At 40.4% G+C, this 144179-nt stretch overlaps 1 protein-coding gene across 3 annotated transcripts; it reads right to left on the reverse strand.

The window, feature by feature from the left end:
• Window positions 1-3134: 3134 nt before the first annotated feature.
• HTR1E (5-hydroxytryptamine receptor 1E) lies at window positions 3135-100626 on the reverse strand. 3 transcript variants are annotated; one of them, XM_072141999.1, is made up of 3 exons: window positions 100469-100626; window positions 100282-100389; window positions 3135-4591 (listed from the first exon to the last, which is right to left on the reverse strand). In XM_072141999.1, exon 3 carries the CDS (start codon window positions 4431-4433, stop codon window positions 3336-3338), a length of 1098 nt encoding a protein of 365 aa, XP_071998100.1. In that variant the 5' UTR covers window positions 4434-4591; window positions 100282-100389; window positions 100469-100626; the 3' UTR covers window positions 3135-3335. The 3 variants fall into 3 exon arrangements, with proteins under 3 accessions (XP_071998100.1, XP_071998102.1, XP_071998101.1); XM_072142001.1 differs by lacking the exon at window positions 100282-100389; XM_072142000.1 differs by lacking the exons at window positions 100282-100389; window positions 100469-100626 and adding an exon at window positions 17908-18388.
• Between the last annotated feature and the right edge of the window lie 43553 nt (window positions 100627-144179).

Below are 144179 nucleotides of genomic sequence, written 5' to 3' on the forward strand. Positions count from 1 at the left end.
TAGAACGAACAGGAAGGAAAAGATAAAGGACCTCCTATGTGTCTAGTCTAGATACTAGTGAATGTTCAGACTCTAAATGAAAGTGTATATAAACCTGTGCCCTGATAATCTAAGCACATTGTTAGCAAACAGCATCTCATAGCTCTAGAGGGATCATAAAGTGTCTGCTTACAGAGTTCCCGCCCACACTCTGGAATTTTATACTGAGCAGCCTAGGGAGTGATAGGAGCTAAAACATCAATAAAACTGAGTAAAATTGTAAAGTAAGGTGTTAGAAATTATCTTAATTGTGTAAACATCAATAGGGGATTCAAATTGAGAATTTTCTTTCATGGGCGAACCCCTTTAAAGCGTTTCAATCTCACCCATCTATTTTTGTAACTCTGAGTCATTGAACCTGTGCAAAGAAGGAGCTATGCTGAGCTGCAGAAGCAATGTAGCTCATTGAGCTATGCTGTTTCTGTAGCACCTATTAACTTTTATGGATTTAATAGTGTATAAAAGTCATATTTAGTGTGATGAAGACAATTCTTATCTTAGCTGTTCAGAGAATCAGAAGAATCATGCAGAACATTGAACTGCTCAATCCTGTGGTTTGATTTATAAAATAAGATTAGATTCATTAACATGAATCTAAGATTTAGATGATGTAAACTGTAAACTAAAAGGGTGAAAGTTAGCATTAGGCCGACTCCTTAACGACAGTTCTAAATCAGATTTATTTAAGTGGCTTTTGTACCTTTATAAATCTGCTGGCAGTGTTCTTATGCTTTGTGGGATGTTTGTAACAGTCGCATAAAAAGTCACAAAAACACATAAAAATTGCAGGACACAGACCAGGGAGGGACAGTTTCTTTAGCAAGGCAGTGATCATCTTGGAATTTTGTTTGATTGTTATCATACTGGAATACTGCCCTGCAGTCAAGTTTCTGAAGGTAAGGGATCTACTTTAGTATGTCAGTACATGTTGGCCTCCATGGTTCCCTCAATGAACTGCAGCTCCCCACAGCTTGCAGCACTAATGCAGCCTAATACCATGACACTTGTACCACCATGCTTGACTGTAGGCAAGGCAAATCACTTTTGTACTCCTCGCCTGGTTGCTGCCACATACACTTGACCATCAGAACCAAATAGTATTAACTTGGTCTCATCAGACTGCATCAAGTGGATCCAGTAATCCATCTCTACTTCCCTTCAGGGAACTCTTTGCTGTTTTCTTGTGTATTATCTTTAGTAGAGGCTTCCTTCTGGGACGATAGCCATATAGACCAATTTTATGCAGTGTGCAGCTTATTCTGCAACAATTCTGGTAGCATTTATAAGTCTTTTTCGAAAAGATAACCTCTGGATATGATGCTGGGTATGTGCAATCATCTTATTTGGTTGACCATGGCAAGTCCTGTCTGAGTGGCATGCTTAACTACTTTATGGTCTTGGCACTAATCTGCAGATCCGTTTCAGGGTTTTGGCAATCTTCTTATGACCTAGGCCATCTTAATGTAGTGCAACAATTTCTTCTGTCATATCCTCAGAATGTTTTTTGGCCATAAGGAGCCAAAGCCTCCAAAACAAACTAAATGAGTGTGAGGATGATAACACCAAATGTGACACACCTGCTCCCTATTCACAGCAGAGCTTTTGTAACACTAATGAGTCGCATGGTGCAATATGTCCATTTTCACTTAGCAATGTACTCACTTTTGTTACCAGCAGCTTAGACCAGTGGTGGCGAACCTATGGCACGGGTGCCAGAGGTGGCACTCAGAGCCCTCTCTATGGGCACTCATGCAATCACCCCAGCGCAGAGTTCGCCAGACAGGACTCAAGGCCTCTTGCAGTCCCAGGGAGCCCAAGACACTGGAAGGAAGCTACAATGATAATCCAAACTTCTTCTCCTTCTTTCTACTGTATTGGTGTCCTCAGGTGCCTATACAATTTAAACATGTGACAGAGTAGGGAGTAATAAGTTACTGTTTAAATTGTTGCATCGGCACATTGCGAAAAATATATGGGTTTTGGATGTAGTTTGGGCACTCGGTGTCTAAAAGGTTTGCCATCACTGGCTTAGACAATAATGGCCATGTGTTGAGCCATGTTAGGGCATGCCAAATGTACTGACTGCTTTACATTGTAACATAGTGTCCGTATTGTCGCATGAATATATATGTGAAGGGCATACTCACTTTTGTGAGATATTGTAAAACTCAAAAAATAAATCTATACAAAATATAAATCTGTGAGTCGGTTTAGATTACTACTTGACATTTGATAGTTGGGTAGTTTGATATAACGTTAAATTTCCTGTACCTTATCATAATTGGTTCTTATGTCATAGAGCCATATCATTTTACATATTGGGGGTCATTTACTAAGGGCCCGATTCGCGTTTTCCCGACGTGTTTCCCGGATATTTCTGTTTTGCGCCGATTTTTCCTGAATTGTCCCGGGTTTTTGGCGCACGCGATCGGATTGTGGTGCGCCGGTGTGCACGCGACAGAAATGGGGGGGCGTGGCCAAATGAAAACCCGACGGATTCGGAGGAACCGCCGCATTTTAAAAAAAAAGTTTCCCTTCACCAGGAATAGGATCGTGAACTCCGGCGGACCTCGGTGGACTTCAGCGCAGCAGCGAAACCTGGTGGACGTTGGAGGAACTGCCTTAGTGAATCGCCGGAAGACCCGAATCCACCGCAGAGAGCTGGATCGCGAATGGACCGGGTAAGTAAATCTGCCCCACTATCTTTTCTGATAGAATACATAGAAATATGAACATGTTAACCAAACACCTCAAAAGAGTGTAATCACATGTTTATACATAAATAAAAAGATCAACATACAAAAATCAATATTGTTCGCTTAAATCAATGTTCTAATTCATCTGTGTACATTCAAAATAAGAATTTTCCCAAAATGGGCCCTGGTTTATTGGCTCTTTCCTTGACCATATACCAATTGCTCACCCATTAACCAATTAAAATAAAATTTTTCTGGAGAATGGAATCATGTACAGATTCTTGTCATCCAGTATCAAAACTAGAAATGAACCAGGGCCCTTACAGCACCATAGTAGACATATGATCTGCCTCTATGGTCAAAAGCCCTTGAGTACAAACCATTTCTGCACATAAATACTATGTGTTATAAAATTTATTTGATTTTGTTAGTTAAAAACAGAGGTAGAATACTGCAATACATGACTGGACATAAAGAAAACACCAAGCCAAAAAAAAAAAATACATAATTTGATGATCCTGTAGTCCATATAATGATCTAGTTTCATGTGGTATGTTCTCATCATTAAGGCTTGGTAGACAGTCACGCTTGGGGAATTTTTCATATGTGCTCTTTGCACCTGATAAGTCTTTTAAAGGCTATCTTGAAATCATCATTGAAGCTAGTGTAGAGAAGAGGATTAATTAAGGAATTAACATATCCCAACCATGTTAGAAAGTCAGCAACTTCTGGAGACACAGTGCAAAGATGTAGTCCAACAACAAGTTCCTTGATAAAAAATGGCAACCAACTAATCATAAAAGCCCCCAAAATAAGTCCTAATATGCGAGCCGCCTTTCTCTCTCTTGAACTAGAGATCTGTTGCTGACGATCTCCAGCCATGTCAATGTCATTGTCATATGGAGGTGGGGTTCTGACACATGCATTGATCTTTTCAAATTCCATGGTAGGGTCAGAGGTGGAGAATTCTGATACACAGAATGTCTGAGTAAGCTTGCAATGGGCAAAAGAGTTTTGGCTGTCATTGCTTCTGTTGCTTAAATGTCGGCTTGATCCTCGTTTTTGGTAAAGGCTCTTTGCAGCATAGTAAATTCTATAGTACAAAATAAGAATTAAAGTCAAAGGGATATAAAATGCTCCAAATGTTGAGTAAATTGTATAGACAACATGATCATGTTGAATTATACAACTGTTTTGAATACTTATGTTGTTATGATTTCTCCAAAATAGAGGTGGAAGGGAAATGAAGATAGAAATTGCCCATACCGTTAGGATCATCATTCCAGCCCGTTTCACTGTTCGTTTTCTGGCATATTCAATAGCATCCGTGATAGCCCAATATCGGTCAAGTGCAATGACACAGAGGTGGAGAATGGAACAAGTACAGCATGTCATATCAACGCTAAGCCATATTTCACATATTACGTAACCAAATGACCAAGAATCCATAACTATATAGGCAATGCTTAAAGGCATAACTAAAATGGCGACTAGAAAATCTGTAACTGCCAAGGAACATATTAAATAATTTGCAGGTTGGTGCAATTTCTTGGTTGTGCAAATAGCAATGATGACAGCAGAGTTTAACAGTGTAGTCAGGGTTGTAATTACAGCCAACGTTATGGAAATCAGCATTTTTTCAGTTACCGTCTTTGATTTGTTTGATATGGTTTCTGCTGTGCAGTTTGTAAAATTCATCTTTCTCAATGAGAAGGTAAAAGAATTTTTAGCAGCCTTCAGATGATGCTCATCCTGACCCTTTTCAGCTCTTTTCCCATGGAAACATTCATTATGTGCAGAAACCTTGACGCCACAGACATTTTAATACATCTTTCCTCTTCTTCCACATGTCTAGCCTGAAAGATAAAATAAGATAAAACATCATTTATTTTCATTATAATTATTTTATTGCTTAATGAATCTATGTAGACAAACAAAACATTGACTTTGTCATTAGTGTCATGTGACCTGGAGACATGAACTGGAAACAAGATGAGTAACAGTACATATTTTTCCATTTTAATGTGTAATGGTATTGTGCAGCTTATGTTTAGTGTGAAATTTTCTATTACTCCTGCTGTGGAGAAGAGGACAGATGCAGGCATATTAAGAAAAAGATAAGAGTTAACAGTAGCTGCACAAGTAATAACAAAATGGTGATGAAAGCAAGATACAACAGCACAAAAAAACATAAATACCATATGGAAATCACATAGTCGTCTATGCTTAGCAAATATTGTGCTTTCCGGAGTATAATATAAAGCAAATAGATCAGGTGGTGATAGCAACATATGAGTCTCTGCAACTATTAGAGGACAGAAATGAAATGTTGTCAATGAGGCAGGGGATAAAATGCAATGTCTGTACATGTACCCTGCTATGCATTGTATTATATGTGTATATTATATGTGTAAGTCTACATGCATGGTGTCAGCAGAGTGCAGTTTAAAACATACTATTTATTAATATCCATAAAAAATCTGCCAACACACACATAAATTGTGATCTGTGTCTGATTAATAGACATACACATATAATACAAATACATGAAAACTCCACAAGGATAACCACACCTGTGGGGAGATAAAAATTATTGAAATAATCCACTCTCTGGTTTATATCACCTTAACCCTTACAGGACTGCGTTTCTGTTTTTTACTTTCCTCATTCCAAAAGCGATAACTTTTTTATTTTTCCATTAACAGAGATGTACATGGGCTTGTAATCTTCGGGCCGAATTGTACTTTTTAGTGGCTCCATTTAATATTCATGTAATGTACTAGAAAGCGAGAAGAAAAATTCCAAGTGCAGTGAAATTGACAAAAAAACCCATCCCCATATTTTTTTGAGGGTTCTAATTTTATGGTTTTCATTCTGTGCTCCAAATGACATTCCCCTTTATTCTTTGGGTTGGTACAATCACAAGGATACCATACTTATATCTGTTTTATTAGGTTTTAGTTGATTTAAAAAATTGTTTAATCTTTTGTAGAAAATATATATGCATTTTTGGATAATTATAAGGCCAATAACTTTATCACACTTTGACCTGTGAAAGGTGTCAGTTTTTGCAAGATACACTGCTGTTTTAATTTATTATCAATTTATTTTATTCAAACATTCACAGATGGAAAAATGCTGTAAAACTGGCAATTCGGACATTTGGATGCTATATTCCTTTACAGTGTTCACAGCCGGGAATAATCTTTTTTATATTTTGATTACGGGCATTTTGGGATTTATGGATTTTACTGTTTATTTTTAGATGTGTTTTAGGAAAAGGGGGAGGGTGTTTTAGGAAAAGGGGTGGGGGTTTAGGGGGGTGATTTAAATTTTTCCTTTTTAATTTTTTTTTCATATTTATTATTTTTTTTACTATTATTTCAGACCCTCTAGGTTACTTTAACCCTGCAGGGTCTAATTCCTTGTACTATATTCTGCAATACTACTCTATTGCAATATATAGTAATTTTATTGCTAATTTCTGATAGCCTGTCATCAGCAGGCTATTAGAGATCACTATACATGACAGACCTACAAGTCTCTATGGGTGGCAGCTAGGGAGCAGGCGTCCCTCCCCTGGCTCCTAGCTGCCACCTATCCAAGACGTCAGAGGGAGGAAGTGGTGCATGTGGGCTGGGAAAATATCCAGGAGTCAGTATGCCCTCAGGACTCAGTGTAGGAGCTTGGCAGGGAGCCAGGTAAAATACACTTTATGATTTTAGTGAACCTAAACTTCTCACAAACATGACAAAAACAGCTAATGCAATTAACATTTTATGGGCTTTTGGAACATGTGTATGGTGAAAACTGGGTTTTGTGGTGGCAGGTTCCCTTTAAACTATTGGTAATACCATACATCCCCATTGACTTGCAAGCGTTTAAGTTTCCATTCATTAAGCACCCATTATTTTTAATGACAAGATAGTGGTGGGCAACAATAATGTCGTATGAACGTATGATAAGGTTAGTTTATTCTAGTTTCTGTTCAGCAAGTTCTATTATATTTTTGTTTTTATACATTAAACATCAAATCATTATTAAAGCATGTTTAATCATCAATTAATATGGTTTGCAGACATGTCAAAATAGGTTATTTATTTCTAGCTCGTTTGTTATTTAGAAGGATGAAAGCTGTTTTAAGAAAAGAGAAGATTCTCATACCATTAAAGGAACTCTAAACCTGTAGGTTAACAGTTTTTTGATCCTCTGCAAACAGAAGAGAGTAGGGGAGGTCCTGCCGCAGCAAAAGTTCAATTTATATTGTAAAATTAGATTCAAAATGATATTTGCTACCTGAATTGTTTCATTTACAAATAATTCAGGCAGTTGATTTAGGGAGGACAGATTGTATTTTCCTTTTTCTACTTTTTACTGCCAGAAGCATTTAGTTGCCCTACCACTTTTTTAAATGGTTTCATATTTATCAAAATATTCCAAATTTATGGCAGCACTATACCTCATGCGACACTAAATTCTGCACTGAGAGGGGCGTTCCGATGCACAGTCGAACCATGCGCCACATTTATCATGCAGTGTCCGACAGAAGTGTGTTGCACGCCCTACATTAAAGGTGCAAAAAAGTCGGTGCAGGGGGCAGTGCAATCTTTTGGACCCCAAACAGACATTTACACAGTTTAGCAAACAATACATTTTTCCGTAATCAAATGAGAACACTCCTGACATGTTCGATATGAGTTTGTAGAAAAGATAAGAATAGACTACGACATATTGACCCCCGGATAGCAAGAAAAATGTTGTCAACAAATTATTGGAAGACTGCAGGTGCGTTACACATCCTGAATGACATCCCAAGACACTCAAAGTGCCCTTTTGGAGTATTAAATGCAGTCTTCCTGTCGTCCCCTTCTCTAATGCAAATCAGGTTATAGGCACCTGTGGAGGTCAAAAATCAGCGGGTACCCACTACATGATTAAATCAGGGATTAAAGGTAGTGGGTATTGATTTTTGACTGTGATGTTATTTTACAATCATTAATACAAGGTCTTAGTCCACCATTACTATTGCCAACAAATAAAAAACCTGCACCAATAGGAGAACAGATGGGACCCTCCTGCAGACTGTCCTGGAGATATTCTCACATAGCCTCATGTTCTTGTGGAAACACATTGAACATCCTTCCCTTGGGTAATTTAGACCCCCAGAAGGAAATTGATCCCCAGTTGTAAAGTCTATACAGTGTTTTCTTATTAAACACATGAGAAAAATCAGAAATCAAATCAAGCAATAATAGTAAAAAGAAATGCCATTGCTTCTAGTTGGAAAAGTGCAAACTCTTCCTACCATTGTTAAAATTATAAGATTCAATTATCAGATGGAGCAGATGAAAGCTTGCAACTGAGGGTATAGTAAAACATTTAATTCAAATTGGTCCAAATGGGAAAATATGACTCTCCTATCTTTTCTATCTCAAATATCCATCCTAGAGTATAGAACCACTGAACAGCAAAATATGGCAATATCATAGCATGTACAAACCTGCAACCTAGTGTAGGCAATGTTAGATTTAATTTTGTTAAAGGAAACCTACCATGAGGAATCTGCCATCAGAAGTAGATCTAATGGTAGATTCCTTCTGCCTGCCTCTGCCCAAATCTGTAATTTAATAATCCTGGAACCTACCTTAACTTGCTAAAAACTTTATTTTAGTAAATATGTAAACTGCAGAAGCTACTGGGGTGTGGAGTAGTCTTAGCTCCCAGTACCTGAACAGGCTAGTACATGCTGCAGTAGCTCTCCAGTTAGTTTACATATCACCAAAATAATGTTTTAAATTAATAAATTCAAATAAATAATGATAAAGTTAGGGTAGGTTCCAGGATTATTAAATTACAGATTAGGACAGAGGCAGGCAGCAGGAATCTACCATCAGATCTACTTCAGATGGTAGATTCCTCATAGTAGGTTTCCTTTAAGGTAAGATTTTTTCTGACTTTTCTGTTTAATGCTGACTCCATTTTTATTAAGAACTATAAAAACATGTACTTCATATGGTACATCACTTATGCACCAGTTATAATAAGAGCATGAATAGTATATACTCAACACAACAATCTATATGCCCTGCAAGGCAATCAAACTTTCTTGCACTTATTTATGTCACTTCAAATAATGAATGTATTATTGTAAAAAATAATAAAAATGTAAGTTACAAAGAGAAATCTGGCAATAATTCATGTTCCAACTGACATTCAGAAATGAATAAAGTAATACAATGGGTAGAACATGTTGGACCCCATTTAAAAAATTCCCCAGTACTCCAGTCAAAAATATGTACAGTTAACCAAGGAAAACCCCACAAAGTTTAGTATGCATAGAACCAACTGCATGGATATTTGTAGAGTCTTGAAACAAACCCTTTTCCCCCAATAAAGAGGTAAAATCGGTCCCAACAACCAGGACACAAGGATCTTACTTGACCAAATACAGCCCAAGAGCAGAAACAAAAACAAAATCAATGACATTTGCAATAGAGCCAGCTAAAATAGAATCTTCTTTTGTTACAAATCAACACTAATTACAGTTTACAATTTACAGTTTAGATGCTTGTAGGTAAGCAAGACAGAGAAGATCCACAGTGTGGCGCAACTTCACTTTGGTAAGAATCTTTATTGCAAATGAACTACGCGTTTCGGCGCTTGGACCAGCGCCTTCGTCAGGTTTGCCGAACCTGACGAAGGCGCTGGTCCAAGCGCCGAAACGCGTAGTTCATTTGCAATAAAGATTCTTACCAAAGTGAAGTTGCGCCACACTGTGGATCTTCTCTGTCTTGCTTACCTACAAGCATCTCCACACCGCGGGATTCTACCTCTGGACGTTCAATCCTCGTGGCTCCACCGGCAGCACTCCACATACTTGACTACATGCTAGGCTAAAAGATAGCCGCAAGGTGAGCAGCTTTTATTAGCATTTTTTAAATACCTTTTTTAATCAAACCTACACCTGAGTCGATGCGCCCTGGTCTTTTCCCTTCTACTCCTGATTCATAGAATCGGTCCAGACCCTCTCCTCAATTTACAGTTTAGGAAATAAAATTTGCTGACAAAAAATCTAAAGATTCTAAGTTGCCAACTGTAATATAAAGAGACCAGGAGTATAGATAGCAACTTTCAGGTTTATGAGTGGGATACTTTGTAGAAAATCATTAACAAAGCATTGTAGAAACTGTCTAAGGTTGTATCTATATATATACACCCATGATTTGTTACCACAACTGAAGCTCATTATTATTTTTCCTTCTGCCTCTGATTTGTGCACCGTTCAATCAGAGACTTGTTTGGAATGATTTATTGGCTCAGTGTGGGTCCACATTAAACTCTTATGATGACTCATTTGTAACATTACAACCTCTTCTTGTAATGGAATAACATTTATGTCCTGTATTATTTTCCAATTCCATTAACTTATTAACTGAAGAGCAAGACTATTTATACAAAATGAAAAAATATTAGAAATATGCTTAAAGGAGGAAATAAGCGAGGTACCTAATTTTAACACAAAAAACTGGGAAAACGTATTGACTCGAGTATAAGCCGAGAGTGGGAAATGCATTGGTCACAGCCTAGTATATGGCAAGCCTGCCCCAATATATAGCAAGCCATTGCATGCCCCCCAGTATATAGCCTGCCAACCCCTTTTCCCAGTATATAGCCTGCAGCCCCTGCTCCCCTGAATATATAATCTGCAGCCCCTGCCCCCCCCCCCAGTATATAGCCTGCAGCCCCTGCCCCCCCCAGTATATAGCCTGCAGCCCCTGCCCCCAGAATACAGCCTGCAGTCCCTGCACCCCAGTATACAGCCTGCTGCCCCTGAATGGTGCTCCTTCCCTTCAATGCCATGGCATTCAGCAATTTACCACCACATATAAGGTATTGGCATACACCTGGATATATTGAGGCATTCCAAAGATATAACCACTTAGTGACACAAATGGATCATGTCAGAAAGGTGAAAATGGCATTCACATCACATTTATTGAAACCCTTCCAAATAATGATGGTAAAATAAGGTATGCTTTCTTTCTTAATCACATTGGTTTTACTGAGCCTTATGTGTAATCTATACAAATGAGTGCTATATATTACCAATATGCATTAAAACTATTCATAAGCAGGGAAATTTAAAGTCATAACAGCCTTTTCATGTCACACTAGGTTAGTTCATTTACATTTGGCCCAACCTATCCTAATTACTATAATCGGCACTTCTCCTCTCTTAACAAGATGTTTTGGATTTTTTCATCTGCATAAAATATAAACTATGTATATGTTTCAAAATCTTGTCTATATTAACAGCCCAAACATAACTGACTGATCAAATGCGAAAAAATATAATGCTATTTATTATGCCTAACATATATTTATTAAATGTAATAAAATTTACAAGCTACAAGTTGGGTTTTACATTATCAGGAAACAATTGAACCAGAAAGAGCCCTTCTAAGAAACTATACACTGTAATGTCTGTGTAACGATCTTCCTCTGTCTGTGGATGGCAGATTAGGTGGCGTTAGTTTTTGTTTGTGTTTGCTGTGTGTGAACTGTGGCTTAAGTTTCTGAAGTGTTTGGATTCTTTGAGCTGCACCCTGTTCCCTGCATCTCAGCTCCAGCAAAGGGTTACTAGTGTGTTGGACAGCTTATCCAGTCTGCTGCTGGAGGTGTGTCCTGGAACTGCATTATATACCTGACTGGTTCTGTAATACCAAGCTGGTTATAGCTCTATATCTCAGCTATGTATCTTGCCCGTGCCTGCTATTGCTATTCTAGTGTTTATTTTGGTTTATTAATCTCGGCTATTGTACATTCGACTATTCCTCTTGCACTCTGATTGTTTCTGCTATCTCTGTTGTGACCCGTACCCCTGGCCTCGCTTTCTTTGTTGCTAGTTTGTCAGTCTGGTTTTGTGTCTGCACCGGGACTAATTACTGGCCACGTTTTAGGGTGGCGCTCAGTAAGTAGTTAGGTGACAGTTTTGGAGGCTCACTTTAGGGCTCACTGCCCTGTCTGTCCTTCCCTTTGCCCTGAGCCACCCCACCATCCCCAGTACAACATGAGAAATGATGCCAGTAGATAAATTTAAAAATAAAATATTTAAATTAGTAACCGTAAGGCTCAGTTAACACCTGGGGGGATCCATTAAACTCTCCATTTTAGGAGAGTAACAGAAACAAAGAATGGAATGTGAGCAGAAAGTCTACTTCCACCTTACATTCACCATTGACCTCTATGCTTTACAATTGAGCTATAATAGCAGATAAAAGATGCTGGCTGATTTGCCATTTTTTCTGCTATTTGAAGACAGCATGCTTAAATAACAGCATGCAATGTCAATCAGCTGCCTCTAAAGCCAGTAGGATCCTGTCATGTATCAAAAGTGGTAAGGACTCTCGTGATAGGGATGTAATATTACCACTGTACAAGGCATTTGTTCGGCCTCACTAGAAACATGCTGTCCACTTCTGGGTACCAGTCCATAAAAAGGATGCCCTGGAGCTGCAGAGGGTACAACACAGAGCCACAAAAAGTGTAAGGGGGAAGGTCTCAGTTATGAGGAAAGATTAAAACAACTAGATTTATTTAATCTGGAAAAAAGACAATTAAGAGAGAACATCAATAATTCATATAAATATATGAATGGTCCATACAAAAAATATGGTGGAAAGTTGTTCCAGTTTAAATCAAATCAAAAGACAAGAGTCACTGTCTTCCTCTGGAGAAAACTCGGTTAAATCATCAGCGGCAACTGGGCTTTTTTACTATGAGAACTGTCAATCTGTGGAATAGCCTACTTCAGGTGTTGGTCACAGTAGGGACAGCAGAGCGCTTCAAGAAGTGTTTACATGCATTTTTACATCTAAATAACATTGACGGTTATGTTATATAGCAGTGGTGGCGAACCTATGGCACGGGTGCCAGAAGTGGCACTCGGGGCTCTTTCTGTGGGCACTCAGGCCTTCACCCCACACAGGGTTTGCCAGACTCAAGGCTTCCTCCTGCGGTCCAATATAGCCCAGGACTTGCCATGCTCAGCACCATTTTAAAGTGACATCCTTGGCTGCCAGGGCTACAGGAGGAGCAGGAAGGGCTGGATAGAGATAGATTATTGTTGGATCTCCTGCTCTGGGAACCCCAATTCTTCCTCTTCAGGTGACCATGGAGGGAAGCTACAATCCAAATTTCTCTATGATCTTTCTATTGAATTAGTGAACTCATGATGCTAATACGATTGAAACCTGTGATACAGCAGGGATCAATAAGTTACTGCTTAAATTGTCATGTTGGCATTTTGCAATATGTAAGTGGGTTTTGGTTGTGCTTTGGGCACTCTATCTTCAAAAGGTTTGCCATCACTGTTATATAGAATTGTTTCCCCTAAATCCCTTCCTCATCCAATCCTTTCCCTTCCTTTGATGTACTTGATGGACATCTTTTTTCAACTGTTTAAACTATGTAACTTTATGTACTTATGCAAATAAATAAATAGACATAAAAACAGATATAAACTTACTGTATATACTCGTGTATAAGCCAAGTTTTTCAGCACAAAAAATGTGATTTTTAAGCGGTCAGATATGTGCATGGGGTACAATAATGTTAAGAGGCTAAAGGACATGTGATGATGTCACCCTGGTCACATGACATTAGGCCATGTCCATCGACTCGCTCTAAAGATCCATAGATACCAGGCAAGTTTATAACTCTGATTTTATGGGGGTCTGAAGGAAACAATTTACAGCTAAAAGAAGGGTGTCAAATAGTTTTTTATGGCTCTATAGGAACTTGCCACTATCTGTATTGGTGAAAATGTGGCAAAAGGTTCCCCTTAAAAATCACAAAATAGTGGAGCAAATCAAAGCAACACTAAATAATCCCCTTCTGATAACAGTGGCTCAGTTTTGGGCATTCGGCAGGTTTAGTTTCCTCTTCCATTATGAAACAGCAGACAGCATATTTTTTTAGCTTAACAGATTTTAATGGAAGGTCGTTCTGCTGTCCTTAGTTTCTGTTACACTCTCTTAAAAATGGAGATTGTAACGGAAGTGTGAAGTGAGTGTGAACTGAGCCATACAGTACATTCGTTTAGAGATTATTGCTGAAAGTTAGGACCACTGTTATTGATAACATAAATACAGATGCAGGGATATAATGAGTATGCAAATAAGAAAATATGTCTTGATGCATATGTAATTTGAACAATTAAAATTGCATATTCTCTATAACATACACATGTAGATTCAAAAGATGGCAACTTGATAGGGAAACCTGTTAGGCTGCAAGCTTACGCAAATTGAAGAAATCAGTTTGACAGTAGAAGCTTTAAGTCTTTAACTTGCCATCTGTCAGTATCTTTTCTATGCTATAATTATCAAGTCATTCGGAAACATTAACATTTATGCAGCATATAAAATAGAAAGCAACATCTAAGTTCCCCTAGTATCTGTTTGAGTTGCCTCAATGAAACCTGATCTACAAATCACTCTTTGCTACATATAGCAATAGGGGCCAATCTACTCTAACTGTCCCTCATTAATTCACTGGCCAGTGAAAATGCAATAACATGAAGGACAAAAAAATCATAACCATATTTAGTATAAATTTAACAAAAAGCAGAAGGGTGAAACTAATGAAATTACACCTCCATTGCACTTGTGGAACACAAAGACATTTGGCGTAGCAAACAGGAACAGTTGCTATCAGACACCCCACCAGTAATTAGACATTTAACAGCTATCCCATGAATTGGGGTTGGATGACAGTTATAGGAAAACCTGTTTAAGAACAGCAAGGTTATAAAAAAAAAACAGCAACTAAAATATTTATGCTAGCAAACCAAATACAAAATAGGGTTATGAAAAACTTTAAAGTTTCTGTTCATTAAAGGGGATAACCACTTTACCACATTTTTTGTAATGTGTGTGTGGGGGTGGGCATAAAATAATGTAATTTACCAATATGCCCCCACATGCATGCTGACTCCGCCCCGTGCAAGGCATGTCGGGACTTTAACTCTCTCTGTGTCCGGAGATGGAACAGATAGAGTTGAGTAACAGATGAATAGGGTGCTGCTGGCACTGCTGGCAGAGAAGAGGTGCTTGGGAATGGGACAGGTTAGTATGTGGTGGTTATCTTTTTCTTAATTCATTTGAAACAAGGAAAAGAGGAAGGATAGGTACCCACAATATAGGAGGGTATGAGAGGGAGTTCCCAATGTGGGAGGTTATGAGAAAGAGTCCACAATATGGTGGTATATGAGAGGGGGTCCACAATATGGGAGAGTATGAGAAAGGATCCACAATATGGGAGGGTATGAGAGGGGGCCTGTAATATGGTGAGATATGAAAGGGGGCTCACATTATGGGGGATATTATAGGGGGCCAAAATATGGGGCATATGAGAAGGCACCCACAATTTGGAGGGTATGAGAAGGGGCTACTATATAAGGTGGAGGTGAAAGGTCACAATATGAGGGGGAGATGAGGGGCCACAATATGAGGGGGAGATGAAAGGTCGCAATATAGGAGGAAATGTGGGATACAATATATGGGGAAGGTGAGACATCACAATATGAGGAGGAAATGAGAGGGCCCACAATATGAGTGGGACATGAGAGGCCACAATATGAGGGGGCAATGAGAGGAGGCTACAATATGAGAGGGAGATAAGGGTCCACAGTATGAGGAAGAAATTAGAGGTCACAATAAGAGGAGAGGGAGTTAGAGAAGCCACAATATGAGGGGTAGACAAAGGGCCCAAATATGAGCAGGAGGTGAGAGGTCACAATTTGAGGGAAGATGAGAGGGTCCACAATATGAGGGGGAGGTGAGAGATTACAATATGAGAGGGCTATGAGAGGAGGCCACAATATGAGGAGGAGATGAGGGACCACACTATGAGGAGGAAATGAGAGGAAACAATATGAAAGGGGGATGAGAGATGCCACAATAAAAGGAGCAGATAAGAGGTCATAATATCAGGGGGAGATAAGGGGCGATGAGGCGCCACCATATAAGGTGGCCACAATATGATGGGGAGTTGAGAGGTCACAATATGACTAGGAGATGAGAGGTCAAAATATGAGGGGGAGATGAGAAGAGGCCAGAATATGAGGGGATGAGAGGCTACATAACATGATGGACTACAAAATGAGGGGGTGGTGATAGGTAACAATATGAGACAGAGAGATGAGAGGCCACAATATGGGAGAGAGATGTGAGGAGGCCAAAATATGAGGGGAAGACGAGGAACCACAATATGAGGAGGAGGTTAGGGGCCACAATGGGAGCTGGCTAAGGGACTGATTACTTCAATAGATCCTACCTACTGCTGGACCCTATATCCATTTTCATAAGATTGAATTACATTTTAGGCACGTATGGGGAATCCCCTCACTGACAACTAACTACAGACATTCCAGGAGGAGATTCTCCAGATGTGTCCAAAAAAATGCATTCATACGGATCTTGTGCACATGGTCTTAAGCTGCATTTACATTATGTGTTTGCATTGCGCTTTAAAATACATTGCAAAACATATCTCAAAATACATCTATGTTTTTATTATCATCAATACTAATGTGTTTTGGGATGCATGTTTGTGCCTTTCAAAATGCTATGAAAATGCATTCTATAAATGTGGCCTTAGAATATACATGTAATATGTTGCAGTAGAATCAATTTTACGAGTGGGCAATAGGGCCCACAATCCGACCCTGTTCCTGTCTATAAAATGGCCTCAAATGGAGGGTCATGTGATCTCTACCTGTTCAAGTGCAAAGGACCTAATGATAGAATTCATGAATCTAAGATTAAGATCCTGACAGGGCGATTGCTTATGAACAGTTAGAGATCACATGACCATGCATCTGCGGTTATTTTATGGTCAGGAATATCTGGCTGATGAGGTAAAAGAAAGGTGGCTTCATTTTACATATCAAGAAAGATTGCACAGTCCTCAAAATGGTAGTATTAGTATAAAAAAAAACTAGTCAGAAGATGGTAAAATATTTTTTTTTTGTACACATTGTTTTCATTTTTTAAAACACAATATTATAATATTAATATGTATTAAACACAATAAAACCTATATAAGATTTGTATCACCAAGATCATTCCAGACCAAAGAATGAAGTAGACGTATAATTTGGATTTTTTTTCCACCTTCCCAGTACACGGCATAAAATAATAAATAATGTAAATTTACATTTTACAATCTTACATGGAAAATAAGCCCTCATACAGCTCTGTACATGGAAAATTGAAAAAAAAAGACTTTTGAAGGTGGGGAGCCAAAAAAGGCTGAAAAAAGGCTGCAACGCGCAGGGGTAAATAGATGTATATTGTCAAATTAGAAAAAAGTTTTTTGTGTATGTGGGCACGCTCAAAAACGGTCTCGGAAGTGAATCACAATATTTCAATATTTAATACCACATTCAAAGTATAGATAAAAAGTATGGATAAAAACATTCACAATGGTCTTGATATAATAACAGATGGTTGAATTACTACATGTACTGGAATTTAATTATTACTCGATAGCTCTGACAAATTTGAAGTGTGTATACACTTATGTGTTTACTGTAAACTTATGTGTTTACTGTGGACTGGTGTGTTCACTGTGAGCTGTAAACTTTTGTGTCCACTGTAAACTTATGTGTTTTACTGTAAACTTATATGTTCGCTGTAAACTTGTGTGTCCACCGTAAACCTATGTGTCTACTGTAAACTTATGTGTTTACTGCAAACTTATGTGCCCACTGTAAACTTATTTGTTTACTGTAAACTTTTGTGTCTACTGTAAACTTTTGTGTTTACTGTAAACTTATATGTTTACTGTGGATATCAGATAAAACAACGTTACACAAAAATCAATTGAACTTGCATATATGAAGAAATATTAAAATGTCCAAAAAGTAAAAGACAAAAAACAATAATCAATAATGAATGTCCAAAGTTGTGAGTCCTAAAAAATAAAAATAAAAAATAAAAAGTAAAAAGTAAAAGTCCAAAATCAAAAAGCGAAATTCAGCTTTGTATAGTAAATTGATATCCAGGAGGTTTTGCTATTTAAACAGGATGCAGGGCCCTACACCTGTAAAGACTCATATATATTTTCGCCTTTTTACGAGATTTAAAATAGAGGTATAGACACTCACGGTTGGTTGGCAACAATGGTTCTGATTGTCCTTAAAATTATGTTGCTGCTCTCGATGTGCCGGGGTGGAGAAAAAAAACAATCCAGATATCCACATATATTGTGGTTAGCGGCCTTCCACATGTAATGGAGTCTGTGGACGCCGTTTGAAAGCGTGATCTCAAGGCGTTGCGGGATGTTAGTCCACACGCATCCGCTAGACTGAATGGATCCTCCTCCTCCTAATCCAGATCGAGCGACTGAACTGTGTCGCAAATAGTGTGACTGTACTGTGTCACAGATGGTGCCGTGCTACTCACTGGGTGCGGTCGTGCTCGTCAATGGATGTAGTCTTTCAAGTTGAGGCTCCAAGTGGTGCACTTTAGTTTGTAAACTTTCTCAAGTGAGTGTCTTTTCTTTTCTTTTATAGGTGATATTGTTATTGCAAATGAGTCATAAAATCAGTAGCTAGACGCGTTTCGAAGCGTGATGCTTCTTCCTCAGTAGCTCTATATTTAAAACCTCCATGTTAGAACACTTCCTTAAATACCCCTTCCGGGCTCAAGAATTATCCGGTTTGGATTTTTCGGATTGGGTTAAGTTACAAAGACCTGACCTGGATCAATCTACTTTGATGTGTTTCAATTCTTTTTCGGATAATGCTGCATTGTTTCAATACATTAATTGAAAAGACCATAAGTCATAGACTAAAATTGTAAATATTCATGTTGGACAGACATATTAAATAAAAATGTCACCAAAAATATACACAGAATAATATACAGACACTAATGTAATAGTGTAAAATGGGAGTTTTTTTGGGGAAGAGGATTTTGTAACAATATTGCCCAAATTTCTATTTTGTCGACTAATCGATATAATCTTGTGTCCATAGTTTCAAAATATATGGAAGACACCATTCTCTGTAGGGTATTTTTATATATATATGTTTTTTGTGCACATAGTTCAGTGCAAAAGATACTTATAGATAATGAATAATATATGTATATATATGAAAAACGGTTGGGGGATTTTCATGAGTTTCATAATGGGTGGGGGAAGCTGGAAGGGGCCACATGTGCTGGTATACAGCCCGACTAATGTTGCCTGCGTTACGGCTGCCTCCATCCAATTTATAAAAAACCAAATATTTCAAGTTCTGCATTGAGACCCTTTGGTGCCATCGTGTCGAAGGTGAAAATGAATCTTGATTCCATTCTGGACATTTTAGCGATATAATCTCCACCCCTCCAGTCTTTTTTTACTGATTGTATCGCACAGAATTTTAATTGTGTTGTATCCATGTTGTGGGCTGTTTTGAAGTGTTTTGACAGAGTATGGGTTTCTAAACCTTTCTTAATATTCCTTAAATGTTCAGCGATTCTCTCTTTTAGGGGTCTGATCGTCCTTCCAATATACTGTTTTTGACAAGGGCATATTATCATGTAAATTACTCCACTACTGTTGCAAGTGAGGAGTTCATTAATGTTATGTATTGATTCATTGCTAGATGAAGTGACCTTTTGAGTGCGTTTCGTAAAAGTGGTTTTCTTACAACAAATACAATCTCCGCATCTAAAAAAGCCTTTTAAATTCAACCAGGTTTCATTTAAGGTTTTTGATTTGGTCTTGATAGAGGGAGCTATTTGAGAGCCTAAGTTGGGAGCTTTAGTGTAAATAATAGGTGGTTTCTCCGGTAAAAGTGTGTGGAGTGTTCTATCATTCTTCAAAATGTCCCAATGTTGGGTAATGATTTTCTGTAGTTTTTTGTATTGTGTGTTGTATGGAAAAATAATTTTACTTTGATTCTCTCGTGCGGTATCTAGTGGAGTTTCTTGTGAAAGTGGGATTTTTTCTTTGATCAAATCCTCTCTTTTTAATTGTCTCGCTTTTGTTAAAGCAGAGGATAGTATTGTAGTGGTGTAATTCTTTTCTTGAAACTGTACTGTTAACTGGTTAGCTTCTTCCTCAAATTTTTCAGTGGTCGTACAATTTCTCCTTAAGCGTCGATATTGACCAAAAGGTACATTTTCAAGCCATCTAGGAAGATGGCAACTATGTTTAGATATATAACTGTTTTTGGATGTGGGTTTTATGTATGTGCTGCATTCCAACTTGTTATCCACTATATCAATTTGCAAATCTAGAAACTCTACCTTTGTTTTGCTTATATTAGGTGAAAATTTCAAATTGTATGTATTTATGTTCAATGTTGAAATGAAATCATATAACTCTATCTCACTTCTGTCCCAAATCAGGATGATGTCATCTATGTATCGATGCCAGAGCACCAGGCCGTCGCCAAGCCTGCAATCTACAACTTGCTCCTCCCAATAAGCCATGAACAGATTGGCAAAGCTTGGCGCGAACCTGGTGCCCATGGCCGTACCGGATATCTGTAAATAAAAATCCCCTTCAAAGTAAAAATAATTATGTTCTAAGATAAATCGGATACAATCCAATAGAAAATTGATTTGTTCGTCTTTTAGGGAAACTGTTTTTCTCAAATGGTGTTCCACCGCTTCAACACCTAAGTCGTGTTTGATGCATGTATATAACGAACTTACATCTAATGTTGCGATGGTCCAATTTTGTTTCCACTCCAAATTTTCTAATATCCTTATGATTTGAGTGGTGTCTTTCAGGTAGCTTCTTGTTTTTTTCACATATGCTTGGAGGAAATGATCTATATATTGAGAAAGATTTGCTGTTAGGGATCCTATGCCTGAAACTATAGGTCTTCCAGGGGGTTTGAACATGTCTTTATGGATTTTAGGCAAACAATAAAAAATGGGTATTCTGTAGTGTTTATGTAAAATATAATTATGTTCTTTTTCTGTTATTACTTGTGCTGATAGAGCTTTGTCGACAAGAATGTTTAATTGTTCTGTGTAGGAGTCAGTGGGGTCGCATAAAAGTTTATGATATGTGTCCGTGTCTCTCAATTGTCGTAGACATTCAATGTTGTAGTCAGAGGTGTCTTGCAATACAATCCCCCCCCCTTTGTCTGCTGGACGTATAGTTAAATCATTATTTTTCTGTAACATTTTTAATGAATGTTGTTCTGATTTAGTTAGGTTTGAATATTTATTTGTTTGTTTCAGCTTGTTGACATCTTTCTTGCAGGATATTTTAAAGGATGTCATTTCTTTGCTCATTTCTTGCCGTGGGAAAAATTTTGATTTCGGTTTTAGATTAGTGTATTGGTGTAGCCCTAAACTTGTGGTGGTCTTCTCTTAGAACATAATTATTTTTACTTTGAAGGGGATTTTTATTTACAGATATCCGGTACGGCCATGGGCACCAGGTTCGCGCCAAGCTTTGCCAATCTGTTCATGGCTTATTGGGAGGAGCAAGTTGTAGATTGCAGGCTTGGCGACGGCCTGGTGCTCTGGCATCGATACATAGATGACATCATCCTGATTTGGGACAGAAGTGAGATAGAGTTATATGATTTCATTTCAACATTGAACATAAATACATACAATTTGAAATTTTCACCTAATATAAGCAAAACAAAGGTAGAGTTTCTAGATTTGCAAATTGATATAGTGGATAACAAGTTGGAATGCAGCACATACATAAAACCCACATCCAAAAACAGTTATATATCTAAACATAGTTGCCATCTTCCTAGATGGCTTGAAAATGTACCTTTTGGTCAATATCGACGCTTAAGGAGAAATTGTACGACCACTGAAAAATTTGAGGAAGAAGCTAACCAGTTAACAGTACAGTTTCAAGAAAAGAATTACACCACTACAATACTATCCTCTGCTTTAACAAAAGCGAGACAATTAAAAAGAGAGGATTTGATCAAAGAAAAAATCCCACTTTCACAAGAAACTCCACTAGATACCGCACGAGAGAATCAAAGTAAAATTATTTTTCCATACAACACACAATACAAAAAACTACAGAAAATCATTACCCAACATTGGGACATTTTGAAGAATGATAGAACACTCCACACACTTTTACCGGAGAAACCACCTATTATTTACACTAAAGCTCCCAACTTAGGCTCTCAAATAGCTCCCTCTATCAAGACCAAATCAAAAACCTTAAATGAAACCTGGTTGAATTTAAAAGGCTTTTTTAGATGCGGAGATTGTATTTGTTGTAAGAAAACCACTTTTACGAAACGCACTCAAAAGGTCACTTCATCTAGCAATGAATCAATACATAACATTAATGAACTCCTCACTTGCAACAGTAGTGGAGTAATTTACATGATAATATGCCCTTGTCAAAAACAGTATATTGGAAGGACGATCAGACCCCTAAAAGAGAGAATCGCTGAACATTTAAGGAATATTAAGAAAGGTTTAGAAACCCATACTCTGTCAAAACACTTCAAAACAGCCCACAACATGGATACAACACAATTAAAATTCTGTGCGATACAATCAGTAAAAAAAGACTGGAGGGGTGGAGATTATATCGCTAAAATGTCCAGAATGGAATCAAGATTCATTTTCACCTTCGACACGATGGCACCAAAGGGTCTCAATGCAGAACTTGAAATATTTGGTTTTTTATAAATTGGATGGAGGCAGCCGTAACGCAGGCAACATTAGTCGGGCTGTATACCAGCACATGTGGCCCCTTCCAGCTTCCCCCACCCATTATGAAACTCATGAAAATCCCCCAACCGTTTTTCATATATATACATATATTATTCATTATCTATAAGTATCTTTTGCACTGAACTATGTGCACAAAAAACATATATATATAAAAATACCCTACAGAGAATGGTGTCTTCCATATATTTTGAAACTATGGACACAAGATTATATCGATTAGTCGACAAAATAGAAATTTGGGCAATATTGTTACAAAATCCTCTTCCCCAAAAAAACTCCCATTTTACACTATTACATTAGTGTCTGTATATTATTCTGTGTATATTTTTGGTGACATTTTTATTTAATATGTCTGTCCAACATGAATATTTACAATTTTAGTCTATGACTTATGGTCTTTTCAATTAATGTATTGAAACAATGCAGCATTATCCGAAAAAGAATTGAAACACATCAAAGTAGATTGATCCAGGTCAGGTCTTTGTAACTTAACCCAATCCGAAAAATCCAAACCGGATAATTCTTGAGCCCGGAAGGGGTATTTAAGGAAGTGTTCTAACATGGAGGTTTTAAATATAGAGCTACTGAGGAAGAAGCATCACGCTTCGAAACGCGTCTAGCTACTGATTTTATGACTCATTTGCAATAACAATATCACCTATAAAAGAAAAGAAAAGACACTCACTTGAGAAAGTTTACAAACTAAAGTGCACCACTTGGAGCCTCAACTTGAAAGACTACATCCATTGACGAGCACGACCGCACCCAGTGAGTAGCACGGCACCATCTGTGACACAGTACAGTCACACTATTTGCGACACAGTTCAGTCGCTCGATCTGGATTAGGAGGAGGAGGATCCATTCAGTCTAGCGGATGCGTGTGGACTAACATCCCGCAACGCCTTGAGATCACGCTTTCAAACGGCGTCCACAGACTCCATTACATGTGGAAGGCCGCTAACCACAATATATGTGGATATCTGGATTGTTTTTTTTCTCCACCCCGGCACATCGAGAGCAGCAACATAATTTTAAGGACAATCAGAACCATTGTTGCCAACCAACCGTGAGTGTCTATACCTCTATTTTAAATCTCGTAAAAAGGCGAAAATATATATGAGTCTTTACAGGTGTAGGGCCCTGCATCCTGTTTAAATAGCAAAACCTCCTGGATATCAATTTACTATACAAAGCTGAATTTCGCTTTTTGATTTTGGACTTTTACTTTTTACTTTTTATTTTTTATTTTTATTTTTTAGGACTCACAACTTTGGACATTCATTATTGATTATTGTTTTTTGTCTTTTACTTTTTGGACATTTTAATATTTCTTCATATATGCAAGTTCAATTGATTTTTGTGTAACGTTGTTTTATCTGATATCCACAGTAAACATATAAGTTTACAGTAAACACAAAAGTTTACAGTAGACACAAAAGTTTACAGTAAACAAATAAGTTTACAGTGGGCACATAAGTTTGCAGTAAACACATAAGTTTACAGTAGACACATAGGTTTACGGTGGACACACAAGTTTACAGCGAACATATAAGTTTACAGTAAAACACATAAGTTTACAGTGGACACAAAAGTTTACAGCTCACAGTGAACACACCAGTCCACAGTAAACACATAAGTTTACAGTAAACACATAAGTGTATACACACTTCAAATTTGTCAGAGCTATCGAGTAATAATTAAATTCCAGTACATGTAGTAATTCAACCATCTGTTATTATATCAAGACCATTGTGAATGTTTTTATCCATACTTTTTATCTATACTTTGAATGTGGTATTAAATATTGAAATATTGTGATTCACTTCCGAGACCGTTTTTGAGCGTGCCCACATACACAAAAAACTTTTTTCGAATTTTCTTATTGGGGCCCTTTTTGGTGTTAAGACCCTTTGTGGCTGCACCCAAGGCGGTGTGACAGAGATCAATAAGTGCCACTAAACCCACTGTATTAGAAACTATATTGTCAAATTGCCTAATATCCAGCACATACATTACAATAACATATTAATTATTGTTTACAAATTGGGCAAATAATTAACTAGACAGTACTAAAATAATATCCCTTTTAGATCATATATACTCTATTAACACAGAGAACATACCACAAAATATAATAAAAATGGTAAACTTTTATTTATTAGTATTTAACCCCTTCAGGTCTTAGGACCAAGCCTGATTTTTTAAATTTGCCCTGTGTCATTATAGGAGGTTATACATTTGTTACTCTTTAACATATCCAGGAGATTTTAAGAATGTTTTCGTGTCACACATTATATTTCAAAGTAACAGAAAATTTTGATGATATCTTTTGTGTTTAGTTATGAAAAAAATGGAAACTAATGGAAAATAATTTGTAAAAATTATTCATTTTCAAGGTTCAAAATTTTCAGTTTTTCAGGCAGATAGTCATAGCACACTAGTAACTTTATAACTAACATTTCCCATATGTCTGCTTTATATTGGTGTGGCTTTTTATGCATCCTCTTTCTTTTCTGGGTTGTTAGGAGGTTCAGAATTTTGGGTGCAATTTTTCAAATTTTTATGAAAATTGCCAAAACCCTTATTTAGAGGCACCTGCTCAACTTTAAGTGACATGGAGAGGCCTAAATAGCAGTAAAACCCTGCAAATTATGCCATTTTAGAAACTACACTCCTCAAGGTGTGAAAACCCTTTAGATGTTTTACAGGGGTTAAAACAAAATGGAGGTGTAATTTACAATCTGTAATTTTTTTAGACAATACATTAATTTTGGCCAAAAATTAAACCATCACAATTAACAGGGGGATTCAATAGCTAATAAACAGATTGTATTAACTTTCTTGGTGGTGGTTACAAAAATCTGTAATTCTAGCTTATGGTTTTTAAAAAATCTTTGCTGGACGTTCACTGCACCATAATAATAATGTGCTATCTTTATTCTATGGGTCATCACAATTGTGGCGCTACCCCATTTATATAGCTTTTTTGTGGTTAACTTTGCAGAATATTCCACACATTTTTTTGAGAAATTTGCTTGTTTTTGCATCACCATGTATAAATGGGCATAACATATATACATTTTTTTGTTTACAGAGCTTTTTAGAACTTATTATTTGCAGGGCAAGTTAGATTTTTTCTTAGTATTATCCCGGGGTAAATATTACTTTTTGATCACTTTTTATGCTGTTTTTATGAGGTCAAATATGAAAATTTGAGTTTTTTTTCATATTTTATGGCATTCACCTTACAGGTTCAGTGACAATTTTATTTTAGTTTGTTACAGACATGGTGATACCCAATATGTTGTGCTACTTTTGGCGATTTTCCCTTTTTATGTTTTATTTGATTATCCCATGGGATGGGATTTCAGGGAAGTTTTATTCTTTTTAATAATTTTTTAAAATATTGTGTAAAACTTTTTTTACTGTTTTATTTTGTCCCAGGGTGAGACATGAACAAGTGATCATTTGATCACTTGTTTATTGTAATACACTGCATAGGCTGACATTATATTGCATCCTGCATAGGCGGACATTGCCACTGTTAGATTGTGCAGAGTACACTCTTACACACATATGTGCACACTTATGCACTGATATATACACTCACCGGCCACTTTATTAGGTACACCTGTCCAACTGCTCGTTAACACTTAATTTTTAATCAGCCAATCACATGGCGGCAACATGGTGCATTTAGGCATGTAGACATGGTCAAGACAATCTCCTGCAGTTCAAACCGAGCATCAGTATGGGGAAGAAAGGTGATTTGAGTGCCTTTGAACGTGGCATGGTTGTTGGTGCCAGAAGGGCTGGTCTGAGTATTTCAGAAACTGCTGATCTACTGGGATTTTCACGCACAACCATCTCTAGGGTTTACAGAGAATGGTCCGAAAAAGAAAAAACATCCAGTGAGCGGCAGTTCTGTGGGCGGAAATGCTTTGTTGATGCCAGAGGTCAGAGGAGAATGGGCAGACTAGTTCGAGCTGATAGAAAGGCAACAGTGACTCAAATCGCCACCCGTTACAACCAAGTTAGGCAGAAGAGCATCTCTGAACGCACAGTACGTCGAACTTTGAGGCAGATGGGCTACAGCAGCAGAAGACCACACCGGGTGCCACTCCTTTCAGCTAAGAACAGGAAACTGAGGCTACAATTTGCACAAGCTCATCGAAATTGGACAGTAGAAGATTGGAAAAACGTTGCCTGGTCTGATGAGTCTCGATTTCTGCTGCGACATTCGGATGGTAGGGTCAGAATTTGGCGTCAACAACATGAAAGCATGGATCCATCCTGCCTTGTATCAACGGTTCAGGCTGGTGGTGGTGTCATGGTGTGGGGAATATTTTCTTGGCACTCTTTGGTCCCCTTGGTACCAGTTGAGCATCATTGCAACGCCACAGCCTACCTGAGTATTGTTGCTGACCATGTCCATCCCTTTATGACCACAATGTACCCAACATCTGATGGCTACTTTCAGCAGGATAATGCGCCATGTCATAAAGCTGGAATCATCTCAGACTGGTTTCTTGAACATGACAATGAGTTCACTGTACTCAAATGGCCTCCACAGTCACCAGATCTCAATCTAATAGAGCATTTTTGGGATGTGGTGGAACGGGAGATTTGCATCATGGATGTGTAGCCGACAAATCTGCGGCAACTGTGTGATGCCATCATGTTAATATGGACCAAAATCTCTGAAGAATGCTTCCAGCACCTTGTTGAATCTATGCCACGAAGAATTGAGGCAGTTCTGAAGGCAAAAGGGGGTCCAACCCGTTACTAGCATGGTGTACCTAATAAAGTGGCCGGTGAGTGTACATTTATAAACTTACACATATCTCTCTCAGTAGCTGCTGACCACATGGGGAAAGTACATGGCAGGAATTAAAGATGAGAGATTTCTAGTCCTGTCGCTCCGCTGTCCCCTCAACATTTCTTATCAAAGCTGCCTGCTCATGCTGTGTACTGTGGATGATGTGCAATGTTCTAATCATATTCGGAGTTATTCATTATTGGTTTTCCTGGGATTTTTTGGTGTAAAAAATGCCCCCAAAAGTTGCATTGAGGTAATTGGGGACTTTTCAGTGCTAACTAGTCTCACCGGACTATTTATACCTCTTCAAGATTCTGGTTTAAACATAGAAATACTGCTAGTGCAACACCATGCAAAGCCAGATTCATGACATCCCATAAAAGGTCTTACAGTTACTCCAGTCCCTTGCTGGTGTATGTGCTGAGACTTTTTACAAAAAATATGCAAAGTTTTCCAGCATGGGATAAGGAAAACCACACAGATCCCTGGACTTCAAGCACGACCTACAAATGGCCATTTGACATGATGCGGGATTAAAACCAAAATAGTATATCTATTCCAGAAAAAATAGATTCCCAACTGTAGAAAGCACTGTTTCAACCTGATTGGATCATCTCAGTACACATGCCTCTTGTAGGTCATGCTTGATGTCAAGGGAGCTGCCTTACAAGGTAGCTAAAAGAGGCATGGTTTTTCTTATCCCATCCTGGAAAACTTTGCATGTTTTCCCAGAATCCCATGGCTATAAGACTCCACATGCCAAAACGGTGGCCTTAATTGGCAGTCTCCGTAAGGAGAACTCTTACTACCCGACCCTAGTCACAAGCCTCTCACTAGCCCTAACCAGTTCCCTGGGCTGTGCTCAATCAGACTCATTCAGGTTGAAACAGTGCTGTCTAGCTAAGTTAGCTAAAAGAGGCGTGGTTATGCATTTTTAAACTTTTTGAAAATAAAACTCTAGACAGAAAGTAGACCATAATAACATTTATTAAATGGCTAAAGCCACTTTAATTAATCTGATGGGTAGCCTATCTCCATTAATATAATGGTCCACATACTCCATTCTTTAGTGTGTCAGGTCCAATGACACGACCCCCTGACACTGCAGAATACCGCCGTAGTTACGCCCCTGTGTAAACCCGACATCATCTCAGTGCAAGTGCAAGATATTAACTACAGATTATATACAGTGGTATATTTTAAATAAATTTAAGGGTATACTGACCACTAGATCAATACTAATGTGAGACCATAAGAATGACCCAGTAGTAGCATATGTTAAATAAAATAAAGATAATAGCGACCCCCCAATAACTCTGACATCTGCCAGATGTGATATATGGATTAAACACAGGTCAAAACTGCATGGCAATTCACCAGGAAATTCAGATTCGCAATCAATTTTTCCTGAATCAAGTTCATTTTGCTCATCTCTAGTACTGACCATTGGGTGATAGGGTAATAACTTGTATATGGAATCTAAAGCTCTGTAAAGTTGTAGTGTGGCAAATCTTTTGTCAACTTTTGGCATACTGTGTATGGATTAGACCCTTTAGTGATTTTTTGTGGGAAATACATGATTTCTTGTACTATTTGTACCTGACATCATCAATACTTTGACTCCATTTTAACTTTAATCAATACTGGTTAGTATATCCTTTGCTTACTACTGGATGGTGTATACAGTACACAAATCTATTAATCCCCAGATACAATATATGCAACAAAACAGGAAAATCCAGCTCACATGTTTTCTTGCTAACAACCGAAGCATAATAAACCAGTTAATGTAAATAGAACCGCAACATTTACAGTGGGTACGGTAAGTATTCAGATCCCTTTTTTCACTCTTTGTTTCATTGCAGCCAATTGGTAAGATGAAAAAAAAAACTTTTTTGGTTAATTAATGTACAATTTGCACCCATCTTGACAGAAAAAAATAGAAATGTTGATATTTTTGCTAATTTATTAAACATGAAAAACTGAAACATAACATGGTCATAAGTATTCAGACTTTTTGCTGTGAAGATTAATATTTAATTCATGCTGTCAATTTCCTTCTGATCCTTCAGAGGGTTTCACGGCTTTATTGGAGTCCACTTTTTGTTTAAACTGATTGGACTTGATTAGGAAAGGCACACACCTGTCTATAGAAGACCTCACTGCTCACAATGCATGTCAGAGCACATGAGAATCATGAGGTCTAAGGAACTTTAGATGGAAGATATTTGGGACGACCACAACTGTTTTTCGACCTGATCATCCAGCCAAACTAAGCAATTGTAGGAGAAGAGCCTTGGTGAAAGAGAGGTAAAAAAGAACCACAAGATAACCGTGGCTGAGCTCTAGAGATGCAGTAGGGCGATGGGAGAAAGTTCAACAAAGTCAACTATTATGGCAGCCACCAGTCAAGGCTTTATGGCGCAGTGTGCTGAGGGAAGTCTCTCCTTAGTGTAAGACATATGAAAGCCCACATGCAATTTGCAAAAAAACACATGAAGGACTCCCAGACTATGAGAAATAGCTCAAATAGATAGATTTAATAGATTAACAAAATGTCTACATGTATGTTTTTCTGTCAAGATGGGGTACAGAGTGTACATTAAAGAGCAAAAAAAAAGAACTTTTTGATCTTAAGAATTGGCTGCAACGAGACAATGAGTGAGCAATTTAAAGGAGTCTGAATACTCCTGAATATTTTGGCAATTTTCTACATTTATGATGCACATTTGCTTGAATTGTTTATATATGTTTCAGCACCATTTTGTCAGTGCTAAAGTTACTGGCACCGATTGCTCAGGAACAGCGGGTGCTAGAGAAAAAAAATCCCAACTACATTGGAATACCAAGGATACAAAGAGTTGGGAATATTAGATTTGCTTTATAACAAGAAGATTTTTGAACGGTATAAATAAATTGCATTGATTTGAAGGACAAAATTTTTTATTTTGCGGTGTCTGTTATGCTATGTAACAATAACTGTAATAGTCTTGTTTTTAAAGCTGTCCTAGTTGGTGTTTATTATTTGCAAGTAGTAAAGTTCACAGGAAAAATATATTTTATTTTAATGTCTTTTCACTTATTTAAGATGCTCTGTATCTTTTCCAGACATTTTTTGAAATAGTTAACTGATTCAGAAACTGCTTTATTCCTATAGAATATCAATGAACAGCTGCCTACCAATTGTTAGTCCTTTGAAAAATTGACTCCTACAAAGCCATTCTTAGCTAAACTCTTTTGTGGATACTTATAGCTAAAATATTTCACCCTAGATGTACATTTAAAGACAGTTCAAAGTGAAAACTTTGAAAAACAGATTTTATGTTAGAAAAATACTATGTGAATTAATGAACTCACAAAACCTAGCCCTATTGTCCCCTTCTTTACCAGTTTTAGAAAAGTTGCTATCGTAAAGAGAACCTGCCATTGAAATTAACCCACTCAAAATAAATACTTAATTAAAAACTATATTTAAAAATCATTGTCCTTATCCCTAAATGTTTTTTCCATGGCTTCAATGTTAAAAAATCAGTCTGTATACTTACCGTATATGCAACTCATCTGATGTGAGTTCAATGACATTAAGTGATTCCAATGAAGCCCTGCATTTTCAATGGTTACTTCATTGTCCCTCTTCCTTGTTCCTGATTGACAGGTCTCAGTGCTATTATATATGGAACATTGAGAGAGAGCTCTGTTACATCATTGGGCACTTAAAGCCAGGGTGATGTCATCTAAGGTCCTGTTACAACAGCAACATCTAACACATGTATGAATATGTGATCACATGAAATCACAGCATGCCTCCATGTATTTCTATTCCTCCCCATTCCTCCATGGACTCCTATACCTCTTCATGCCTCCATTGAGGCATGCTGTGATTTCATGTGATCTAATACATACAGTTAGGGCCAGAAATATTTGGACAGTGACACAATTTTCGCGAGTTGGGCTCTGCATGCCACCACATTGGATTTGAAATGAAACCTCTACAACAGAATTCAAGTGCAGATTGTAACGTTTAATTTGAAGGGTTGAACAAAAATATCTGATAGAAAATGTAGGAATTGTACACATTTCTTTACAAACACTCCACATTTTAGGAGCTCAAAAGTAATTGGACAAATAAACATAACCCAAACAAAATATTTTTATTTTCAATATTTTGTTGCGAATCCTTTGGAGGCAATCACTGCCTTAAGTCTGGAACCCATGGACATCACCAAACGCTGGGTTTCCTCCTTCTTAATGCTTTGCCAGGCCTTTACAGCCGCAGCCTTCAGGTCTTGCTTGTATGTGGGTCTTTCTGTCTTAAGTCTGGATTTGAGCAAGTGAAATGCATGCTCAATTGGGTTAAGATCTGGTGATTGACTTGGCCATTGCAGAATGTTCCACTTTTTTGTACTCATGAACTCCTGGGTAGCTTTGGCTGTATGCTTGGGGTCATTGTCCATCTGTACTATGAAGCGCTGTCCGATCAACTTTGCAGCATTTGGCTGAATCTGGGCTGAAAGTATATCCCGGTACACTTCAGAATTCATCCGGCTACTCTTGTTTTGTTTTTTATGTCATCAATAAACACAAGTGACCCAGTGCCATTGAAAGCCATGCATGACCATGCCATCACGTTGCCTCCACCATGTTTTACAGAGGATGTGGTGTGCCTTGGATCATGTGCCGTTCCCTTTCTTCTCCAAACTTTTTTCTTCCCATCATTCTGGTACAGGTTGATCTTTGTCTCATCTGTCCATAGAATACTTTTCCAGAACTGAGCTGGCTTCTTGAGGTGTTTTTCGGCAAATGTAACTCTGGACTGTCTATTTTTGGAATTGATGAATGGTTTGCATCTAGATGTGAACCCTTTGTATTTACTTTCATGGAGTCTTCTCTTTACTGTTGACTTGGAGACAGATACACCTACTTGACTGAGAGTGTTCTGGACTTCAGTTGATGTTGTGAACAGGTTCTTCTTCACCAAAGAAAGTATGCAGCGATCATCCACCACTGTTGTCATCCGTGGACGCCCAGGCCTTTTTGAGTTCCCAAGCTCACCAGTCAATTCCTTTTTTCTCAGAATGTACCCCACTGTTGATTTTGCTACTCCAAGCATGTCTGCTATCTCTCTGATGGATTTTTTTCTTTTTTTTCAGCCTCAGGATGTTCTGCTTCACCTCAATTGAGAGTTCCTTTGACCGCATGTTGTCTGGTCACAGCAACAGCTTCCAAATGCAAAACCACACACCTGGAATCAACCCCAGACCTTTTAACTACTTCATTGATTACAGGTTAACGAGGGAGACGCCTTCAGAGTTAATTGCAGCCCTTAGAGTCCATTGTCCAATTACTTTTGGTCCCTTGAAAAAGAGGCGGCTATGCATTACAGAGCTATGATTCCTAAACCCTTTCTCCGATTTGGATGTGGAAAGTCTCATATTGAAGCTGGGAGTGTGCACTTTCAGCCCATATTATATATATAATTGTATCTTTGAACATGTTTTTGTAAACGGCTAAAATAACAAAACTTGTGTCACTGTCCAAATATTTCTGGCCCTAACTGTACATGGGGTAAGACAGGACCTTAGATGACATAACCCTGACATGGTGAGAAAACATGGGACATTGGGAGGAATAAATGGGAGGGGTCAGTCAAGCAGGACACGCTCCTCTGATGCCATTTAACATAACATAAAGTTGATTTATGTGGATGTAAGGGAAACAATTTTTATCTAAAAGAAGGTATTAGTTAGTGAATAAGGCTCTACTGAAATCTGTCCCTGGCTTTATTTGTGAAAATGTGGTAACAGGTTCCCTTTTGACATCATTTTTAGAACATTTTGAATGTTAGTCTCATTTCTTTTACTTATTTTTCCTGTAACAAGTAGATAGTCAAGTACCCCAAGGAAGGATTAATGGAGGAGTTTCCAGTGTTGCCAATAGATAGTTGAGCATTTTTCTGACTGGTTTAGACAGATTTTGGACAAAGTCACTTTTAAATCCATTCTTCATAAAATGTTTACTGCCTATATACATAAAAAAGAAAGAGTTTCTGATTACCAATAAAGTAAGTTACAGTTATTTATAGGACTGTAGGTTTCAAAATAAAGGTGATTTCTGTAACCTTAAGTAGGAAAAAGGACCATAAATGAGCTTTATGTTGATATCATTCAGAGCAGGATCAGAAGTTCAAGTCCTGACAGGTCTTCTATGATAGACTATAAGGGAAGCATTTCTCATACGCCAGCACTCCATGTGCATTCGATACATAAGGATATACAGTTCCTTGTGAAAGTATTCAACCCCAATTAACTTTTCTACCTTTTGCCACATTTCAGGCTTCAAACATTAAGCTACAAAATTGGTATTTTTTTATGGAGAATGGGACACAATTATGAAATGGAACAAAAAATTTTGGGATATTTTAAACTTTTCTTAAAGATAATAAACTGAAAAGTGGGATATGCAATATTATTTGGCCCCTTTATTTCCAGTGCAGAAAACTCACTCTAGAATTTCAGAGAGGATCTTTGAAAGATCTAATGTTGTCCTAAATAACATGATAAATATCATGATGATGATAATAAATATAATCCACCTGTGTGTAATCAAGTCTCCGTATAGATACAACTGCTCTGTGATAGTATCAGGGTTCTGTTTAGAAGCACAGAGAGCATCATGAAGACCAAGAAACACACCGGACAGGTCCTTGATACTGTTGTGGAGAAGTTTAAAGCTGGATTTGGATACAAATAATTTTACAAACTTTAAATATCTCAAGGAGCACTGTGCAAGTGATCATATTGAAATAAAAGGAGCATCAGACCACTGCAAATCTACAAGGACTCGGCCGTCCCTTTAAACAAGGAGAAGACTGATCAGAGATGCAGCCAAGAGGCCCATGATCTCTCTGGATGAGCTGCAGAGATCTACAGCTGAGGTGGGAGAGTCTGTCCATAGGACAACAATCAGTCATAAACAGAAAAATTGTCCATTTAATAGTAATAATTAATTTATCTATATAGCACATACAGATTACACAGAGATGGCCAAATCAGTCACGGTCCTCATAATCGACTCAACCTACCTGTATATCTTTGGAGTGTGGGGGAAACCCACACAAACACGGAGAAAACATACAAACTCCTTACAGATGTTGACCTGAATGGGATTTGAACCCAGGACCCCAGTGCTGCAACGCTGGAGCCATAGTCACTACCCACAACAAATTGCACTTCATAGTGACGGTATTTAATATTCCATGTTGTGTACTGGGAAGTGGGAAAAAAATTTCAAATGCAGTGAAAATGGTGAAAAAACGCATTTGCGCCGTTTTCTTGTGGGCTTGGATTTTACAGCTTTCACTATGCACCCCAAATGGCATGTCTACTTTATTCTTTGGGTTGGTACGATTACCAAATTTGTATAGGTTTTATAATGTTTTCATACATTTACAAAAATTAAAACCTCCTGTACAAAATTTTTTTTTTTTTATTTTGCCATCTTCTGGTGCCAATAACTTTTCATAATTTGGTGTACAGAGCTGGGCATGGCGTAATTTTTTGAGACTTTTGATCGCGTTTTCATTTCTATCATTTTTAAGACTGTGCTACCTTTTGAGCAGTTTTTATTGATTTTTTTTAGAAAAAGTGCAATTTTCGACTTTGGGCGCTATTTTCCATTAGGGGGTTAAACGCTGTGAAAAAATGTTATTCTATTTTAATAGATCAGGCTTTTTTGGATGCGGCAATACCTAATGTGTTTTTATCAGTTCTAGGGAAAGGGGGGTGATTTGAATTTTTAGGTTTTTTTATTATAATTTTATAATTATTATTATTATTATAATTTATTATTTTCACTTTAACTATTTTTCACACTACCTAGGGTACTTAAACCCTTGGTTGTCTGATCGATCCTATCATATACTGCCATACTACAGTATGGCAGTATATGGGGATTTTCCTCCTCATTCATTACAATGGGTTAAAGCAAGACAGCCTCGGGTCTTCAGGGAGCGACGATCCATGGCAAGATGGCAGCGCATGGGTGCCGCCATCTTTTTGAAGCCGCCAGCAGCATTGCCGGCAGCGAACATCGGGAAAACACCCGGGTGGTACCGGTAAGCCTCTGCTGCAATATGCAATATTCAACAAAGGTTTTCCAGGCTTTGGAGAGGGCTCGGCCCGCGAGCCCTCTCCATGCACCTTGACCCGGCGTGCGCCGTACTAGTACGGCACGCGTCGGGAAGGGGTTAAAAAAGAAATGGGATTTTCGAAAGAAACGAAGTTTCTTAAAGAGAAGTTGACAGACCTAGAGGACCACAGACGAACAAATATTCAAATTGTGGGGTTGACAGAAGATATGGAAAATAGAGATCTAGAGGGTTGGATTCAGAAGTAGATAATAGAGTGGAGTGGAAAATGTATCAAATGTTTTTCCTGATTATTCCATTGGTACGCAACAAAAAAAAAAGTTAGATTAAAAAAAGAATGAAGGAAGCGGGTATGAAACACTGGTGATATTTAAGGACTCTGTTAGACTTTTTGAGGACGTGGAGAGTGCGTCAGAATGGCTGGAGACAGTGGGCCATTAAAATACATTTGGAATAATTTTTTTCACCCTGAATCATGACTTATAGATTTTAAATCTAAGCGGGGGGGGGGACGTAAGAGTGTGTAGACCTGTATACGAAATCTACAGGCCAGGTAGAGGGGTGGGTGGTTTTCGTCCGACAGGGTTTTTTTTTTGTGGGTTACTCAATAATTATTATTATTTTGGCATTTGTATATATCCCTCCACCATTTTCATTGGCTGTGTTAAATCAATTAACTTGTTTCCTTTAAAGTAATCCTGTTTGCCCAGTGGTGATGAATGGAGATTTTAATGCCTGCTTTGATAAGGTTTTGTCACTAATTAATTTGATTAACGCGGTGCCCACTCAACTCCAGGGGCCCCTGGATTGATTAATTTCTGTGAGGACTGGGGGTTAAATGATGTATGGAGATGACTCCATAAGGATAAACAGGCATTCTCCTGCTGCAACCGGACACACTCAACAATGTCAAGGATAGACCTATGTATAGCCAGTTTTTAGGCTGTATAAAAAAAATATGAAGCTATCACAATCTCTGATCAAGTATGGACAATGAATTGTCTAATTCAATAAAATTCTTTAGGTTAAACCCCCACTGGTAAAAGAGTCTTAACAACGCCAATGGTGTCTCCCAATTGATAAAGGAATACTGGGCACTGAATCAGGGCTCAGTTGATCCTCTGGTCTTGTGGGATTCACTAAAGGCGTATGTAAGGGGGATTTATCATAGGGATATTGCTAGGAAAAAACGGTTGTTTAGAGAAGAATGTAGGTTAGAAAAGGAGTTTGAAGTAAAACAGCAGGAGGTGATGAGAGGGTTGTGTGCAAAAGAAGATGTATATGCTGCTCAAGAATATTTTAAAACCTTTTTGTATGAAAAGGGCAGCATAAAATCTTTTTTGCTGGACAAAAGAATTATATGGAAAGCGGAAGAGCTTGGAAATCCTAAGACAAAATGACGGGAGTATAACTCAGAATAAGGTGGAAGTTATGGATAGTTTTAAGGAATTTTATGTGAAGATTTATCAATCAGAGAGTAATTATTTGGAGGGGGAACTGGAAGAGTCCCTGGATGGAATTACATTCCCCCATGTATCAGAGATTCAAATTAATACACTTGAATTGGATTTTTTGATTCAAGAAATAAATGATTCCCTTCACAGGGGACTTCGTACCAGTTCTAGATGGGCTTCCTTTCTTTTATTATAAAAGGCATAGAGAAGTGTTGCTGCCCTTCCTGCAGGAAACATACAGAGAGATCCTGAGTGGTGGTCTGGTAACGGGATCGATGTCAGAGGCAGCAATTGTAGTAATCTTAAAGGGAACCTGTCACCAGGAGAGCCATTTTTAGCACTCCCCCAGTCCCCACAGAGCATAGTACATACGCTGCCAAAGTGTTTTTGTATTAAAAATTGGTTTTACAGAAAAAAAGATATGTTATATTGTACCTTTCATTCGCATCTGCTGTGTGACTAGGCAGTTGCCAGATTCTCCATGTGACCTTTTCAAATATATGAAAACACCCATCACTGGGCTTAGCGACGCCCCCTGCTCCTCTACAGCCAATCCCGAGTGTGGGGAGTTATTTATATATTTGAAAAGGACACATGTTTCCCAAGGGTTGGGGGAAACTGCTCCTTTCCAGTCCCTCCCTTTCACACAGCAGATGCTAATGAAAGGTACAATGTAACATATCTTTTTTTCTGTAAAACCAATTTTTTATACAAAAACACTTTGGCAGTGTATGTACTATGCTCTGTGGGGACTGGGGGAGTCCTAAAAATGGCTCTCCTGGTGACAGGTTCCCTTTAAAGACAGAGAAGGACCTTTTGAAAATAGGTTCTCACAGACCAATTTCGTTATTAAATACGGATGTGAAAATCCTAGCTAAAATATTAGCAAAGAGATTGAGTGGCATTATAGCATCAATAGTTCCCCAGATCCAAATGGATTTATTCCGGCAGGAAATTTAAGTACTAATCTCCATAGATTGTTCTCGGATATCCAACTGGGAAGAAGAAGGGGGCGCTCCGCTACAACATTTGATAGGGTGGAGTGGCACTTCCTGTGGAGGATTATGGAACGTTTTTGCTTTGGGCAAAAATTCATAAAATGAGTGACTCTATATGATGCTCCGGTGGCACGAATAAATGTGAACGTGGGCTTCTCAGAGCCTTTCTCATTGTCTAGGGGTACCGGGCAGGGATGTCCCTTTTCCAGAGTGGATACGTGGATGGGGGGGGATAAGATATCCCTGTACGCAGATGATGTTCTCCCGATGATTAGGGAGCCAGAAAAGACTATAGAAAATATAATAGAACTGATTGAGGAGTATGGCTATTTTCAGGTTTAAAAATTAATTGGGAGAAAACTTTGTTGTTGCCCCTTAATAATGACATTGGTACTAGTATAAACTCCCTTACAGTCTACGAAAAGAACGCAGTATTTCGGTATGTAGGAGTTTTCATATCAGCTGATGTTAGGTGATTTCTAGACCTAAATTTACTTCCTTTGCTAGAGAAAATCAGGTCAAAAATCCAGAATTGGCTGAAGAAGCCTTTTCCGAGGGCAGACAGAATTGCCTTATTGAAAATGGCCATCCTTTCCCAACTACTTTTTGTTTTGTAGGCATCACCAGTGTGGATCCCTAAAAAATGGTTTGATAAAATAGAGGGCATGATGAGAGGCCATCTGATTTGGGGGAAAAAATGCAAGAGTGAAATTCACAAAGTTCTATTGTCCACTGGAAAAAGGTGGCTTAAATATTCCTTGGATGTTTGGATATTTTATTGCTTCCCAGGCAGCAATTTTGGTGTCCTCGAGGAACTGGTGTGCCTTTAGTAGATTATTGAAACTTAGTATAGGGGATAGGGACACAATGGGTGAGCTATTAGAAAGTGGGGAATTCAATTACCAATGGCTATATTGTTGAATAACTGTTGGAAATCACTGAGACTTCTTTCTTGCACACCAATTTGAAACTATTTCAATTTGGAAGATTTCAGGTCTATCCCGGACCACAAATAAGATAAATACTTGAGTCAGATAGGTATAATGGTCAACTATAATACTTTGAGGAGATAAGGAGAATATATAGGATTCCGGAGTCAGGGGTATTTCGATTCTTTTCAGACTTATCACACGTTTTGTGCTATTGATAAAAATAGGTTAAATGAGGAAATGAGTGTATGAAATTTATTAGGTTTTTGGGCGATGTTAATAAAAATATTTCAAGAATTTACAAATACCTGATCGAGACATGGAGCAAAAAGGAGCTCTCCAGTGCACCACAGAAATGGGGAGAGGTGGTAGAAGATTGGAACCTGGAGAAGTGGAAAGAATGTTGCAAGGGTATCAGTTCATCATCAATCTCATGGAATCACAGAGTGGTGCTATTTAATATTATTAACCAGCTATATTACACTCCAGTAGTACTGATTGATACTATTACTGATTCGATATTATTGATCGAAGATGCAGATATCTTACATGTTATCTGGGAATGTAATAGGATTAAAAAATATTTAGAGACTATTTTTGCTTTTATTGAAGTGACCATCTTGGGCCTGATTAGGCTAAATGATGAGGAATCACGCAAGAGGCAGGAAAAAATATTATTTTTGGCGAGACTGGGAATTGCCATGAAATGGGGTAGTAGTGATTCGTCAGGATGTTCAGATTGGTTAAGATTGGTGAGCAGGGTTGAAAGGTTTGAAAAAATCTCAGCCATGGGAAAGAATGCATTGAGGAAGTGGGCTAGAATATGGGAGGTAGGTTGTAACCGGTTTCAGAAGTTGTAATAGTAAAAAGACAAAGTGCAGAAGTATCGTTAAGGAGTTGTCAAAAAATTTTTTCTTCTTCTTTTTTGTTTTTCTTATTTTTTCTTTTGTGCTCTGCTGAAGGATAATATTATGACTTATGAGGGTGTGATATGATGTATCAATGCCAATGCTATGTATATGGAAAATGGAAATAAAGCTTGTTTAATTAAAAAAAAAATACTGAGGGAGATTTATCAGGAATTGCGACTTGCCGGGAAATGCAATTATTCCTCCCTTATGCCACCTCTAAGCCAAGAGGGCATGGAGGGCAGGTATGAAGGGAGCTGGGCCTAGAGACAGAGTTGTTATTTGAGGTTTAATTATTGGTGGGCACTTGCTGATATATGTAATGTACTTTATAAGACAATAAAATTAGTGTTTTTTTTATTTTTGGATATCTGTCAGCAGTTTAGTTTTCTGTAATTTTCTATACATGTATGTTGTAGGCTTTAAAATGAGTATTTCTTAAACCCATTAAAAGTTGTTTGCTTTGTGATTGCTTTGTTGGCTTAATTGCTTTTTTGTATTGGCGATCCTTTAATGTGGAAAAGCAGTAATTCTGTTGTGTTAAAAGATTTTCCACTTCATTTGATAACTGGCTGCTTGGAGACACCAAATACATTCATGTAAATATTTACTGCTAAGTCAGTTGGTGGAAATTACTTAGATCCAAGATAACATTGGTAAAGTGTAATAGACAACTATCACTCGCAGCTTGTTACATAACATCAAGTGTTCGCTCCTTATGAATCAATATTTGTATATTATAACTGAGTGTACAGTCAGACTTCTACCATTCTCTTATTTTACTGTTGCTTGCATTCTTCTTTTTCTTTCTTTAATATGCGACTATGAGTTTATAATTAAAGGGGATTGCCCATGACAGAAAATAATCAAATTTCAATTCCTTAGTGATGTTTAAACAATAATAATTTTTAACCCCCTTACTTTACAATTTTACTCAGTTTTATTGCTGTTTTAGCTCCTATAACCCAGTGATGGTCAGTGCAAAGTTCCAGGGTGTCAGGGACTCTCTAAGCAGACACTTCATGATTCCTCTGTGCTATGAGATGCTGAGTACAGACAATGAGCTTAGAAATTAGAGTACAGCTTTTTAAGCACTTTCATTTAGCTTCTGAACAATCACTGTTATCTGACACATAGAAAGAGAGATGTGACAGGTCAGAGAAGAGAGATGATGAGATCCATTAATGTATGGAACACATGACATTCTCTGCTGTGCTATCACAGCCATAACATACACTGTGCCTCCCTCCCCTGGATAAAGACCTTATCTGTCTGTAGCTTGTAGATTTACTCTTCTCATGCTGCTGCTTACTGCCAGGAAGTATGTGTGTGTGTGTGTGTGTGTGAGCTTGTCTTGGAATGCAAGGGTGGGGGCCCCTGGGAGCTTAGTGCAGCGTCAGGCAGAAAAATCTTCCATGCGTGGTTCCCGAGGAAACCAAAATTGTGTACACCAGTACTAATAGAGACATGTCGGAATTATATCTGTGAAATGCCATATTTAAGTTAATAACAGTGAATTAGAGAATGTGTTATTTTGTTGTACTGAGTATATTTAAGAATCTTGTCTTCATTTTAATATTTTATTTTAAATTAACAGTGGTGACAAGTTTAAATTGGGTTAAAAGTGTTGATATTGATCCAAAACATAAAAGTACAATATCATTAAATGATGCCATAATATACATATATTGATGCCATTTTCTACAGCATTTCTATAAATGCTAGTAGTTTTAATTCAAAATACAAAATACAGGTGATCCCTACTTAAGGACCACCCATAGTTACAGATGGACCTCTCTGCCCACTGTGACATCTGGTGAAGCTCTATGGATGCTTTACTATAGGTTGCAATGATCAGCTGTAAGGTGTCTTTAATTCTTGGTCCCATTGCAGCTAAAACTTTTGAAACTCTAATTGTCACTGGGCAAAAAAATTTTTTGCCTGGAACTACAATTATAAAATTATATAAAATACAGTTTCAACTTACATACAAATTCAACTTAAGAACAAACCTTTGGAACCTATTTTGTATGTAACCCAGGGACTGCCTGTAAATGAAGTTGAAAACTATAGAGTGTGGTACTAATATGGTCTTGTTTTCTTGACAAAGTTTTTAGTTGTATGGTATAATACAGATCTTACAGACTTCTATTGCATTTGCTGTACATTTTACACTCAACGGCCACTTTATTAGGTACACCATGCTAGTAACAGGTTGGACCCCCTTTTGCCTTCAGAACTGCCTCAATTCTTCGTGGCATAGATTCAACAAGGTGCTGGAAGCATTCCTCAGAGATTTTGGTCCTTATTGACATGATGGCATCACACAGTTGCCGCAGATTTGTCGGCTGCACATCCATGATGCGAATCTCCCGTTCCACCACATCCCAAAGATGCTCTATTGGATTGAGATCTGGTGACTGTGGAGCCCATTTGAGTACAGTGAACTCATTGTCATGTTCAAGAAACCAGTCTGAGATGATTCCAGCTTTATGACATGGCGCATTATCCTGCTGAAAGTAGCCATCAGATGTTGGGTACATTGTGGTCATAAAGGGATGGACATGGTCAGCAACAATACTCAGGTAGGCTGTGGCATTGCAACGATGCTCAATTGGTACCAAGGGGCCCAAAGAGTGCCAAGAAAATATACCCCACACCATGACACCACCACCACTGGCCTGAACCGTTGATACAAGGCAGGATGGATCCATGCTTTCATGTTGTTGACGCCAAATTCTGACCCTACCATCCGAATGTCGCAGCAGAAATCGAGACTCATCAGACCAGGCAACGTTTTTCTAATCTTCTACTGTCCAATTTCGATGAGCTTGTGCAAATTGTAGCCTCAGTTTCCTGTTCTTAGCTGAAAGGAGTGGCACCCGGTGTGGTCTTCTGCTGCTGTAGCCCATCTACCTCAAAGTTCGACGTACTGTGCGTTCAGATATGCTCTTGTTGTTGTTGTTGTTGTTGGTTGTAACGGGTGGCGATTTGAGTCACTGTTGCCTTTCTATCAGCTCGAACCAGTCTGCCCATTCTCCTCTGACCTCTGGCATAAACACGGCATTTCCGCCCACAGAACTGCCGCTCACTGGATGTTTTTTCTTATTCGGACCATTTTCTGTAAACCCTAGAGATGGTTGTGCGTGAAAATCCCAGTAGATCAGCAGTTTCTGAAATACTCAGACCAGCCCTTCTGGCACCAACAACCATGCCACGTTCAAAGGCACTCAAATCACCTTTCTTCCCCATACTGATGCTCGGTTTGAACTGCAGGAGATTGTCTTGACCATGTCTACATGCCTAAATGCACTGAGTTGCACCATGTGATTGGATGATTAGAAATTAAGTGTTAACGAGCAGTTGGACAGGTGTACCTAATGAAGTGGCCGGTGAGTGTATATGCTTATAGAGTCATAAAGAGCTTTTTTTTTTATTTCAGTGGGCTTCTATATTAATCAGAAGACATGAAAATGTAGTATATAGCCTCGAGCAGAAGTATTGTTTGGTAAACCACAGTAAAATGACACCACACAAAAACAAGACGATGGGGAGCACAAAATCTGTCAAACTATTTGGCAGTGTTAGTAAATATGCTGCATTATGAAAAATACTTACAGGTAGTGAAATACTGCCAAATAATATAAAATATATATCTTTATAATAATTTAACAATTAGAAGACAATTAAAAACTGTATAGAGGGAGTAATCCACAATAAGCAATCTGATAAGCAGCAAGTAAGGAAACAATAAATAAGGTCAATATAAATGAGGTAGGTGATGATGTAAAATATACAATATCAAGATACGGAGCAAATAATAATTATAGAAAAGAGATGACATACACTTAAATACATGGTGGTAATATCACTTAATCTGACACACTATTAACTACTTAAATATAAATACAGATTGGCAATATCCCTTAGTGTGATACATGGTTGGCGAGAACAAAACTATTCCTGTTGCTCATAGCAATGAATCAGAGCTCAGCGTTCATTTTATAAACTGCTGTGGGAAAGTGACAGCTGAATAAAGAGTCAGAATGTGTAGTACATCATAATTTCTTGAAGGCATCTTCATGAGATTAGGTACAGTGAAATCAAGAGCGGATGGCGCACAGCAAGACCGGGTATTGGTTTCCAAAATGCTTTTCTTTTTATTTTGATGTTAAAATGTACACGGAAAAGACACAACGCATTTCGGGGATCTGTGGTCCCCTTTTTCAAGTGGATGAGTGATCTGTTAATTGACAAAGGATAAAGGTATACATACAATAAATTGATAAAAAGGGGGAAATGGGGGGATCTGTGCAAAGATCTTGGTGATGGAAAGTGGGTATAAATATGTATAGAGGATGTTAAAACTACAAAGGAGGTACATTACTATGGATTAAAATAAATTAGGGAATTAGTCCCAATGATAGAGAATCCCATTAAAAGAAAAGAAAAATATAGCATATCAATTGAGGATAGAGGTCAATATCAGGGTAAAACTGGGGGTTAAGTAAAATTGACATACATGCAACATAATTGGAGACAAGATAAATGAATAAGTGATTAAATATCAATAAATAAATAATTCATACAATAGTAGAAGGTACATAGATGATATGAGAAGTAACTAAATGAATAAATAAATAAATACTTCAATGATCAAAAGTATAAAACAATTAGATAATTAATTAGATGAGAGATGGACTGATTTGTGCGCCCAGAATATCTTTTGTTTTAGATACTAAGGTGTGGCATAGTGGGACTTACCAAACGCTGGAGGGGCGTGAGATTGCCCACATGGCCTCCACACCAATATTATTGCGTTTCAGAAACAGGGGGGATTGTTGAAAAGAATATACCTCCATTCCAGCCTCCAATGCCTCTGCTCATATACTCTACTCTGGCACGAGTCCTATAGGGCACCTTAAGCTGGACCTCTGCCTAGTAACCCAATCAAGACACTTCTATTTGCTTGATATGTGTACACACCATTCTTGTAATGTAAAGATCCATTGTGCAATGAATCTCACATGTTCACAAATTGCTGTCATTCCACCTGTCATTCCATTGTTCTCCCAGCCACTGGAATACACAGCTGAACTATCTCAACCTATGCAGGTAGAAATCTGCAGGCTTTCTAAAACATAGATTCACATTTCAAGGATTATGTACCTCACAGTTTGCAGCAAGTGGCAATAACTACCTAATTTCTCCTAGGATAGACAAGATTCCTTTCTCTTGTAAACTACCATTAATTGTGTGAGATACTTATATAAATAGTGCTATTAATTCCTTCTAATTATTCCTTCTAATTAGCAGAGGAAAGAATGATTATAAACCATAATCACAGTCTATCTACAAATACCTATATGGGTTAAAAATATAGTAACAAAAGCTTAAGTATTGGTCAAGTTGTTAGCATTTACAGTACATCAATTGCAATATGCATGCCTGCTGTCTACACACACACATATATGGTACAGATAGCAAATGAGGGATTTTAAAATGCAAGACAGTCAAGAATACCAAACACCAACTATTTGTGCCCTATAAATATATGTATAGATGTATATACTGAAGCCACATATATTATAATGGATTTACCATGTATTGTAGGCCAACACTTTTGTTATTAGAGCATCAATTCTGATATTTTTCACCCATATGGGTAACAGCTTTGATTTTTAAATTTCTTTTTTGCTAATTAAAAGAAATGTAAGTATTACTTTTATATATTTAATATCCCACACATTGAATAGTAGTATGCAAGAAAAGTGGATTAGTTTTTCTGAGATTATAAGGGGAATGGGGGGACCAGACTACAAGGACAGATTACAAAATTTGTAATCTTTTGTACATCACAATGTACAAAAACCTGAAAAGATCTTTTTATACCTAGGCCTGTGACCAGGACAAGGGGGCATCCTCTACGCCTAGAGGAGAGGTGTTTCTACCATCACCACAGAAAGGGATTCTTTACTATAAAAGCAGTGAGACTATGGACCTCTCTGCCGCAGGAGGTTGCTATGGAGGACTCTATGTACATGTTTAAGAGAGGCCTGGATGACTTTCTGGAGAACAAAAGTATCACAGGTTATGGGGAAAAACATTTAAAGGATGGAATTGCGTCTTTTTTCAATATTATATACCATTAGACATAGCAGTTCATTTACCCTCACCTACTTGGGTCAAATGAGAGTTTATGTTAAAGTGTAACAATCAATTGAGATGGTTACACTTGAGATTGTATACCCCAAATAACAAGTTTTTTTATTGCTGAAGTGAATGGGAAGAAATCTGTGTAAAATCCACATAGTTTCTGTCGTGATTTCCGCGCCAATCCCAGGGTGTCCGTTTTGGGGTATCTTTATATAGCTGTTCTTTTTTGTTGCTGAAGTTAAGAGCAAGAAATACATGTCAAATCCTTGTAGTTGATTAACCACTGTGTCAGACAGAAAAGTGGCAGATGGAGCAGGCAGAGGTCGCATAACAGTAATGGGACATTGCAGCAGGGGTCAGTCTGTGAGGCCAGAACTGCCATTGTCATCTAGTGGCAGTGTGTTGATCAACAACCTAAAGGTTGCCAATTGGTTGACTAGGTCATCTACTTCCTCCCAAATAACATCTGACAACCCCAGCCTAGAGTCCATGGGTTCGTCAGATACAACACTTAGTTGGCATAGCCCAGGAGCAGTTCAGCGGCCCTCACCTGTTCTCAACCAGCCTAAGTCCTGTTCATTTCCCTCAGCTCCGCTATACAGCGAGGATGAACTCTTTGAGGACAGTCAGCAGCTGCTTGGCAGTGAAGAGGTGGGGCAGACATCTGCAGTAGGTGGGAAAGTAGAGAGGTAAAGAGTCGTACGGGAGGTTATGTTGCACTTGCAAGTAGTCAGGCTGTGCACACTGAGACCGTTGAGGAAAATAGCAATGACAGGGAAACACAAATCGATGATGATGTAGCCAATCGCACTTGGGAGCTTAGTGAAGCATCAGCATCGTCAGGAGAAGAGGGTGTCAGCAGTGCGAGGACAGGAGCCAAACAGGCATGGGGTACAAAACCTGCTTTGCAGGTCCAAGTAAGTAGTGGCACAGGGGCTCAGTGAGGCAGCTGCGTATGTAGTCACTCAGTGTAAAATCACCAACTCGATGGTGTGGCAGTATTTTGTTAAGACACCAGAGTAGCCAAGAGTGTGTATATGTAGTATCTGCGGGCAAAAAGTGAAGCGTGGCCAGGGAGCTAACATTGGCACCAGGGCCCTGCGTCAGCACATGCAGCGTGATCCACGTGGTTCAGATGTGATGGTCCATCCTGCCGCAACAGCAGCAGCACCTAGTGGCACACATGCCACTTCAGCCAGTCAAGGCTCCAGCACCTCTGCTGAAGGGAGTTGTTTGTCTTTGACAAGATGCTCCTGCTCCCCGCTACGTATGGCGCCAGCAGTCGTTGAAGGAGGCGATTACAAAGAGACAACTGTATGCGTCCAGCCATCCTAAGGTGCACCAGCTGACCCAGCTCCTGTCCAAGTTGTTAGTACCGCAGTCCCTCCCTTTCCAAGTTGTGGACTCTGCACCTTTCAGAGAACTAATGGCTTGTGCCGAACCGAGGTCCAAAATTCCAAACTGAAATTTATTTTCCAAAAAGGTAGTACTAGCCCTTCACAAATATGTAGAACAGAAAGTGTGCCAGTCCTTGAGCATATCGGTTTCTTCCAAGGTGCACAGCAGTGCGGACGTTTGGAGCTGTAACTACGGTCAGGGCCAGTACATGTCCTTTACGGTCAACTGGGTGAATGTGCTTCCCACCCAGCCACACCAACAACTTGAACAGGAGACGCTGCTTTCTCCTTCACGTTGTCAAATTGCTGCTCTTGCGCCAACGTCCACCTCCTCCTCCTTCTCCACCACCACCTCAGCCTCCACAATTCTTCTTCCTGCTCCATCATACCACATGTGCAGGGCACAGCGTTGTCACGCAGTTCTACACCTGGTTTGCCTGGGCGAACGAAGTCACACAGGGGAGGAACTGCTCTGCATCATGCAAGAAGAAATGTGTGGCTTTCTCAGCAACAAATGCAAATCGGAACCATGGTGACAGACAATGTGAGGAGCATGGTGTCTGCGCTGCGCCGAGGAGGGATGATCCATGTGCCCTGTATGGCGCACGTGTTCAATTTGGTTGTTAATAGGTTCCTGAAGTCTTCCACCCATCTGCAAAACATTCTAAAAATGGCCAGGAAATTGTGCATGCACAGCAGCCATTCTTACAAAGCCAAGCACACCCTCCTCCAGTTGCAGCAGCAGAACGGCCTCCCCAAACATAGGCTGATATGCAATGTTTCCACCTGTTGGAATTCCAGCCTCTGTATGTTAGACCGCCTGTATGAACAGAGAAAAGCCATTTATGATTTTTTGATGATGCAAATGGACCAGAGTTTTTCTACTCAGTTGACAGGAGAGAAGGAGCAGGAGCATCCGGGGGAGGTAGAAAACGAGGCAGATGACCCAGAAGCACCGTGGCAGTATACAGTGGAGATGGAGGCCGGGAGTCCCTCAGAGTCACTTGCGCAGATGGCCTGCAGCATGCTGCTTTGCCTAACTAGTGACAGCCGAATAGTTAACATCTAGCATAGGGATGACTTTTGGCTCTCCACCTTCTTGGACCCTCACTACCAGTCCAAAATGGGTGACTTTTTTCGAGCTGCCGAGAGGGAGGAACAACTGGCGTACTATAGAGAAATACTGTGCATACCGTTGGCTGCTGCCTATGTGCGCCATTGTCCATCCTCTGTCAGATCTGACCAGGGGATTCCTGGCAGTCATCGCTCATGAACTACTGCCACGGCTGCTGTGGGGGGTAGGAGCAGTAGCAGCTCCATCAGCAGCTCAAAGTCTGGAGTCCTTAATGAGCAGCTTTCTTCACCCGCCTAGTGAGGAGGGTAGCAGCCACCAGCAGCAGCAGACATGGAGCAGACCCTGCACCACAAGGTGGTGGCCTACTTGGACAGCACTCACCACCCCAGTAAAGGATCCCCTGGACTACTGGGCAGCTAAACTTGATGTGTGGCCGCAACTTGCGGAGTTTGCAGTAGAGAAGCTGTCCGGCCCGGCCAGTAGTTTTGCATCAGAGTGGGTGTTCAGTGCAGCGGGGGCTATCGTTACTCCTAGGAGAACCTGCTTGTCCACCTGTAATGTAGAAAGACCTTTTGTCAAGATGAATCAGGCGTGTATCGTCCAAGATTTCAACTCACCAATGGCTTATGCATCAGATTCGCCTGGATTCTAACTACCTGCCTCAGCCACTAATCTTATGCTGCCACCCACAAATCTGCTGCAAGTTGCTCCATCTGTCTCCTACCATCTTTACCAGGGACTGGAGTTGTCACCCACCTCCACACTCTGTCATTGTGCCACTTTGTGACCTTCTGCTACTGCTGCTGGCACCTCCACACTTTGTCATTGTGCCACTATGTTGCCTCATGCTGCTGCTGCCACCTCCAGAATTTGTAATTTTGCCACTCTCTGACCTCATGCTGCTGGCACCTCCACACTTTGTCATTGTGCCACTATGTTGCCTCATGCTGCTGCTGCTGCCACCTCCAGAATTTATAATTTTGCCACTCTCGGACCTCATGCTGCTGCCTCCTCCACACTTTGTCATTGTGCCACTATGTGGTCTTGTGCTGCTGCTGCCACCTCCAGAACTTGTCATTTTGCCACTCTCTGACCTCCTGCTGCTGCAACCTCCATACTTTGTCATTGTGCCACTCTTTGACCCCATGCTGCCGCCACCTCCACACTTTGTCATTGTTCCACTCTGTGGCCACCTGCTCCTGCTGCCTCCACATCCACACTCAGTCATTGTGCCACTCTGTGGCTTACCATGTTAATGCCACCTCCACACTCTGTCATTGTGCCACTACGTGGCTTAACATGTTGCCGCCACCTCCACACACTGTCATTGTGCCACTCTGTGGCCTATCGTGTTTCCGCCACCTCCATAATTTGTTATTGTGCAACTCTGCGGCCTACTCATGCTGCTGACAACTGACCTCTGTCTTCCTGGAACACACTGTGATTTCCATAATGCTGTTTTCACCCTCGTAACTATGTTTGGTTTTCCCATTCATTTCATTTGTCAGAAGGAATGAAAAGCTTCATGATTGATAGCCAAAAGCAGGAGTGGAAATAGAACCCAGGACATGCAAATATCCCATTTACTGGTCATCTCTGTTTTGGATCAACTCCTGTTTGTATTTGGCTTTAGCAATACTGATGGATTATTGACCGTCTGAAAGCAAATACTAACAGATGAAAAGAAGGGCAAAATGATCAGTGACATCAATGCAAAATTACTGCCGACACCCTCTCCACTCTTTAGGGGGGTTTCTACATGTATCCGCGTTCAACAGAACAGGTTCTGTCATAATCTATGGAATCATCTGATGTTAGTGTAAAAAGAATGCACTCTGATGTTATAGTGGGATCTTGGCCCTCAGCTCAGTCCTTTCTAGATGGTATAGACGTTATCCTGACAGGCTGCGTTCCCGCTTCACTTATTTTGTCAAGTTAGCCCCTCTGAGTGCCCATGGAATTGAAGAGTGAAGTGATTCTAAGAACGACGGCTGTCATGTGCGTGTCATACTAAAACACATCATTGTTTGAAGACCATACCACGCTCCCTGTGCATGTTTGAGCATGGCACACCATTCTAAAACACCATACAGGCTCTCTGCAGCCAGGAAATACCTGTCTTTTAACATGATTCGACATGATTCGAGTCAAATAAAATTTTTCCGAAAAATTCAGTGAATCTGGTCAAATCGAATTTTGACAAATTTGCGCATCTCTAGTTAGCACTAACAACTTTGCAACAAACAGGAGAGGAGAGAGAGAGACCCATCTTCAATCACGTAGACAGATTTGCCATAGTAATGTAGAAGTAACATTGTAACTAAGGGGCACTTAGTAGTCTGTTTCTTCACAAACTAAGCAGAATTTCTTAATAAAGTATATTAGAAAAATGTTCCAAACACCCCCACACAATGTCAAAAGTCATCTGAAATGAAGGTTACTATTTAAAAGTGCCAAAAACTGCCATCCTAACAGCCAGAAGGCATCACATAACCATTTTAAAAGACATGACCCAAATTTCCAGGTCTCATATGACTAATTTTTTAAAATCTGGTTTCATTTCCTTTACACATGTCAAGGATTGTAGCTACTGTAGGAGCTTGGAAATGTGATCATTTTCAGATTTTAGCAGCAGCTGTTCCTTCCTTAATTTGCATAAATTTTACAGCTCGTCCTTCTTGGTGTTGAGACATATATAAAGGCTGTTTCTTGCAATCACATTACATGGTTCTTCAAGGTCATCAACTGATTTTTCATAAAGGAAGCTAAACCTTCAGGTCCTTCAATACCTACTGCATCTGAGATACAGTATCTTTCTTTATACCATATAACAGATGAGAATTTTAGGCCCTCTTTCTATTAGAACTGTGCACACTACTTTTGTTCTATATTTTGAATACACACCATTATGAACAACACTCTAATATCTCTCCTTTACCTAAGGGTAAATTCAATGAACTACTCAAATTTCGATGGAGCTTCTAGGGAGCTGTGACCTTTTTTCTTCTTTCACCATCCCAGCCTTTGAAGTGCCATAACTATTGTGTTTTCTATTGATATAGAAAGTTTTTAAAATATTATCTTATTCTATATGTTGATGTTGATGATATTTTCACTTTATTCTTTATGAAAGTAAATCTACCATAAAAATCAAGCATTATAAACTAGGGACACTTACTCATAGATCCAGGCATTGTGACTATGTTAATCTTCTTAAATTGATATCCATCGCCTCTGTAACTTTTTAAATTATGGTAATGAGCTTGAGGGGCTCCTTGGGGTGTTACCAGAGCCCCTCCATGCTATAGCTTTACAGTCTATTAGACTGTTTTCCCCACACCTGCTCCCTTGGCATTCCCCCTTTCCCTGATATAATCTCACACAGTGGGAGGGGCAAAGTGCTTGCACAGTGTAACAACCTGTGCATGTAGGGGCTCTGGTAATGCCCTCCGGAGCCCTGCAGACTCACTAGCTTAATTTTAAAAGTTGCTTTTAGAAGGAAGGAAGCCATGGATAACAAATTAAAGAATATCACCTCGGTCACATTGCATGAATCTATACGTGAATGTTCCAGGTATAACTGGTTCCATTTTGATAGTAGATTTACTTTAAGATTTGTACAAAACTGCACTTTTGATAAAGTAACAGTACCTGGTGAATAATGAATTTATCTCACAAAAAACAAATACTGAAACAGCTCCTTTTACCGAAAAATACAAAAGGTTTTTTTTTTTTGTTCCTTTTATATTTTTTCACTGAAGTAGCACTGTGGTGGCTTGGATTTGTGGGATATATTTGCCATATATAATTGAGTATAAGCCGATCCGAGTAAAAGCCAAGGTACCTAATTTTAACACAAATAAAATCGGAAAACCTATTGACTCGAGTATAAGCCGAGGGTGGGAAAAGCATTGGTCACAGTCTCCCCAATATATAACTTGCCTGCCCCCTAGTATAAAACCAGTAGCTCCCTGCCCCCAGTATATAGCCAGCAGCCCCCTTGTATATAGCCGATGGCGACACACACACCATGATGTCGGCAAGCGGGACTGCAAAGGGAGCTGAAGATGGAGCTGAAGCTGAAGACAGAAGATCTGCAGGGTCGTCGGAAAGCTGAGTGCCGAGGTTTTTTTTCCCATTGATTCGAGTATAATCCGAGTTACGGTTTTTCAGCACATTTTTTGTGCTGAAAAACCCAGCTTAAATATACAGTATATACGGTATGTTTTTTTTGTGTCATTTTAGTGTTTCTCTTTTCAAGCTCAACATATGTAATTTGACTTAATGTTGAGATTAAAAAGACTTATCCCATAACTCTACAAAACATATTTTAGTACAACCTATTTCCAATTGTAAGATATGTAATCAACTTATACCTCCAGTAGGTTAATTGGACATAATTCAACTGCCAACACATCACATAAAACATAATGAAAGCCATACAGAAGATAGAGAACATGAAGTTGTCAAATGTCTCCAGGACACATTCTTACACATAAAGGCAATGCCAACATCACTGAAGGTGTCTTTGTTCTTTCTAAAATATATGATGAAGAATGACTGCTTTGACAATTTCTGGTAGGAGAATGTTGCCTGATGGGATTTCATTAATGAGAGCCTTCTTGGTAAAATGAGGCCTCCAAACTTTGTTAAATAATTTACTTTCTACAATGATAAGAACAGCAAGGCAGCACACATAAAAATAAAGTAAAGCAGAACAACTGTTTATATCATTATATTATAAGAATATTTTTTGCCTAGTTCCTGTTTTTAACTCTACATTACCAAGTAGTCTTTACTGAACAAAATAAATATCATTGTTTATAAATCATTGCTAGGGCGATTATTCATAAGTGTTATGGTCTCACATGCTTGTTCAAAGTACATGTCACACCATGTACTTCCCCAGTAGTTATCCAGACCCCTGCCCCAGTAGTTAGCCAGACCCCTGCCCCAGTAGTTAGCCAGCCTCCTGCCCCAGTAGTCAGCAAGCCCCCTGCCACAGTAATTAGCCAGCATCTGCCCTGGTATATAGCCAGCCTTCTGCCACAGTAGTTAGCCAGACCCCTGCCCCAGTAGTTAGCCAGACCCCTTCCGAAGTAGTTAGCCAGACCCCTTCCCAAGTAGTTAGCCAGACCCCTGCCCCAGTAGTTAGCCAGACCCCTGCTCCAGTAGTTAGCCAGACCCCTGCCCAAGTAGTCAGCCAGCTCCTGTTTACCCCAGTAGTTAGCCAACCCCCTGCCCAAGTAGTTAGTCAGTCCCCTGCCCAAGTAGTTAGTCAGTCCCCTGCCCCAATAGTCAGTCAGCCCCTGCCCCAGTAGTTAGCCAGACCCCTGCCCAAGTAGTCAGCCAGCCCCTTTCACCACTAGTTAGCCAACCCCCTGCTCCTGTAGTTAGCCAGTCCCCTGTCCCAGTAGTTAGCCAAACCACTGCCCCAGTATTTACCAGTCCCCTGCCCAAGTAGTCAGCCAGCCCCCGTTTGCCCAATTCCTAAAACAAATAAAGTCAAAACTCACCTTCAGTCAGGCATTGGAAGGTCCGTGTTATGCTCCAGAGCACAAGCTGTGACGTCAGCTGCTGCTGACATTAGAGTGCGCACCAGCCAGCACACACAATGGGGCAGATTTACTTACCCGGCGCGATCCAGCGGTGTATTGTCCAACGTCGATTCGGGTCCGGCGCGATTCACTAAGATCGTGCTACCAAGTTCCTTCCTGTGTGGCTGCTGCGCTGAGGTCTGCCGGAGTTCACCTGCTTCTTCCTGGTGTATGTAAGTGCTTGATCTTGCGACACAAAACCTTTTTTAAATTCCACGGTTTGTCCGAATCTGTCGGGTTGTCTGACGACCACGCCCCCCATTTCTGTTGTGTGCAAGCCAAAATCCGATCACGTGTGCCAAAATCCCGGGGCGATTCAGCGCAAAATGGAAATATTCGGGAAACCCTAAGAAAGTGCGGCGTTCAGACCCTTCGTAAATGAGCCCCAATATGATGACAGCGGCGGCTGGTGTAAAAATCTGTTTGGCCGGCGCGCACGGACCTACCGTTGCTGGACTGAAGAAGAGAAGACCTGCAGGGGTGGTCGGTAAGGTAAGTTTTGACTTTATTTTTTTCTTGACATGAGTATAAACCAAGTTTGAGTTTTTCAGCTAATTTTTTGTGCTGAGAAACTCAGCTTATACTTGAGTATATGTATATGGTACTTGAAATTTGAGGTATGTGTACAATGTTTGCAGGGATTTTAAACTACTGATTATTTGATGGTGGTTTTACAAATTGGCTGCTAGTCATGAGGAACCTTCTGAAAAAGAAATTACCATATATACTAATTACCTAGTATAAGCTGACCCGAGTATAAGCCAACATACCTAATTTTAACACAAAAAACTGGGAAAACCTATTGACTCGAGTATAAGCCTAGGGTGGGAAATGCATTGCTCACAGGCTCCAGCCTGTATTAAGCTGACCAACCCCCTTCCACCCCCAGTATAGAGCTAGTCAGTGCCCTTCACCCCCAGTATATAGCTGGCCAGCATATCCCTTCCCTGCCACCAATATACAGCCAGCCCCTGCCCCCCAGTATACAGCCAGCCCCTACCCCCATCATCATTATATAGTCTGCCAGCCCCTGCCCCAGTAGCATATAGCCAGTCCATCCCCATTATTTAGCCGCCTAGCCCCTGCCCCGAGTATGCCACGCCATTACATTAAAAAATATTAAATTAACACTGTACTCACCTTTCCACCACCCCCTGCAGGTCCTCTTCTTGCTTTGGGTGCTCCAGCTTCTGTTTGGGTGTTTTGGTTCCTCTTGGGGTCCTCTGGCTCCGTCTTGCCAATGTCATTCTTTGTGCATCGCTGACATCGCGCAGGGACCTGTAGAGGAGCTGAAGCAACCAAAGAGGAGCCGGAGCACCTGAAGCAAGAAAATGACCTACCCGGGTTGTCGGAAAGTACAATTTTTGTGCTGAAAAACTCGAGTATATACCGTATACTTAAGATCTATTGTCAATAGATACAATATTCTTTTTAAATAAAGTAGTTGGCTATTGTTGCTGTTCATTTTATTTTAAAAAAATGCAAACCTTTGTCAAGCTTTACAGTAAGAGCATTTTTTAAGCCTATTTTTAGAATGTCAGGATGTCTAGTTGTAAGGCAGTAATCAGAAGAAATTCTCCATCAACACATTTATAAGCAATCCACTTGCATGCAAAAATAGATATTAACATAAATGTTTATATACCGTAAGTATTTTATTATAAAATTATGTTATTGTTAATTACTCTATGTAGGAGTATACAAACTGAATCACCGGCACTAGCAGTTAACACACTGCCAGCACTTCTATTCGGCAAGCAGACAGGAAATCCTTGCATAATATTACGGTATAATGCAAGGACTAACGTCCTATGCAGGGTGTGCAGCCCATGGAATCAGGCCAACAATTGGGCCCTTATCCAAGGGCTGCACACGTTCATGTGCACCTGGCCTAAAATCCGACAATTAAAGTACATATGTTCTAAAGTACATTACCCTGCAGGGAACATACCTGTAATCCTACAGGTTATAGAACAAATGGTCCTGTCTCATTGATTTTACTACTCAAGAAGAGTAAAATATTCAGTAATGTAACTAGTTTTTAGATATTTTTAAATGTCATTTTTAATTAACTATTTGCCTTCCAAAATGTGTTTTATGTATGATGGGAAGCACATAAAAGAAATTGTTGGACAACTATTGGAGAATGTAGCTTTGAGGTTGATGCAATGGAAATCTAAATACAAGTCATTCATATGTGCAAGATTTATTGATAGCTTTATGCCTGAAGCCAATCCCCTATGAATAAAACAGCAAAATGAAAAAGGGTGTGAAAGCCTGAGCTTTGAAACAATATTAGTTTGAGCAACAAGCTAGATTTCTTCATGCTTCAAAGAATTACTTACAATGATTACTTCAAAGTGGTTATACATCACAAATGAAACTTTACTTAAAACTTATCAAAAGATGATCCACTATAAGATTGTGCACATATGTCCTTTTTTTGTTTCCCAGTACAGGCAGTCCCCGGGTTACATACAAGATAGGGTCTGTAGATTTGTTCTTAAGTTGAATTTGTGAGTCGGAACTGTATATTTTTTTGGTCTCTGTGACAAATGGATTTTAAAAATGTTGGATTGTCATAAGAACCAGGATTAACACTAAAGCTTCAGTACAGACACCTCTGATAACTGTTACAGCTGTTTATTGTAGTCTAAGGCTAAAGTACAGAAAATTACCAATATCCAGAGGTCTGTTTGTAACTAGGGGTCGTATGTAAGTTGAGTGTTCTTAAGTAGGGGACCCCCTGTATGATCTTGAAAACAGAAAATGAATTAAAGCCTGTCCCTGATATTCTATTTTATCTGTTACATGTGCATCGGCCCATACAAACTATAGCTAAACAAGGAAATGGAATGCATTTGAGTGATGTGACATATATGACAATTATATTTATTATATAATCTTGTAAAATGGGTAGACACCATTGCCTAAAACAAACCCAAGGGAGGAAGCAGCAGTCTGAGTCATATATCTGCAGCAAGCAGAGGTATCTCTAATAGCCTCTGACATTTATTCTTTAATGAGCAGGTCGGTTTGCACCTAAACTGGCTCCAATGCCTGACTCCTTAAGTGGTGGAGGGGGCCCGCACCTACATCAGGTAAATCTGGGCTCCTCCACTTTTGGGTCTTGTCACGGTCGCACACAGTGCAACTGCGATCGTTATGCCCCTGCATAACAACCCTAGAATTAAATAAATGTTTCCCCCTTTTCAATAAAAGGTAACACAAATAGCAATATAACAGAGACTTACATAATAAATATAGGGTTCAATGCTGAAACAATGTGGGTTGAGAAGATTCCAACAAGATACCAAAATTCAGCCAACAACCAATATCCAATCCTAAGGAATAATATCAACGCATGGTATGCCTCATATAACCCTTGTACATCTAATCAATGGCCAGAATAAATATAAAAATCCACAAATTTTCACATAACACTGGGCGATTTATTAGTTGCTGGAGAGCAGAATAATGTGCTGCCTTTCTACACATTGCATCTCATGGCAGTTACACATACCTACTTCATATTCCCTTACCTTGAATGATATTAAATACTAATATGCATGCTATCTAGAGAAACATCGCTACCTTAACTACTGCAGCACATAGGCAAAGAGCTACAGTGAATAATGAGAAATCTTGTCATGAGGATCAATAATCTTTGTGTCATTTTCCAGTTTCTTGATAAGTAGATATTAGATAACTGTACTCCAATGTAACATTTACAAACTAGTGAGTTTTGATACTGGAAAAAAATCCTGTCTCCATCTCTATGTGATTGGTTCAGATGATGATAGTAATCAGGGTGAAGTATAGTTCTTTAAAAGAAACTTGCAGCGATAAAGAATAGCAGCAAATTATATATAACCTTCAGGGAGGAGAATAAGACAAAAGCTGGCTTCATTGCATTTGCAAAATCATGTACACTGTGATTCGTACAAAAGACTTCATAGTACTTACTGCTATTTTTGGCAGAGGTTTAAAATATCATTCTAATAAAATGTTCTCTTTTTCCTTCTACATTGTAACAGTGTTGTTTTACCACCAAAAACCAAATGCACTATGCATGTGTTACGCCTCATTCTACTGGGTGCAGTTTTTGTTTAAAATTACAATACAACAAGTAAAATAAGTATGTAACACCAATTACCAATCACCAATTAAAGTAAAAATATTTCTAAGGGTGCGTTCACACATTGCAGTTAAAACTTTGAGGTGGTTTTAGGTGCAGTTTTGTCAATTTCACAGGTGAAAGACATGGACTGAATGGGTGAATTTGATTCTGAAGGAGAAGCTGTTCCACAAATTTCATTGACCTGTTGATTTGATGTCTATCACTTGTTAAAATAAATAATTCCACCTAAAACCAACCCAAAACTAATTGCGATGCAGTTTTAACTGCAACGTGTGAACGCACCCCCAGGGTGCTGTGGACATTAAATTCTTACCAGATAAGAACCCATCCAATTCACATTAGCAAAGAAATAAAACAATTGTCCACAAATTATGTGAAATATAGAGTAATTACACAGTAGTGAAGAAAGAGAAGACCAAAAAGTCATAGAAAGTAAAGGCACTACTAATGGCCTATAAAATGGAGTATTCTTATCTAGGTTCCACACAAGAAACATCTCATGAAGGATAAACCCATTGGGCTGTCTGAAGATCTTCACAAACATTTTCTTGCAAAACATAGTGATGGCATTGGTTGCAGAAGAATCTCTAAACTACTGAAAATTCTAGTGAGCACTTGGGTCCTATAAAATGGAATTGTAAAACACATAATTTTACCATAAAATATGAAAACAGAGCGAATATTTCAGCAAGAGAATGATCCCAAACCAACAGTCAAGAAAACTGTAACTTGGTTTCAGAGGAAGTAAATAAAGTTGCTAGAATGGCCCAGCCAATTACCTGACCTGAATCCAATCGAAAATCTAAAGAAGGAACTAAAACTCACAAGTCATAGAAAGAGCCCATAGAAGTTTAAGGTTTTGAAGAGCATTTGTGTCAAAGAAAAGGCCAAAATTACACTGAACAATGCTTGTGACTAGTTTCTCCATACTGGAGATGCCTTGAAGATCAACCAGCAAAGGCTTTTGTACAAAGAGCAGCCAATACATTTTCCCTTTGGCATTTCTCATTAATACACATCATTTAATTTATGGACATATATGGTTTGATTTCTTTAGAGGTGCATATTGGATGGGTTTTTACTGACACAATGAGAATTTCATGATCACATCATGCCTGCCTGTGCTAGGTCCCTGCTTTTTTTCCCACATGCCTTTGACCTTTAATGCAAGTGACCCTGAGCAGGAAGACACGATAACATCACTGCGTCACAACATGACTATTTTTTTGGCTCCTGGATGTCACTGTGTTTATGTTTAAGGTCACTGTACTGGGGTCACTGTGACTGGACCATTGTGGCTGGCACTGTGCTACTGGGGGCAGTAATCGGTTCCAATCTAGAAGAAAAGTGATATCAGAGATGTTTGGTAGGCTCATTGAAATCCTGTTTAAAGGAAATCAAAATCAAGCATGGATAAACCAGAGACACTTACTCATAGATCGAGGCACCATGACTGTGGTAGTCTTCTTATATTTGCTATTCATGACTTTTTTACTTCTAAAATGTAATTTTAAAATTATGCTGCGTCTTAGGGGCTTTGGTGGGTGTACCCAGAGTGCTTCAATGCAGCAGAATCATAGGCTGTTACAATAAGCAGACCACGTCTCACCCTGCTCTCGCACATCTCCCTCTGTGTAATCTAGCAGAAGCAGGAACAGCAGGGGGAAGGGAGATCCCCTCTGCTCATTGCAACAGCGAGTGAAAAGACATCACCGTGGAGCTCTGGAAACACCCACCAGAACCCCTCAGGCTCATTAGCATAATTTAAAAGTTTATTTTAGAAATAAGGAAGCCATGTGTAAAAAAATATAATAAGATTACCACAGTCATATTGCTGGGATCGATGAGTAAGTGACCCCGGTTTATAATGCTTGATTTTTATGGTAGATTTTCTTTAACATTCAACCAATCTTAGCAGAAATTATAATGTATGAGTTAAGGGGATGTTAAACAGTTGGTGTCTGAATCTGTATGAAAAGTTATAAATGAACATAACAATAGGAATGCTTCAGGATAAATCAATTTTAATATATTCCTACAGCACCCAGATGCATACACATAAGTATAAATAGCTTATAGGGCAGTGATGGCAAACCTTCTAGAGACCGAGTGCCCAAACTTCATCAAAGACCCGCTTATTTATCTCTAAGTGCCAATACAGAAATTTAATTTGTGATTTATACTCCCTGCTCTGTCACAGCTTTCATTGATACCAGCACCCTGAGGACACCAATAAAGCAGAAAATAGTCCCAGGGAGAGCTGTCACTTTAAAATAGCTCTGTGCACAGCAAGTCCTGGGCTGTCAGGGACTGCAGGAAGATACCCGGAGTCATCTCTGGTAATGGCCTGAGTGCCCACAGAAAGGGCTCTGAGTGCCACCTCTGGCACCAGTGCCATAGGTTAGCCATCACTGTTATAGGGTAACCCAAAAAAATGCTGACATACAGTTTCTAGACAGTGATTGCTATACAGCTAATTTGAATGCATATAAATAATTCAAAATTAGAAGGAAAGGTAAAGGAGGAGCAGATTATATAGTACAAAAACTCTAATTTTCTTTTATTGTGTCATCTGAAGGAATTTATTACTACTATTGTTTTAATTGCCAGCCTTAAAATTCTCATTGTTAAGGCTCTGGCCTCTTAGTAAATGTGGGTGTAAACTTGCCGGTTCGGACCTAAGACCAGGTCTGACCTGGCAGAGTTTTTTTTGTTATAGTCTCCTATATTTACTCCAAAAGTAAAAGCAGCAGTGGGTAAGGCACTTTATAAGCTTTCCAGACTTTACAAATACTAATTAGTTTTTTGGCAGATTGAGGGCATGGTAATGCCTGCTGGTGCACCTGTTCTCTTTAATCTGTGCTGCCCATCATTAATCAGCAATCTCTTGACCGATTGACATTTTGAAAATTCATTCAAATAGAACATGGGAAGAAAAAGGTGCTCCTGTGGCCAACCCCCTGTGCACTTAAGAAGCTGATTTTCCCAAAACAGAATTTTTATATTATGGAAAAAAGGAAAAATATTTCTGAAAAGCCTAAGGACGATGCTTTTTTAGTTGTGGGTTGATTTGAGACCTGGAATTTGATCTTTAATGTATTTTATGGTTATATTTTCGTACAATAATCATGAATAAAAAATAAAGCAGAGGTATAGACCATACATAACATTACAAAGCACATACTTAAGCACAGGCAGTGAATACTGTAAAATGGGTTGAAGTAGCCTGATGGTTGACTGCTTCACTAGGCTATGCCGGTTACTATGACAACATGAAATGATCAGAAAAAGGACTTGCCACTGTTCATGATAATGCTCGGCACACAAACTGGATGAATGGAGTAACCAATAGCGGCTATAGCTTTTAGGTTATAAAAGGGGTTAGAGGTAGAGGACAGGGCACTATACTAGAAGACCTTGAATGTGCATTCTTGCAGAATAAACTGACTCATAAAGGGGGAATCAAGCTAATCTCAATATCAGTACATATACATCATATGTATTATTACATGTTTACACTAAACTAAATCAATTGCGTTACCTATAATGTTATAACTAATAAAATGTTAATTTTATTCTGTTAATATGCAAACAATATAAAATTTGCAACCTACAAAACTGGAAAGCATTCTTTTACAGAATGCATTCACCCACACTTAACGTAAATTAGTTTGAGATCTTAACATTTTCATGGAACATCTACGCTACTGCATGCAATATAATGTCAACTCATGTTTAAAACTGTTCATTTCAAGGACGCAAATGTTTTACACAGAAACAATATCGGCTGCCTACCAGTTACACTTCTATAATTTATTAAATGCATTTAGAAAAATGTATAAAATATTGCCTACATAAAGCTACTAGGTAAATGCTAATTTTTCATGGAATTCAGGAATACAATGTGTTGTGGATATGCATCATGGTTAAATTACACCAGATTTTTATTACTGAAAACAACAGAAGTCACCAAAAGCTTAAATGGTTATTCTCATCTTGGAAAATAATGCCCTATCCCCAGGACATGTCTCAAATGTCTAATAGATGTGGATCTCAACTCTGGGACCTACATCTTCCTGCAGAACATATATTCCTCACTGTCTTACAAGGTAGCAAAAGAGGAGTGGTTTTCCTATCCTGCAAAACTTATTTACATATTTCCCAGCATCCCAGGTTGCAGACATATAGTTTGGTAAAAAAGAAATCATGCCAGGAAATTACACAAAACAATTAACTATATTTGCTGAATATGTTTGTCAAGGCTCGGGGTCATTGAAACCCCTGGACCACTGCGGACAATGACACAAGCCGACACCTGGGACTGGAATCTAAGTGGCACCCGGTCTTTACCAGAGGCCGCCGCAAAGCAGGTTGGTCTTGCGGCGGCGTTGTACCACCAGGTATTTCCACAGGCGCGACTTGTCCGCGGTGGGAGCCAAGGTCGAGGTACAAAGTCGGCAGGCAATCTCGTGATCGGGGACAGGCAATAGGTCAATGCAGGCGGCAGAGGTTGAAAGTCAGAGACTAAGCAATAGGTCAGGGCAGGCAGTGAAGGAGCGTAATCAGGAACAGGTCCGAGGTCACAACGGGAGGTCAATACACGAAAAGAACTCACAGGGAACAGCTTTCTCTTAGGCATGAGCACAAAGATCTGTCAGGGAACACAGGATGGGGCAGGAATTTATCTTGGCAAGCCGCCAGCCAGCTTAAATCTTAAAGAGCCGGCGAGCACCCTAGGAGACGGGAATGCATACGCCGGACCACTGGGAGCGAGGAGGCCGCCACTGGAGCCAGGAGAGGTAAGTTAGCATGCAGGCTCCAGGGGCAGAGTAAGGCATATGGGTGCGCCTGCAACCCAGGATATGGGTCGGTGGGGCACCCGTGGCTGTGAAAGTACCCCTCCCCCCTCTTCGGCCTCTCCCTCTTCTTGGACTGGAGGAACCTGTGTAGAAGAGCAAGATCCAGGATGTTGTCCTCGGGCTCCCAAGACCTTTCCTCCAGGCTGAACCCCTTCCAGTTAACAAGATAGAATGCTTCTCTCTGACCGTCTTCATATCAAGGACCTCTTTCACCTCAAAGACATCAGAAGCATCAGCTTCAGGAACCAGAGGAGGTACTTGCCGGTAGAAACGGAATTCAGGATGATGGGTTTCAGCAGGGAGTTGTGGAAGGAAATGGGGATGCGTATGGTGGGAGGAAGGGAGAGCTTATATGCCACTGGATTGATGCACTGTAACACCTTGAACGGTCCCAGAAAATGTGGACCCAGTTTGTAACTGGGGATCTTAGACCGAACGTACCTGGACAAAAGCCACACCTTTTCACCCGGAGAGAAGACTGGAGAAGGCCTCCATTTCTTATTGGCCTGGGTTTTGGTGCAGGCAGACGCCCGAAGTAGAGACTGACGAGACTGTTCCCAGATAGACCTGAGGTCCTGCACCAACTCTTCCACCACAGGAACAGCCAGAGAAAGAGAAAGAGGTGGGCGTGGAATTGGTCCGTAAACAATAAATAACGGGGCTGCATCAGCAGATTCTGAGTCCAGGGAGTTATAAGAGAACTCTGCCCATGGCAACAAAGTGGACTAGCTGTCCTGACGGGCAGGGACAAAATGACGAAGGTAACAGCCCAGAGTTTGGTTAACTCTCTCTACCTTTCCATTAGATGGCGGATGCAAAAAAGAAGTCCATTTTCACCTGCAGTTGCTTACATAGAGATCGCCAGAAGTGAGAGACAAAGTTGACCCCTCTGTCCTAAACGATGTGCAACGAAAGTCCATGCAGCCGAAAGATGTGGGTGAAAAACTGGCTGGCAAAGTGAGGAGCAGATGCCAAACCCAGCAGCGGGACAAAATGAGACATCTTTGAGAACTGTTCGGTTACCACCCAGATGACGGTATTCCCAGAGGAAGATGGAAGGTCTGTGACATAGTCCATGGCCATGTGAGTCCACGTGCAGCTGTGTGTGTCGGCAACGGCATCAGGAGACCAGTGGGTTTGAGGCGTGATGGCTTATTACGAGCACTGGAGGTGCAGGAACCCACAAAATCCTGTACATCCTGGACCACATCTGGCTACCATTAGTAATGGGAAATGAGGGCTATAGAACGCTGCACTCCAGGATGCCCAGCTACACAAGTGTGATGTCCCCAAGTCAAAATCTTCTATTGAAGAGCAGGTCGGACATAAGTCTTGCTTGGTGGGAGCTGCCGGAGATCCACTGGAGCGGCAACAACCAGCCATTCAGGAGGGATGATATGCCGAGGAGCCAGTAATTCCCCACTAACATCACAGGCACAAGAGAGAGCATCTGCCTTGATATTCTTCTCCGCAGGACGAAAGTGGATCAATAGGTCGAAACGTGAGAAGAAAGTGACCTAGATCTTCTTGATGCGGCCACTGCAGAACTGCAGACAGTTTAGCAGGATTCATCTGGAGACCTTTGTCTGAGATTAGGTAGCCGAGGAAAGGAAGGTGTTGCTGGTGAAAAAGACATTTCTCTAGCTTGGCGTAGAAACGATTAGCACATAGGCGGCCAAGAACTTGCCGTACATGAGACTGGTGGGTCTTAAGGTCTGGGTAGAACACCAAGATGTTGTCTAGTTAGACCACGACACACGTGTACAGCAGATCTCTGAAGATGTCATTGTTGAATTCCTGGAAGACAGCTGGAGCATTACAAAGACCAAATGGCATCACAAGGTACTCTAAATGTCCATCATGAGTGTAAACGCTGTATTCCACTCGTCACCTTTGCGGATCCGGATAAGGTTGTAAGTGGAGATGGGCGAATCGATTCTAATGATTCTAACTTTGGTTAGAATTTCAGGAAAAATTAGATTCGCCATGAAGCCGAAGTTTATACTGAACGAAGTTGTTTTTTTCCCCTCATGTTTCTGCTAAATGGGCGTGAGAACAACGTGTTACATGGGGCAGAGAACTCCGGGAAGGAGAAAGGAACACCCCAATGACATCTGCAGACCTGTAAGCCAATCAGCGACTGGCAGGTTTTACACAGCCCTATAAAACCCAGCCATTTTCTATCTCAGCACTTCACACTTCATGTTGTAGCGTCCAGCTGCTGCTATTGTACTGTGCGATTCTTGCTGCAATCCCTCGCTGTTCTCTATGGGGGTTCTATATACCCCAAATAGTTGTTCTATTTAGTGACAAAATCGAATAGGAAGAAATCTGTTTGACTTTCATGCATCTGCAGTAGCGATTGGTGGACCAATCCCTGGTTGTTCTTTAAGGGGGATCTGTATACCCCAAATAGCAGTTCTATTTAGTGACAAAATCGAATAGGAAGAAATCTGTTTGACATTCATGCATCTGCAGTAGTGAGCAGTCAGTTGTGGGTTATCTGTATAACGCACATTGCAATACCTTTTGGGGGCTCTAGTTTACAGCCAGATTTACGTGTCAAATCCACATAGTTTATACAGTGATTTTTGCTGAAATTACACTGTCAGTTGTGGGGTATCTGTATAACGCACATTGCAATACCTTTTGGGGGCTCTAGTTTACAGCCAGATTCACGTGTGAAATCCACGTAGTTTGTACAGTGATTTTTGCTGAAATTACACTGTCAGTTGTGGGGTATCTGTATAACGCACATTGCAATACCTTTGGGAGCTCTAGTTTACAGCCAGATTTACGTGTCAAATCCACATAGTTTATAAACCACTATGTCAGACAGAAAGGTGGCAGGTGGAGCAGGCAGAGTTGGCAGCACAGTAAGGGGATGTCGCAGCAGGGGGGACTCTGTGAGGCCAGAACTGCCGTTGTCATCTAATGGCAGTGTGTTGATCAACAACCCAAAGGTTGTTGAATCGTTGACTAGGTCATCCAATTCCTCAAATATAACAACTGACAACCCCAGCCAAGAGTCCGTAGGTTCCTCTGATACAACAGGTAGTTGGCATGGCCCAGGAGAAGGTCGGCGGCCCTCACCTGTCCTCAACCAGGCTCTGTCCTGTTCCTTTCCCGCAGCCAGAGAGCTACTAGGTGGTCTGGGCTCAGCGCCACTATTCAGCGAGGACGATGTGTATGAGGACAGTCAGCAGCTGTGCCATCACATGCAGCGTCACCTTCCAATGGCCTGGGAGAAACGGGTGTCAGATACGGTCCATCCTGCAGGCGCAGCAACAGCAGCAGCACCTAGTGGCACACATGCTGTTTCAGCAAGTCAAGGCTCCAGCACCTCTACTGAAGGGAGCTGTTTGTCTTTGACATCATCTCCCGATCCAGATGCTCCTGCTCCTCGCTACGCATGGTGCCAGCAGTCGTTAAGTGAGGCGATTACAAAAAGACAACTCTATGCGTCCAGCCATCCTAAGGTGCAGAAGCTGACCGTGCTCTTGTCAAAGTTGTTGGTACTGCAGTCTCTCCCTTTCCAAGTCGTGGACTCTGCACCCTTCAGAGAACTAATGCCCGGTCAGTAGTGTGGCATCAGAGTGGGTGTTCAGTGCGGCGGGGGCCATCGCTACCCCAAGGAGAACCCGCTTGTCCACCCGTAATGTGTAGAGACTGACTTTTGTCAAGATGAATCAGGCTTGGATCGGCCAGGATTTCAACTCACCAATGCCTAATGCATCAGATTAGATCAGCCATGACGCCTCCTCCAAACGTTAAGAAATGAGTCGGGGTTCTAACTACCTGCCTCAGCTAATATTATGATGCTGCCACCCGCCTGATGCCACACATCTGCTGCTATTTGCACCATCTGCCTCCTACCATCTTTACTAGGGACTGGAATTGTCCGCCGCCTCCACACTATATCATGGTGCCACTCTGCATCCTCCTGCTTCTTCTGATGCCACCTTCACACTATATCATTGTGCCACTCTGCGGGCTCCTGCTGCTGCTGCTGCATCTGATACCGCCTTCACACTATATCATTGTGCCACTCTGCGGGCTCCTGCTGCTTCTGATGCCACCAACACACTATATCATTGTGCCACTCTGTGGGCTCCTCCTGCTGCTGCTGCTACTGATGCCACCTTCACACTATATCATTGTGCCACTCTGCGGGCTCCTGCTGCTGCTTCTGATGCCACCTTCACACTATATGATTGTGCCACTCTGCGGGTTCCAGCTGCTGCTGCTTCTAATGCCGCCTTCACACTATATGATTGTGCCACTCTGCGGGTTCCTGCTGCTGCTGCTTCTGATGCCGCCTTCACACTATATGATTGTGCTACTCTGCGGGCTCCTGCTGCTGCTTCTGATGCCACCAACACACTATATCATTGTGCCACTCTGCAGGCTCCTACTGCTTCTGATGCCACCTTCACACTATATCATTGTGCCACTCTGCGGGCTCCTCCTGCTGCTGCTGCTACTGATGCCACCTTCACACTATATCATTGTGCCACTCTGCAGGCTCCTACTGCTTCTGATGCCACCTTCACACTATATCATTGTGCCACTCTGCGGGCTCCTGCTGCTGCTGCTTCTGATGCCACCTTCACACTATATGATTGTTCCACTCTGCGGGCTCCTGCTGCTGCTGCTTCTGATGCCGCCTTCACACTATATGATTGTGCCACTCTGCAGGCTCCTGATGCTGCTGCTTCTGATGCCACCAACACACTATATCATTGTGCCACTCTGTGGGCTCCTCCTGCTGCTGCTGCTGCTACTGATGCCACCTTCACACTATATCATTGTGCCACTCTGCGGGCTCCTGCTGCTGCTTCTGATGCCACCTTCACACTATATGATTGTGCCACTCTGCGGGTTCCAGCTGCTGCTGCTTCTAATGCCGCCTTCACACTATATGATTGTGCCACTCTGCGGGCTCCTGCTGCTGCTTCTGATGCCACCAACACACTATATCATTGTGCCACTCTGCAGGCTCCTACTGCTTCTGATGCCACCTTCACACTATATCATTGTGCCACTCTGCGGGCTCCTCCTGCTGCTGCTGCTACTGATGCCACCTTCACACTATATCATTGTGCCACTCTGCAGGCTCCTACTGCTTCTGATGCCACCTTCACACTATATCATTGTACCACTCTGCGGGCTCCTCCTGCTGCTGCTGCTGATGCCACCTTCACACTATATCATTGTGCCACTCTGCGGGCTCCTGCTGCTGCTGCTTCTGATGCCACCTTCACACTATATGATTGTTCCACTCTGCGGGCTCCTGCTGCTGCTGCTTCTGATGCCGCCTTCAAACTATATGATTGTGCCACTCTGCAGGCTCCTGATGCTGCTGCTTCTGATGCCACCAACACACTATATCATTGTGCCACTCTGCGGGCTCCTACTGCTTCTGATGCCACCTTCACACTATACCATTGTGCCACTCTGTGGGATCCTTCTGCTTCTGATGCCACCAACACACTATATCATTGTGCCACTCTGTGGGCTCCCCCTGCTGCTGCTACTGATGCCACCTTCACACTATATCATTGTGCCACTCTGCGGGCTCCTGCTGCTGCTTCTGATGCCACCTTCACACTATATGATTGTGCCACTCTGCAGGCTCCTGATGCTGCTGCTTCTGATGCCACCAACACACTATATCATTGTGCCACTCTGCGGGCTCCTACTGCTTCTGATGCCACCTTCACACTATACCATTGTGCCACTCTGTGGGATCCTTCTGCTTCTGATGCCACCAACACACTATATCATTGTGCCACTCTGTGGGCTCCCCCTGCTGCTGCTACTGATGCCACCTTCACACTATATCATTGTGCCACTCTGCGGGCTCCTGCTGCTGCTTCTGATGCCACCTTCACACTATATCATTGTGCCACTCTGCGGGCTCCTGCTGCTGCAGCTTCTGATGCCGCCTTCACACTATATCATTGTGCCACTTTGTGGGCTCCTGCTGCTGCTGCTTCTGATGCCACCAACACACTATATCATTGTGCCACTCTGCCGCTCTTGCTGCTTCTGATGCCACCTTCACACTATATCATTGTGCCACTCTGCCGCTCTTGCTGCTTCTGATGCCAACTTCACACTATATTATTGTGCCACTCTGCGGTCTCCTGCTGCTTCTGATGCCACCAACACACTATATTATTGTGCCACTCTGTGGGCTCCTCCTGCTGCTGCTGCTACTGATGCCACCTTCACACTATATCATTGTGCCACTCTGCGGGCTCCTGCTGCTGCTGCTTTTGATGTCACCAACACACTATATCATTGTGCCACTCTGCCGCTCTTGCTGCTACTGATGCCACCTTCACACTATATCATTGTGCCACTCTGCGGTCTCCTGCTGCTGCTGTTTTTGATGTCACCAACACACTATATCATTGTGCCACTCTGCAGCTCTTGCTGCTTTTAATGCCACCAACACACTATATCATTGTGCCACTCTGTGGGCTCCTCCTGCTGCTGCTGCTACTGAATCCACCTTCTCGCTATATTATTGTGCCACTCTGCGGGCTCCTGCTGCTGCTACTGATGCCACCAACACACTATATCATTGTGCCACAATGCAGGCTCCTGCTGCTTCTGATGCCACCTTCACACTATATCATTGTGCCACTCTGTGGGCTCCTACTGCTTCTGATGCCACCTTCACACTATATCATTGTGCCACTCTGCAGGCTCCTGCTGCTTCTGATGCCACCTACACACTATATCATTGTGCCACTCTGCAGGCACCTGCTGCTACTGATGCCACCAACACACTATATCATTGTTCCACAATGCAGGCTCCTACTGCTTCTGATGCCACCTTCACACTATATCATTTTGCCACTCTGCGGGCTCTTGCTGCTTCTGATGCCACCTTCACACTATATCATTGTGCCACTCTTCAGGCTCCTGCTGCTTCTGATACCACCTTCACATTATATCATTGTGCCACTCTACAGGCACCTGCTGCTTCTGATGCCACCTTCACACTATATCATTTTGCCACTCTGTGGCTTTCCCTGTTGCTGCCACCATGTTGCTGACACCTGTGGACTCCTGCTGCTGCTTGTTCTGTCGCCACCTCCACACTCTTATCATTGTGCCACTTTGTGGCCTCCTGTTGCTGATGCTGCTGATGCCACCTCCACACTATATAATTGTGCCACTCTGTGGCTTTCCCTGTTACTGCCACCATGTTGCTGCCACCTGTGGGATCCTGCTGCTGATGCCACCTCCACACTAAATCATTGGCCACTCTGTGGCTATCCCTGTTGCTGCCACCATGTTGCTGCCACCTGTGGGCTCCTGCTGCTGCTTCTGCTGCTGCCACCTCCACACTCTTATCATTGTGCCACTTTGTGGCCTACCATGTTTCCGCCACCTCCATAATATGTCATTTTGCCACTCTGCAGCCTACTCATGCTGCTGCCAACTGACCCCTGTCTCCCTGGAACACCCTGTGATATCCATAATGCTGTTTTCACCCTCCATCACTCTATGACGTTGCCACTATGTTTGGTTTTCCCCTTCATTTCATCTGTCAGAAGGATGAAAAGCTTCAGGATTGATAGCCAAGTATCCCATTTGCTGCTCATCTCTATTCTGGATCAACTTCTGTTTGTTTTTGGCTTTAGCAATACTGAGGGATTATTGACCGATTGAAAGAGGACATTGACACGTGAAAAGAAGGGCAAAATGATCAGTGACGTCAATGCAAAATTACTGCCGACATCCTCTGCACTCTTTTGGGGGGCTTTCCACATGTATCCGCGTTTAACAGAACAGGTTCTGTCGTAATCTATGGAATCGGAATCATCTGATGTCAGTGTAAAAAGAGTGCACTCTTTGATGTTATAGTGGGATCTTGGCCCTCAGCTCGGTCCTTTTGAGCTGGCACAGACGTTACCTTGACAGGCTGCGTTCCCGCTTCGCTTATTTGGGGAAGTTGGCCTATGTAAGTGCACATGGAAGTGAAGAGTGAAGCGATTCTAAGAGCCGCGGCTGTCATGTGTGTGTCATACTAAAACACAGCATTGTTTGAAGACCAAACCACGCTTGCTCTGCATATTTAAGCATGGCACATCGTTCTACAACACCCTACAGGCTCTCTGCAGCCAGGAAATGCCTGTTTTTTAACGTGATTCGTTTTGATTCGATTCAGGATGAATCAAATTTTTTCGAAAAATTCGGCAAATCGGGAAGAAACGAATTTTAACAAATTCGCCCATCTCTAGTTGTAGACCCCCATAAAGGTCCAGCTTGGAGAATGACCTTGGAGCCGCGCAGGCGGTCAAAGAGCTCTGTAATTAACGGCAGAGTGTAGTGGTTCTTAACCGTAATCTTGTTAAGCCCAAGATAATCAACGCAAGGGTGGAGTGACCCATCCTTCTTGGTCACAAAAAAACCTGAACCAGTACACCCGACCCCAGGGAGGAGAGTCGTAGGGACGATGTGGTGGCAATGTCTCTGCCTGCTTCTTGGAGAACACATCGGCAAAGTCCCGATTGGTAGGCCCTCCATTCGTAGGCCCTCCAAAGGCTTGAGAGTCACGGAGGAGGCCAAGACGGGTACTGGTAGAGATGCCACCATACAGCGGGACTGACACTCTGGACCCCAAATAAGAATTTGCCCCATCATGCAGGACAGGTGCATGGAGCTGCAACCATGGAAGGCACAGCAGGAGGGACAAGGTACAGCATGGCAGCATGTAGAAGAACAATCTCTCCTTATGCAGAGCCCCGACTTGCAGGGAAATTGGCTTAGTGCGATTCCAGACCGGATTGGAGAGAGTTTGTCAGCTGAAAGAGGAGATGACCAGTGGCTTTTCTAGAAGGACCACAGGGATGTGGTTTCGGGAGACAGAGTGACATTCACGAAGGCAGAGGTTCTCCAGATGTCTTCTGGTAGGATCCTGGGAGGAGAGTCTGGCCCTGTCCACCTGCATAGGCTCCTCTGCAGATGGTGTGACCAGAGGACTGACTTGGGGTTGCTTGTGACATAACTCTTCGTCGTGCTCCTTAAACCGCAAGTCAATCCGAGTGGCCAGTGTGATGAGACCATTCAGAGTAGACGTATGGTAACATGCAGAAAGCTGAAAGTCGTTTCTTTAAAGGTGCCAATCAGGGCTGCATCGTTCCAGGAAAGTTCGGAGGCCAGGGTGCGGAACTGAACTGCATATTCTCCCACTGATGAGTCGCTTGGCACAGGTTCAGCAACGCAGTCTTGACAGAGTAGGCAAATGCAGGTTCTTCGAACACGGGCCGGAATTCCACCAGGAATACCATGGGAGTAGCCTCGACCGGATCATCTCTGTCCCAAAGAGGGGGAGCCCAGGCAGAGATGAGGCTGATGATGAATGCCACGTTGGATCATTCCATAACAAACTGAGACGGCATGAGTTCAATGTGCAGGGAGCACTGGGTACCTAAGTACCTGCGCAGCTTGGGGTCCCCATCATACTAATCAGGCATAGATAGTCTTAGCCTAGGTTCAGAGGCAGGTAGACAAACTGGGGTAGCAGAAGTTGCAGGAGCAGTTGCAGGAATCTGATGCTGAGGCTGAGTGGCAAGCAGCTGTTGCAGCATGGCGGTGACTTGGGCTAACTTTTCTCCGTGCACAGCAATCTGCTGAGACTGCTGGACCACAACGGAGATAAGATCAGCCAGTTTTTAAAGCGGCACCTTTGCGGGGTCCATAGCCGCATCTTACTGTCAAGACTCAGGTCAGTGAACCCCCTGGAACACCACGGATCATGACACGAGCCGACACCTGGGACCCGAATCTAAGTGGCACCTGGTGTTCACCAGAGCCTGCTGCAAAGCAGGTTGGTCTTGCTGTGGCTGTTAAGATTGGTACACAAAAGACAGGGGATAGTGAGCCCTGAGCTTGCCCCAACCTCTGTCCCTTCCTATAGCCCCCCCACGCTAAACCGTGGGGCGACTACTTGAAGACTTCGAGATACGCTGGAATAAGTGTGGGAAGGAAAACACAAACAGACTGACAACATAAAACACAAAAGAATGGTAAACAAGCCGGAGTCACAACGAGAGGGTACGTCAATAGCAAAATCAGTAAGCAAAGAGTCAAAGTCAAAAACTAGCCGAGGTAACAACAATACAGATAAAGATACTGAGCAATACAACCTAGAGCAGCGAGTGGAGAAAGGGATTTTCAAACACTGGCACAGGTGACTAGTGAAGCTGCAATTTATGCAGCCAGAACTCCACCTCCAGAACCTGATAGGTGCTGGACAGCATCTGGGAATTATGGTGCAGAAACAACCAGGCACCAAGCAGAGGTTCAAAGTCCCAGCCACTCCTAGACAGCGCGAGATCTTAGCAGCCGCTGCCCAGGACGAGAGGTGGAGTTTACGCGGATATGCGCCGGGGTTCGGAAAACGCTGCTGGTACCACCAGAAGTCCCAGCAATCTCCCTAGCGAACCTGACAGTACCCCCCCCCTGACGGGGGGCCTTTGGACCCCTAGATCTTAAAGATGGCTTCTGAGGGTAGGTCTGATGAAATAACCTGAGTAACCGTGGAGCATGAACATCTCTAGCCGGAACCCAAGACCTATCCTCAGGACCAAAACCTTTCCAATGGACCAGGTACTGCAGGGAGTTACCTACCCATCTGGAATTCACCACCTTTTCCACCTCAAATTCCAGATTCCCCTCCACAATAGATGGAGAAGGAGGGTCAGAAAGAGGCAAAACAGGCTCAACATAGCGCTTCAGAAGACTCTTATGGAAGGTGTTATGGACCCGCCACCCTGCTGGAAGTGTAATCTTGAAGGAAACCGGGTTAACAATATGAGTAACAACAAACGGACCCACAAACCTGGGCGCAAACTTCAAAGAGGGGACCTTCAATTTAAGGTTTTTTGTTGATAACCACACTTTATCCCCCACCACAAACGTATCAGATTTAGTGCGCCTTCTTTCAGTTTGTTGGACCATAGAATTTTGTGCCCTCTGAATATTCTCCCGAACTTGTGACCAGAGCGAGCGCAACTTGGATGTAATAGCTTCCGCTCGAGGAATATTAGAGACAGGCACAGATGAAAAAGAGAAACGTGGATGAAAACCATAATTGCAGAAAAATGGAGATACCTGTGTGGACGAACTACAGTGGTTATTAATAGCAAATTCTGCCAACGGAAGGAATTTCACCCACTGGTCCTGACTGTCCGAGACAAAGAGTCGCAGATATTGAATCATCTCCTGATTCATTCTCTCAGACTGACCATTAGACTCAGGGTGAAACGCCGACGAGAACGACAAATTAACTTCCAGTCTAGAACAAAATGCTCGCCAAAATTTGGAAACAAATTGTACGCCCCTATCTGACACAATATCATCTGGTATACCATGGAGGCGTACAATATTCTGTATAAACAATTCAGCCAATTCTTCAGCTGAAGGCAACTTTTTTAATGGAACAAAGTGTCCCATTTTAGAGAAACGGTCCACTACCACCCAAACCACTGAACAGCCTTGAGATGCTGGCAGATCAGTGACGAAGTCCATAGACACTTTAGACCATGGCCTGGTGGGAACTGGAAGCGGAAGAAGAGGCCCCTCAGGACGTCTCCTGGGAGTCTTTCCTCGCGCACAGACCTGACAGGCTTGGACAAATGCGTGCACATCCTTAGTCATGTGAGGCCACCAGTAACTTCTCTTTAAGAGATCCAAGGTACTCCGCATTCCCGGATGACCAGCCAATACCGAGCAATGCGTCTCCTCCAACACTCTCAAACGACAAGAAGGAGGAACAAATAATTTGCCTTCCGGAAGGTCTTTAGGTGCAGATCTTTGTCCTGCTAAAATTTGAGAGGAGAGGTGGGAGGAGACAGCTGCCAGCACAACCCCTGGAGACAAAATATTACTGTCAGCAGCCTCTGGAAGCTCAGGAGTCCCGAAGCTACGGGACAAGGCATCAGCCTTCACATTTTTTGACCCAGGTCGGTAGGTGACCACAAAATTAAAGCGAGAGAAAAACAAGGCCCACCTAGCCTGACGTGAGTTCAAGCGCTTAGCAGTATCCAAATATACTAAGTTCTTATGATCCGTGAGCACAGTTATCGGATGAAGAGCTCCCTCCAAAATGTGTCGCCAGACTTCAAATGCCCACTTAATGGCAAGGAGCTCTCGATTACCAATATCATAATTCCTCTCACAAGAAGAAAATTTTCTAGAGAAATATGCACAGGGCCTAAGTCTGGTGAGAGTGGAAGACCCCTGAGACAACACTGCACCTACTCCTACCTCGGAGGCATCAACCTCCACAACAAACGGTAGAGAGAGGTCAGGTTGAACCAAAACCGGGGCTGACGAGAATGCCGCTTTTAGAGTTTCAAACGCTGAGTAAGCGGCAGGGGACCAATTGTTCGGATCAGCACCCTTACGGGTCAGATCCGTGAGGGGTTTGGCGATCACGGAAAAGCTCTTTATAAAGTTCCGATAATAGTTAGCGAAACCTAAAAAACGTTGTAGGGCCTTAAGATTGGTAGGCCGAACCCAGTCCGTGAGCGCCTGAACCTTACTCGGATCCATCTGTACATCAGAGGGAGTCACAACATAACCTAAGAAGGAAACCTTCTGGACGCAAAAAACACACTTTTCCAGCTTAGCGAAGAGGTGGTTTTTGCGCAACCTGGTAAGAACTTGGCGGAGATGTTGCTGGTGAGAATCCATATCAGGAGAGAAAATCAAAATATCGTCTAGATACACCACCATAAACACACCGATGTAATCATGAAAGATGGAGTTCATAAACCCTTGAAAAACCGCTGGGGCATTACTCAAACCAAAGGGCATAACCAGGTATTCAAAGTGCCCCAAAGGTGTATTAAATGCGGTTTTCCACTCATCCCTTTCTCGGATCCGAATCAGGTTATAAGCCCCTCTGAGATCTAATTTAGAGAAAACTTGGGCCCCAGAAACCTGATTTAAGAGATCCGGGATCAAGGGGAGAGGACCTGAGTTTTTTACCGTTATCTTATTTAATTCTCGATAATCAATACACGGCCGTAGACCACCATCTTTTTTCTCAACAAAAAAGAACCCGGCCCCAGTGGGCGACTCAGAGGGACGGATATGTCCGATTGCCAAACTCTCATCAATATAACTCTTCAGTGCCTCCCGTTCTGGTACCGAGAGGTTATATATACGACCCTTTGGCAATCTAGCATCCGGAAGAAGGTCAATTTTACAATCAAACTCCCTGTGAGGAGGAAGGACTTGGGACAAGGGTTTTGAAAACACATCTGAGTAATCAGAGAGAAAACCTGGAAGACTCTGATCTTCCGCTACTACAGTACATAATGAAACTTTGGACAGGTGATCCTTACAGTGAGGACCCCAATGAACCAGCTCCAGAGTTTCCCAATTAATTACCGGATTATGGATCCGGAGCCAGGGTAGACCAAGAATGACATTTTCAGACAAGTTTTCCATAACTAGGAAAGAACACCACTCTTCATGCATAGCTCCTACCATAAGCTTTATCTGCGGGGTTCTGAATTTGATCAACCCTGCCTGTAGAGGGGTCAAATCCGCACCCGACATCTGGATAGGAGTGGACAATGGAATCAATGACATGCAAAACTGAGAGACAAACTTATAATCGATTAAATTAGATGCAGCACCTGAATCCAAAAAGGCGCGACCAGTGCAGGAAACAGACTGAAACTTAACTGTACAAGGTAAATACATTCTAGATACAATTGGGAGTACCTGAGCTCCTAAGCAGTCCCCCCGTCTACTGCTTAGGAGCGGAAGTTTTCCTGCTGCTGCCTCTTGGAACAGGTGTTGACCAGATGATCAGGACTTCCACAGTAGAAACAAAGATGACGTCTCAGTCGATGTTGCTTCCGCTGTGCAGGAGAGATGCTATCCAGCTCCATGGATTCCAATTCTGGACTACCTGGAGACAGACTGGCCGCTGGCTGACAGTCAGAGGACACCCGAGGTGATCGCCTGGATCTTAGGCGACGATCAACTCGGATGACCAGAGTCATAGCATCATCTAATGTCTGAGGCTCGGCATAAGCTAGGACTAAGTCCTGTACTCGGTCTGACAGTCCGGACATAAATTGGTCTTTTAGGGCGCAGTCATTCCATTGCGAGTCAGTCACATACTGTCTGAACTGGGCACAATAATCTTCTGCTGTCCGTTTTCCCTGACACAGAGATCTAAGGTGGGAAACTGCAAGTGCTCGGCGGTCAGGTTCGTCATAAATCTGGCCTAAAGCAGAAAAAAAAGCGTCAAGAGAAGAACGGGATGGAGAGTCAGGTGGGAGAGAAAAGGCCCAATTTTGCGGATCCCCACGCAGCAGGGAAATTACCACGCCCACCCTTTGAATCTCTGTGCCCGATGAACGAGGACGTAAGGAAAAATAAAGTTTACAGCCCTCCCGAAATGAAAAAAATTTCTTACGGTCACCAAAAAACACGTCAGGGAGAGGAACCTTAGGTTCAGGTGTGGGTGGCAGTGGATCCTGCGGTGATGTCTGCCGCGGAACCTGCATAGATTCCTGAATTTGGAGACGGGAGGCTAGATCCTGAACAAACTGAGTTAGGGTCTGGACCTGAGTGACCACAGCTGACAAAGGCTCCATGGGAGGAGAGAATGTAGCAGGTCGGATACAGGATGCAGACCTATGTGTGGCCAGTGTTTCTGTTAAGATTGGTACACAAAAGACAGGGGATAGTGAGCCCTGAGCTTGCCCCAACCTCTGTCCCTTCCTATAGCCCCCCCACGCTAAACCGTGGGGCGACTACTTGAAGACTTCGAGATACGCTGGAATAAGTGTGGGAAGGAAAACACAAACAGACTGACAACATAAAACACAAAAGAATGGTAAACAAGCCGGAGTCACAACGAGAGGGTACGTCAATAGCAAAATCAGTAAGCAAAGAGTCAAAGTCAAAAACTAGCCGAGGTAACAACAATACAGATAAAGATACTGAGCAATACAACCTAGAGCAGCGAGTGGAGAAAGGGATTTTCAAACACTGGCACAGGTGACTAGTGAAGCTGCAATTTATGCAGCCAGAACTCCACCTCCAGAACCTGATAGGTGCTGGACAGCATCTGGGAATTAACCCCTCATGGTGCAGAAACAACCAGGCACCAAGCAGAGGTTCAAAGTCCCAGCCACTCCTAGACAGCGCGAGATCTTAGCAGCCGCTGCCCAGGACGAGAGGTGGAGTTTGCGCGGATATGCGCCGGGGTTCGGAGAACGCTGCTGGTACCACCAGAAGTCCCAGCAATCTCCCTAGCGAACCTGACAGTGGCCTGTTCATTGTTGGAACACTGCGGATCATGACACGAGCCGACACCTGGGACCCGAATCTAAGTGGCACCTGGAGTTCACCAGAGCCTGCTGCAAAGCAGGTTGGTCTTGCTGTGGCCTGTTCATTGTACCATAAAAATAATAAGTTATCATTATTATATAGATCACTAAGATTACAGTGATACCTAATTTATATACTTTAATATATTTTTTACATTTTATTTAAGAAAAACTAAACTTCAACAACAGTTCACATTATGAGCTGATGCAGGTGTCTAAAGCAGTGTAGAGCATCAAAGGCTTTTGTGCAGCCCTCTGTTCTGCCAATCTAAGATGAACTTGACTGTTAAACACCATTCAATTTGACAGATCGATAGGTGGCAGAAGTTGTTAATGATTAATGCCCCTTTTAATGCAGATTTTTTACATATTGTAGCAGCCAGTGATGAACATAAAACAATGCCACATATGTCCATAGACTAGGACCTCATTGGGGTAAACTGGACTAGATAAGAATGCCAACATTGCTGGAATCAGAAGAGCTGTTGATATTACAAGATGCAAAGAGTTGGAGTTGATAGAGGTATAAAAGTACCTATTTAAATACAGTATCATTTATTTTCTCATAATGTAAAACACATTTAAGCCAGTAGCGCAAAAACATGTTTAATTCTGTGAATTGGGCTTGTATGCTGGTCTGATCCCACGGACTGAACACATTGCACAGAACGGGAGTCATACAGAAATATGATGCAAGGACTCCATGTCTTCTGGCCAGACAAAAAGGTCTAACAGTGACGGCACTGTAGGTTGGCCAGCAGACAGAGAGTAACAGATGTGTCCGTTTCCGTGGTCTCACACATTTGTGTGCCTTAAAGGGAACTTGTGATGAAAATACAGTTTGAACTGATAACTTGTTACATACTGAATCTTTGTAAACAAAACTGTCTGGCAATATGCTCTATAAATAATGCCTATAGATTACATCGTATTTATTGACTAATCTTTACACATCTTTTAATGAAATAAAAATTTTTAAAAATGAAGAGACAGCAAAGTTTTTTTCTTGACATTTGGAATAAATATTTTATTATAATATGCTCTGTTGGTCATTATGATTGCAAAGTTGTGAAACATATTCGCCTACTAGTATAACATTGACAGACGATCTGACATGACCGTATAGGCAGCCCTTACAAAATAATACTTACGGTACATAAAGAGACTTTGTTAGGTTCCAGTTGCCTAGGAAACCCATTGCTGCCCTGCAAAGATATATATGAATTTCCTAAAGCTAACTCAATCTTTGTTATACTTAATACTTGTACGTAATAATAATAGTTTGTATTATGTACAGTAATTGATTATACCATCCTGGCAACAATATGACATTCAAAACCTTCTACAAATTTATGTTAGTCAATAAATACATAATGAATCTATTGAAGAAGTTTCAAAAAATTAAGGAAAAAAATATTGAAATTTACCAATTTTATTTGCAGCCAAATACTCTCTAACTTTATAAGCGTAACTTAAAGCTGCTGGGTCCTATAGCAACATATGCACTGGATCAATAAATATAATGGGGGGAGATTTATAATGCCCTGTTTGCCAGAACCATATAGCAAACTATGTTTCCGCCGGTGGAGGCTTTAGCTGAAATCTCTGTGAAGTCTGACCTGGCATGCTCTCCGGAACCTCTTAGTAGCCTCGGCCTGCTGTGCACCGGCAAGGGTATTGTAAATATTTGCCATATAGCTTAGATAGATGATAGAACATAGATATGAGAGAAAGATAGATACAGTAGACGAGATAGGAGATTGATTGATAGATGGATAGATAATAGATAGGAGATAGATATGATAAATAATAGATGGGAGATATTTATGATAGGTAATAGATAGAGATAGGAGATAGATTTGTAGAAGATATGTAGATAAATAGTCAGACAATAACCTAGATAGATAAATGGTTAGACAGACAGATATATTGATGGGAAATAGCCTAATTTCCTAGAGATAGATAAGCATCTTCACCCGGGCATTCAACCAAGGGTATTAAAGCAGCAATACATCCTCTGCCCACAAAAGTCCACATGCAGGGGGCCCCTTTAGGATAAAAGATCCTGGGCAAATGCACAGTTTGCCATCCCCATACCCCGGCCCTGCATGCACCTGCTACATCATTATTTTGAGGCTGTAAACAAACAGAGGCCTGGCACTTATATACGGTGCTGTGGGTGAACAGGGGTAACAGAGGAGGTATAAGATATTTATTGTTTTAATTTATTTTCATTCATGTATATACTATATACTCAATGGGAGCATTTTATAATTTCCCCCCAAGCCATGTATAGATTTTTTTAAAATACCAGACAACCCTTTTAAAGAGGTTGGCTAATTTAACTCATGTTTTTTGTAATGTGTCTGTAAATGTAGGGCAATTGACCTGCCAAGACCATAACCTTGTATTCATGAATACATATAAGGTTTTGTCGATTGCATATGAACAGTTAGAGATCACATGACCCTCCACCTGCTGCCATTTTATGGACAGTAATGTCTGGCTGATGAGGTAAAAGACAGGAGTCTTCACTTTACATATCCAGAAATCAGTGCAGAACTTTTAATAGATGTTGCCTTTACAACCAGCCTTTATATTATAACAAACTTTTTTGACAAGTTCTGTTATTCAAAGTTCACCTTTGATGCAAACCCACATGTTCTATTGTGTGCCATATATGGCATTATAATCTAACAAAAGAAGCATTATAATTATGTTGCAAAGCTTAACTACTATATAGCAAAGAACAATAATTAAGATATTACATACATAATAGCTATGGAGAGGTAAAAAGTTCCAATAATTAATAACTGCCATCAAATTATAATTACTGAGGCATTTAGGACATAACAGACCAAATGTATGAAACTTGTAAATCACAGGGGCAGATTCTTTAAGATATAATATGCAATTTACTATAAGGGGCCAAGTCTTATTTTTTAGATTTTTGTTTGATGCATTTTGCATTTATTTATTTTAAAAATGAAAAGTTGACAACAAATTTGAGGTAAATTTGGAATTTTAAAATAATACTTTTATTTAGCCCTACAATTTACATACTCACATTAAGAATAAAAGTAGAAGACACATCTTATAATTTCTCAAGTACATAAACACCACAGATGCAAAGTTCTGTTTAGATACATATTGGGACATAAATGGAATAAGTGACATTGAGTTTTTGGGTTTTGATTGAACGGAGTTCAATAAAATAACTAACATTAGCTGTGAAAATGAATAATTTCCCCCCTAATAAATGTTGCTTTGTACCTAAATTTTTAATTAGTTCAAGTAGAAAATTAACCCTACAGATTGTTACTCTGTTCTTTGGAAAAATGAACACCACATTCTTCATAAAATGCAGTAAGGGCACAGCGGGGTTAGAATGGGAAGTAATGCTACTTTGACCTCATTTTGGAACCTATTCCTCTGAAGGGATTTATGAAGCATTTTCCCCCAAGGTTAATTTTATAAAGTTATGCACAATGGAAATCGAAAATTCAATAAACATCATTTTGATCCCCAGTATATTGTACCAAGCTAATGCCAGTAAGAAGGTCAGTTATGTGTTTCCTGGTTGTTCCTGAAAATACTACAGGCTCACAATTGAAGAAGTACTATCTTGACTATTAAATCAGAAAGTTAAACAAAATTTGCTAACAACTGCAAAGACCCCAAATAATTGACCACATTTTGGAACAAGGAAGGTTGCTAAAATTTAGTTTTTATTATGCTTTGTTAAATTACATATCAAAAACTCCCCCAGTATATGCATTGTGTGTCTCACCATCACCACATAAAACAAAGAACAGATGGCTCTGTTGTATCACAGGCTGAACTGTATCACAGTAGAAAGGCCATAATTGGTATCAACTTATAGGCGTATCATGTGTGTAATAAGACTAAGCTTTGCTCCACTTTCCCTCAATTGCTGAAATATTTGTAAACGGTCTAGGAAAGGAACTTATGAGCTTCTAGCTCCATATACTCAATGTATTTTTAAATACAATATATGGTAAACAGTATGGATGTGTGCATCAGTATTGATAATAGCAGAGGGAGTTTGTGAAATCCATCCAATTACCCTTGATCCAATCATACCTAGTACATCCACCCAAGCACCAACATACACCCATGAGCACTCCTGAGACTCCAGAGCCGAGAGGGAACTGTCAGGAGAGCCACAAAGCATCCGATTACTAAGGAAATCTGCCTCCAACCTTGCTGGGGGTGCAAGTAGACCATGACCTAACTTTAATGGTGTGAGAGAAGAGACCCGCTAATGTAGTCACCCCAAGTGACAAGTGGCGGTGGATAGTTGCATGGATGTGTGAGCAATCACCAGGTCCTCTGCCCCTTTAAGAGCTAGATGGAATAAACTAACTACACCTTAAAAAAAGCCAATAACTTGCTTCCCATATGTGGAATGGAGCAATAGATATCAGGATAATCTGAAGGATAATCAGTTTTATGTAAAGGCAGGGTACACTGAATAATAAAACTTACATTTACTTCTTACATTATAAAATTCACATTTACATTAAACATAAACAAACATACATCAAAAGGTCTGTGTGCCATTTCCCTCCTGTAGATTGATCTTAACGCAGATTGTACAATAACCACCAGACCAGGAACCTCAGGAAAGCCGTATACACCAGGGATCAACGTCTGTGCACTTACATCCCCAGTGACTCCTGTACTGACAAGGACCGTACCCAGCATCTGTCCCTAGTGGTGGCTATTCTGGCCCTATAATGACCTATATTTTTCACATTTCATCAATTTCTTGACTCCTCAGTTAGTTGCCCATTAGTTAATCTAACCAAGAGTTCAGATATAAAAAAAATCGCTAAAGCACAGTGGTGGCCTGTGACTGGCATTAAAGTCCCCCTAGTTTCTCATGTACGGGGAAGAACTATTGGGCCACATCTAGAATCACTAGTTGTCTAGACAATGCTGCACAGAGACAGGTGCCCGCAGTGATGCAGATGTGCCGCACTGCGCTGGAGCGTTGGAGAGAGGTGATTATGGGGGTCATTTCTCTTATCTCTGTTTGTCTTGGATAGTTTTTGCATTTTTCATTTTTCCGTCTGCTTCTTTGGTAATTTATCGATCCCAATACTTCTTTGTGTTAAATGTTTTTTTTTTTTCAGATCTCTTTTTGAGATATTTGTTACAAATGTCGCAAAAATGTTGCCTTAAGTATGGTTTTGTTTGGGACTTTTTTTGCACCAAAAAATGGCACAAATATTAGACAATTTGAAATGATAAATGTCATTTGCCACATTCAGCACATCTGGAATAGAAGATAAATGTGTCATACTGACAAAAAACGTCCAGCAGAGATTTCAAAATGTCCCCAAAAGTTGCAAAAATTTCAATGCGCCAAAAAATGTCTCAAAAAAGGAAGAAAAAACAGGAAGAAAAAAAATAATCCTAGACAATTCCTTTAACAAAGTGAAGTGGCCCCCCCACCTTGTTCAAATCAAACAAAAATGGTGTCAAACGTTTGTGCTGGTTTGTGCAGCAGAAATTTTCATTTGTGCCGCTATCGTTTTTAAGATATTAATGAGAGTTTCCAGAGGTCATCAGAGGTCAACCAGCCCCCCCACCTTGCCCAAACCAAACCAAACTGGTGCCAAACAATTCTGCTACGTTTGTGCTGGTTTGTGCTGCTTAAATTTTTGTTTGTGCTGCGTTTGTTTTGAATAAATGAACAAAAAATTAAAGTTCAAGCTGCCCCCCCCACATTAACCGAATCAAACAAAACTGGTGTCAAACGTTAGTGCTACATTTGTGCAGCAAAAATTTTCGTTTGTGCCGCTATCATTTTTACGGTATGTTCAGGTGTTTACATAGGTTAAAGGTGTTTAGGATGAACTGGTAAAAAACAAACTTAGTGACACTTCCCTAGTTTGATCACCAGGGGGAGCTAGCAAACACATTGTACTTTGGAAGAAATGAACTCTGATGACCTCTGGAAAAAAGTATGAATATATTAAAAATTATAGCAGCACAAACGAAAATTTTTGCTGCACAAACCAGCACAAATGGAGCACTAACGTTTGACAGCATTTTTGTTCGATTTGGTTAATGTGGGGGGCTGCTTGAACTTTTGACCTTTCATTTTTTGTTCATATATTCAAAACAAAAGCAGCACAAACAAAAATTTGAGCAGCACAAACGTAGCAGAATTGTTAGGCACCAGTTTTGTTTGGTTTGGACAATGTGGGGGGACTGGTTGACCTCTGATGACCTCTGGAAACTCTCATTAATATCTTAAAAACGATAGCGGCACAAATGAAAATTTCTGCTGCACAAACCAGCACAAACGTAGCACAAACGTTTGACACCAATTTTGTTTGATTTGAACAAGGTGGGGGGGCCAACTTCACTCAGGTGGAAAATTACAATTCAATTTGTAAGCATTCTAATGTCCTATTAAAATAAAATAAAATTAACAAATAGTGTCAACATGAAACAAACATACAATAAATATTTATTAGTAACTAATTTGGGTGGTTGTTTGATAAGCATAACATTTTGATTTCTGTAAAGAGAAGACAAGGTGCCACATGTATTACTCGTTTTTTCTGTTATTTTTATGCCTTTTCGTACTGGCGCACTGTTTTTGCGATTAAAGGGGTATTCCAGGAATCAGCATAATTCATATATAAATGGGTCCTTAAAATATAAGCTTATATGTAATTAGTTTATTTAAAATTTTGCTCCCATTAGCAGAAAATGCTGGTGACATAGACTGTAATGAAGAATTAAAATGCGACTTGCCCTTTAATCAGTCCGTTAATTTCCTCCGCGCGGTCCGTTGCAGAGCATACACAGGATAGAAGATGGCCGCTGGTCACGTGTCCACATCACATGTCCTGGCTAGGTCATGTGATCACCTCTATGTTTGGATGTAGTCAGTTGGTTGCAGTGCATCCAGTATTGCCAGTGTTGTGGTGATGGGAGTTACACATCATTACTATGGTAACAGAGCAAGAAAGTCTGTTAGATCATCACTGGGAGCAGAGCATAAGAGGTGGGAGGAGTTACTGAGAACTAAAGGATCTTGGGACTTGTAGCATCCAGTGGCAGCCATCTTGGTGATAACTCTAGGGAGGCCATAAAATTTTGTGAATCATAAAATCAAACTATTTAAGCTCCACTTTGTGACTAATGACATTGAGTTTTGTTACATTCATTTATTTATAGCATTATGGGGTTTTGTATCAGACATTCATATTCCCGGAATACCCCTTTAAACACCAAACTAGCCGCGCAGCAAAAATAACCAGATTTCCCTCATTTATCTTACCAATCCAGATGTTTTGCTGCGACTAATGATATTCATCACTTGCAACTTTTTCATTAAGGCGCATAAACGGGCGCAAAAACACTCCAGCCCGAAGGTGGCGTAAACTAAGAAGTAGCACTGCAGAACAGCTTCTTTCTAGCAGCAAAGCTCAGCCAGACACTAGAACATATATTACAGACATTAGATGCTCTGCAGACACTAGTACAGATCATACAGACATGAGATGCTCTGCAGACAGGAGCTGCAGACTCTATTTACAGTTCATCACCTTCTATTTACAAAACATTCTGCAAAACCCTGAGCTCAAAGCAAGAGCTGAAAACTTTTCAGAATGTTGCAGATACTACAGACAAGTGTCCCCTATGTAATTCTGCACAGTATCACCAGTGTGTCTGAGGTGGATACTGTGCAGAATTACAGGGAAGCAGCAGAAGATCAGCACTGGGGGATCCCCTCCAGGAGAAGCCCCTGCTGAGGAGATCATTGGGTGCTGGGTGTCACACACCTGGGTGCTGCTGTGAGTGTTATCTTCATGCTGGGATGTGGCAGAAGCAGAGAGGAGCTTGTAGCAGGATCACATGTAAGTGCCTGAATCTAACATTGCGCCTAAACTGCGCCAAAATTGCGCCTAAACTGTGTTAAAGTAAAGTGATTAATAAGAGGCAGAAAATTACCTTATCACAGTTGGTGATAATTCTGGCAAAACAGTGCGCCAGAATTTAGGCGCAACTACTACACTTAGGCGCACAAAAGTGATAAATGTGGCCCAAGGTTGTATGAAAATCAGGTGAGAAGAGTGATGTATTACCTCCGATAAGTCACTTTTAAGGGCTGAAGGGGGAGCATTTTGGTGTCATATTGAAGATAAGAATCTCATCTTTCATACGGTAGTAGGTTCTGTGAGCTACAGAACTGGAGACACAAGCATATAATGACTTATATGTAGATTTGTCATTGTGGTTCAGGAAATAAGTCACATCTTTGCACGCTTTTGCCACCAACAACTTGCAAAACAAACTTAAGATCACTAACCAACAAATTTATCATTCCTTGGGCTAGTGCAAGGCCTAGTCAGCCAGTACCAATGTCCCCAATGTAGAGGACTTGAAAATTTATTTGCCCAGCTGGCAACCAAACGTTAACTCCTTTGATATAAAAGGGAATAATGACAGGTGGGTTTCAGCTGTACAACAAAGCCAGCACCCGCAAAATATGATGCAGGGCTCTACTCCATCATTTTCCCCTTGCATACAATTTATATAAAAAATCTGCACTTTTGCTGCCTCCTATTCTTTTAATTCCTACACTGCATAATAATGATATGTTACAGGTGTTCTATTATCCCCCCCTATACCGATGTTTTTAATAGGCTCTAAGCTGACAACCAAACTTTTGCCCCCCTAATCCTTTAATTCCTACACTAAAATCAAGTTTTACATTAACAAATTATTTGTAAAGACAAAAATAAAATTAAGCTCCTAAACAACTGCGCATCCTAGGGAATGGTGAAAGAAATTTTTTAGATAGTGTCTGGTATCTATGTACTCTTTATTTCTTTAATCTTCATTAAACATTTGCATTGTAGCAATATCCTTCCAAGACAAATTAAGGGAAGGTTGCTATAGTAACTAAGCATACAGCAGATTGGTATCAGAATGCAGAAGGTTGGCTACATCATTTTGTATATAATTTATAGACACAAAGACATGTGAATCATTTTACTAAAACTTACAGAAATGAAAAAATAAGCTTTATATGCGGTATTTGACACAAACTTTTAAAGCTTTTTTTAGCCTGAGCAATGTCTTTCTTTAACAAACTGTTCTGACACTTGAGCACAGGTTTTCACAAAAAACACAAGGACAGCATATTAAAATCTGGAGTAGAAATAGGTACAGACAAGTAAATGAAAGTTGATTTTCAGGCTAATCTTATCAAAACTAATATGCAGGGCAATAGTGTGACAATTATCTAGTTGAAATGGAACAGGCTCTCCAATCAGTTTGGGATAGGCTTGTGTTTAATCAGTAGCCAATCTGGAGAGGAATAGCTAATATAGTGGTGCAGGAGATGGCAGCAGCCTCAACCACTGATGAGACAGGAGGTTTCAGACTACCTTATATTCCATATGTACACTTTATCTAAATTGTAGTCATATATCATTGTCTTGACCTAATGGATCTGAGACAAAAATCAGTCAAGCAGTGAGATCTTAGAAATAGCAGGGTAGTATCACTTTTATTACATTTTAAGCTCTCAAATGGAATGTCACTTTAAAGTTTGTTTTATTAGGCAGTGCTACACCCACTTCACGAGATACCGAACATCTACTTGAAGATGAGTAATGTGTAATTATCATTTCCAGCTTAAGCCAACTTAAATAATTGTAGATGGGAGTAATACAAAATAATGTTTTATTGATAATATTATAAAATAGTTTTTCAATCCATAGCCAGATTCCATATAGAATCAAAAGACGAGGGGGCACTGTCTCCATTTGGAGAAATCAAGGTTTAATCACCGGAGGCAAGATGGCTTTTTTACTATGAGAACTGTCAATCTGTGGAATAGCCTGCCTCAGGCGCTGGTCACAGCAGGGACAGCAGAGAGCTTCAAGAAGGGTCTAGATGCCTTTTTACACCTAAATAACATTTATGGTTATGTTATATAGAATTGTTTCCCCTAAATCCCTTCTGCATGCAAGTGTCTTTTTTCAACCGTATAAACTATGATACTATGATAGACATTGTAAAGGTACTTTTTTTAAAGCTGCTATCATCTTTTGATACTGTTTAAGCATTTTTGTTGCTAGAACTCTTTAACAAAGCTAATACATCCATGGGGGTCCTTCGTCTTATATCTGTTACTTTTGGCTAGTTTTTGCCTGTCTTTTTTCCATCTGCTACTTTGGTAATTTATCAATCTCACTTTTTCCTTGTATTAAATTTTTTTTTTTTTCAGATCTTTTTGAGACATTTGTTACAAATGTTTCAAAATGTCACACAAATGTCGCAAGTCATTTCCATTTTGTAAGTTTTCCTTAAAGAGGACCTGTCACCAGATTTTGACCACCCTGAGTAACAATGCCTGCTGATAAAGGATTACAAGTCCTCCTCTCACCTAAGATGAGCTTCCAGTGAGGCTCTGTACCTTAATTACAGACATTTTTCTGATATGCAAATAAGCTATTTTGACTCATCTCAGTCATATCTCTCTCTCAGGCTGGCAGTGAACCACACCCCATTATTCTGACTGACAGCTCTGTGTATCTTCAAATCACTGCTCGGCCTCCTTGTACTTAGGGACCGTCTGCTAATATTCAACTACAGACATATAAAGCTCTATGTACAGATGAGAAATATTGTGTCAATTTTTACATGGTGCATTGTGTTACATTCATGACATTTGAACAGGGACATCATCGCAGGTCCTTCAGCCTTCTAAGAATAGCAAACTTTATACCATGTATGTGATTACATGAAATCCATGTAGCCTGCTGTGACATCATGTGGTCAGATACATGCATGAGGTAGAGTTTGCTATTATTAAGAAGTTAAAATACCTGAGATGATGTCACTGTGGTCATATAACATGAATTGTGACCAGTAAGGAAGCATAAGGCATGGGGAGGAGTAGATGGGAGGGGTCGGATGAGCCGGACATGTCCCCCTCTGATTCCAGCTAATATAAGATAAAAGGTGATTTATGTGGATGTAAGCAAAACAATTTTTAGCTAAAAGAAGGGCGTGAGTTAATAGAGCTCTATAGGAACCTGTCACTGGCTGTATATGTGCAAATGTGGTGACAGGTTCTCTTTAAACATGGTTTTGCCAAAAAATTATTTAAAAAGACAGAAAAAAACAGGAAGAAAAATAAAGATAATTGACCCTCATGTGTCATTAAAGTCATATATTCTGACAAAATGGAACAAGAGTAGGCACAATATCTTGATCTTTTCTTGAAATGTATTGCAGCATGCACCCCTGGGTAGACTTTCAAGACTAACACAACACCAGTTGAAACAACTTCTAAATGACCCAGATATGAATTCATTTAACAACCTTAAGGTTGAATTTAACATTCATAATAGAGTTTTTCATAAATACTTGCCGTTAAGAAACATAAGATTTATTTGTCCCTGCAGCAATGTCAAACCCTCTTACATACTAAAGTGGAAACAGAACAGGTTTTAAATATGAATATCAAAGGGTCAATTAAATATCTAATTATGTGAATCACTCGGAAACCGTATTTCAAATTGCACTCAGATATTACCTCCTCTTACCTTCACAGACCAATAAAATTAAATCTTCCTATCAGATAAATGTTGGAAAAAACCGAGTGTAAGGTTTTAGACTTGTCCGCCAATACTACAGCATTTTCCCCTTATAAGGTTGTTCTTGGCCATATTATTTAGGTAGATAATATATAGATTATAGAAATAAAGATTATACAAATAAAAATATATATAAAGATTATCTAGATAGATGAACGCTAGGTGTTGGAAGGAAAGCTATGCCTTAACAATAGCTGAACTCCAAAATAATGTACAATTGCCCTGTACTTGTATGGTACTTGGTAACCTTTAATTGCCTTTTACAAAATTTACACTGTTAGGCCATGGTGCACAGAGACTTATTCCCTGTACTGTGGTTGGTCTGTGAGATTTGGCCAGTACACGGTCTGTTTTTCACATACTGAGCGCGGCGATGTCCCGTCGCCCTCAAAATCAACCTAAGGTTACTGCATGCAAACATGCTCTTTTAACAATTCGCAAACAATGGTCCCATGGTCCAATGTTTTTGGCCAGTGTGACATCGGTGATTGAGCTACACTCACATGCAAATGACAGTGGAAGAGGATTGCCTGAGCCGCTTGGGTTGGAAAAAGAACATGCTTCATAATTTGTAGCCCAGACAGTCAGCTCATAAAGGGGGCTATAGAAACTACAGCTATGTGTGTGAGCCGATAGAAAGATACGGGGACATGTGCTAGATGTTGAAACAACAGCTAGCACACAACCAAACACAATGTTCACATGCATGTAGGCTTAGCTAAAGATTTATAGGGGTGTAATTAAACCGTGCCCATGAATTAAACACAGCCACCTATATACCCTGTGTTTTTTTGGTTTATCATTGGGCTTTTTGCTGAAATATCAGCAAAAAAGTTTGTTTTTCAATAATTCAATTCAAAACATGAAACTTTTTCAAATGTTTATTTATGTTAATGTTGATGATTATGGCTTCCATCTAAGGAAAACCCCAAAATCTGTATCACAGAAAATGAGGATATTATATAACACCAACTGTATAACAATTTTTGAACACAGAAATGGTGGCCAAATGAAAAGTATGTAGAGTAAGTGCACTAAATACTTTGTCGGGGCTCCTTTTGCATGAATGACCGCATCATTATGGTGTTGCATGGAGGCGATCAGCTGATAGCACTGCAGAGGTGTTATGGAAGACCAGGTTGCTTTGAAAGCTTGTCTGAATTGTTGGGTCTGGTTCCTCTCATCTTCATCAAGAATACCCCAAAAATGATGGGGTTAAGGTCAGGTGAGTTTGCCGGTCAAACACAGTGATAATGTGGCTATTAAACCATGTATTGGTACTTTTTGCAGTGTGGACAAGTGCTAAGTTCTGATGGAAAATCAACATTCCATCTCCAAAAAGCTTATTGGAAAAAGGAAGCATTAAGTTCCTTAAAATTTCCTGGTAGATGGCTGTGCTGACTTTGGTTATGATAAAATACAGTGGACATAGACAGCAGATAACATACCTCCCCAAACCATCACCATCAGACATTGGGCAGCTTTGATTGTGTGCCTCTCCATTCTTCCCCAAGGCTCTGGGACCTTGATACCCAAAAGAAATGCACAATTTTCTTCTATCTGAAAAAAACCCACCTTTGGCCACTGAGCAACAGTCCAGTTCTTTTTCTCCTTTGGCCCAGGTATGTCGCTTTTGGTCATGTCTATTGCTCAGGAAAGGTTTGACACATGGAGAGAACTCCCGTATTTTCCGGGCCATAAGGCGCACCGGAATATAAGGCGCATTAGTCCGATGCGCCTTATATATGTAATAATTCCATATTTAAGGCGCATCGGACTATAAGGCTCAGGGTCGGGGGCGTGGCGGAGGTCCGGGGGTGGAGCGGAGACCCGACGGGACGCGACGCGGAGAAGAGAAGAGACGCGGCGACGCGGGGAAGGTGAGTGGGGAAGGTGAGGGGGAGGTGGAGGAGGGCAGCGGACCATACTTACATAGGTCCCCGCTACCGGAGACAGCAGATCTCCAGCGGGAACTGCAGACCACGCGGCAGAAGTTGTTCGTGCCGCGTGGTCTGCAGTTCCCGCTGGAGATCTGCTGTCTCCGGTCTCCGGTAGCGGGGACCTATGTAAGTATGGTCAAGCTGCCCTGTGCCATACATAGGGCGCACCGGACTATAAGGCGCACTTTGGAAATCCAAGGCTTTTAAGTGCGCCTTATAGTCCGGAAAATACGGTACTTGTCCTGGATACGTCTGGTTACATTTGAAGCACTTGTCAGCAGCAGTCCACTTCTTGTGAATCTCCCCTGAATTTTTGAATGGCCTTTTCTTACTAATCCTGGCTGCAAATATCCTGGGTTACTTGTGCACCTTTTTCTACCACACATTTCCCTTCTACTCAACCTTCCATAAATGTTCTTTGATGCAGCACTCTGTGAATAGCCAGCTTCTTTAGCAACAACCTTTGTGGCCTACCTCCTTGTAGAGTGTGTCACTGACAGCCTTTTGGACATCTGTCAAGTCAGAAGTCTTCCCCATGATTGTTTTGCCTACTCAACCAGACTAAGGAAGCTTTCAAAATGCTTACGAAGCCTTGCAGGTGTTTTGGGTTAATTATAAATATCAATAATAGTATACAGGATCACAGTATATTAGTCAAAAACATAATATCCGATGCAGTAAAAACTTTGAATCTTTATTTGTACATGACATGGCAATCAAAAACATTAATATTAAAATCATCACATAAAATCCACAAAAACAACAGACAACAGTGGTGGTGGTCAAGTCATAATTTATATATCCTCCACAATGGGCATAGGAAGAAATCCAGGAAGAAAAGTATGCTAAGAATTCAGACAGCATCCTTGCCCATAAGGGTGTTATATACATACAGTGCTTACCAGCAATACATAACCTCCCGGACCACCACCAAAGCACCCCGACGTATGTTTTGCTGTCGCTTCCTCAAGGGAGTGACACCAATGGCAAAACATAGCATATTTTCTCCCTGGATTTGTTTCTATGGCTATTGTGGCGGATTTATGCATTATGAATTGACCACCACCACTGTTGTCTGTTGTTTTTGTGGATTTTATGTAATGATTTTAATATTAATGTTTTTGATTGCCATGTCATGTACAAATAAAGATTCAAAGTTTTTACTGCTTCGGATATTATGTTTTTGACTAATATACTGTGGTCCTGCTGCTTCAGCGGTGTGAGGATCGGAGAAGGAAGAAGCGGTAATAAACAGCATCTCCCTTCTACCTTGGGTCTCCAGTCTCTAGCCGAGTTAAAAACCTAAAAAAAAATTTGATTCCTACAATAACAACAGGTGGCATGTAAGAGTACACACCAGCAGTCAGTGGCAGCTCATCACTAATTATGTTATTATTTGAAGTACTTTCCCTAGCCTTCTACTGGCAGGGCAACTGCCCTATTATGATCCACATTTTGCAGCTGTCAAACCTTTACTACTCCAATTTTACAGATATTTTGGATGTTAAAATTAATTGATTGATGATGGGGTTTAATATAAAGGGTTCAAGTTCAGGCTAAAATACAGGTCTAAAACCAAATCTTTTCCCGGGGTTGAGCAGAAATTGTCTAACTTGAATTTTGACAAATCTGCTCATCACAGCCTATTTTACATCCTATGGCTAGGGTGCTGCCCATTTCCTCTGTGACCTTGAAATCTCCTTGGGTATTCATATATAGACTGTGACATGTGTGCCATCACCCATAAGTGATTGTGGCTTCCATGTTTTGTTATAGTATAATACATGATTAGTTTGGTGCATTATGCCATTGTGACCTTTTTTGCTATATACCTATACACTAAACATAGTTCAGAAGCCTGATGAAGACTTTTTCTAGTGATTGCTATAGCAGCAATAATTAATTTGAGATGCGACAAAGCTGAAAAGGGTCTTTTTTGCAATAACCTGTTTGGTTTTCATATAGAAAAGCGTCTTTGATATTTGCTAATCACCGTAAAAAAAAGTGTTACTGTATGATACAAGGGATGCCAAAACTAAGTTATGCACTAGTGAAATTTTTCTAGTTAATTGTACAAAAATGTGTTTATTGGAATTACCAATTGTGGCATTATTTTATTTTTTGGTTTTTTTTCAAAAACTATTCTAATCCTGACTTCTACTTTTTAAAAAAAATATCTTAAACCTACTGGCCTTTAAAGATGACTCTACTGTATATATTATACCAGTATAGTATGTCAGCACAGAAACAGTTAATGATCTGGCCCTTTTTTGTTTTTGCATTTCCCTTTTTCACTGCCCACCTTCCCCTGATGGTGTTTCTTAAAAGGATTCTACCAGATGTGTTTACCATTAGGAAGCTGCAGATAGTTGAGCCATTGAGAGCTGCGTAATCATACAATTGCATGTGTTATTAGTACTAGTACTAATACTGGTATAAATAATATAAATAATGGGGGATATTTATCAGGACCTCTGTGCACCGCCAGTGGCACAGAGGCCATGAAATAATCGCAAATGCTAGCTTATTGCTAGCTTTTGCGATTATTTTCCCCAATCTGCCACCTTCACGCCAGTGGGGCGTGAAGGGGGGGCGCGGCCGGCCGAGCGGCGCTGCGTATTTTTCTACGCCAGGCCCTGCCTGGCGTAGGATAGATGTTGCGCAACTGGCAGCCCGATACATCAAGAGACAGAAGCCTCTTCATGTATCGGGCTGCGAATTTGCAGCGGCGGGGCTATCATACGCTGGCGCACGAGCGCCAGCGTGTGATAAATATCCCCCAATGTGTTTATATTTTAGGATTGTAGTCTGAATTGAATCCCTCTGGTGCACCGGTGTAATGTCCTGCCAGATTATTACCTAAGAAGCCTTTCATTAATGACAAAATCTTTGCACATCTTTATACCTTATCCATATCAATTTCAGATTGAAAATGTAAGAAATATATTAACATGAAAACAAATATTTTGACAACAGTCTTACTGGTGTTTGAACACATGGAATGTAACAATCTGTAGTTTTGATGTTTGATTCCAAATGTGTTGACAGACGTTTCCTCCTGTATAGATGGACTACGGTAATACAAAATTTGCCCATTATTGACAGCTGAATGTATTATTACTAATCAGCATTCATCTTTTGCAGGTTTTTGCTGATTCCAGTTCCCAGTATTCCCACGAGTCCATCTTTTGAGGAATTGCTTAATATAGCATACTTGATTTAATTAGTGCCACTACATCAGGAACTAACACAGGTATTTCCTCTAACAAGATTTTCAGGCACATGAGGATTCCTTGACGACTGAAGGCATGAAACTCTTGTCATCTTCCTGTTCTTGTCATCATCATCATAATTTCACAATTATTTATGATACAATGTTATAAAATAATAATGGTATTTTAAACCCTGAACGACTTGGCCCGTTTTTGTTTTTCCATTTTTCACTCCCTACCATGAAAATCTATAACTTTTTTACTTTTACATGCAAAGAGCTGTGTGACGGCTGTGTAACAAATTGCACTTCATATTGATGGTATTTAATATTTTATGCCATGTACTGGGAAGCGGGAAAAAAAATTCCAAATTGGTGAAAAAACGCATATGCGCCATTTTCTTGTGGGCTTGGATTTTACGGCTTTCACTGTTTACTTTATTCTTTAGGTCGGTTCGATCACGGGGATACCAAATTTGTATAGGTTTTATAATGTTTTTATACATTTACAAAAATTAAAACTTCCTGTACAAACCTTCTTTTTTTATTTTGCCATCTTCTGGCGCTAATAACTTTTTCTTATTTTGGTATACAAGGCTGTGGGTGGTGTCATTTTTTGCAACTTTTGATGATGTTTTCAATGATTTTATTTTTAGGACTGTACAGCCATTTGATCACTTTTTATAGATTTTTTTAATATTTTTCAAAACGGCAAAAAAGTGCCATTTTCAAATTCAGGGGCTATTTTCCATTACATGGTTAAACGCTGTGAAAAAACTTTATTATATTTTAACCCCTTCCTACTCTGCAGCAGATATATCCGCCGCAGAGCTGATGCCGGCTCAGCTCTGGATCGGAGCATAACCGGCATTGGGATACTCAGGGTGTCGGCTTTAACTAACGGCTTTAACTAACACCCCTGGTCGTAGTGGTCGGCTCGGATCGCCGGTGTTTAACCTGTCAAACATGCCTTCCGGGGGTCTTTCCCCCACGATTGATACCCCGCCCCGTGCCGTCTTTGGGGGGGCGCGGATCAAGACCCCAGACTTTCCTGCAGCCACTGCCTGAAAGAGGGCATCTCTGACGTCATCTTAAAGACACAGGGGCACATTTACTAAGGGTCCGCAGCCGCGAATCTGTCGGGTTTTTCCCGAATATTTCCGCTTTGCGCTGTATTTCACGGGATTGTGGCGCACGCGATCGATTTTTGGCGCAATCGCGCCGACTTTCGCGCGACAGAAATCGGGGGGCGTGGCCACCGGACAACCCGAAGGATTCGGAAAAACCGCAGAATTTAAAAAGCCATTTGTGTCGCAAGATCAAGCACTCACATACACCAGAAAAAAGCAAGTGAACTCCGGCGGACCTCGGCGCAGCAGCGACACCTGGTGAATATCGGCGCACAGACCTTAGTGAATCCCGGCAGAACCCGAATCAGCGTTGGAGGACCCGCCGCTGGATCGCGACTGGACCGGGTAAGTAAATGTGCCCCACAGTGTCAGCCTATGCATGTGGATAGGCTGACACTGCTAGTACCCTGCAATACATCAGTATTGCAGACTATTATCATGAACAAGCAATTAGATGATTGCTTGTTCATGTCCCACAGTGGAAATAGTAAAAATGTTTTTCAATAAAAAATAAAGCTATAAATCAATAAAAAGGCCCATAATCTCCATAACATATAAAGAGACATATAACGCAACAAACAGTCTAAATCATAACACAAACCTCACATATATAGTAACACCATGTCCGTAGAACAACAACCCGTAGAATAAAAGTAAAAAATTATTGAACCCACACGATGAACACCGCTAAAAAAACTTTTAAAAACCCACCAAAAATTATGATTTTTATCTATTGAATCCCACAAAAATGAAATAAAAAGTGAACAGACGAATATATATACTCCAGAAATATACTATTGCAAAGTACAACACATCCCGCAAAAAACAAGCCATCAACCATAGCCAAAAAAGTAAAAATGTTATGCCACTTGGAAGATGGTGATGCACAAATGAAATTTTTTTCCCCACATTAGCATTTTATTTGGCAAATTTAGTAAAACATAAGAAATCGTATCAACCCATAGAATAAAGATAACATGATTAGGCTATAAGGTGAACACCAAAAAAAAAGTAAAAATCCAGTACAGAATTGTTGCTTTTCTACTCCTGCCCTCTAAAAAATGTTCCAAAATTTTCAACAGTAGGGGATACAACCCCAAAATGGTAATACAGGAAAAAGCATCTCATTCCGCAAAAAAAATGCTGTCACATGGCCCCAATAATGAAAAAGCTAATTTTTTATAGCCTACAAAAGGGGCCAATGAGAAAACTAAAATACTGGCAGCTGCAGGACGCTCCTTCCCTTCTGCGCCTCGCCGTGCACCCATAAAACAAGAAACAGCCACAAGTGGGAGGTCTCTGTACTCGGGAGACATTGCAGAACAAATTGTAAGGTGGGTTTCCTCTTTTTATCTTTTAGAAATGTGTAAATTTTAGGGCTAAATGAACGTATAACCGACAAAATTTGACTAAATTTCACCTCCATTTTGATTAAATTACTATGAAGGGGTTAACAATCTTCCTAGAAGCTATTTCTAATAGGTTGCAGGTGCAGATTTGAAAATGGGTTGATTATATAGGGGTTTTTTATGTTAAATATGTAAAATTTCATTCAAAACAGTATTTATCCCCAAAATAGTCAATTCTGAAAATACGGATAACCGATATTCGATTTGTAAGCCGCGTGACATCAAAATAAATTATCCAGACATTTTAAAAATGAAAATTTATGAAATGTAAAGTAGACGTATAGGAAATGTTATTCAGCAACTTATTTAGATGATCAATCTATCTGCCTGAAAACGTAATGATTTCAAATTTCACAAATTTTTCAAAAAAATTCTACATTTTTCTTTTTTTTGTAAATAAACGCAAAACTCAACAGCCAAAATTTCCCACTAAAATGAAGTACAACATGTGGGGGAAAAACAATCTCAGAATCGTTTTGATAAGTAACAGTGTTTAAAAGTTATAACCATATAAAGCGAAGAATACAAAAAGTGGGGCTGAGCCTTAAGCTATAAACTGGCTGCGTCCTTAAGGGGTTAATAGATCGGGCCTTTTGGGAATACTGTTTATTTATATGACTTCTAGGGAAAGGGGAGTGAATAGAATTTTTAGGGGTTTTTTAATATCATTTTTTAAACTTTCTTTTATTTTTACTATTTTCAGACCCTCTATGGTATTTTAACCCTAGGTTGTCTGATTGATCCTACCATATACTGCCGTACTACAGTATGGCAGTATATGGGGATTTTCCTCCTCATTCATTACAATGCGCAAATCGCACATTGTAATGAATAGGTTAAATCCAGATAGCCTCAAGTCTTGGGATGCGCCTCCATCTCTAGGAATCTGCCAGCAGCTCTGCCGGCAGCAATGGGCGGGTTAACCGCAAAGACTTACCTGCTATGAGCCCTCTCAAAGCATCCGCAACCAACATGTGCTGTACTATTACGACACATGTCGGGAAGTGGTTAAAGGAAATCTACCAACAAAATCAAGCAAGATAAGCCAGGAACACTTACTCATAGATCCAGGCACTGTGACAGTGATGATCTTTGTATATTTCGTATCCATGGCTTCCTTCCTTCTAATTTTGCTAATGAACCTAAAAAGCTCTAGAGGTCTCCCTCTACACCTCCCCGCTCTCTCTCTACCTGCCCTGGTGGCTCATTAGTATAATTTTAAAAGTTGATTTTAGAAGGAAGCTATGGATAACATATATAAGAAGATTACCACAGTCATGGAGCCTGGTGTCCCTAATTTATCATACTTGATTTTTATGGTAGATTTCCTTTAAATGTATGATCTATTAGAAAAAAGAAGGATATGTTCACACAAACAAATTTGCTGTACAAATCACTGAATTGGGGACTCCAGCCTTCTGTAACGTTTGGAATGCTGTTAAAACCTCACTAATTTGAGCTTTGTGTATTTGTGTGCTTAAACAAGTAAAATAAAATTATTTGGCATATCCATAGCATTATGTGAGGAGGGCAGGGACTCAGGGAATGAAGGCCACATGACCTTTACTCTCAGATAGGTAAGTGGATAAACTATAAATGTCTAATATGAAAAAATCTATGAATTATTTTAAAACAAAAATATAACCACATAGATAACATTTTATTTTATTTATATTTTTATTGTTGTGAATAGATAATATATATGTGTTACAATATCTTACAAATAATCTATAAATTATTGCCTTTTTAAAATGAAATGTGAGGGTATCGGAAGCTAAACTATATACTAAAAATTTGGAGCGAAAATTCTGATACAACACACACATAAAAATTTTTGATACAATATACTGAACAAAATATTGCTTTGTAAATATTGCCAAAATTGACAAAAGAAGTTGACTTGAATTTTATTGAAGCTTTAAACTCAGTTTGCATTATTTTAAGTATTGCTGAAAGAATTTCTAAGCAAGTGGAGTTGACACCTGTTTGACATCAGTTTCTATCACTTTTCATCTGTTTTTCTAGCAGCTAGTGCCACGAATAACAAGAATAAAGATAATCATGAATCTTAATTATAAAGAGATCTGATGAAAATTGTTCACTTTGATATCAGACTGGGTCTTTTAGAAACTATTAGAACTTGTTGATTTGTCTGTTATGATCTGCGTATTTAAATACTGTAAAATATAGGAAGCCTTACCTGTTTATAATACAATGATAAATGTAGTGATCTTACTTCATCTAACTTTTGGAGCTCTGTTTGTGAATTGTTTTAAATCCCTTTAGTTCCAGCACCAACAGTTCACCCGAAGTCAATGTAAAAATACATACAACTAATCTTCTCCTATTACTACACAGTCAAAAAATCATATCTGCTGCATGAATGCTATAGTATACCATTGTACAGTATGTTGCTTGTTGCTCAAGAAAATGAAAAATATAAGATGGAAAATTAACTATTAGCTTCTTTAAAAAAATCTTCCCAATAATACCAATGACCTCAATTTGGCAACACAAATGCTATGCTGAGAATTATATGATCCAGGTTTTTTACTGTTAAACCAATTCGGCCACAAACATACATAAGTCTGTTACCTAGGGATGAGCAGCACCTGCAGACAGCGCCCTCCTGCATGGTCATTACGGATCTCAGGACCCTGCTGAGTGATCCAAAGGATGAGATGTTTCACATCTTGAAGGACTCTGACTTGTAGAATGAAATGATCTGTCACTGTTTGATTATCTGCCAACAATTGTTAAGCTAATATATCCATCTTCTTACCGGTAATCCGTAAATGAGATGAGAATCATATGAGGATTTGATATATTTTCCATCCAGTAGCACAGATGATAAAAGCAAATGTGGCAGCAGCTATTAGTAGAAGCAGCAGCAGCGCAGGGTTCAGTGAACAAAAGCTGGAGCACAACTGAAGCAAGACCAAAGGCAGCTGAGTGATACATTAGCAAAAAATTAAGCTGAAATTGGCCACTAGAGGGCTAGGAAGCTGCAACTGTCAAAGATAGAATCAGGCTGAGAAGGAGAAGGTGTTAGCAGGATTTCTGGCACATGTGAGGATATATCTCATCCTGTGTAAGGCTATGCCCTTCATTGTCCCAAGGACAGACATGACACAATATTGCAAGACCCAGAAAGTGGTGATAAGTGTAAAGATGACCAACAGAGCATCATGTAGTAATGAGCTAAATACAAAAATGGTTGAAAACTGCTCTTACATTTTGATATCCAGGGACAAGGGGTTAAATGCACAGATAATAGTATTTCAGCTCATTTTCAGATTGTAAACTATCCATAGTATAAATATAAAAACCATGATTAATAATTGTGTCTTCAGTACAGGTAGAATTAAAGGGGTATTCCCGTTTCAGCAAATTAATGTTATTGTATGAATTACAAAAAGTTATCCCATTTTCCAATATACTTTCTGAATCAATTCCTCATGGTTTTCTAGATCTCTTTCCCGCTATAGAAAGCTCTGATGTTTACTTCCAGTGGACAGAAATCTTACCATGGTCACAGGTGCACGGCTCATTACAACCCACAGCTCTGATTACTGTCTGATACTATCTGTGCACCTGTGTGACCATGTTAAGATTTCTGTCCACTCAAAGTAAACATAGAAGCTTTCTATAGCAGAACAGCAAGCAGAGATCTAGGAAACCATGAGGAATGGATACAGAAAATATATTAGAAAGTTGTATAACTTTCTATAATAAAAACAATTAAATTAATTTGTTGAAATGGGACATCCCCTTTAACTTGACTCCCAAAGATAACATGATATACTAAAAGGCAACACCTTGATACAGGATATAATCTTGAAGAGTCCCCTCTATTAAAATCTTCCATCTTTTCCACATAGAGAGAAGGTACACATATCATCCCCAAAGTTGATGTTGGGGCCCCTCCATATGCACTATTTTGTTTTGAAATTGCTCCTACCATTCTGCGCTTTTTAGACTATACATTATTTGGTATGTGTTGTAAATTTGCCGTCAAATCTACCATCATAATCAAGCATGGATAAACCAGGGACACTTACTCTTAGATCCACTGTGACTATAGAAATTGTTCAAAAATATTTGACACATATATTTTTAGTTTTGATCCAATATGGATTTCATGAGATATTCGCAGTAGTTCAGAGGTAGTAGCTGCATAACACAAGTGATACCTCAAAGTACTGCCGTCGGTGCTGGCACCGATGGCAACAGTTAGCCTGTTAAGCAGTGCTGATGGGCGCCGCCATCTTGGATTGCTGGTCAGCACCCACCGTAACATCATCAGAGGGTGCAGATGAGTTGCCATGGCAGTCTACAGTCTGATAGAGCCGATGGCAGGCTATTAAAGATCAGCAATAAAATTACAATACACTACAAGACAGTAGTATTGTAGTATATAGTATTAGTAATCAGAGCATCCAGAGGAAAAGTACCCTAGCGGGTTTGAAATAATAGAAAAAAAAAGTTTAACCCCCTTTCCCTAGACCACATATAAAAATAAACAGTAAAATTCATAAACATGTTAGGTATTGCCACATCCCAAAATCAAAAAGATTATTCCCGACTGTGAACACCATAATGGAAAATACTGCCCTGAATTGACACTTTTTTTGCCATTTTTCCATTCATAAATATTTTTATTAAAAAATGATCAAATGTTCATATAGGTCACGAATTGATATAAATTAAAACGTCAGGAGTTACCACAAAAACAGAGGAACGTACACTGTTTTTGTGGTACCTCCAGTTTATTGGCCTCAAAATTTTGCCAAAATGGCAAAAAAAAAATTGTACAAAATATTGGAATGTTTTAAAATCTACTAAAAACTAATAAAACATATATAAATTTGGTATCCCTGTGATCGTACCAAGCCGAAGAATAAAGAGTTGTCATTTGGAGCACACAAAGAAAGCTGTAAAAACCGAGTCCACAAGAAAACCCTGCAATTGTGTTTATTTTGCAAATTTCAAAGCACTTCCAGCTTTCCAGTACAATGCATTAAATATTGCATGGTGCCACTAAAAAATACAATTTTTCCCGCAGCTAATAAGCTCTGAAATATCTCTATTTACATAAAAACAAAAGAGTTATAACTTTTTAAATGATTGGAGTAACGCAAGAACGATACAGGGTTTACTCCTGCAAGGGTTAAAGTAGACCTTTCACCACCTCACACATGTGAAGATTCACATGCCATTCTATAGAAGCTACTTCATAGATTTAGGAGCACTTTGAAATGTCTTTCTTTTTTTTCACCTTACTTTTTATTAAAAGAGAAACAGTTTTACAAATAAAACAGTTTTACTCCAGTTATGGCATGAGCATAAAAAGTGTGTTGATTCAGGTTGTTTTGTTGGGTAGCATAGGACCTTTAGTGGTAGTACATAGGATGAGCAAAGTAGTTGAGTCACCCAAAATACTGTTGTACTACATTGTTCGATACAATAACCGTGTGTGTGGGCACCGTGTTATACTCATACATCTATTTTGGCTGCATATAGTAATCTATACACCAGATTATGCAGACAAGCAAACCCTGACATAAACACAAACACAATGTAACAGTAAACACAAACATTAACGTATTGTAAACACAAACATAAACGCAAATGCAATGTAAAGGAAAAAGCCCAGTAAATATAAGAACTGAAGTAATTTGCACTTAAAATTCATTATGCATGTAGCATAAGTTCAGAGGTATTACTCAAGGATCTGGTTGATCCATGGTGTCTAGGGAGATCCTCTAAGCCTTACACAAAAAATGTTCTCTGATGAGAAGCAGAATGAGCTCATATAACAGAAATAAATTATGCCCAGAAAAATATCTAAACTGATGAAAAAGATGAGGGCAGATCAGAAACCGTACAAAGTTAGCCATTTCATACAAGTTATCCACCACTGCTCAGGTAAATTGTTGATAAAGTCCATTCAGCCTAAATTCTAGTAGGAATGAGCAAGCAAAAGAAGTCTCCCATGGTGTATTAACCAAAAAACAGGAAAAAAGATCTTAAGATCTGTCAAGGTGCAAGTTGAAGGATAATCCCAAGTCAATTTTTCAAATTGCTTTCAGACAATTTCTTATCATTTAGGTCATGTGATCTCACTTCACTGGGATTTGTTAGTCTCTCTTACTTCCTGCTGGTGAAGCACCCCACAGAGACTCACCACAGAGTGGAAGAAACAACTTATAGCTCCTGCTGTCATGAGAGAGGTTAAAGTAATAATGACGGAGGTGACAATGCAGCCTCCTGAATGTATGCATTTTGTCTCTTACAATTTGTAGGAGAGAATAGTGAGTATGTAGGTGATTATGTGATTCTCTCTTTATACATCATTGGTAATATGTTTATCATACATTGCATTTCTTATATCTCAGGTAAGGAGTGCAGGGATGGAAAAAAAACGTTTTTTTTTCTGGAGTGTCCCTTTAAGGAAACATATTTTTGTAAAAAGTAATTATAATCTAGTGTTTAGAATTTGGGGCATACAGAGGGAATTGAAGGTCAAAAGCTACAGACTGATGTGTTGGAAACAAATTGAAGTAACCGTCATTTGAGGAACAGAATTTGTTAATAACATACATAATAAAAATGTTCACAAAACTCCCCCCAACACAATATAAATAGTATCTCAAATGAAGGTTCACAGCATGTTATTGTTTTATCACCACTAATTCCATATAATTTCTAGAGTGGTGCCAAGTCTCCTGGGGAATCCACAGTAGAGAAAATGTGGTATTACATTGTGCCAGTTCAAATTGATAAGTTTGCCCTTATAATGGTTATTCCATGTATTTTTTATAATGATGAAGATATCAATTATCAGGGAATGCAAGAACAATGTCAGTAAATGTTAAAGGTTCCACAAAACTTGCCTTTTATGACTTTTTTATTTAATAATAAGTTGTTTCTTTAATGTAATGCATAATTAGAGCATGTGTTTGCATGGTCTGTGAGTTGCTTCTTCCTTTTGTTGATCTGTATGTTGGACCACATCCAAATGCTGGGTGCAGCTGTCACTAGGATTATCTTCAACATCATTCTCAATTCATCAATTCTGCTGTTTTGTCACATATGTCCAAATAAGTTACACTCACACTTGGGAATTACATTGGAAACACTGAACAATTAATATGCACACATGGTAAGACCATATATAGATTTTAAAGATGGGTGTGGGCATTTAGGAGTTACTGTCATAGATGCACTAAATGTCTTACCACCCCTCTCCCTCCACAACAGCACCTCCCCCAAAAAATCTTACAAAAGTTTTGGAGATCAAGGCCTAATAGTCCATAAAAGTCTATATTTAATTCACTGTTTAATCAGTCCCTATTATATGTTTAAAAGCAAATGTCCAATAAGCACATACATTAATAACTAGACAATACATACACAAAGAGGATGCATGAACAGAAATACAAACAGGAAGACAAGGACCCAGAACAGTGCAAAAAGTTCAGAAAGCCATTAAAGGCAGATAGGAGAAAGGCAGAGATGTGAAAAGAAAGTATAGGAACATGGAATGCAATGGGCTGCCTCTGACTGCAGGAGGAGGTCTTGAGTCCTGAATGGTGACCTTTGTGCTGGGTGATGGCCTGGGTGCCCATAGAGAGGGCTTAAAGTGCCACCTCCAACACCCGTGCCATAGGGTCGCCACCACCGCTATAAACTATTTAATCTGTTTGCGGTAAGGGCAAGGCCAAGACAAAGGATGGTGATCACCTAGGACAGTGATGGCGAACCTTTAAGAGACCAAGTGCCAAAACAATTACCAAAATCCACTTGATTACCGCAAAGTGCCAACATTGAATTTTAAGCAGTAACTTATTGCTACCTGCTCTTCAACATTTATCAATCGTATCAGCCCCTTGAGGCCACTAATACAGTTGAAAGAAGGAGGGGACATTCAGACTATCATTGTAGCTTATCACCAGGGTCTCTCTGTACAGTAAGAATGTAGGATGATCTACAAAGATGCTGCAGTTCTATCAACACTTTCTCACTTTTACAGTAGTTCCCAACATTCAATGAAGTGTCGTTTTAAAATAGCACTGATTGTAGCATCTCTTAAATTGCCTGGGTCTGCAGGAAGATTTGGTGAATTTGGTACTGTTTGGTGAGCTTTGTCTTGGGATCAATGGCCTGAGTGCCCACAGAAAGGGCTCTGAGTGCCACCTCTGGCACTCGTTCCATAGGTTCGCCACCACTGACCTAGGACACCATCTCTGGACTTCCTAGGAGTGGGGCAGGGGGTGGGAGCCGACAGCTGGGGTTGAAGATTGTCCTATGCTTAGTCCTGTGCTGCCAGCTCCGCCCCTAAATTCCTGTGGCAGCATCTTTGTGTACAGCTGGAGAGGTAACAACCCCACTTCCAGCTACAAGAGACCCAAAATGTGCTGCTTACTCGGAGATACAGAGTGGAGAAGAACAGGAAACAGAAGGCAAGTGACATGTGTATAGTCAATAAGGAAGGTGGGAGTGTGTGTTGTCATTGGAAGTGGGGGGATGTGTCTGTTGTTAGTGAGGGTGGGGGAATCTGTTGTCCGTGGGGGAGTGGTGTGTGTTGTCAGTTAGGGGAAGCTTGGATGTTGCACTTAGGGGTCAGGGATGTTTATGTTGTCAGTAGGCAAGGGGGATTGTGTGTGTTGCAGTGCAGAAGGGCGGGGGGAGATTGTGTTGTTATTAGGGAGGGTGTTTGTGCGTTATTGTGGAGAGGGTGCTTCAATGTTGCCAGTGGGCGAGTGGTATGTATTGTCAGTGAGCGGAAGTTTGAAGGTTTTCAGTGGAAAGGGGGGAGTATGTGTGTTTTCAGTAAGGAAGGGGGGGCTTGGATATTGTCAATGGTGAAGCTTGTGGGTTGTCAGGAGAGAGGTTAAAATGTAATTTTTCACAACAAACTGGATCTTTTTGTCATTTCTCTGAAATTAGTTTTTTGGGATTCATTTTTATCACATATATATATGGCTCTGAGAGGGTAATACAATAATAAACAACAGATACTTACCCTGTCAGGCACTCCCATCTAGCTTTGGTGCTGGCCATTACCACTTGCTGCTGTTGTTATTTAGAGACTGAAAGTGATGTGGTGTTGGTAGCCATGCACCAACTACTGAAGGAGGTTTAAGCTGTAGCCGGCACACTGCAATTTATTGCCACAGTTTGGTACACAATCATTCCTCAATACAGAAATACCCTACATGGGACCAGAAACTGATGGCACACGTTGGGGCCTGGAAGGAAAGACGTGCATTTGGGATTTTGGAGGCAGATTTTGCTGGACTAGATTGCTACTGTATGAGATATTTGGAAAGCCCCGGAAATTCAGTAAAAACCCTAAAAGAGAGACCCAATATTCTACAACCTTCAAGGCAAGGTGTATGTAGCATTTTACAATTACTCATCAATTAGGTTTTTTTTTCAATTAATCATCACTTTTCCCGCCACATTTCTTTCTCTAGGGGTTAAAGGGACAGATTTTACTGTAGTAGTTTCAGGTCTATGTTGCTTTTGCATAATGTCCCCCCTATACTTTATGTACTAATATGGGTATATTGGTATATTCACACACACCTCTATAAACTTACCGGTTACATAGCACTCATTTCAATATTATCCATCAACCTAGGAGTTACACTGTTTTCTACATCTGTATATATACAAGCACATCTACTTGCATTTATATATGTATCCATCTGAACTAAGCTACTTCAAGCAGCAGTATGAAGAAGTGCTTCTTTTATATGCACATATAAAAGAGGGAGCTACACTGGGAGTTCAGACCTAGTTTTTTCCTTAGTGTTAAAAGAAACAATGGGAAAACCACAAACCCTTCCTCTCACTGCAATTAATATCCAGCTACTACAATACTTGACAATTAAGATTTTGAAATCAACTGAGACAGAATGAAACAATTTAAATTTTTTATCCAGTGAATATTGCACTTGCCAATTTCAAAAATGTTGAAATTGTCCATTCACATCTTTAATCCAGCAAATGTGAAATTTGACAATTTGAATTTTGAAATTGGCAAATGCACAATTTGACAATTTTGAATCCAGCAAATGTAGAATTTGACTTAACCGGACTCTCTAACCACTCAATCAGGCGCTGGCAAAGCAGATTCACGTGGGATCATCAAAGAATATGCAGATGTCCACGATGTCCATCCTCTTGTCAGCTATGACTCTTCAGCGGTGCTGAACACACTCTAGCGGCAAACTTGTCGCTGGGTGTCACAGCATTTCCAAGGCATAGAGGGCAAGCTCTGGCCATGTGGAATAAAGGATATCACACTCTCCTTGTAACAGGGATCCAGCAGGTTGGCCATCCAGTATTTGGCACTGTTGATTTTGAGATTAACTTGGGTGTTGTTGCACTGGCACTCCATCATGTAATGGCTCATGCGTGCAAGGCTGCCGAGAGGCATCCACAAGCGGTCCTTGGTGGGAGGTGTCTCCTCCTTTTCCACAGCCATTTGTGATAACACTCTGTTTTCTATCACTAAGGCATTTGCAAATCCATGTACACAGATTCTCCTCTAGCCCCATAAGTATTATTTTATGTAGCAACCTTTCATATGGCACTGTATCTAAAGCCCTGAAAAGTTCAGATACACAAATTTCACAGCCTCCCCCCATTTAGCTTCCATCTGTTCTAGTTTCTTCATAAGAGAGCTGTCAGACTTGCGGGTTGTGGATCCTCTGGACCACTGCAGACGATGACTCAAGCCACTACCTGGGACCGGAGTCTAAGTGGTACCTGGGTTTCACCAGAGCCCTCCGCAAAGCGGGTTAGACAAGCTGCGGTGTGGTACCACCAGGTTGTTCATCAGGCGTGACTTGTCTGCAAGATTGAGGTACAGAAACAGCAGTCAATCTCGAGGTCACAGTCCAGGCACAGGGTCAGGGCAGGCGGCAAAGATGTAACATCAGAGTCCAATCCGGGGTCAGCAACACAGGAAAGCAGCACGGAGGGACACTGGTACACGGGAAGATGGAGGAGGTCAGGTAACACAGGAACACGGCGGGACTCAGGAACGCAAGAGACACAGGTACGCAGGAGACACTGGAACGCAGGAGACACTGGACTGCAGGAAAATCGCAATAGAGCTTTCTCTAAGGCTGTGAGACACAAAGATCCGGCAGGGTGAGATGGGAGAGGCAGATATAAATAGCCTCATGGGAAATGGCCAGTGCCAATTAATGGCGCCCTAAAATACGGGACGCGCACACATGGAGCTAGGCCGTGTCGCGGGACCACCCGTGACAAGAGCCTCTAAGTATAGTTGTTTCAGGGAGGAGGAGCATGTGAGCGGACGTGTTTCACGCCGCCCCGCTACTCCCGCCCGCAATCAGAGCACGCTGATGCCGGCGTCCCGGCTTGGTTGAGCATCCCCCGTTGACGATGTGACAGGGGTCCGGAGGCCCAGAGCTTCAAGCGCACGAGAGGTGGTTCCGGCGCACGAGAGGTGGTTCCGGCGCTGCGCAGAGAGAGAGGAGCCGCAGCACCGGGCAGCCAGCGGGGCGTCATACTGTGGTGGCAGGAGCTGGAGGAACTGAAGGACCTGGACAGATTGTCTGCAAGCCCAGCAGAGAAAGGATTGGCGAGGATCTCCCTGTTCCAACACGTCGTGGAGAGACTCCGGGAGACCGGTGGAGGCCTGACAGGATAGCCGTCATCGTCCTGAAGAGGAGGTTTGAGGGCTTTGTCCTGAGGATCGGCCCGGATCCGCTGGGGTCAATGAGATCTACTGGGGTGTTCCTCGCCCTAAACAGGTCGTATGAATCCTTGTCTTCTTGCTTCTTGGCATACTATATATTTGAATTACACCTGCAGTTACTAACTCGCTCCTGGCTTTGATATTATAACAAACGCTTTAATTCTAATTAGCCATGTGGCTACACTTAAGCTCAAGAAGAAAAACCGCAGCTGACTCCTAACTGCTTAAAGCATTTTCCCTGACTAACCATCTAATACAGACCCCCTCTCCCACTGTGGCAGTTTGTTTGTCCACTTTTTGGTGCAGATTAAAAAAGCATTACACTAGCCAAAAATTGTTTAGTGGGATATTGCTTCGCTTTCGCATTATTGCCTGGGGGAGGAGGGAAGAGGAAGAAGGAAAAAAGAAGAAAAAGAGAAAATGCTTGCTATTCACTGTACCTCTCTGGACTCATTGCTCGGGGCCCAGTAGGCCTGTGGCAAACACCTGGATTGATAAAATTGAAATACCAGTGTATTGCTTATTTTTTTTCAGCTGTCTAGTCGAATGACTAGGACATTATCCCGCTGTTGGTCTTCAAACAAGGTTGTTTTCATTCCCTGTAGGTGTGGACAGAGTCTCTTGATGCACTAATTCACTTACATACTAGCGCTGTGGCACTTCTCAATTTTCTGCTTTTGTCTCTACTAAACCCTGCAATGTTTTGACTGCTAATGTTTATGTACTATTTTTTGCAGCAACTACTTGATTGTTAACTGTAATTCCCGTGTCTGAATTGCCTATGATAGACCACTATCTCTCTGCCAGTCTTATGATTATGTACCAACTAGGTTAGACGGGGGTGAACCTGTGTGAAACACGTCCCGGTGTAATCACTTAAATCTTATTACAAGAGCTGAGCTCTAAAACAGGGCATTGTGGAAGTACAAGTTTTTCTGCCAAGATAATCTGTCTTAAAACGTTGATTAAAGATATACATTTTTCTTGGTAAGATCAGTACACCCTCCTAGCCAAGATGACACGACCTAATGTAAAAAAAAGGGTGCGAGTAGTACTCCGGTGTCCTCCCCAATAAAAACCCCCAAAAATCAGAATAGAGTAGAAAAAGTAAGGGAAAATGCCTTAAGGAAACTAGATAAATTCGTTCTATCTCCAAAAAGTGGTGGGAGTGCATTGACAGGTACAAAAAAGAGCATTAAGGAGGGGGAAGGGTGTGACGAAGAGAGGTGTGACATAGAAAATATGGCCCTAATAGAGACCGCTCAACAGGAGAAAGCTTCAGTTCTGATGGATGATGATAGTACGGGTACGGGAAAATCTCATACTCAGGAGCAGCCAGAGGGCCTAGAAATGGTGGGGGTTAGTGGGGATCCACTACCCCCGTCTCAGACTGAAATCTATGAGGCAATTATGCAGTGTAATAGGGCAATAAGGGTCTTAACAAAGGATGTGGGCCAGTTCCAAGAGGAGCTGGTCCGGATGAGTTCGGATTTACGTAGGCATGAGGCACGATTTGACCAAGTAGAAACTAGAGTCTCTGACCTAGAAGATGCACAGAATGAGATGAAAACGGAAATGCGAATATTAAAATCTAGGTGTGAAGAGCAAAAAAAGAAAATTATCGATTTGGAGAATCGCTCTCGTCGAGCAAACCTTAGATGCTTAGGATTCCCGGAAGGGGTAGAAGGGGAAGACCCCATTAAATTTATGGAAAACTGGTTTAATGAGCTACTAGGAGAGGGTTTTGCCACCTTCCCCTCCTACATTGAAAGGGCCCACAGAGTACCCGGGAGAGTCCCAGTGGTGGGGGGTTACCCCCGCCCAATACTATTAAAGTTGATCGTCTCAAAAGATAGGGACCTCATCCTGCGTAAACTAAGAAAGACAGAGAAATTAGAATTCAAGGGTCATCTGGTAAAAATCTTCCCGGACTACGCTAATGAGACTCAAAAGATGAGAAAGGGCTTCATGGAGATAAAAAATAAATTAAGACAGAAGAATATTGCATATTCAGTATTATTTCCAGCTAGACTCCGAATTATATGGAAAGACAAAACGTTATTTTTTGATGCACCTGACGAAGCGTTGGATTGGTTTAATCACAATATTAGTTGAATTGTTCTTGGGGGGAATTAGGAATTAGGAATTAAGAAATTAATGCTCTGGTTGGGGCGGGGAGGGGCTTAGGGATGCATAGGTTGAGAGTCTCAGCTTTGCCCTGTTCCTCAGGGTGCAGAAGGCAGAGGAGACGGATGGTAGGGGGGGGCATTATTACTATTACTATTTTTTTCTTTTTTTTTTTTTTTTTTGCTGTCTCTCCCTCCTCCCCCTCGCTGGCGGTCCCCATTTTGATCTCCCAGGTGGGATGGATATTCTCCTTTATGGTACTCTCTAAAGCTGACACAATCTGGCCTTCCTCCTCCCCCTGGTTACTCCTTATGATTTACAGACTAAGAAATGTATAAGTCCATGAAAATATTATCTTGAAATGTCAGAGGTTTAGGATCCCCACAAAAACGGGTAGCAGTCTGGGACTTAATTAATTGCCATCGTCCTGATATAATAGCCCTTCAAGAAACACACCTTGTACAGGACAAGGTGGATGTAATTAAAAAAAGCTGCATAGGGATAGGTTATCACTCCGTTTGCTCTGCTTATTCTAGAGGGGTATCCCTTTTATTTCACAGAGATTGTCACTTTGAACAAGAAAAGGTCACAATAGACACGGAAGGTAGATATATTTTTATTTATGGGACATTAGAAGGGAGAAAATGGGCTATTGCAAATATATATATCCCTCCACCATACTCATCAAATATAATAACAAAATTTTACACTTTTTGCTCTGTATGGGAGGATCCACTTACTTTGATGATAGGGGATTTTAACACTGTTTTGGATTATCACCTAGATACATTTCAGGTTACACAAGGATGTAGGTCTTCACACAGGAACTCAACACTGTCAGGATTGGTGGAAAATTTTAAATGGATTGAGGCCTGGCGGGCACATAATCCTAATAAACGTGTATATTCTTGTTTCTCGGGTTCGCACATGGTTTTTTCACGTCTGGATATGGCCTTTTTAAATAGTAAGGCGGCACAGTTAGTTAAGAAGGTGGTGTATGGGAAAAGGGGGGTCTCTGACCATTCACCTTTAGTCATAACACTAGAAAAAGATAAATCACGAAGTTCTAGGGGTATTAGGATATCTCCTTTTTGGTTAAATTTATTAGGGAAACAGGATCAGTTTGTGAATGAAATAAACAGGTTTTTTAGTTCCAATAAGGGCACAGCCACGGAGGAAATGATATGGGACACAGCTAAGGCCTTTATGAGAGGAGAATATAAATCCCAGGTGTGCTACTATAAAAAGAAGGAAAACAAGGTGATGCGGGAGTTGGAAGCACAGGCAGAAAGATTGGAAAACTCATTTATTAATAACCCCTCTGATGAGAACAGACGGGCTTGGGAAGAGGCCCAATTGTGTTATACGGACCTGACTAAATTACAGGCGGATCGAAGGGTTTCTGCACAGGCCAGAAGAGGGTATCTGGAAGCTAATGTATCGGGTAAGATGTTGGCTAAATTAGTCAAAGCAGATAAGGAAAAAGAACTTATTACCATCATTGAAAGATCTGATGGGAGTATGACGGATGACCCAGTTCAGATCCTAGAACATTTTATAAAATACTATGAAGAATTGTATACCTCAAAAAGTACTAATTCACGAGCGGATTTGGAGAGTTATTTCGGGGATATTATAATTCCCAAGATCTCAGAGATAGGGAAAGATCTATTGGACCAGGAAATATCGCGATTGGAAGTGCTGGGGGTATTATCGCGAGCAGCGGGGGGCAGTGTACCAGGGCTGGATGGGATCCCGTTTGAATTTTATTTGTTATATAAGGAGGAATTGCTGGACCACTTGATTGAGATTTGGAATCATTCTCTTCAAAGTGGATCCCTCCCTTCATCTATGAGGGAGGCATTGATAGTCTTAATTAAAAAACCAGATAAAGACAAGCGAAAAGTGGACTCATATCGTCCCATCTCGTTAATAAATGTTGATAACAAACTGCTTGCCAAGGTACTGGCAGAAAGACTAAAAAAAAATAATTGGAGAGATTATTCATCCGGACCAAAAAGGTTTTATGCCTGGAGGTTCGACATTTGATAATATAAGGAGGTTATTTTTAAATATGCAGATGGAACCATCTGGCCCTGGTCATAGGTCCCTGTTGTTTTTGGATGCCTCCCGAGCTTTTGACACCCTCGAATGGTCCTTTCTCTGGTATACACTGGAGAAAATGGGCTGTGGAGCCCAATTTATCTCATGGGTAAAACTTTTGTATGAGGAGCCATTGGCACGGGTCTTAGTAAATGGGGAAATTTCAAGGCCATTTAGGCTTGGAAGAGGTTCCAGACAGGGATGCCCGTTATCCCCTCTCCTATTTGCTATTGCTATGGAACCACTGGCTTGCAAGATCAGACAGAATCAAAGTGTTGTAGGCTTCAGACTGGGGGATACCCAAGAAAAAATTTCCTTGTACGCGGACGACGTCCTTCTTTACCTGGGAACCCATGGTTCAATTGATAAAGTATTCGGGATTTTTGAGGAGTATGGGCGATTCTCTGGCCTGGGCATAAATTGGCATAAATCCGCCTGGCTCCCCATTGACCATCCAGGTTCCTTTGCTCCAAAGAATGTAGTAAATATCAGTAAGGGGGAAAGTACCAGGTATTTAGGGATTAATATTTCAGAGGACATTACGGAATTTATAGATAAAAACATTATCCCAATTATAGGTGAGATTAAGAAAAAAGTTCAGTTGTGGAAAAAGTTACCGATTAACATGCTAGGGAGAATTGCTCTCATTAATATGATACTACTTCCGAAGTTACTCTATGTTTTATCAGCATCTCCAATAATAGTTCCAGATAAGATTTTTAAAATCATAGAAAGTTTGTTTGCAGAGCTGGCTTGGAGGGGGAAGCAACCACGCCTAAAGATGGAAAGAATGACGTTGCCCATAGGAAAAGGGGGATTTGGAATCCCGGATATGCGAGCCCATTATATAATAGCTCAAGCTAAATATCTGTCTATATGGGATTCAAACCCCCATAGTCTTGTGGGTAAAAAGTCCCATTCTAACCTCAATTATGATACCTGGGAAACTCTAGAGGCGGAACACTGGGAAGTATCTAAAAGGGGTTCCCCTAAATATACCTTCCAATTAATGCTTCAAGTCTGGAGGGAGCTCCAGAAGATAACAAATATGAAGGGGTATAATCAGTATACTCCTATGTGGGAAAATAGGAAATGGCGGGTTCCGGTGGTTAATTATATAAAATGGATAGATAAAGGTATTAAATACATGTATCAGATTTTCGATAATGGACGGTTAAAAACTTTTAACAGTATACAGGAGCAATTTGGGTTAGATGATTCATGTCTTTATACATACCTACATATTCTCCACTGGTGGCAAACAGTGGAGAAGTCGCAAAAAGTTATGCAGCCACTCCCACCATTGTTGATAGCGATGCAGACAATGATGGGGACCAAGTTTAAGAGTAAAAATTTACTCCGGTTCTGGCCAATATCCGAAAAAAGAGACAACAAAAAAAGAATCATGCATAAGTGGACAGAAGTAGTGGGGGAACTGAGTGAATCTCAATGGAACATAATTATGGGGGATGTAAATAAGTTATTCAAGATACCGGCTCAGCGGTTATCCCATATATTTATACTACATAGACTCTATTTCACCCCTAAAATACTATCTAAGTTCGGTCCAAAGGTGTATAGTTGCAATAAGTGTGGTATGCGAGAAACCGATGACATTCATATTTTGTGGTTTTGCACACAGACACATAAATTCTGGGGCTCCGTCATTGCTGAAATTAATAAATACATGGAGGTAGATTTACCATTTTCTTTCCACGGGTGCATTCTGGGCCTTTTGGAAAATGTAACATTACATAACAAGGCATATGTCATAAAGAAATTGTTATCCTTGGCAAGATTTAGTGTTATTAAAAAATGGATGTCAAAAGACCCCCCCAATGTTATGTTATGGAAAAGAGTGGTTAATAACACGATTCTGGCAGAGGCTCAAATGAAATTGAAGGGAAGTAAAAGAGGATATGAAAGGTTTAAGCTCTCATGGCAATCTTGGATCAATCAAAATTTTAGTAGGGAGGAATGTGCAATATTAAGATGAGACATACGCTTATGGGGATGGTGGTACAGCAGGGAGAGAGAGGGAGGAGAGGAGACACAGAAATTTTTATTTTGTTTATTTAAATTTTTTCCTTTTTTTTTTTTTTTTGGGTGGGGATGGGGGGGGGGGGGGGGTTAAGGAATTGTTATGTTATATATGGTAAAATATGCCACCACATTTGATATACGTTTACAAGGTATTCTCTTGAGAAACTGTTTGATTCATGTACGGTCTGAATTATATAGTTAAAATTGTAAAAACACTGTTTGACTGTTTCAATATGGAAGGTCTGGAGGTGACAACTCAATAATGATGGCTAAGTTACTAGGTTGTTACCTAAGGGAAAGAGAAAAGACAGAAAATAATTTTTTGTACGAATTGATACTATGTATATATTGTGTTAACCAATAAAATCCTTTTTAAAAAAAAAAAAGTATAGTTGTTTCAACATTTTTAGCAAGAATGTCCAGAAATTCTATCTGATTAGAATCAGATTTCCAAGTCAATTTGAGATTAACATTATTTTTGTTTAAGGATGTCAAGAACTGATCCAATACAGATTTAGAACCCTGCCAGATCAAAAATATGTCGTTCATGAAACGTGCCCAAAATAGGACATGATTCACCGATGGCAGACAATCTGAAAGGAAGAGGTCACTCTCCCAAAGCCCCAGGAACAGATTGGTGTATGAGGGTGCACATTCCGCCCCCATAGCTTTTCCCTGGAGCTGCAGGAAGAAGGACCCCTTAAAGGTGAAAAAGTTATGTCATAATACAATTTCCATCAATATACAAAAAGTGTGCCAAGTCATTATCCAAATTGGCCATTCTCAAAAAGAAACTCACAATCCTTAGGCCATCCGAATGTCGAATTCTTGTGTACAAGGACTCAACATCACATGTGGCCAGTAACATGTCCTCAGCCACATGGATGCCTTCAAGTTTAAGTAACAAATTTGCCGAATCACGCAGATATGATGGCAATGATTCAACCATTGGTCTAAGAAAAAAATCAATATATTTAAAGAAATTATCTGTTAAATTTCCACACCCCGATATTATCGGTCTGCCAGGTGGATTTGTCCGATTTTTGTGGATTTTGGGCAACAAATATAGAGTTGAAATCATAGGCTCCGGTATCCATAAAGCATCCACAACCTTTTTTGTAATACCATTACAGAGATGAGAGAGAGCTAGGATAGGAAGAAGTTGCTGATTGAGAAAGGGTCAGTCACACAGGCAGGGACTAAGTAAAAACGATCTAAAAATGATCACTTGCCCTTTTCAGTGCAGTAAGGTAGGGAGAGGAGGCTACTGTTATAAGGGACAGGTGGAAATCTGAAATAATTGCCATTTTAAGGTAGTCTGAGTAACTTCATGTTACTACTCATAGGCTGCTATAGTGCAGGGCCCGTCTTAGTACTACTTGCATTTACAGCATCATGCAGCATTCCTCAGTATTGCAGGGTATTATAATGAACAAGCAATTGAATGATTGCTTGTTCGTGTCCCATAGAACAAAAAAAGTTAATGTTTTTAATAAATGTATAATTTTTTTTATAATGAATATACCGTATAAGCCGACCCAAGTATAGGCTGAGGCCCCTAATTTTACCACCAAAAACATTGGTCAAAGCCTCCCAGCAGGGGCGTAACTACAGCGGTAGCAGCCATAGCAGCCGCTATGGGGCCCGCAGTGTCAGGGGGCCCCGTCATCTGACCTGACACAATAAAGAATGGAGGATGTGCACCATTATATCTATATTGTACTGCACATGTCCAGCATAATATGTATATAACATATACTGTGATGTATATATCCAGTATCTGTGATGTGTATGGTGATATGGTGGCTGTATACACTGTATGTGAGTATGTTGCATATGGCACTGAATGTATGTGTATATGCACATGAGTGTATTTATATGTGATTTGCATGTGTTAGTATACTAATATGTATATTTTTAAGCGGGAAGGGGGGCCCCATGCAGTAGCCTGCTAGGGGGCCCTGTCTCCTAGTTACGCCACTGCCTCCCAGTATATAGCCAGCTAGTCCCCTGTAGTATATAGCCTGCCAGCCCCCTATAGTATATAGCCAGCCTCCAGTGGTATATAGCCTGTCAGCCTCTGTAGTATATAGCCTGCCAGCCCCCTGTAGTATATAGCCTTCCAGCCCCATGTAATATACAGCCCGCCAGCCCCATGTAGTATACAACCCGTCTGCCCCCTGAAGTATACATCCCACCTGCCCCCTGTAGTATATATATAGCCAGCCTCCAGTAGTATATAGCCAGCCCCCAGTAGTATATAGCCGGCCAGCCCTCAGAAGTATATAGCCAGCCCCCAGTAGTATATAGCCAGCCAGCCCCCTTAAGTATACAGCCAGCCAGCCCCCTTAAGTATACAGCCAGCCCCCTTAAGTATACAGCCAGCCCTGTTTAGTATATAGTCAGCCCGCATAAAAAAATAAACTTACATACTCACCTTCCAGCATTCTCGATGCTCGCCGCGGGTCCTCTTTAGTCTTCTTTCTGCTGTGCCAGATGTCTGACGAAGAGAAGCTCACCAAATATACTCAGTTATCCTCAAAAAGGTATCGCCTGATTTCTTCATCTCTGTAATGGCACAGTTATATGTGACCTTGCTAATTATACAGCAGGGTCATCTGCCTGCCTGCCTGGTCAATCACAGCCATGCCCATAGAGGGCAAGTCCAGGTTTATGCACGTGGCAGTAAGTGAAGCTGACATAGTACACCTCAGCCATAGGTACAGTGCATACTGCAACATGAGAGGAAGTGCCGAGGTGGTATCTCTGTATGTGAGTCCTATGTGCCTCACTGAACTCACATCTAGGTGAGTACAAATGTTTATTTTTTCTATTTAAGCCACACAAAGCTTATATATAGGTCGTTTTGGATAACAAACCAACAGGTGCATATGGACCTTTAGATAGTTTAGGTCCAAAAATCACAATAAGGTCCTCTTTAAAATATAACAGTGATTGAAGTCTCTGACATATAAACAGTAATAACATGTGTATAACTGCCTTTCATGTAAGCTTTTAGGAATGTTTTTAAAAGTTAAATGACATCAGGACATCAGTAGCATATAAGACAAATAATGGATTTGTATGATGTGCTATAAACTTTAACTTTTATTTTTTCAAAAAATGTGCTGAAAAACCTCACCTCAGCTTATACACGAGTCAATTAAAAATAAACTTAATACTCACCCTCCGGCGCCTTGATGCTTATCCGTGGCTCCTGATCTTCGGCACGGCTCCCGGCGGCACACACTATGATGCGGCAGTATCATCAACGTTGACACCGCCGCATCATAGTGTGCGCCCGCCAGCAGATCACATGGACACGACTCTGCCGGCTAGAGAAGAAAGAGAAAAAAGAAGAGAGAAGAGGAACTGCCGGGAACCCCCGATGAGGATCGGGATCCACGTTGAGCATCTGGGGTGAGTGAGTATCGCCGGAGGGTGAGTGTTAAGTTGCTTTTTTTAATGTACTTGGCATACAGAGTGCCGGCTGGCTGTATACTATATCCGGCTGGCTGTATACTGCAGGGAGCTGGATGGCTGTATACTACATGGGGCTGGCTGTATACTACAGGGGGCTTGCTGTATATTACATGGGGCTGGCTGTATAGTACATGACGTTGGCTGTATACTACATGGGCTGGCTGTATACTACATGGGGCTGGACTGTATACTACAGGGAACTGGCTTTCTGTATACTACAGAGGGCTGGCTCTATACTACTGGGGCTGGCTGTATAGTACATGGTGCTGTCTGTATATTACAGGGGGCTTGTGGCTGTATAATACATGGGGCTGGCTGTATACTACATGGGGGTTGGCTGGCTGTATAGTACATCCTCATTTTATACTTGAATCAATAGGGTTTCCCAGTTTTTGGTGGTAAAATTTATATTACCTACCCTAAAGTTTGAATCATACAACCTTCAATTGGATTTCAAACAATTGAAATGTTTGAATGTTTTATATATTTTATTTTCTGCCCACACTATTCTTGGAAAATCACCATAAAATGATTCAGTGAATCTACTAGTGTAGTACTACACTCACCGGCCTTTTTATTAGGTACACCTGTCCAACTGCTCGTTAACACTTAATTTCTAATCAGCCAATCACATGGCGGCAACTCAGTGCATTTAGGCATGTAGACATGGTCAAGACAATCTCCTGCAGTTCAAACCGAGCCTCAGTATGGGGAAGAAAGGTGATTTGAGTGCCTTTGAACGTGGCATGGTTGTTGGTGCCAGAAGGGCTGGTCTGAGTATTTCAGAAACTGCTGATCTGCTGGGATTTTCACGCACAACCATCTCTAGGGTTTACAGAGAATGGTCCGAAAAATAAAAAACATCCAGTGAGCGGCAGGTCCGGGGGGGCGGAAATGCGTTGTTGATGCCAGAGGTCAGAGGAGAATGGGCAGACTGGTTCGAGCTGATAGAAAGGCAACAGTGACTCAAATCGCCACCCGTTACAACCAAGAAAGGCAGAAGAGCATCTCTGAACGCACAGTACGTCGAACTTTGAGGCAGATGGGCTACAGCAGCAGAAGACCACACCGGGTGCCACTCCTTTCAGCTAAGAACAGGAAACTGAGGCTACAATTTGCACAAGCTCATCGAAATTGGACAGATTGGAAAAACGTTGCCTGGTCTGATGAGTCTCGATTTCTGCTGCGACATTCGGATGGTAGGGTCAGAATTTGGCGTCAACAACATGAAAGCATGGATCCATCCTGCCTTGTATCAACGGTTCAGGCTGGTGGTGGTGGTGTCATGGTGTGCAGAATATTTTTGGGCACGCTTTGGGCCCCTTGGTACCAGTTGAGTTGCAACGCCACAGCCTACCTGAGTATTGTTGCTGACCATGTCCATCCCTTTATGACCACAATGTACCCAACATCTGATGGCTACTTTCAGCAGGATAATGCGCCATGTCATAAAGCTGGAATCATCTCAGACTGGTTTCTTGAACATGACAATGAGTTCACTGTACTCAAATGGCCTCCACAGTCACCAGATCTCAATCCAATAGAGCATCTTTGGGATGTGGTGGAACAGGAGATTCGCATCATGGATGTGCAGCCATCAAATCTGCGGCAACTGTGTGATGCCATCATGTCAATATGGACCAAAATCTCTGAGGAATGCTTCCAACACCTTGTTGAATCTATGCCACAAAGAATTGAGGCAGTTCTGAAGGCAAAATGGGGTCCAAGCCATTACTAGCATGGTGTACCTAATAAAGTGGCAGGTGAGTGTAGAAACACATAAAGTTCTACATTCATACACCCAAATTTATACACTCTTACACACATAAATACATGTATACACTCATATGCACACATTTATGTCAACACCAAAAAAGACAGTTGGGGAGTGCACAGCTATAGTATGAGAAGGTCCACACACCAACAATTGAGAAAACTAGAAATTGAAAAAGAAGTGTGCTACCATGGACCAAAATATTGTATAATTCTATCTTTATTAATACATCAACTTTACAACTACACAAGAATTAAAATCAATTAAAAGTACATAAGTACAAAGAAAACACACTGGATAGATAAAGCACGATAGCTTTAACCCCTTACCGACATGTGACGTAGTATTACGTCACATGCCGGGTCCGGATGCATACTGCATACTGCAGCAAAGGCTTACCGGTAACCACCGCGGTTATTTTCCTGCTGATCGCCGCCGGGAGATTGCCATCTTTCCGGGGATCGTCCCTCCCAGTGATGATCCATCGCCATGGTAGCCTTCGGGTCTCACGAAGACCCGAGGATACTTCGGGTTAACCCTTGCATTACTTTAACCCTAGGTTGTCTGCATTACATTGTAATGTATGAGGAGTAAAATCACCATATACTGCTATACAATAGTATAGCAGTATATGATAGGCTCTTACAGACAACCTAGGGTTAAAGTACCCGACGGAGTCTGAAAAATAGTAAAAATAAAAAAAAAGTTTAAAAAAAATATATATAATAAAAGAACCTAAAAACTCACCCCCCTTTCCCTAGAACTGATATAAATATAAATTAACAGCAAAAATACTTAAACACATTAGGTATCGCCACGTCCGAAAATGCCCGATCTATCAAAATATTATAACGGTTTTTCACTGCGTTTATCCCCGTAACGGAAATACGTGCCCAAAGTCGAAAATGGCACTTTTTTGCCATTTTGAAAAAAATAAAAAATTCTATAAAAAGTGATCAAAAGGTTGTACAGTAATTAGCACTAGAAAATGGAAAAATCCCCCCCCCCAAAAAATTGTACTTGAGGTTTTAATTTTTTTAAATGTCTGAAACCATTATAAAACCTATATAAATTTGTTATCCCCGCAATCTTACCGACCCAAAGAATAAAGTAGACATGTCATTTGGGACGTACAGTGAAATCCGTAAAATCCAAGCCCACAAGAATACGGCACAAATGCGTTTTTTTTACCAATTTCACTGCATTTGGAATTTTTCCCTGCTTCCCAGTACACGGCATGGAATATTAAATACCAACATTTTGAAGTTTCATTTGTTACACAGAAAATAAGCCATTACACAGCTCTGTACATGGAAAAATAAAAAAAGTTACAGATTTTTGAAGGTGGGGAGTGAAAAATGAAAACACAAAAAACGAAAAAGAGCTGCGGCATTAAGGGGTTAATCCATCCACCACCCCTAACCACAAGTATCATAGTATATAAGGCTGGAAAAAGACACAAGTCCATCAAGTCCAACCTTTAAGAATTAAATAAATGTTTTATCCCCATAACCCGTAATATTTTCTCCAGAAAGGCATCCAGGCCTCTCTTGAACATGTACATAGAATCTACCATAACAACCTCCTGCGGCAGAGACTTCCATAGTCTCACTGCTCGTACAGTAAAGAACCTTTGTCTATGTTGATGGTAAAATCGCCTCTCCTCCAGGCGTAGAGGATGCCCCCTTGTCCTGGTTACAGGCCTAGGTATAAAAAGATCTTTGTAGAGATCCTTGTACTGTCCGTTCAGGTATTTGTACATTCTAATGAGGTCTCCCCTCTGTCGTCTTTTTTCTAAACTGAATAATCCCAAATTTTGTAATCTGTCATTGTATTCTAGTCCCCCCATTCCCCTAATAATCCTGGTTGCTCTCCTCTGCACCCGTTCCAGCTCTACTATGTCCTTTTTATACACTGGTGCCCAAAACTGTACACAATATTCCATGTGTGGTCTGACCAGGGATTTGTGTAAGGGCAAAATTATGTCCTCATCATGAGAATCTATTCCTCTCTTGATACATCCCATAACTTTAAGTGTTGGAACAAATACAAATGCAAGGAATAAATGCCAGAAGGCATTTGATATAACCTGCTTTGGGTAACTTCTGGATCTGAACCGTTGTGTCAGAACCCTTGCATTCTTGTAAAAGTCCTCATCTTGAGTACAATTGCGTAATCATACATACATTTACACATATACAGTGTATAAGATAAGATGAGATAATCCTTTATTAGTCCCACAGTGGGGAAATTCACAGCGTTACAGCAGCAGCAACTATGACAACAATAATATTAGGGATAAATGAACAAAAAGAAAAGGGGGATAAAAAGACAAAAAAAGTGACAAGCAATGATCGGCAGTTTGATGTTTATTCTGTGGATGGGACTTGCAGGGACTGGTTAGGTGGGGGGCGCAGGTTACTTCTGTTTGGGCCTTGTTTGTTCAACAGCCCGATGGCAGCAGGGAGGAATGACTTACGATAACGCTCCCTTTCACATTTGGGGTGAAGCAGTCGGTCACAGAATGTGCTCCCCAATGCCACCACAGTCTCATGCAAGGGATGGGAGCTATTCTCCAGAATAGACTTCAACTTACACAGTGTCCTCCTCTCAGCTACCACCTGCACTGTGTCAAGAGGACCCCCCAGGACAGAACTGGCTTTCCTAATCAGTTTGTCCAGTCTACTCCTCTCTCTAGCTGAGATGCTGCTTCCCCAACAGACTACACCAAAGAAGATGGCTGGTGCCACTACAGAGTTGAAGAAGGTCTTAAGAAGAGCCCTCGCACTCCGAATGCCCTCAGCCTTCTCAGCAGGTGTAGCCTGCTCTGACTCCTGTGAAGTGCGTTTATGTTCTTTGCCCACTCCAGTTTATTGTTGAGGAGGACACCCAAGTACTTATAGGACTTCACTGCCTCAATGTCTGTCCCATGGATAACCACCGGTTGAGAAGGAGGACTGTGCTTACGAAAGTCCACCACCATCTCCTTGGTCTTCCCAGCATTAATTCTAAGGTGGTTTCGCTGGCACCAGTCCACAAATTTCCGGATCAGTTCTTTGTACTCTCTGTCGTTCTCACCTGTAATGAGGCCGACTATTGCAGAGTCATCAGAGAACTTCTGGAGGTAGCAGCTACATGAATTGTACCTGAAGTCTGCTGTGTACAATGTGAAGAGGAAGGGAGCCAGAACCGTACCCTGAGGTGCACCTGTACTACTCATCACAGTGTCCGACACACAGTCCCGGGCTCTCACATACTGAGGTCGGTTTGTGAGGTAGTCTAGGATCCAACTAGAGAGATGGTGGTCCACTCCAGCCAGATCCAGTTTATCCCTTAGTAGCCCTGGCTGTATGGTATTGAAAGCACTGGAGAAATCAAAGAACATTATTCTCACAGTGTTCCCAGGTTTCTCCAAGTGAGAAAGATTTCGATGTAGTAGGTGTATGATGGCATCATCTACACCAATGCCTGGCCGATAAGCAAACTGTAGGGCATCCATAGATGAGCTCACTACAGGGCGGAGATGTGCGAGAACCAACCTCTCGAAGACCTTCATCAAATGGGATTTTAATGCCACCGGTCTGTAGCTGTTGAGGTCCGATGGGTGAAGTGTTTTTGAAACTGGTACCACACAAGATGTTTTCCACAGTTGTGGTACCCTTCCCAACTCCAGGCTCATGTTGAACATATGTGCAATGATACCACAAAGCTGATCACCACAGGTCTTGATTAATCTTGCACTGATACCATCTGGTCCTGTAGCCTTGCCCACTTTGAGTCTTTTCAGCTCTTTTCTCACCTGGGCACTTGTAAGGATCAAATTGTAGCTTGATGACTGAAAGCTGGTTTGACTGATCTGGGGATGAGGGCTAACAGCAGGGGATCTGGGGATGAGGGCTAACAGCAGGGGATCTAGTGTGGGAGACATTGAGTGTGGAGGAGACAATAGAATGGTTTCCTGATGACATGGACTCATGTTGTCTCAGGAGGGAAGCCTGTGAGGTAGGAGGGGCAGGTGTGTGATCAAACCTATTGAAGAATAGATTAAGTTCATTAACCCACTCCTTATCTGCTGTAACCTGAGAGACAGGCTGTCTGTAATCAGATATTGATTTGAGGCTTTTCCAGACCCCAAAGATGTTTTCCTGTTGCATCTGCTCCTCTATCTTGCTCTTGTATCTGGATTTTCCCTCCCTTATTTGTAGCTTCAGCTCCTTTTGAACAATCCTCAGGTTTTCCCTGTCACCTAATCTAAAAAATCTCTTTTTCTCTTTATGAAGAGCTTTTATATCAGGGTTAATCCAAGGTTTGTAGTTGGAGAAGCACCTCACCATTTTTGTGGGTACCGTGTTCTCTGTACAGAAGTTAATATAGTCCGTTATGCAGTGTGTTAGGTCATCAATGTCATCCCCATAAGAATCCTGCAGGACTTCCCATGCAGTTGTATTGAAACAATCCCTCAAAGCCTCTTCAGCTTCTGCAGACCATATCCTCGCTGTGCGGATAGCAACTGGTTCTCTCTGTACAAGGGGTAGGTACACAGGGAATAGGTGCACAATGTTGTGATCTGCTCTTCCCTCCCAAGGAGACGAGTGTGCTCGGAGTAAGTCCAGTAAGCCAAGTCTCTGTAAACAGCATCATGCTGCACTCCCGAAACTCCTGTTGATACCGGGTCAGCGCCGACAGTTCTTCCATCTTATTTGAGAGAGATCTTACGTTGCTCATAATGATGGAGGGTAGAACAGGTCTATGACGTCTCCTCCTGGTTCTCCGAAGAGCTCCAGCCCTACATCCTCGTCTCTTTCTTATATATATATATATATATATATATATATATATATATATATATATATATATGTATATATATATCTTTCTAAATATATAAACAGTATATATAGATATATGTTTACGCATATACTGTATATAAACAGCATACACACAAACATACAGCAGATACAGACACACAGACACACCATAAAAAAACATACGGCATATACACACAGATACATGCAGTATATAGACATCATACACATAGTATATATACACACATACAGCAAATACACATATATATACAGTAAATCCCAAAAGTTTGGACACATCTTCTCATTCAAAGAGTTTTCTGTATTTTCATGACTATAAAAATTGTAGATTCCAATTTAAAGAGGACCTGTCACCCTGAAAAACGGCACTAGAATCTACAGACTTGTCATCTACTGTTATTAGATGGTCAATGAAGTATGAGAATCCCCTTCAGATGCCCTACAACTTAAATATCCTTTAACCCCTTAGCGCTCTGCACCGTACAAGTACTGCGCGGGCTCCCTCTATTGGCGCCAAACCGAACAGGCATCGGGAGTCATGGGATGTCAGTGGTAATCTACTGCTGACATACCTGGGTAACACCCGCGTTCGCAGTGGGCTCCGTTTGCGGGTGTTTAACCCGTTAAATGCCGTGGTCAGCGCGACCTCAGCATTTAAATTACCTTACCTTTAAATTCCACCACGATTTCACCGATGGTTGCTATGGGAGCCCTGGGCTGTGATCGGCATCAGTGACATCATCTTAAAGGCACAGTGACAGCCTATGCATGTGCATACATAACCAAGAAAAAACACAATGGGGGTCATTTACTAAGGGCCTGATTCGCGTTTTCCAGACGTGTTACCCGAATATTTCCGATATGCGCCGATTTTCCCTGAATTGCCACGGGATTTTGGCGCACGCGATCGGATTGTGGCACATCGGCACTGGCATGCAAGCGACGGAAATCGGGGGGCGTGGCCGAACGAAAACCTGACGGATTTGGAAAAACCGGCACATTTTTTTAATAAAAAGTGTCGCGGGACACACGCCTACCTTCACCCACGATGGCTCGGTGAACTCCGGTGCGTTCCGTTGCTCTTCAGCGCAGCAGCGACACCTGGTGGACATCAGAGAAACTGCCTTAGTGAATCCAGGCCGAACCCGAATCCACCGCAGAGAACGCGCCGCTGGATCGCGAATGGACCGGGTAAGTAAATCTGCCCCAATATGATAATAGATAGGTCTAGTGACTGTGATGTAAACCAGTACAGCCAAGTGAAAGCTTCTTAGTGATGCACAGCAAATACCAAAAAGGAGACAGAAAGAGGAAATGGAAGACAAGGCTTCAATACAATTACGCAAAATATAAATCTTTATTAATGGACAACAGTAAAATGTATAAACACAGACTGAAATGCATCTCATAAAGGATACAAAAAGCACACCATATAATAAGTCCTGTAACACATGATCTAAGCAAATAGTGTATAGTGATAAAGACCCATAAGTATAGTAAACAATTCTCAACAGAGGTAGGGATACAGTAATGATGGTGTGAAACCAATATATAGCTTACACACACAACAGTGTAAGTGTAAGGGTCACAAAAGCAAAACCACAACCAGTGATAAACAAACGAATGGAATGGAAACGAAGTAAGAGCTAATGTGACAAAGGGAAGGACATGCTATTACCTGGCGTGCACCCTGACGCGCGTTTCAATCGCAGCAGGTCTTTGTAAAGGGATGACGCCAGGAAATAAGAGACTGGCATATATACAGAGTGGAACCAATAGATGATGAAAGCTTAATAATAAACAAAACACACCTGTGAGTGAGGCACATGTGCATACGTTGAACGTCAGCAAACGAGGCGGGGAAGAAATTAACAGCCGCAAGAGGGTAAGATAGCATTGGCCAATGGAATGCAGGAATCACACCCACTAACACATGGGCAGGAGGAGCGATGCAGGCAAGAGTAAGGGTAAGTGCCGTGAAGCCGCAGTCTGCGAGCGGACGAGGGAGAGTCCGTGACGTCACTGGGAGGCGGAGCAAAACCACGCCCCCCCATGAAGTCAGGGGCCCTGCCGCGGCTGCAACAATGGATTAGGGTTTTATTTGGTAAATTTAGTAAAACATAAGAAAAAATATTCATGTATGGTATCCCTGTAATTGACCCATAGAAAAAAGATAACATGCTTATTAGGCTATACACCAAAAAAAAAGTAAAAGATCCAGTACAGAATTGATGCTTTTCTACTACTACTAAAAAAAATGCCATCACATGACCCCAATAATGAAAAAGCTACCTACCCTTCTAAATCTCTCTGTGCACACACAAAATAAGTAACGGGCACATGTGGGGAGTCTCTGTACTCGGGAGAAATTGTATAACAAATTTTAAGATGGGTTTTCTCTTTTTATGTTTTGGAAGTGTGTAAACTGAGAAAAGTTGACCATTCTAAATTTCACCTCCATTTTGATTTAATTACTATGAAGAAATCAAGGGGTTAACAATCTTCCTAAAAACTGTTTCTGATAGTTTGAGGGGTGCAGATTTGAAAATGGGTTGATGTTTTTAATGCTAAATATTTAAAATTTCATTCAAAACAGCATTTTCCCCCAAAATAGTAAATTCTAAAAATACGGAAAATTGATATTCAATTTGTAAGCCGTGTGACATCAAAATAAATTATCCAGACATTTCAAAAATTATAAAAATGTAAAGTAGACATAAGGGAAAGGTTATTCAGCAACTTATTTAGGTGGTATATCGATCTGCTTGAAAACAGGATGATTTCGAATTTCAAAAATGGCAAATTTTTCAAAAAATTCATCCTTTTTTCTTTTTTTTTGTAAATAAACACAAAACTTATCAGACAAAGTTTACCACTAATATAAAGTACAACATATGGGGAAAAAACAATCTCAGAATCATTTTGATAAGTAACAGTGTTCAAAAGTTATAACCATATAACACGACACAAGTCAGAATCCAAAAAATGAGTCTGAGCCTTAATCTATAAAGTGGCTGCATCCTTAAGGGGTTAAAACAGTTCATTCTTACCTAAAAATTGCTGGCGGAAGAGCAGCACTCTGTGGTATTCAGTGTTTCTTCATAAGTGGAAAATACAGTGTAATGTTTCAGCTAGCTCAATGTAGCCATCTTCAAGCAATGTGAACAGGGTTACATGACGGGTTTAAATAGCCCAGCAGGATATGACATCATTAACAGTCATGTGATATAAACATTAGATTCGTATATAGATGTATATATATAGATTCACATGACCCTTGAGCTTGCACCCACAATGGATTACAATCCTATTGATCTCACTGTGCCGCCTACACTTGTATCTTGGTTCATTCTTAACTAATATCCTACATTATTCCAATGCCCTAATTCAAGCTCATTATTCGGCCAGTGACTCTGTGCCCTCTAGATCATACACTAGGACACACTGAGAAGCTTCAAGCATCTCTCAACAAGAAATTAATAGTATCAAAACATTTAACCAATACAAAAGGTGAGCATCAGTCACAAAACTCAGTTGAGTTTGATTAAAATTGAAGGTCAGAGAAATTTTTGACAGTAACTTCATAATCTTTGTAACCAATGATGTACCTAATCTCCAACATTAATATGCTTCATGTTATTACAATATATGGTAAAATGGGATATATTTTATAATACCCCCACAGCTCAGTACACTGAAGTATAAAAAAGTTATGATAAAAAAAAAATTTGTACAGGAGGTTTTAATTCTTGCAAATGTATGTAAAAATTATACCGTAAAACCTATACAAATTTGATCTCCGTAATCATATCGACCCAAAGAAAAAAGTAGACATGTCTTTTTGGGCGCACAGTGAAATCTGTAAAATCCAACCCTACAAGAAAATGGCGCAAATGCGTTTTTTCTATGAATTTGGAAATTTTTTCCTGCTTTCCAGTACATGACATGGAATATTTAATACCATCACTATAAAGAGCAATTTGTTATGCAGGAAACAAGCCCTCCTACAGCTCTTTCATGGCAAAATAAAAAAGTTATTTTTGAAGATGGGGAGCGAAAAATGAAAGAGCAAAAATGAAAAAGGGCCGTGGCGGGAAGGGGTTAATAGATTGGACATGCAATGGCAGATATGATTTTGGAGTAGCTTCAACAACAATTTTTATGTTGCTTACTATCCAGTTAGCAAGGGAAACCTCCAGCCCTATCCTACTGCTCATCTCAGAACACTTCTATGATCCTTACATAGGGGAATATGTGCAGGAACCACTAACGTGTATGTATTAAATGAGGTCTCTAGTGTGGTCAGTGGGGGTTACTTTGGAACTTTAATACGGCATCTTTATGGCTGTACTAGCTAATCCATTTAATGCCACATGGACCATTTTGGGTGATCTAAACCGCCTGGCCATTCCCCTCTTCTTTGTCTTTAACTTTTAACTTTAAATTAAAAGTTATGTTGCTATACAGTATTTGTAGATGCATTGTTTGGATACTTACCTGTCTGTTTTTCTTCATTCCACTTTCATTCTCCTTTAGGACACAGCCAGTTTATATGTTAAGTTCTTCTTTTTTAACCTCTTAACAACATGCAATGTATTAGTACGTCACACGTTGTCTGGCCATGTTTAGAGAGGGCTCACCGGTCACACCCACGATCAGTGCTAGCATAGGCGCTGCCATGTTGGCGATGATCTGGTCACGTAACAGCCTTGGGAAACACAAAGATCTGAGGCTGTTTGAATTTAACTATTTCATTACGATTTACACATGAATGAATGATGAAAGATGACCAAACTCCATATACTGCCATACTGGTAGGATCAATCAGACAACCTAGGGTTAAATTACCCTAGTTGTACATAAAGGAGATTTAAAGTGGTTGCCTCTTAACCAATATACGTCATGTCACCTTTTAAATGTCAAAGTGTGCTAATTTAATATTGCAGTTTGTGCCATTGATTTTGAAATTAATGGAATATTATGCTTGCCTCACTTTTCTATATGAAATGTTTGCTTATGGAACCTTTGTTATTACCTATTTGGGCATAAGTAAATGTCAATGACAGAAATGGACATAATTTAATGAGGCCATAAAAAATGTCATCTTTGTTTGTTAGCACACATACATGTTTTCTAATGTCACATGCAGCAAAGTAAAAAATCTATAGGCTGGTCTAACTATCTCCCACTGCTCTGTATCATCTGCTACCTTCTAGGAAATATTCATCTTCTAGGATGAGGTATGGAAAACCCACATCATGTCATTATCCTGCATAATGTCATTAGGCTTCCTGAAAGTCATGCTTGATTTTAAGGACAATGTTTTCCTTATCACATCCAGGAAAACGTAATAACATATTTCCCAAAATCCCCCAGTGGAGCAGTAACACCTGTAAGTCTCTACACGCCTACAGAGATGGCCTTAAGTGGCAAAGTCTCCATAAGGAGTCATTTTACTTATCTTCTATGAACATTCATTTACAGGCAAAAATAGACCAGCAGTATTCACAGTGTGTGGGAAAGAAAATATTGGTAGTTGGGAGGAGTGATGGGAACTGTTCTACTTTAACCTACATGTTTCGGCTTGTACCTAAGCCTTACTCATGGCTTAGGTACAAGCCGAAACGCGTAGGTGGCTCGCCTACATATACACCACACAATTCTTTTAATGTGAGAAGAATAAAAGTCATTTTTTATTGGATGTGCCGCGTCTACCTCCTTTTTCTTTTTTGGATCTATTTGGATATATGAGCCAGCAAGACGCCGAGCACTCCCAAGCAACCTCCCACTATCTCAAGATCGCCTCAATATGGGTATGTGAGACAACTTTTTTCCTTTTTTTTCTCTGTCTACATTTTAACCCTCCTCATAAATATGGAAATGGAAAAGGAAAGGAATCCCCTGAAACATGTAAGAATATATTACCTATACCATTTATTTTTCATCATTATTTTAAGAATACATATTAACACACTTCAACAAAATTACAAACCTCTTAAGTAATTGCATTCAGCTGCCATTTGCAGAAGGAAGCTCAGGAAAAGAGCCAGTAATGAACAGTTGCTGGAGGGATATAAATGAGCACAGACTGTAAAGAGGAAATCTATTTGATTGGTTTAAGTCACAGTTGCCCAGAAACGTGATGGTAGAGATTTGAGTGAACTAGGGAACCATTTTCTAATTAAATTGTATCTTATATTCTTATTTCCAGTAATATATAATGATATTTTTTCTTCTTACATAGCAAATGTTTAAATATCATTATATATACAGTATTGCAAAAATTATGGAAAATAATACAACAGGTATTCAGTAACAAAGCCTGTGAAATAAAAAAAAGTAAATGGAATATAGTAATATTAGAAATATGACAAAATGATCTGGAATTGTGACACCATGAATTTTCTAGATGGTTTTACATGGGTCAAACAGCGATCCCTGAAACTGCAGACCTGTTAGTCTATCATCAGTTGTTGCGATGCTATATAGTTAGACATAGTTTTGCATTTATACAAATCACTGACGACACATGGGAAATTGTGTACAATTTTGGGGACCAGTTTACTTAAAGGACATAGAACTGGAATGGGTACAGAATGGGAGCAACCAAAATTATTAGGGGAATGGGTGCCCTATAATACAATGTCAAATTACTAAACGAGAGGTTGTTCAGCTTAGAAAAAAGATGACCTAGGGGAGAACTCATTATACTGGACAAATACCTGAATGGGTAGTATAAGGTTCTCTCCAAATATCTTTTTTTTTCTGTGGCAAGGACAAGGGGACACCTATACACAGGGATTCTTTACTACGGGAGAATTGAGACTGTGGAACTTTCTGCCATGAGATGTTGTTTTAGAACTACAGTTTTTAAAAAAATATTATTCCTTTAAAAAAAATTGTGAACTAATCGTTGCTTTTATTTCTGGCAATTTATTCTGCAAAAAATGCTACATTTTAGATACATTAGTGAAATATTTACAGAAAATAGTATATATAATTATATGCATAAAAATTCTTTCCATGTATAATGAATGTTAATAAGTTGCTGCTTCATTTTTTAGCAAGTGTACTGCTGTGTGAATGACAAGGTACAAGGGAGGTTAGAATGAAACAAATTAATGAACTGATTACAATGTAGTAAAAGGCAAATAGAATAAATGAAACCTGCTGTGTCTTCATCTGCTTAAATTATTCACACCAGTAAGTGGCAATGAGAGGATAATATCCTCAAAATAGAAAGAAATTGTTCATTATTAATTTAACATAATCACAAACAAACATGAAAGTTCAAATGCACACAATGTATGTTTACTGGTCAAATGGTGAAAAGTTCTACTAAAGAATATTCAGGCTTTGTAAAGAAAACTTTAGATTAAACGTTGTTTAATTAACCCCTTAAGGACGCAGGGTTTTTCCGCTCATTTCTCGCTCTCCAACTTCAAAAATCCATAACTTTTTCATTTTTAGGTGTACAGACCTGTGTGAGGGCTTATTTTGTGCGTAACAAATTTTACTTTCCCGTCATGTTATTTATTTTAACATGCCGTGTACTGCGAAGCTGAAAAAAAATTCCAAATGTGGAAAAATTGAAAAAAAAGGTCACGTTCTTGTGGGCTCAGTTTTTACGACTTTCACTCTTCGCTCCAAATAACACGCCTAATTTATTCTTTGGTTTGGTGCGATCACGGTGATACCAAATTTATATAGGTTTTATTGTGTTTTAATACATTTTCAAAAATTAAACGAATGTGTACAAAAAAGAAAAAAAAAATTTTGTCATCTTCTGAAGCTAATAACTTTTTCATACTTTGGCGCACGGAGCTGTTTGAGGTGTCATTTTTTGCTAAATGAGCCAACCTTTACATTGCTACCATTTTGAGGTCTGTGCGACATTTTGATAATTTTTTATTTAATTTTTTATGTGATGTAAAAAGGTGTAAAAGTCGCATTTCGGACATTTGGGCGCCATTTCCTGTCTCGGCGGTCACCGCCGGCTGTAACCGTTTTTATATTTTGATAGATCGGGCATTTTGGGAAGCGGCGATACCTAATATGTTTGTGATTTTTACTGTTTAATATGTTTTATATAAGTTCTAGGGAAAGGGGGTGTTTTGAATTTTTAATATTTTATTAATTTTTTTTATTTTTTAAACTTTTTTTTTCTTTTTTTTTCCACTATTTCTTAGACCATCTAGGGTCCATTAACCCTAGATGGTCAGATTGCTCCTACCATATACTGCAATACTTCTGTATTGCAATGCAAATAGAAAAAATGAAATAAATCCAGCTCACCAATCCTTTGATCTGTGACCAGCGCACGGGTACAAGAGGATCCCCATAGACACAAGGCAGCGATGCAAAAATGTGGAAAGACCAGCGCTTCAGGAAACAGTAGTGGTATGGATAAAAAGATTCTTTTATTCGTTCCTCTTTAAAATCATGTCACGGCAGTGTGCACATACAAGGATACACGGGGTAAATCCAACGCGTTTCGCTCAGATGAGCTTAGTCATGGATACATTTACAAGAAGATCTTACCTCTATTTAAACCTCGCGGGGCTGTTGGGCGTGTGACGTCAAGACCACGTGACCGGACCACATGACGGGCACAGACCGTGACAGCCACGTGATCAGATCACATGATCGAGACGATTGACATCCCAACAAAAGAACCGCGAGGTAAGTAAAAACATAATCAAGTTAATTAAAACCAACCTAGAAAGGGTAAAGTAAGGAGAAACACCAATGTGTACTTGTGTTACACTAATACATATTATATATTATCCAATATCAAACATAAGAAAAAGTATATGTGTATATGCATAACACATTAACTCCAGGAACCTCATAACATGTATGTTGTAACTAGACATAGATCGCTCTCAGTGCCCTATTACTTATTGTTTAAAGAAGAATACATATGCAATAGAATGTGTATATGATTGATGTTTTTGGTCTAGAAGGCACCGTCTCATGCTCAAATATTCAAAAATGAAGGGGATTACAATAGATAGCACCACAAATATTTCAACAGCGACCTAGTGGCGGGGATTATGAAGAATGCCATTATAGAATGCAACCCATTGAAACTAGATATAATGTAACATTAATATGTACAGACAAGTTTTGACTCTGAATTACATTTAACATGTATAATGCTGATTAACAGGATAGTACATTGTGAATACTTGTATCCAAACCCAGACGTACACAGCTTAGTAATTTACCGATCCTGTTATGACATTAAGCTAACATATGTTATTCGAAAATTTAGCAAAAAGAGATGTGAAAAGATACCAAGTAATATTTCTGGACCTTTTAATAGCACAGGATTAAATCCTGTCTTAGGTTCAGTCCGAACGGTTGTGTAGTTTTTAAAATAAACATCCAATAGGTTTCCCTATTCATCAGTTTTTTCTTATGATCTCCACCCCTAGTCGGTCTTTTCACCTTTTCTATACCCATCCATCTTGAAAGACAAAACCACACAATGCATTACAAAAAAGAGGAGAGGTTGTGACCCCTATTTCATTCATTACCACATACAGCAATCAGTTCCATCAAATCAAAAAGGTTGTCAACAAATACCTTCCCATTTTGGAACAGGATAATGATCTAAAAACCTGTCTTGATCGAGGAGTACGGTTCATCTCCAAAAAAGCCCCCACCATTGGGTCAATGGTGTCCCCAAGCCTCTACATACACTGAGATAAATGCTAACAATTACTCTTGGTTGCACCATGTGGGCAACCACAAATGTGGTCACACGCGATGCCTATCATGTGGCTTTTTATCAACAACTGACACGTTTTCATCATGTGTAACAAATACAAGTTACAAAATACAAACATACATTAATTGCAATACTTCCTACATGGTATATCTCATTACATGCATCATTTGCAAGAAACAGTATGTAGGATGCACCACAAACCCACTTAAAGTAAGGATCAGAAAACATCTTTCGGACGTTAGAAATGTCAATCTAACTAATATCTCTGCGGCTTCCAAACATTTCCGAGATACTCACCATGGGGACACTAGTTCCTTTAAATGGATGGGTATAGAAAAGGTGAAAAGACCGACTAGGGGTGGAGATCATAAGAAAAAACTGATGAATAGGGAAACCTATTGGATGTTTATTTTAAAAACTACACAACCGTTCGGACTGAACCTAAGACAGGATTTAATCCTGTGCTATTAAAAGGTCCAGAAATATTACTTGGTATCTTTTCACATCTCTTTTTGCTAAATTTTCGAATAACATATGTTAGCTTAATGTCATAACAGGATCGGTAAATTACTAAGCTGTGTACGTCTGGGTTTGGATACAAGTATTCACAATGTACTATCCTGTTAATCAGCATTATACATGTTAAATGTAATTCAGAGTCAAAACTTGTCTGTACATATTAATGTTACATTATATCTAGTTTCAATGGGTTGCATTCTATAATGGCATTCTTCATAATCCCCGCCACTAGGTCGCTGTTGAAATATTTGTGGTGCTATCTATTGTAATCCCCTTCATTTTTGAATATTTGAGCATGAGACGGTGCCTTCTAGACCAAAAACATCAATCATATACACATTCTATTGCATATGTATTCTTCTTTAAACAATAAGTAATAGGGCACTGAGAGCGATCTATGTCTAGTTACAACATACATGTTATGAGGTTCCTGGAGTTAATGTGTTATGCATATACACATATACTTTTTCTTATGTTTGATATTGGATAATATATAATATGTATTAGTGTAACACAAGTACACATTGGTGTTTCTCCTTACTTTACCCTTTCTAGGTTGGTTTTAATTAACTTGATTATGTTTTTACTTACCTCGCGGTTCTTTTGTTGGGATGTCAATCGTCTCGATCATGTGATCTGATCACGTGGCTGTCACGGTCTGTGCCCGTCATGTGGTCCGGTCACGTGGTCTTGACGTCACACGCCCAACAGCCCCACGAGGTTTAAATAGAGGTAAGATCTTCTTGTAAATGTATCCATGACTAAGCTCATCTGAGCGAAACGCGTTGGATTTACCCCGTGTATCCTTGTATGTGCACACTGCCGTGACATGATTTTAAAGAGGAACGAATAAAAGAATCTTTTTATCCATACCACTACTGTTTCCTGAAGCGCTGGTCTTTCCACATTTTTGCATCGCTTCTGTATTGCAATATATGGCATTTTTGCAGGTCATTCATTACAATGAGCCACTGTCAAAAGAAGACCCGAGACTACCATGGCAACCGATCGCCACCCCCCGATGACGTTCGGGGGCGCGGCAATCGCAATAAAGATGGCGGCACCCGCGCGCCACCGTCTTTTAAACGCCACCGGCGACTTTGCCGGCGGCGTTGAGAGGGTTAATAACCGCGGTCGGTGCTTGCTGGTTATTAGCGGTGGGGGTTTTCTGTAAAATGCAAAAACCCCCACCTTTGTATGAAGAGGACTCAGCCTGTGAGCCCTCTTCATACACTCCTTATACTTCTGCGCCGTAGAGCGTTAAGGGGTTAACGGGTATTCAGGTTAGTTATACTAGGATAGGAAAGAAACAGCTCTCCTTATGGAGACTTTGTCAATTAAGGTCAATTAAGACTTTGTCAATTAAGACTTATAGCCATTGACACTCCACTAGAGGATTCTGGGAAAATATGGAAATACGTTTTCCAGAATGGGTTAAGGAAAACCATGCCTCTTTTGCTACCTTGTAAGGCATAACCATTTACGCTCCACTGGGGGATTCTGGGAAAATATGCAAATAAGTTCAATAGGAATAGAGTCACAAGAAACTCAGCAGGAAATTCAGAGTTTGAAGAGTTATAATGATGTCACAAAAGTTGTTCACATTATGGTCCTTAATTAAAAAATTTAGCTTTTTGTTCATAAATACCACGATTGTTAAATGTACCACAGTTTGTCGTACATGGAAATAGAGTCACTAGACTTTCCTGATGGAATTCAGATGTTAATGATAATGTATGTGGTTACGTGAATACAAGATATTAATAAATGTCTATTTTTTGTATAACAATAAATGTACATTCTTGTTTATGGAAAAATAATACATCCCATGAAAATTAAACCCAGAAAGTATTTAAGAGCAAAGACACAGTATAACTACTTGGTCAGAATGCGTCATATGCTCAGTCACTTATTGGATACTGCTGAAGCAGTCAGATGCTGGACATGCAGCATGTGAGTGGGTGGGTTTTAGGGAGAAAATGTAAAGATTATGGTTAAACTAAAGACATTATGTAATTTTAATATGTGTATTAAGTCATATATTGAATATTGATTGTAATATTGTAATATATTGTGTATGTGTCTTATCTATATATGTAAGATGATGAGTAATAAAAATAGATTTAAATGAAACAAATTAATACCATATATATTTGTGTATAATCCGAGCTTTTCAGTACAAAAAATCTGGGCTGAAAAATCCAACTTGGCTCATACATAAGTGTATAAAAAAATGAACTCAAATACTTACCCTCCGACGCTCCCTGCAACTTCTCTTCCCTATGGTCTTGATGTAACAGTGTAGACAGAGACGCATCTATGGGCTCTGCCTGCGCAAACACTATGATGTCATCAGTGGTGACATCCCCGCGTCATAGTGTGTGCACGGACAGAGGGCATGGACACGTTTCTGCCTGCATGAAGACCAGAGGGAAGAGGAGCCCCAGCGAGTGCCGGAAGGTAAGTATGTAAGTTTATTTTTTATACAATGAGGGGCTGCTTTAGTCCATTTCATTACGGAAAGCAGGGGCGGTGCATTGCTGCATCGTATTTTGTCACTGAGGGTGAGCTACATGGAGCATTTCATAAATCAGGAAGGCTGCTGCAGAGCATTTCATTACTGGGGGAGCTGCTGCATGGGGCATTTCTTTACTGGGGGAGGCTGCCTGGGACATTTTAATACTAGAGGAGCTTGCTGCAAAGCATTTCATTACTGGAGAGGGGGATGCATCAAGATTTTTTTTTTACTAGGAAAGGCTGCATGGGCATTTAAGTACTGGGGGAGGTTTCATGGGGTATTTCATTACTGAGGGAGACTGCATGGGGCATTTCATTACTGGAGGTAGCTGCATGGGGCATTTGTATACTGGAAAGGATGCATGGGCCATTTAATTACTGAGGGAGGCAGCTCGACATTACATTACTGGGGAAGGCTACATTGGCCATTTTATTACTGGAGGAGGCTGCTGGACATTTCATTACTGGGGAAGGTTGCTGGGCATTTGGTTAGTGAGGGGAGGCTGCTGGGCATTTGTTTAGTGGGGGGAGGCTGTACTCAGCTTCCGGCTGGCCGAGGTGGCTGGCCACGCTCACTGATCCTATTCCCAGCGCTGTATATGTGGGACATGTGGGTCTGGCCAGTCACCTTGGCCGTCCAGAAGCTAAACGCAGTGCTACTTCTGTGCCCCTGTTTGTTCGGGCAACCTCTTTAAAATATTTATTCCATAGGGTTAATGCTATCTGTTTGTAAAAAAATTTTAATTTGTATAACTCCTACCCTATGTTTAATATTTTGCCAAAAGGGGTGCAAGAAAGATAACATTAAATCAATAAAGACATATAATAATAATGCACAGTTCATGGTACAAGGTACAACAAATATATCTCCCAAACAATTGCCTCTAGGCAACTAAATAACCCATCACTGGACATGTAGAATGTAACATTTATTCTCTCATTTAAAAGATTTATTGAAATGGTGACATATACAAGAGTATTAAAAGCCTAGTGTTCAGCTTCTTATTTTTTTTGGAGTCTATTACTTTCTAATAATATTTCCTTGTTCTACTATTTGCTAAGTAATAATTGCTGAAACGTATGTTAGGTGTAATGGAACAGAAACAGCCAAACCGCCATAGCCAAGAACATCTAAGGCAATTCTCAAAAAAACTGGGGACGTGTATTTACTTCAACATGAATAAATATATATTTTTAAGCTTAAGTGCAAAAATCTAAATATTTTTGTACTTAATATGTTTCATATTTAATATTTAATATTAATGGAAGAAAAGCAGATGTGTGTATAAGCAAAAATCTTTATTGAACAAAGTTAAAAACACTTTTAAAAACCCTAATTGGGTATACAATCAGCGAACTCTCCAAATGGTTATAGTATGATAACTCAAAGTAAAGATAAGAAAGTGAGCTGGGAGGCAAGTAAGTATATAGTGTAAGTACAGTGGAACTACAAGTAATAGCACACCACAGCCCAACACACATACAAAAATACAATGAAATTACATTACCGTTAATGAGAAACTGGGGAGGAAGAGAGATATTTAATATTTACCATATGGGATAAGTATGGGAAAGGAGGATCTGAAAGGATCAAGCAATGTCAGCCATCAAAAAAATTGATGAATAAAGGTTTAAGTGATATTATAAAGCACACATGATGCAGCAGAGGAAAACTGTGCTACATAATTGTTTACTTTATATCTGTACTTATTGTACACAAAAAATAAAATAGAAAACTTTGAAAAATGTGGTAAGAATAAAAAGGAGTTGCGGCATTACCTCCCACAATTTTTACATCACAAGGCATACATTTTAATTTCTGGGACAAGAAACAACAAAGATTAGTCATACTGATTAAGAGGGCATACTCTCGGCCCTACTATGCTTTTGCTTTGTTTTTTTTTGATGTTGTAATTTACTGTGTAAGCACCACTGTGTTAAATTATATTTTACAAAATCATGTACACATAATAGGGCAATTTTCAAAGTTGTCACGGCATGTGTGCATATTTTCTGTATATCTTCCACTGTAAAATACTGCCTGTTCTATATTTTTCAAAATTTCTTATGCGTGATAGACATTATAAAATCTGCTTAAACATTCATGACCTTGAAATATAACACACTATTCTTATGTCCTTATTTTTAGAATCATCTTAATACACATGTACTTAATTTGGAAGTCAATGTATTTGTTAACTTGAATACAATTGCCATTAATATGAAAGGTTCTAATCTTAAACACATTAATTAGAAATAACTGAGAAATTGAGTCAAAAATCATCCACTTATAGGTTTCCTTCCATCTGGTAGTCAGATGGTCTTATCTGATCCTTACATCTGTGGTGTAATTAAAATTACAAATTGTGTTTTCAGCTTAACTTAACTGTTGAACTAGACAATCAGGGGTTGCTTTTTCTCAATAATCTCTAGAATTACAAGTATAAATTTTGATCACATTAACAAATTAATTATATTTGTTTCACAATAAATCATGATCATTTGTTATGAGTATGTTGTAGGTGGATAACTTTTATTTAATTATGTACCATATGTTTGTGACTTGAAGAGCTCAAATTGAATTTATGGATTGAGCTTGAATAAATAGTAGCTACAGCTCATTCATTTATCTTTGTGTCCTGTTAAAATAAAAATAAGTGGAAGACAGCCAAGAATGAAAATGCACCTCCAACTTAGCTGCCAGTTTGCGCACCAGGACATTCCTTTTCTTCCTATGCTCAATTTGTCACCATTGTAAACATAGTGACAAACTGTGACATTGTGGGGGATCCCCCTGCACTAGCAGCTGTTATTATGAAAATCATGATCCCGGCTGTTCAACCATTTAGGCGCCAGAACGTCTTTAGGGCTACCTTACCTGCCCATGATCACCCTCCCCCCTTTCAGGGGGTTTAATGGCAACCCCAGGGTCCGATATTAAGTGTTTCTACATCCTTAATAGAATATAATCATTACTGAATCTGTACAGTGAACACAAAAGACACAATATAAAGTGTTCAAAGAGTCACATTTACCCCACAATGATTTCAATAAAAAGTACAACTCTTATTGCAGTAAGTAAACCCTATTGCAGCTCATTTAACAAAAAAAAATCTAAATGTTATGTCTCTTAGAAGACGTGATGCAAAAACGAATTTTCTTGTACACTCACCAGCCACTTTATTAGGTACATCTGTCCAACTGCTCATTAACACTTAATTTCTAATCAGCCAATCACATGGCAGCAACTCAGTGCATTTAGGCATGTAGACATGGTCAAGGCAATCTCCTGCAGTTCAAACCGAGCATCAGTATGGGGAAGAAAGGTGATTTGAGTGTCTTTGAACGTGGCATGGTTGTTGGTGCCAGAAGGGCTGGTCTGAGTATTTCAGAAACTGCTGATCTACTGGGATTTTCACGCACAACTAGGGTTTACAGAGAATGGTCCGAAAAAGAAAAAACATCCAGTGAGCGGCAGTTCTGTGGGCGGAAATGCCTTGTTGATGCCAGAGGTCAGAGGAGAATGGGCAGACTGGTTCGAGCTGATAGAAAGGCAACAGTGACTCAAATCGCCACCCGTTACAACCAAGGTAGGCAGAAGAGCATCTTTGAACGTACAGTACGTCGAACTTTGTGGCAAATGGGCTACAGCAGCAGAATACCACACTGGGTGCCACTCCTTTCAGCTAAGAACAGGAAACTGAGGCTACAATTTGCACAAGCTCATCGAAATTGGACAGTAGAAGATTGAAAAAACGTTGCCTGGTCTGATGAGTCTCGATTTCTGCTGCGATATTCGGATGGTAGGGTCAGAATTTGGCGTCAACAACATGAAAGCATGGATCCATCCTGCCTTGTATCAACGGTTCAGGCTGGTGGTGGTGGTGTCATGGTGTGCGGAATATTTTCTTGGCACTCTTTGGGCCCCTTGGTACCAATTGAGCATCGTTGCAATGCCACAGCCTACCTGAGTATTGTTGCTGACCATGTTCATCCCTTTATGACCACAATGTACCCAACATCTGATGGCTACTTTCAGCAGGATAATGTGCCATGTCATAAAGCTGGAATCATCTTAGACTGGTTTCTTGAACATGACAATGAGTTCACTGTACTCAAATGGCCTCCACAGTCACCAGATCTCAATCCAATAGAACATCTTTGGGATGTGGTGGAACGGGAGATTCGCATCATGGATGTGCAGCCGACAAATCTGCGGCAACTGTGTGATGCCATCATGTCAATATGGACCAAAATCTCTGAGGAATGCTTCCAGCACCTTGTCGAATCTATGCCACAAAGAATTGAGGCAGTTCGAGTTGAGGGGGTCCAACCCGTTACTAGCATGGTGTATCTAATAAAGTGGCCGGTGAGTGTATATCTATTTTGCAAAACATAAAGTTATATAAATGGGATATCACCGTTATAGTATTGACCCACAGGACATTAATAACATGATATAAAATGAAAAAATAAAAAATCAATATCAGTGGGAGTTACATTCCAAGAGGTGAAACGACCGCAACTAGCCTGAACTCTGCACCGGGCGGCCATCTTGCCACGTGGTGAGCCACGGCACATCTCAGTACACAGCTAGACAGTTGCGGGTGTGATGGGGTAAGGAGAACAGGAGCGGCTCGGCGGCTAGTGGGGACCCATCTCACATGTACTGACCCTGGCAACCACACCTAGACTCTGCAGGAGCAGTACAGAGAATCGGGGTGGTGGAGCATCAGAGTGGTGTTAATAAGTAGCGGGGGCCGTCCTCTGCTGTCTATCTCTGCTGCCAGGGCTGTGATGAATGCTGCTGACCTTGCACAGCTCCTGTCACCGGCCTTTGCTCTTGCACCCCCACTGTGCCAGCTCTGCTACATTCCATGATACTGTACATGGCCCTGATCAGTTGTGAGCATGTTTAGATGGCTCTACTATCCACTCCTTCCCCCAGAAGTGGCTGTTTTGACACTACAAGTCCACCCTAACCTCCAAGCCCTGCTAGTCCCACTGCCTTCCAAGAGGGACATGGGCACTCTAGCATGTATCTTAAAGGGGTCTGGAACAAAGACCTTCATAATGTCCAATCTGAAGTTCATACTCTAAAGAAGTGGTCCCCAACCTTTTTTGTATCTGGGGACTGGCTGCACCCAAAAATTTTACCAGGGACCAGGCCAGATAACCCTCTTAAGATGGTCCCTGGAAAATAAAATTGTGTTCCCCGCAAACAGTCCATATCTAACCCCAACCCATATAATGCCCCCTATCCTGCAACCCCTGGTCTAAAATGCCCCCTTTCCTGCAGCCCCCTCTATAGTGCCCCTTTTTCTGTAGTGCTCTTTTAATGTCTAGATAAGAAGACGGCTACAGAAAAGGGGACTTTATTATATCCCTTTTCTATAGCAACCCCCCCGCCCCACACACACACACACAGACACACACAGACACCTATAATATCCTCTTGTCTTTATCATTTTTACTGTGAGGAAAAAAAATATACATACCACATATACGCAAGTGTAAACTGAGGTACCAAACTTTACCACAAAAAATAAATGGAAAAATTTTACCTTGAGTATAGGTCTTCGGTGGGAAATTCTGCTGCTAGTCTTAATGTTCCAGCAGCGGCTAAAT

This window comes from Engystomops pustulosus, chromosome 3 (assembly GCF_040894005.1).
Source record: "Engystomops pustulosus chromosome 3, aEngPut4.maternal, whole genome shotgun sequence".
NCBI classification, from domain to species: domain Eukaryota; kingdom Metazoa; phylum Chordata; class Amphibia; order Anura; family Leptodactylidae; genus Engystomops; species Engystomops pustulosus.

What these genes read in the sequence shown, in the direction of transcription:
- HTR1E (XM_072142001.1), bottom strand. Translation starts at nt 4,433, where the DNA reads ATGAATTTTACAAACTGCACAGCAGAAACCATATCAAACAAATCAAAG.